This window comes from Cyanistes caeruleus, chromosome 3 (assembly GCF_971803275.1).
Source record: "Cyanistes caeruleus chromosome 3, bCyaCae1.hap1.1, whole genome shotgun sequence".
Taxonomy (NCBI): Eukaryota; Metazoa; Chordata; class Aves; order Passeriformes; family Paridae; genus Cyanistes; species Cyanistes caeruleus.
This window is the reverse complement of record NC_141703.1, coordinates 98,606,703-98,738,941: the sequence shown is the minus strand read 5'-3', so window position 1 is coordinate 98,738,941 and position 132,239 is coordinate 98,606,703. Positions and strand designations below refer to the sequence as shown.

At 40.7% G+C, this 132,239-nt stretch overlaps 5 protein-coding genes and 2 long non-coding RNA genes across 21 annotated transcripts; 2 read left to right on the top strand and 5 right to left on the bottom strand.

Annotated features, from left to right (window-relative positions):
• Positions 1-10,342: 10,342 nt before the first annotated feature.
• On the bottom strand, positions 10,343-16,503 carry LOC111943415 (uncharacterized). The gene is made up of 4 exons (XR_015285118.1): positions 16,227-16,503; positions 15,304-15,427; positions 14,969-15,092; positions 10,343-11,978 (listed from the first exon to the last, which is right to left on the bottom strand). It is a non-coding gene; the product is annotated as an uncharacterized LOC111943415 (long non-coding RNA).
• Positions 16,504-19,649: 3,146 nt separating this feature from the next.
• On the top strand, positions 19,650-23,998 carry LOC111943964 (uncharacterized). Its single transcript, XR_015285119.1, has 3 exons — positions 19,650-19,829; positions 20,059-20,135; positions 22,122-23,998. It is a non-coding gene; the product is annotated as an uncharacterized LOC111943964 (long non-coding RNA).
• LOC111940630 (nectin-1-like) lies at positions 23,445-51,020 on the bottom strand. 3 transcript variants are annotated; one of them, XM_086883322.1, is made up of 5 exons: positions 50,887-51,020; positions 32,920-33,255; positions 27,567-27,878; positions 26,905-27,044; positions 23,445-26,008 (listed from the first exon to the last, which is right to left on the bottom strand). In XM_086883322.1, the coding sequence occupies exons 1-5, from the start codon at positions 50,912-50,914 to the stop codon at positions 25,904-25,906; spliced, it is 921 nt and encodes a 306-aa protein (XP_086739448.1). In that variant the 5' UTR covers positions 50,915-51,020; the 3' UTR covers positions 23,445-25,903. The 3 variants fall into 3 exon arrangements, with proteins under 3 accessions (XP_086739448.1, XP_023799196.2, XP_023799187.2); XM_023943428.2 differs by lacking the exon at positions 50,887-51,020 and adding an exon at positions 34,712-34,942; XM_023943419.2 differs by lacking the exons at positions 23,445-26,008; positions 50,887-51,020 and adding an exon at positions 34,712-34,942 and having other exon boundaries at positions 26,654-27,044.
• On the top strand, positions 38,473-49,614 carry LOC147654387 (uncharacterized). Its single transcript, XM_086883323.1, has 4 exons — positions 38,473-38,639; positions 43,426-43,475; positions 45,068-45,102; positions 48,895-49,614. Exons 1-4 carry the CDS (start codon positions 38,614-38,616, stop codon positions 49,090-49,092), a joined length of 309 nt encoding a protein of 102 aa, XP_086739449.1. The 5' UTR covers positions 38,473-38,613; the 3' UTR covers positions 49,093-49,614.
• On the bottom strand, positions 50,690-60,457 carry C3H3orf52 (chromosome 3 C3orf52 homolog). 4 transcript variants are annotated; one of them, XM_023943379.2, is made up of 7 exons: positions 60,369-60,457; positions 59,056-59,286; positions 56,131-56,254; positions 55,409-55,542; positions 54,511-54,581; positions 52,916-53,106; positions 50,690-51,974 (listed from the first exon to the last, which is right to left on the bottom strand). In XM_023943379.2, coding segments are annotated over exons 2-7 (702 nt in total). In that variant the 5' UTR covers positions 59,236-59,286; positions 60,369-60,457; the 3' UTR covers positions 50,690-51,972. The 4 variants fall into 4 exon arrangements, with proteins under 4 accessions (XP_023799147.1, XP_023799158.1, XP_023799138.1 ...); XM_023943390.2 differs by lacking the exon at positions 60,369-60,457 and adding an exon at positions 59,485-59,654; XM_023943370.2 differs by lacking the exon at positions 60,369-60,457 and having other exon boundaries at positions 59,056-59,325.
• A 770-nt stretch (positions 60,458-61,227) lies between these two features.
• On the bottom strand, positions 61,228-86,531 carry LOC111943403 (suppressor of tumorigenicity 14 protein-like). 6 transcript variants are annotated; one of them, XR_015285113.1, is made up of 17 exons: positions 85,139-86,531; positions 84,628-84,796; positions 83,841-83,965; positions 82,907-82,974; positions 81,772-81,950; positions 81,637-81,675; positions 80,564-80,783; positions 77,758-77,897; positions 76,198-76,295; positions 75,181-75,293; positions 74,348-74,481; positions 69,889-69,996; positions 68,784-68,903; positions 68,030-68,213; positions 67,130-67,310; positions 65,686-65,822; positions 61,228-62,997 (listed from the first exon to the last, which is right to left on the bottom strand). XR_015285113.1 is itself a non-coding variant. In XM_086883320.1 (17 exons), the coding sequence occupies exons 1-17, from the start codon at positions 85,214-85,216 to the stop codon at positions 62,839-62,841; spliced, it is 2,343 nt and encodes a 780-aa protein (XP_086739446.1). In that variant the 5' UTR covers positions 85,217-86,531; the 3' UTR covers positions 61,228-62,838. The 6 variants fall into 6 exon arrangements, 1 of the variants encoding a protein (XP_086739446.1); XM_086883320.1 differs by having other exon boundaries at positions 67,039-67,310; XR_015285115.1 differs by lacking the exon at positions 67,130-67,310.
• Positions 86,532-86,909: 378 nt separating this feature from the next.
• On the bottom strand, positions 86,910-130,218 carry TMPRSS7 (transmembrane serine protease 7). Of its 5 annotated transcripts, none has more exons than XM_086883317.1 (20): positions 130,077-130,218; positions 125,013-125,112; positions 113,677-113,736; positions 113,544-113,579; positions 112,686-112,816; positions 110,326-110,393; positions 109,131-109,324; positions 108,242-108,280; positions 104,388-104,616; positions 102,964-103,094; positions 101,618-101,730; positions 99,907-100,013; positions 96,318-96,454; positions 95,098-95,205; positions 94,380-94,490; positions 93,156-93,272; positions 90,970-91,147; positions 90,526-90,794; positions 89,272-89,408; positions 86,910-87,147 (listed from the first exon to the last, which is right to left on the bottom strand). In XM_086883317.1, the coding sequence occupies exons 2-20, from the start codon at positions 125,074-125,076 to the stop codon at positions 86,977-86,979; spliced, it is 2,400 nt and encodes a 799-aa protein (XP_086739443.1). In that variant the 5' UTR covers positions 125,077-125,112; positions 130,077-130,218; the 3' UTR covers positions 86,910-86,976. The 5 variants fall into 5 exon arrangements, with proteins under 5 accessions (XP_086739443.1, XP_086739442.1, XP_086739445.1 ...); XM_086883316.1 differs by lacking the exon at positions 130,077-130,218 and adding an exon at positions 129,711-129,836; XM_086883319.1 differs by lacking the exon at positions 125,013-125,112 and having other exon boundaries at positions 113,713-113,736; positions 130,077-130,134.
• Between the last annotated feature and the right edge of the window lie 2,021 nt (positions 130,219-132,239).

Here is a 132,239-nt window from a genome sequence, read left to right as displayed (position 1 = left end):
CTCCTGCTGTTACCTAGAATTTAGGTGTTAGGATTAAGTCCTGTCTGAATGGGTAGGATAAACTTCAGTGAACAGATGATGGGGCCCAGGCTGCTATCAACACTTACTGCCTGTGGATGAAGAAGCCCAAGCCCAAATCAAAAGAGGATAAGAGAGAAATTATAACCACAAAGTCAAGAAATGTGCATGCTCTAAAAAGGCTGACCCAAGGACTGCCCACGCAAAACATTTCCTAGAAAATTTGAATATGCATACAGTCCATGCTGTACAAATACTATTTAAAGGGTGTTTCCAAAGCACCAGGTGTGCTCTTGGCAGAGTGCCAAGCACCCAGTCGTTTTGACCCTTTGCTTTATTTTCTTTGTCTTCTATTGTCTTTTTGTTTATATTAAACCTTTTAAAATTTATCAAGAGAGTGAACCTCTTTTTTCACACCTTTAAATTACATACAAACATCCACTACCTTAATTATAAAAATATGTACTTGCAGATAGAGATACAAGCACAGTGTCATGGGTAGTTCACCCTAAAACAAGGTCCCCTTGAGGTATGCATTGGGTCTCTCCATCCTTTTGCATCACCCACCAGGTGCAACCCAGTCCTTGAGCAAAGACAACCCCACGGATTGGATTGTCTTTGCTGGAGGCAGAATTAACCCAAACAGTTTTTCCCAGCATACCTCTCATATGTACCACTGGAACTTTATCTCCATCTGTTGTTCCCAAGGGCTGAGATTGGTCAGGGCCTGCTGGGTTAGTGGAACCCTGGGTGTTCACTAACCATGTGGCCTTTACTTAATTAATCTCCCAGTTCTTTAAAGTCCCCCCACCCAGTGCCTTCAAGCTGGTTTTAAGCAAGCCATTGCACCGTTCAACTTTTCCAGCAGCAGGTGCATGGTAGGGGATATGGTACACCCACTCAATGCCATGTTCCCTAGCCCAGCTGTTTATAAGGCTGTTCTTGAAATGAGTCCCATTGTCTGACTCAATCCTCTCAGGGGTGCCATGCCTCCAAAGGACCTGCTTTTCGAGTCCCAGGATGGTGTTCCGGGCATGAGGCACAGGGTAGGTTTCCAACCATCCAGTGGTGGCTTCTACCATTGTGAGCACGTAGCGCTTGCCTTGGTGGGTTTGGGGCAGTGTGATGTAGTCAATCTGCCAGGCTTCCCCATACCTATATTTGGAGCACTGCCCACCATACCATAGTGGCTTCAACTGCTTGGCCTGCTTGATCGTGGCACACGTCTCACAGTCATGGATGACCTGGGAAATACTGTCCATGGATAGGTCCACCCCTCGGACTCGTGCCCACTTACAGGTGGCATCTCTCCCCTGATGACCTGAGGCGTCATGGGCCCATCAGGCTAGGAACAACTCTCCCTTGTGTTGCCAATCTAGGTCAATCTTTGACACCTCTATCTTTGCAGCCTGATCCACCTGTTAATTGTTTTGGTGCTCCTCATTAGCCCAGCTCCTGGGGACATGGACATCTACATGACGGACCTTCAAAGACAGTTTCTCTACCCTGGTAGCAATGTCTTTCCACTCATCAGCAGCCCAGATTGGTTTTCCTCTACACTGCCAATTGGTCCTTTTCCATTTTTCTAGTGAACACCACAGAGGCTACCATCCATGAATCTGTGTAGAGATAGACCTTTGGCCACTTCTCTCTTTCAGCAATGTCCAGGGCCAGTTGAACGGCTTTGAGTTCAGCAAGTTGACTTAATCCACCTTCTCCTTCAGTGGCTTCTGTGACCTGTCGTGTGGGGCTCCATATGGCTGCTTTCCACTTCTGGTTCATCCCTACGATGCGACAGGAACCATCAGTGAACAGAGCGTAGCGTGTTTCTTCTGCTGGCAGCTGGTTGTACGGTGGAGCTTCTTCAGCCTGTGTCACTTGTTCCTTCTCCTCTTCATCAGTGAGACCAAAGTTTTCACCTTCTGGCCAGTTTGTAATTATCTCCAAAATCCCAGGGCGATTCAGTTTTCCAATACAGGCGCGCTGTGCGATGAGGGGAATCCACTGGCTCCATGTAGTGTCGGTGGCGTGGTGGGTAGCAGGAACCTTCCCTTTGAACATCCACCCCAGCACTGGCAGTCGGGGTGCCATGAGGAGTTGTGCTTCAGTGCCAATCACTTTTGAGATGGCTTGAACTCCTTCATAGGCAGCTAAGATTTCCTTCTCTGTGGGAGTGTAGTTGGCTTTGGACCCTCTGTAGCTTCGGCTCCAGAATCCCAGTGGTCGGCCTCGAGTCTCCCCAGGCACTTTCTGCCAAAGGCTCCAGGACAGACCATGGCTCCTGGCTGCAGAGTAGAGCACGTTCTTCACATCGGGTCCTGTCCTGACTGGGCCAAGGGCTACTGCATGAGCAATCTCCTGTTTGATCTGAGCAAAGGCTTGCTGCTGTTCAGGGCCCCAGTGGAAATCATTCTTCTTGCAGGTGACCAGGTAAAGGCTCACTCGGGAATGTGCATCCTCCAAAAACCTATGGCTCCTAGGAAAGCTTGTGTTTCCTTCTTGCTGGTTGGTGGAGTCATGGCAGTGATTTTATTGATGACTTCAGTGGGAATCTGATGCTGTCTCTCTTGCCACTTTACCCCCAGGAACTGGATCTCTCGAGTAGGTCCTTTCACTTTGTTCTTCTTGATGGTGAAGCTGGATTCCAGCAGAATCTGGATGATCTTTTCTCCTTTCTCAAATACTTCCACTGCCGTGTTCCCCCACACGATGATGTCATCAATGCACTGCAGATGTTCTGGAGCCTCACCCTTTTCCAGGGCAGTCTGGATCAGTCCATGGCAGATGGTAGGGCTGTGCTTCCACCCCTGGGGCAGTCAGTTCCAGGTGTACTGCACTCCCCTCCACGTGAAGGCAAACTGAGGCCTGCATTCTGCTGCCGGGGGAATGGGGAAAAGTGCATTACCAATGTCAGTAGTGGTGTACCACTTCGCTGCCTTGGACTCCAGCTTGTACTGGAGCTCCAGCATGTCCAGCACGGCAGCGCTCAGAGGTGGAGTCACTTCACTCAATACACGATAGTCCACAGTCAGTCTCCATTCTCTGTCAGACTGGCACACAGGCCAAATGGGGCTGTTGAAGGGTGAGTGGGTTTTGCCGACCACCCCTTGGCTCTCCAGTTCTCGGATCATCTTGTGGATGGGGATCACAGCATCTCGATTTGTCCTATATTGCCGGTGGTGCACCATCGAGGTGGCAATTGGTACTTGCTGTTCTTCCACTTTCAGGAGTCCTACTGCAGATGGGTTCTCTGACAGTCCAGGCAAGGTGTTCAATTGCTGAATGTCCTCTGCCTCCACAGCAGCTATTCCAAAAGCCCACCTGAGTCCCTTTGGGTCTCTGTAATAGCCATTCCAAAGGAAGTCCATGCCCAGAATACACGGGGCCTCTGGGCCAGTCACAATGGGATGTTTCCGCCACTCCTTCCCAGTCAGGCTCACCTTGGCTTCCAACAGAGTCAGTTGCTGCGATCCCCCCAGCAATGGAAACAGGTTCTGCCCCCACATGTCCTGATGGCATTAGGGTACACTGTGCACCAGTATCAACTAAAGCTTCGTATTTTTGTGGCTCTGATGTGCCAGGCCATTGGATCCACACTGTCCAAAAGACCCGGTTTTCCCATGCCTCTTCCTGGCTAGAGGCAGGGCCCCTCTAGCACTGGTCATCCTCTCCTCCCTGGGCATACATGCTAGAGGTTCCTGCAAGGGATCTGGCAGATCATCCTCCCTTCTGTAATATCTGGCAATTTGGTCATGGGAGATTGAGGCTACCTTCACTTTACTGGAACTTTTCTGGTTAGTGTTTCCGTCCCTGAGTTGATTCACCCATGCTGCCAGGGCAGAAGTGGGTTTCCCATCCCACTTTCCCATGTCTTCCCCATGATGATGCAGGAAGAACCACAGCTCAGCTCGTGGGGTGTACCCTCTCTCTCTATCTGGGGCATGTTGGGCTCTGATTTTCAGGCCTGTGACTTGCACTGGTGCTGCAATGATTTTCCTCACCTCCTCCCTCATCTCCCTCACCTCCTCTTTAAACTCCTCTTTGAGTTCCTTAATCACAGCAGAGACCTGAGACTGCTGAGGGCCATGGACCATACTTGTAATTTCTAAGCTTGGTGGTGACAGAACCCACCGTCTCTCGGCTGTTATCGGCATTAATCGTTGCAATATAGGTGGTGTAGTCACGTGGCCCTAGATTTGCCAGACTCCACAACATCTGCCCAGTGCACCTGACTTTGTCGGGGTCATTATCATGCTGTCCACCCCTCCCAAAAAGGACCTCTAATATTGCCACTTCTCTCAGCTGTTGGATCCCTTCCTCAATGGTTTTCCATTCCCTTCTACGATAGTGCTCTTCCATTCTCTCTCTGTGGACAAACCTCTTACACTCATCAAAAGCCGCTCCCAGAGGGAAAGGGGCCCTTGCTCCCTGACGAATATCTGATTCACACCTGAGTCCTGGGTCAAGGGTCCCACATTCCTTGCCTCACCACCATCCAGCTGCACGCCTGTACCCATAAGGTCCCAGACCCGAAGTAACCAGATTGTATAAGCCTCACGCCACATTGTGAATGTCTTTTTGCAGATTACAGAGACAGTCATGTCAGAGACTCAGTAATGATTTCAACTTCTGGCTCCCCTGTGGGTTGTGAGGGCCCTCCTTTCTTATCCTTATCATCAGGATACTGTAATTTCATGTTAGACTTCCTCGTTTCCACAGGGGCAACAGCTGCTGGCTGTGACTGCCCTTGTGGTTCAGCTGGAACCTGGACGGTTGTAACATCTGTGGGTTCCACTGCAGCACCATCAGACTCTCCCTCTTCGAGGCAGGGGGAGGGTTTCCCAGCAGCTGGGGAAGTGCACTCTATCTTCTGGCTCATCTCACGTATCTCCTTCACCAGACCCCCCACCCACTCTGGGTGGTTCATTTCTGAGGTGGGCTGTGGGGCAGGGGCAGGCTCTGGGGCAGCACCTCCCATCTCTGAGGTTGTGTCAGGTTCTGGGGCAGCATCACTAATCTCTGGGTTAGGTGACAGGGTGCTTATCTCAGTCAGTGTCCCCTAATCTCTGAATGCTAAATAGACTGCTAGAATGCTAAATAGAATGCTGAATATCAGCAACACCAGCCACTGTATTGACATTATTAGCCTCTAGAGAAGATTTTAACCCTTCAAAAACTGGTGGGATAGGGCCAAGGAACTGCATGAAGGGTTGTGAGAAAGTTTCCCCTGCTTTCATTTCCTCATGGTACCATTATTAAAGTAAACTCAAAACAGTAGAATTAGTGTGCAATAACTCTGAATCCATGTGCTCGCTGCCCTGCTGTCATGGATGTTAACTTAAAAGGAAGTTAAACATCTGTGAATTCCTCACCTTATCAACCCACAAAACAAACTGGATAATAGCCACACGAGCCTTAGTTATAGGACCCATGTTTAGGTAAGGTGCAGCAAATGGGAGAAATACAGCCGTGACCACATGCCACCTGAACCTGGGTAAGCTAAACAACATGGTTCTACCTAACAGCGTTTCTATATCCAGCACACAAAAGTTATGTTATTAAAGAACTGTTATTCCTTTTTCACACTTTTTCTCTCAGTGCCCTCAAGCCCCATTGCTGGGCGCTAAAAATCTGTCTTGGTTTGGAAGACACGTGTATGCTAGGGAGGGCAGGACCCTCCCTTGGAATAAAAATGTAGACATCCTTCCCCCCTGAATTATTAAAATTTTGAAATGAAGGGATTCTTAGGCAAAGATATGGGAATTGGAATAACAGTTCTTTACTAGTATGTATAACAAGGCAAACAAACAACAATAACTATGGCATTAATTACAAATCCAGGAAGGAAAAAAACAACTGTTGTTGCCTGTTTTTGTGCCCTGTACAGTTGTAGTGGTGTTGGAACAAAAAAAGGACACTGGCCATCACCATGCAGAATGTTAACAGACCAGACAGTACTGCTAGAACAAGATGATGTGGAGTTAAAAGTTACTAACCTGGAGTTAAAACCTGAATCCAGCGCTATTCTTAACAGCTGACCCATAATGAAAGGAATTAGCCCATGATTGTTTGCAGACCACTGAACAGGTGTACTGTATTTTGAGATATACATACATACACATACACACACATATAGAATTTGGAAGACATGGATTGGGACCGCTTCGTGGGTTGGAGCAGCTTTGTGAAAAATGGAATCTGAAAAGCCAAGTAACTCAGTGGTAACTCAGCATGAGGTAATAGATGCCAACACATCAGCTCAGAAATCACAACTGATTGCATTAACAAGGTCACTGAAGCTCTCACAGAACATGATTGTAAATATATGGACAGACTCAAAATTTGCTTTTGGAGTGGTCCATGCTCATGGATCCATTTGGAAAGAGAGGGCTGTTAACCACCCAGGGATCCCCTGTGAAACATGGATGAATAATACAGATTGTTAGAGAGGGTGCAGCTACCTTGAAAAGTGGCATTAATGCATTGTAAAGCTCATCAGTCTGGACAGACCCCAGCAAATACTGGAAACTGCCTGGCTGACAAAGCAGCCAAGGAGGCTGTTGGTCTTACCTTAGAAATAACAATATTTGAACAAGCAGGCTTCTCATTTCGAGGCTAAAGATGAGAAACTGGCAGAATTGTTAGATGCTGAAGAGTCCTGAAGGATGGTAGATTACATCCAGCCAACAAGTGATGATTCCCCAACACCATATGAGGAAAATTGCAGGGGAAGAACATATGGTAACTCACTGAGGAATAGAGTCTAAGTAGAAACAATGAAGCCTCAGGTTTTGAACATACAAATGACTGATATCATAACAAGCATTGTTAGCAAGTGTCAAACACTTAAAGAACAATGCACATCAAATTAGCCAGCCAAGAAAGGAAATTGCCCAGGAGACTATTAACAAATAGGTTTTGCTGAGCTGCCATGGCAAAAGGGCTACAGGTATTTATTGGTACTGGTAGATACCTTTTCAGGATGACCAGAAGCTTCTTGTTGCACTAATAAATCTGGTAAAGATTTTGGTGAAGAAAATTATCCCATGGTTTGGAGTATGAGTGGGAATGTCACTAGACAAAGGTTCACATCATTTATGAAATATCACAAAGCCCAGCTAAAATGTTAGGAGTAAAGTGGGGCTTGTGCACTCCATGGAGACCTTGGTTGAGTGGGAAAATAGGAAGAATGAACAAGAGTCTAACAGAATACATAAAATCTCATGGGAATGTGTTGTCTTCTCTCCACAGATACATTGTGCTGGCAGCACCCATGACACTGGATATCACAGCTCATCCATACCATCCTGGAGACTTCCTCAAAACCTGGACTGAAGAGCCTCTCCAAGAAAAGTGGAAGGGGCCATATCAAGTGCTGCTAACTGTCAATACTGGTGTGAAGGTGCAAGAAGTAGGTTTGTGATTTCCCAAAATAGGGTGGTTAAAACAACTGTTTGTACTTATTGTGGTGTTCCTACTCATGATCTTGATCACTTGTTTCAATACATACTGCTGTATAGACTAGGTCAATACAGTAAGTGGACATGAGACTTTGAAAAAATTATATTAAAGTCTCAAAGGGGCAATTTGTTACCGAACAAGTTATATTATTATATATTATTATGAATAAACGGATGTTTATCATGACATTATGATTTATTGTTATTATGAATAAATTATTGTTGGCTTTCTAACCTAGCATGGTGCTTGTAGAACTTATTTCCCAGTTTTTGGTGATACAATGTCTTGGTTTAAAAGACAAATGTCTGCCAAGGAAGGCAGGAACCTTCCTGGAATGGAAAGACAACCCCTCCCTCAAAATTATTTGAACTTCAAAATTATGGGGCTTTGAGAGAAAAATATAGGAAAAGGAATAACAGTTCTTTATCAGAAAATATGTGTATATGTGTAAAAGAACAGAACAAACAACAACACAGTAATAGAAGTTTTTCACCTGTTGAGCATGGTGTTTCCTCTCTGGTGTAGTTATGACCATGGTTGGCATGGAGTACCACTGGTACTGTCTCACAGTACTGAGCCTGTGCATTTTCTCTCCACAATTTCCACTTCCTGGTAAAAATGTTAACTTTGAAAAGTGGTACTTAAACATCATCTTGTGTTATGTTTATTCACACATTGATGGCTACCAATCATAGCCACAATGGAAGGGCACACACACATCAACAACCACGAAAAAAATACACAGATAAATTCTAAAAAAAACCAAAACCAAACAAAGATAATGAGCACTTAATTGCAGGAAACTGTCATATGAGGAATACCAAGTTGTATCCCCCATTGTAACCCACATGTATGCAACATGACAGATTTGTAGAAAGACTGAATTGGCATGGGATTTTCAGAATTCAAGGAACCATTGTCTTTTAATGCTGAGCAGCTCTTGCGTAAAACACCACTTGAGATTGACTTCTAAAGGTCCCTTGGCCAAGAAGCCTGAGGTTACTTTCTAAAGGTTCATTCACCAATGCTGGAAACCGAAAAATAGAAACTTCCACAGATGCTGAAGGGTTCAATCTGCAGCCTTGGAAAGAGCTTGGATTGATGTAATGATGAAGGTACACAGACATTGGGTAGAGAAATTATAAACTTATGTTCCTATAATTCTAAGTAAGAATATGCCTAGAGTAGGTGAGAAATTATATTAGGTAAAATAGTTTGAGGTTTAAGCTATAATAGGGTGACTTAAAGAGTAGGTTAGAGCTCCAGAAACTATAACAGAGGTGTCTATGAATACGTGACCTGTCAGCTTAGTGGCTAAGAGACAGACACAGTGCAGCAAAATTAAGCAAAGGTGATAGGTTAATAAGTGAAAACAAGTTTCATGTCAACTGCCTATTGGGTTAAAATGTTATATATTGCCGTGAAAAGAAGAAACTCGTGACTTCCTTGAGCTATGGCTGACTTGTTGCTTCTCTAAATCTCACGCCTTGAGACAGACATCTTACTTGAGCAATAAATCATCTCAAAGCATGGTGGTACCACACCTTATTCTTCATCTCAACACACCAAGAAGCTCAGCTGCATAAAATCCTGCTGTGAGAGAAGGCAACCCAGGGCAGAATTTGTCAGAGGAATTTGGGTCTGGCTGCTGTCCTTGGTATTACCAAATGGCTGCTATTCCCATTTCTCATTGAAAGGAATGAGAGGCATTTGGCTTTACAAATTTGTAAGAGATAAGGCCAGGGACAGAGACAAGATAGTAATAGTAGGAGTCTTTCAGAAGAATGTTACTAATTGACACAGAATATTGCTCAACCAAAGCCTTGTTAAATCAATGAACCTGGAGAAGAAAAAAGACACAAAGGGGGGTTGTGTGCACATTAGAAGGGAAAGTATCATTAAATCTGTACCTTCCAAGTACCTCAGCCAATGAGGAAAGGGAGAGGGTTATGCAGCCAGGAAATCAGGATTAAAAAGGAAACTGTGCTCTCCAACAATTTGGGAGACCCCAGGGGAACTGCCCCATGGCCTTTCCCCTCATTTGAATAAAGTTATAGGACTTCTATGTCTCCTTTAGGACATAAAGCTCTGGCATCATAAATTTATCTGCACATCCCCTAGCACTGCACCTTCTTCTACTCATCACTGGCCAGCCTGGAAGTGTGGAGAAAAGGCTTGGGAATATTTCCACATTCCTTTCCCTGGCCTTTTGAAAGACCTTTTTCTCTGGGAGAGAAAAGAAGTACTGATATCCAGTGCCCAGTTCCTTCATCAGTCCCTTTCAACTTCTTCTCTCCCAGAAAACATGGTCAGGGTCCACTGCTGAACAGCCCTCAAAAAGTCATTTCAGCATGGAATGACTTTGGATATCGTGGTTGTAATTTCTTGATACCAGATATGGGGTTGTTGGATACCGAAACACTATTTGAAAGTGCAAAGAGGAAAAGCACAGTACTGGTGAGTTAATATTTTAATGGAAGACTCGCAAAAGGTATTTTCCCTTCAGTGAGTGGATTTGGGATCTCTCCAACTGGTGAATTAGAGAACTTAAATCCAACAGAAAACTTCTATTATATAGGGCATTTCTTTATTATAGTGCTGGAGACATGCTGGGAATTTTTTGCCATGAACAGGTCCCATGAGACACGGTTCCCTAGGGTTTAAATACATTGTCACACTTAGGATTTCCTTACAGCCCCTCCCAGAGTCTGACCAGCCATTACATCCAAGGTATCTTCTCTAATGTTGGCTTGGTGTGGAGCAGGGCTGCTGTATAGTATCCTTCACCTGCCATTATTTTGATTAGGGGGCTTTGTTAGTTCATCAGAGGGTCTCAATTATTGTCTGCCCTCTGGATGACCCTTGCATGCTGGCAGCTCCCAGCACATACATAATTCATGTCTGCTGACCCCCAGGTTTTTATCTTACTGTACTAAGTCACTGCTAAGGCACTACATCTACTTTTAGTTAAAGATAACCCAGAATTCCTCTTACCTAAACTGTTCTCTATTGAATTTGTTCTGTAGCCAAACAAACCTCTATTAATTTAGTTTTCTGAGGTGTATAGTTCTCTGGAGTTATTTCCTGCAGGTTCAAGGTCAGCTATTTCTTAGCTTTCTTGGATTTTTAATCTTGTTCTACTGACACTAAGTTAAACACAGATTTAAATAAAAACAAAGTACAAAAACACCCACATAAATTCCTTAGGGGACAACTCCTTACACAGTTCAAGGCACTTCAAGATTCTTGGTTAAATGAGATATAATTCCTTTTCGCTAGGTGTTTATCACAGGCAGCACTCTATGCTGAGGCTGCACCACCACAGAAGCTGTCAGAGGAGCCTTTGCAAATACATTGGGAGCACATCTCTGAAACACCTTGTGTAACGACACACAGAGCTGGAGGGGAGCTTTCCCAGATCAAGGCCTTGAAAAAACAGGTTTTTTCCCCCCAAATACCAATCCTGGCCTAGTTCTGTTGGTCTTGGTCCATCCACAGCACAGATCCTTCTGCCTGATTGCTTGTGAGACATCAAAGAGCATCCTGGGACATTCCCTACTCATCAGCTGGTCTGGCTCGACCGCCGGTGGCCCTCGCAGGCTCACCTGTGCTCGCCGCAGGAGCCACACAGGCTCTGACTCTGGTCTGGGCTGGTGGCTGGCACTTGGCCTCTCTCACTCAGGTCTCCCCAGCTGCTGGCACCCGGGCACACAGGGCCTCTGGTTCTGGCCCAGCTGCAGACATGCTCCCCTACACAGGGGCACACCAGTTGAGGTGCCACTCACCCAGGAGAAGAGCTAGAAATGGAGTTTAATGAGAAGACAGGACAGACTGTAGTGACAGAGCACTGGGCCAGTCCAGACAAATGTAGTGATCAGCCACCTGCATAAATGAAACTAGACTCTTTTATTCCTTCATCCATCCATTTTCCCAGGCTTTTTATTCCCGGATTCCTTTGATTCCTCCCTTTCTCACCTTTGTCTCCTCCCTTAGAAGTCCCATAAGAGTCTGGTGCAATCCCCAAATGTACTTCATTTGCATGTCATCATGTGCCCATAGCCCTTCGGCAGTGATGCCCTGAGTTCAAAAGGTGATGAATTCCTCTGGATGAGTTTCCCACATAAACCCTAGAGCTTAGGATTTCCTGGGACAGCCCTAGGAGGGGCTGGGCAAGCTGCTCCTTCCTGACACCTTAGTGTGGGCTCCTGACCAGCCTGTGGGCCACTGTGCTCTGGGCTTGTGGAGATGGCTGGTGTCTCTCCTTCCTCTGCTGGGATGGGGTGCCACTTGGGCTCCCTCACCTGCCATTGCCTCTCCGTCCTCCTTCATGGGAGAGCAGCCAAGCTCCTTGATGGATAATCTAGCAGGTCCACTCTTCAACTCACTTTGGAAGCTGCTGTTCAGGTTCTCTCCTTCCTCTGAAAACAGGTGCCTCCAACTTTTCTTGATCACAGGTTTCTCTTCAGCCTTTTGTGAAACATGGAGCCTGGTGTCTGCGTCTGCAAGAGACCCAGGAGAATGGTATGGTTCACTAGAGAGCTTTACATGACCTGGCAGAGAGAAGTGATGAGTGGACAAGAGGGTTCTGTGTTGATGTGGCACAGCCTGGTTTTTGGTGGTGAGGGAGGACCACAGAAGTGGCTTTTGTGAGAAGCTGCTAGAAGCTTCCACCACGTCTGACAGAGCCAATCTCTGATGTCTCTGAAGATGGACATGCTGTATAATAACACTGAATATATAATAATATATATAATATTCTGAATATTATATATGTAATAATATATATAATAATCTGAACTGCTGCTTGGGCCATAGAAACTCTGTAGTGTTTCTTATCAGGCCCTCTGGTATTTCTCAAGGTTGCTGAGACATAAGCTGTTCTAAAAATAAAAAAGAAAAGGTTGAAAAGCAAGAAAACAAGACCACAAGAGCCAGATAACAGAGGGCAGTTGAACACCTGGACTGTAACCAGTCCTGTGCCCTGAGGGGTGCATGCAGAGTGCGTGGACAGGATAGGGGTACCAATGAAAAATGCATGATTGCATGAACAGTAGTTAGAGAATGTATAAATAAGTGTATAAAGTAAACAATAAATGGCTTCTGCAAAATCTTATTGGTTTGTTGGTCAGAGGTCCTGAAGTCCTGCAGTGCTGCTGGCCCAATTGGAGGGGTTGGTAACTTCTCTCTGATGACATATTTAAGAAGAAAATCAAAACATCACATGTGCAGTTTTTTCCAGGAGTGGTGAGGTGCTGCCACTGTGGCCATCCTGGCAATGTGCTGCCATGGCTGCTGCCATCTCGGTGCAGCCCACAGCGAGCCTTGCCTGCCTGGCTGTCCCTGGCCAGCTGTGCTGCAGGCAGAAGGGCAGGGGCAGCAGCAGCAGCTTCTCCTTCCCAGCACCCTGCATGAGGAGAGGCGTTAAACAGCGTCAATGCCGTGGTGGCTGCCACTGCCCAAGCGGTGGAGGTGGGACCGCATGGCCGGCAGTGAAAATGTGGCGAGTGACTCTCCAGCACGGAGAGTTAGAGGGAGAGATTAACTCTCAGTGCTGAGGGATCCCATAGGAATCTTTGAATTGGGGGAACTTGTTGACAATGGTACCTGTGAGCAGCAGTTTTTCTTCTAGTCAGAGCAGAGGAGGAAGTGAGGACATGTAAGAGTAAACATCATGGTAGCACTAAGGTCAGTGGGAAATAAAGAGGGAGAGGAGGTGCTCCAAGTGTCAGAGCCAAAATTCCTCAGCAGGCTGTGGTGAGGATCATGGTGAAACAAACTGTCCCCCTGCGGCCCATGAGGTCCACAGGGGATGCAGAGATCCGCTCGCTGTCCATGGGGAAAGTGCTCATGCTGGAGCAGGTGGATGCCAAGGAAAGCTGTGATCCAGTTGATGCCAAGGAAAGCTGTGATCCAGGGGGAGACCAAATGGAGAGAGAGGGCTCTTGCTTCCAGAGACAGAGAGCCTTTGCTGCCAAATTAGAGCAGCCTGTCCTTAGAGGACTGCACCCCATGGACGACTGACCCATGTCGTATCAGTTTTGGGAAGATTGCTCATGGGAGGGACTCATGTTGCAACAGTTTAGGCAGATTGCTTTTGAGATTGGAACCACGATGGAGAAGTTCACAGAGAACTGTCTGCTGTGGTAGGAACCCCATGGCATAGCTCCCTGAGTGAACAGAAAAAGATCTTAGGTGACGAACTGACCAAAACCCCCCAGTCCTGTTTCCCTGTGCTGTCAGGGAAAGAGGGAGGGGCTGGGGGGGAAAGATGTTTTAAAAGTTTATTTTGTTGTAGCAGCCCTCTCATTAGAGAGTAGAAATGAACCAAGACACAGACTTGTTTATCACATCATGAAAAGGGTCCTGGTTTATTCCTCTTCACAGTTCAGCCATCTGACTCCAACTATTTACTGACTGGCTACAGCAAGCTCCCGCTGTAGGTTTCCCTCCCAGCCTCTGACTGCAGGGCTTTACCTAGCTAGACTTTGACTGCAGATTCCAACAGGAGGCTCTAACTGCAGACCCAGACTGACCAGACAGCAGTAATTCATTCTCTCTCTCATTTTTCTCAGTCCTTCTGGATCATTCCTTCAGTATCTCATTCCTCAGGATCATTCCTCTTCCTCCTCTGACCAACCAACCCACCCTTTAATCACACTTATTTTTATTGGATATAGCTGTGACTTACCAGGGCTGAGGTCACCTGTAATCTCTTCTCCTACATATTTCACTTCTCATTATCCTCCTCTGACTCTGTTAATAATAAATTTACCTTATACTTTTTAACTTGAACCTGTTTTGCCCTGTTTTCTCCCAGTCCTTATCTCAACTCATGAGACCTTCATTATATTTTTTCCCTTGCCTCTGCCCAACTATAGCAGGAGAGGGTGAGAAAATGACTTTTGTGGGTGCCTGGCATTTGGCCAGTGTGAACAACAGTGTCAACAACAGGTTCCCAGTTACAGCACAGGAGCACCAGAAGCTTGCAGGGAAAAGAGGGAACACATGGAAGGTCAGAGCAAAGTGTCCAGGGGAGGGGATTCCCAACTGTGACCGATTACTGGTTGTGTCTGTGGATGCCAGCAACCCTCCAAAGCACCTTTGAGTCTGCACCAGGAGGAGGAGGGCAGTTTCCCCACCCTGGTGGGGAAATTTCTGTGTGAGGCTGGTCTTTACAGCACCCAAGCTCTGCAGGGCTCCCTGGCCTTGTCCAGAAGGAACATGTCATCTGCCCTCCTGGACATTTTCAGTGCCTCTTCCATGCCTTTGCAGGTAAGTAACTTTGACTAACTTTTCTGCTGCACCCTCCAGGGCAGAGGTGCAAAACATTAAGTGTTTTTTCCTGATCGTTGCCAGAGGGGCATATGGGGCACATGCGGTGTCGTCTACCCAGTGTGACTGTCCCATGCAGCAGAGACATGGCAGGACAAACAGAGACCCCTAATGGAGAATGTCAGTAACCATTACAAGCCTTGGATGTTTGTGTTACCTCGTTTTGATAAGTGATGTGCTGATCTTCCAGTGTGTGCAGGCTCACAGAGGCTCTCTCACCTAGGTCTTGCTGTAAAAGCCTGTCTCCTTTGCAGGAGTTTTGGGTACACTGTGTCTTCTGCCTGGGGAAAAAACACACCATCAATTAGTCACAGGATGCTTAGTATACCCCTTGTCATCTAGAGAGAACTGTGGTGTTTTAAAGATGCTGTTACTAGCTGGATGGTTTTCCAGAACAGATATATAAACATACCAAGAAGAAAGAGAAAGGCAAATTGTAAGGTGAACAGGAGCAAGGCACCTCCTTTGCAAGGAAAGGGAAATGATTCTTACCTGTTCCTTTTTCTGTTATTTAGTCTCATGACGGAATATATCAAGACTGGTTAAGAACAACACAGCTGTTAATATTGATGTGATGTTAATATTGATGTGATGATGACTGTACTCTTCTGAACATCTACAAAAAGAAACCAGTAAGCTCACACAGAGCATGAAGTGATGCCAATGTTTCTGCTGTCCTCTTTCAGGGGCTGGGACTGAAAGTGCAACCTTCAGCATTTTGTGCTCTTGAAGGAGAGAAAGGCACAGTGTAACAATATAACTCTGACAAAGGTGAAGCATTATTTTATGTTTTTAAATAAATACTGATGTCTCACACTTCCCTGGTGTCAGGGGTATCAAACCCCAGAAGTTTTACTCTTGATCTACTTGTTGTTCTCTTTCTGTTGAAAGAAACTTTATCACAAGTGTCCCATCTTTCCTACATAACCTCCTGCAAGATATTCTATGTGAAATGTTTTTCCCCACCATTTATCTGCCAGCAGCCTGCTCTGCTGGTATACCCCAGCTGTGTGTACTGCTGCTCTACATAAATCATTACATGGAAATGTAGACATACTGTGTAAATATGCACAAATGTACGTATTTATTCCATCTATATATGCACAAATCCACTACACACAGATACCACAGGGGGGAGTCTTCTGGAGGGTTTGTAATCCTGAAATCTTAATCTAGCATGAGATCTGATCTCACAGCAAGTTGTTTAGCAAGACCTACATAAGTACAACCTGCCCTTTCACAATTGCACATCCTTCCCTAAGTGCTCCCCACTACATGTTACACATCTCCATACAACTGCAGCCTACTTTCCCTTCCTTTTTCCAGGTGAAGTGCCTTCATTTTCCTTCCTTGTGGGTGGTGGGAGAGGCAGAACAAGGCATGGAGGTGGTTGGCAGAGACAGTTAAGTGCTTACCACTGTTACTGTTCCTTTGGTGATTTGGATGTGCTGTATTTGAGGTCTCTGTCATCCAGCTATGTGATCTTGGGAACACACTTTCCTGTTGCTGAGCAGAGTTCTCACTGCAGTGAGGAGATCCTCAGTGGGCAGGAGGGAATGGAATTGCACTGTGAGCTCAGAAATTGCTGGCAGCAAAAAGAGAAGGTGCTTTTTACATGTTGTGGTGAGTTTACAGTCAAAGCTAGGTGGCTTTCTCTCTCTGTACAAGGTTTTTATCCAAAAGCATCTGCTGGCTTACTTGCCTTCACTTCCCCTGAGGAAAGTGTTGCCTAGATAATAGAACAGATCTTAAAAAAAAAAAAAAAAAGAGTGAATATAAAAGCAAATCTTTACTTGAAAGCTTTCAGGTATACAATATGGCAAAAACTACACATGGTACAGCAATTCTACAAGTTTTATATGGCAAATAGGTTAATATTCCCGTCATATATTGTCCAGTTAAAAGGACAGTTGGTTAGGTAATAATTCCAGTATGACAGTCTGGACACTATCCACCAGGGACATGCTGCTGCATGGAAAATCTCCATGTGCTGGATAGTGTAATGACATCTCCACCTCCTGAGCACATCAGACCCAGACTGCATTCCAGGAAGAGAGAAGGAGTTAGTGGAAAACTTATTTTGGATGTTGAGGCATATCTCTATGCTGAAGGAGCCATGATGGAACACATTGAAAATGCATTTGTAATAAGTCAGCCTCGAGTGTGAGATTTTGGAGGGTGACAGCTGAAGCCTTTGAGCCTCTAGTGAAAAGTACCTTCTTCTGAAATGACCCTGTCAGCCTCAGCCCATGTGGCTGGAAGGAAGTTCCATTTCTCTGCTGCCGGGTGACCTGCAAAACATCCATTGAGAGCGAGAAGTTGTAATGGAAATTTGTCTCTCCCCCAAGCGTGGCTATGATGATGGTATCAGATTGGATGGGTTCCTTTAAAGCTAGGAACAAAACAAATCCCCAAATTAGGGCAGGAGGAAAAGCAGTTGACTCAGGGAAGGCCATAGTGGCTTGCAACACCCAGTCACATTTTTCCCATCTTTAGACACTGGAGTAAGGAATTCCACCACTGGGCCATGGGGCACACCAGGAGTCCTCAGACACCCTGTTGTCACAGGTGACCATCACATCATTATCCTCTGCTGTACAATTCCATGGAGAGGAGGAAGGCAGCATGGCAACAGAGGGAAGGAAGGCTCTTTAGCAAGCACAGCACCACCCAGCAAAAACAGCTCTCACTCCCGAGAGCACCCCTGCTCCCCTCTTGCAGGGCTGTGGGGAGGCAGAGCAGCCCACAGCCAGGAGGCTGCATGAAAGGCTGCAGAGGGATATGCCCTGCTCCAGCCCCTCCCCAGAGAAGTGTGCACCACCCAGACATGTACACTGGAAATGCAAACCTGCTCCATCCCCTGTGCTGAGGAGTTCAGCAACAGCAGCAAAGAAAGGGCATATGCAGGCAGAGCATACGGCTTGTGAGGACCCTGTGTTCCAAGCCTTACCCAATTTGGCTGCTGCTGACCCATGCCCAGCTTACAAGCCTTTCCACATGGTCCCTCAGGGGTTCTCAACTTCTCTCTCCTCATGGCTGGTCACATCCCTGTCTCCTCCATCCCAGACTTCTGCTTTGAGCAGGAGGATTGTCCCTACTGCAGGAAGGCAGAAGCATTTTGGGCTAGGAGCGAGTTTCCAGGCGCTGGCTGAGAGATACTCCAGAGCAAACTGTGACCTGGAGCAGAGAGAGTAACAACAACTCACTTATGTCCCCTTTGCCAGGGTCAGAATTGCCAACAAAATTCAAGTTCTTTAGTAGCAAACTCAGAAACCTCAACAAAAACAATCATCAGAGATTCTGGCAGAAGGATCTCAGGATGAGAAAAGGTAGGTGTGGACAAGACAGGATGCAGCGGATGCTGCTGAGCTCACACAAGGAACTTTCCTGGCCTTAGAGAGGCCAAGGAGGTGAATATTTCCAATGCACACGGGCAGCTGCGTGGGGGCAGCACGTCATTGCCCCAAGCAAACAGACAGTGTAGCTAACACTAAGCAACCAGCACAAATACCAACCACTGCAATGTGTATCTTGCACCCAAGATACAATAGACTTAGCAGAACAGATCTGCTCTTTTCCATCAATCCCCAGAGCCTGTTTGGAGACGGAAAAGCAGACCCAGGTGCAGGCATCAGTGAAAGGTTACATACATAAATAATTTTGTGGAGATACATCTTCAATTTCTTTCCTACACAAGAGGGGAGATTGGTGTAGTCTCTTAAATAACAACCAATTTTTCCCTTCTAGAATTTCTTCATTGTCCAGGCAACCAAATGGGCTCAGATATTTTGATTACAGCAATAAATCTTTATCCTCTGAACCTTACTGCATTTTTGACCTGGGCAAGGATCCTACTGGATCCTAGCTGTGTGTTGTGGAGCAAAACTTACATACAAGATAACAACAAACAGAAATGGCACTCGCATCTCTAGAAGGTCCTGGCAAGTGGCCAGATTACAGAATCTGTCCAACTTGTTTCCCACAGGCCTCTTCCCTAGCTTTTGCTTTTTCTTTTGTATAGTCCCTGAACTTTGCTCACCAAGAGATGCTAGCTGCTTTTCTCTTTTCAGTCATTTATCAAAGCTACTGGAGGTGCAGTTGTTTGTTTAAACAGAACTGTCCCACGGGACTGTTTGTCCAAGACAGACTTCAATGCTTTTAAATTTTCAGATAAAGCAGCATGTTTGAACTGTAAGTACTGGAGAGTGTCATCTTAATGACTTAATTTTTACTTTCTGAAGGGGAAAAAGAAGTTTCAAATTCTGCCTAATTGCCCTGTGCTTAAATTGAAGAGAACTTTCTGGAGGCTTCTCTCTTCGGGCTTTAATTTTGCTATTTCTGCTGATGCCAAAGAGAAGAATTACTAATGAAGAAAAAGACAGTTCATCAGCAGCTTTATAGCACCCCTCTTTCTGGTGGTTCATGTTTGTTGCTCTCAGTTCTGCCATAGACCAAGGGGCATCCTGCTCCTGGTCACAGCCTGTAGACGAAGGGGTGAGGAGGAAATGAAATGTTGGCTCACTCCTGGCTGCAAGCCCAAACTCCAAGAGGAGCAGACATTCGACTAGAGAATGCCATGAGAGCAGATTATCACCAGAAAGGTTAATTCCCCTCATTTTCTGTGGGTAGCATGTGAACTTCAGCTAGGAAGTTATGGGAATTTTATCAGAAATCAGTTGAGGAACACAAAGTGATATCCAGTGACAGATCCCTCCCACAGCATCAGCTCTGTGCTGTGCTCAGACCTTTTCTTCCCTGGCTGCTTTACCCATTGTCAGCTTCATGTCATATGCTGGCCATCAAGGGATAAAAAGGAGCACAAACTGCTCCCATTCATTGCTAATTAACTCTGCAGACATCACAAACCAAGACATTTGCTCATAGTCTTAAATGGTTCTCTTTCCAAGAACTCCCTGAATTAGTTTTACTAAGTATCTCTGTGGCTTGGCTGTCTAACTGGCCAAAACCCTCAAATTAATTCGTTGCTGATGGCTGCAGAAGTGACAGGCAACAGAGAGGTATGTACAGATTGCAGATAACATTCATATTCCAAAGCTAATTTTGGGAGAAATTTTACTCCTGGAAGCAGCCAAGGCCTAAGCTCACATTTTCTAACAAATTGCCAACTTGGGAGTTTTCCTGGAAATATTATTTGCCCATATGGCTCCACTTTGAGATCCTTCCCCTGCCTTTGGTCACTGTGTGTGCCCTTTTCCTCTTTTCTCTCCTTCCCTCCCTCCTTCCTAGCTCCCACTTAACTCAGCCCTATGACAACCCTGGATGGAGAAGAACAAGAGGTGCCCAGCAGAAGAGAGGTGATCCAGGTAGGTGGACAGCATCTTCAAAGGTGTGGTAAGACAGAGCAGTATCAGGGAGACAAAACAACCTTGAAAGAACCAGGAGAGGCAAAATAGGTGGCTGAGTTGAGCAACAAGAATACAAACATGTTGTTTGAGGCAGAAATATAGCACTGTGGGATGGTTCAGCATCAGGTCTGGATCCCATGGACCAGAAAAAGAGAAAGAATAAATGTGCTAGGAGGATGAAGGAAGCAGTAGAGAATCGAGTAGGGGTTCCCCAAGCCTTCTTATTCTGCTTTCAGGAAAAACATCTGTCTCACAATTGATGACTGATGCTGTTTCTTGGCAGTTTCTGACTTCAGTTTTTCCAAGCTTCCCAACCCACATCTGTCAGATCCACAGCAGGGTGATACAGAGTCACAAACCTGAGACTAGAGGAATTAAACCTGCACAATGACCTCAAAATCCTTCTGCTGGGCCAGAGCTCACTGGAGAGCCCGGTACATCACATCCTTTTAGCTTGGGATGTCATTACCTTTGACCCAGGATGTGGGTCCTTTTTGTTTTGCATTCTAGTCAGAAGGTTTCCACCCCAGTGGAGCCTGCAGGGAGCTCAGAACTTTCTCTTAATGATGCAGAAAAGGTCTTGGTTTCCCTTTGAAACCTAAGCTAGACTCCAAGGAATGCCTTCCAATTGTCTTGAAGTGGTTGGAAATTTTTACAATACAGACTTTAAGAAAGAAATGTTAAAGTTACATACACAAATACTGAAGTATTGAGTAGAAAACTGACACCTTATTTCTGTTAATAATCCTAGAAAGCAGGCAGCCTATGCTTAATACACTTAAAATGAAACCATTCTAAAATAGGTATGCAAAGATTCTCAGAAAACTACACTAGGATATTTCCCCCTTTTCCCCTTTGCATATAGGTTCTGGTATTTAGAGAGAAACCTGCAGCAAACAATGATATTTCTTGTTACTCAGATGATGGGCAGCTAAAATCCACCACAATCTCACTTATAAAAATAGCTACATTCCTGTAAACAAGGAAGGCTCAAGGCAAACTGATTTATTTAAACTGAAATATAGGCCTGGGTGTTTATGATGACACCTGGGCTTTCTGTAATTTACCTAAAGGATAATATCAAATAAAATTGATTGAGTCTGATTGAAAAAAAAAAAAAAAAGTTGTTTTGTTCTTTTTACTAAGAAGTGTAGAGTTTTTTTTCTGCAAGGTTTTCATTCCATCTTAGTCTTTCATGCACAATTTCAAGTGCTCTTTTACTAGACAAAGCTGCCTTTTCCTTACGGTGATTAAGGACCACAGCTTCTGACATGTTAGGGAATTTAAAACTCTGCATTGTGTAGGGGTCTTAGACTGAGGATTCTCTCAGACTTCCCAGAAATTCCAGGTAGCTTTTCTCAAAGTTGAGCAGACTACAATCCACAAAGAATTGGACAAGTATTCAGTGCTCCTTTCACAGCAGCTTTATAAGTTCAAAGATGAAAGCAGCAGAAATATGAGAAGGCCCTTTGTATAGCTTCCAAAAATGAGCAATTTCCAGTGTACTGAGAGTGAAAACAAAAGTACACTTTATTTGTATCTGCCTGGCTTGATAGTCTCATTTATGAAAGAGAAAAATGCAATCAATTGGAGCAATTCTCTTGTTTCTCTTGATTTACAGCGGCTCAGTGCCAAAAACTGAATGAAAAACAATGGGTTATATTTTCTTCCATGTCTGATTTTGTAAGAAAATTTACTGGTGTGGTATTTAAATGAATCACTCCTCCAAGGTGACACAACAGAAAATTGATAAATGATGCTTCCAAAGGTCTATCACCAAAACAAAATTTCTTTTTGAATCGTGATTTTTGAAGGGTTGGGATTTAGCTAAGGGATAGAAACAATTTATAATGATCAAGATCTAAGTCTGATAAGTAAATTGTAAGTTAAGGATTATTAGGTGCTTAAGCCAGAGCTAATTGTTATATTGTTTGCTATTATGAGCTTGTTCATAGAAAAAAGTGGAGTAAATGTGAGAACAACGTCCAGCACCTGGACTCTCTACCAATCAATCACCAAGCTGGGGGCCTTGGATCATGCTAGAGGGTCACAGAGACCTGATGAAGACCTTCCTGACTTCATCCTTTGAGGACCACTGACTCAATTTGAGACCACTGACCCAAATCAAGAGAAGAATTGCGCATGAGTGAAGGACTAATGGCCTCATTTTAATACTGAATGGGAATGGGAGGTGCTGGGGTTATGCATATGTATTGTATGTAAGATTCTGGGAGATAAATAGAGGGAAGAGAACCTTGTTTGAGGTGGTCACACCTTTTGGGGATGATCCCCATGCCACCCACCAGTGAATAAACATACTGCTTTCTAACTTTAATTAGTTAGAGGCTCTTTGTCTGTGGTCATATTGGTTTTTAATGATTCACTTTTCACTGTACAAATTTAGTCCTATGCCTCTACCAGCACTGGTTTCAGTAGAAGAATATTCTTTCTATTTCATCCAATGCCTGTAAAATATCTAAGACAAACATTTCAGCTACATTTCAAAGTCTTATCTTCAGCCAGAGCTGTTGGGGCCAATTTGCTTGTATCTTACTGCTCTCTTAGAACCAGGAACCCAGTATCTAGGCAGAGAAAAATACCATCACAATACAGCTCTGAAAAAGTCTGGCATGCCAAAACAGAAGCATGGACATTTTATGCAACCTGAAGAGCCTTCATTTTATTTATTTATATATCTATCTCAACTGTTTAAAAGCTCACTTCTTAGATGAGTTAAAATCTTAACCCAAACTGGCTAATGTCAGGGTCAAAGGATCCCAAAGCAGAGAGGTGAAGGCTGCGTTTGCGTTATAGAGAGACACATCATGCAGAACCAGTTTTATCTAAGTGAGAGGCAAGAAAGAAGGTGGCATTCTTACTTGCCCTTTTTCCATCAGTTAGGAGAAATTATACACCACTTGTCCCTAAGCTGGACAAAATGCAGCGACACAAAGTGACCAAAGGCAGAGCTGGCTGGGACTGAAAACTGCCCAGCCTCAAAACAAAATCTTCGGCTTTTTTTTTCCCTTTTGGTTTTGGTGGCAGTAATAGCTTAGCACATTCCTGCAGAATTTCGTTTGAGAATATGGTCTGCTTCCATTCACTTACAAAGTTAATCTGCTTTGTATCACTTGTATTGGAGCAGAAAAATAGAGCAGTCTATTTGACTTAAATATCCTACTAGTTTTGTTTCTATTTATCATTTCAAGCTCACCTCACCTCCTGTCTCCACCTACAGCCATGCAGGGTGACAGCAGACAAAAGGTGTTGGGGATCAAACTCACCTTTTATTAAAATCACACATTTATTAAAACAAATACTAGGTGTCTGTATAAACCCATTTGAAATATAACCTCCAAGGAATTCTTACAAATTGTTAACAGAAGTAACTGGACAGACATGCACAAACTAATCACAAAGACATCTCATAACAGCAGTTAGGATGTTCATAATTCATAGTCAAAACTTCTGATTCCCTCAGTCATGCTTTTGTTTATTCCATCAAGGATGGTTTGTATCTATTCCATATTCTTTTTTCCCCCATAGCTGTCAGCCAGTTAATTATCCATAGTCTGTATTCTTGCCTTCATTGCATTGCTACATGAAGCCAAACATCACAGCAGTAGCACTCAGCATTTGATGGCACTGCATCTTAGTAGATGGCTTTGCATAGCATGAAGTTAAGTATATGTATTGGTTTTAAGTGTTCTGTGACTGGATGTCATGTTCTCGTTCTGATATCATGAATAAAAAAATAAATCTTGTACAGAATATTACCTATAAGTCATTTCACCCCTCACCCAGCTGCTGGATCTATCATGCTCCTAAGCAGAAACCTCTAAAAGCTTTAAAAATTTCTGTATTCAGCTAAAAAGTAAAAGAAACTAAAACCCCACACATAAGCAGATACTTTCATAACTCCAAGCCCTGCTTTCCCACACTCCAGGTGACCAGCTTGTAGAAAACAATAATAGGTAATCGTTGCCATTTTTCTGGGTTTAATGGATTTCTCACTGGCATTGTGCTTTTTGTCTCTTCCCCCACAAAGTCCTTTTGTTTTTCCATGTCCAAACTCCCTGTTTCTTCGAGAGTTTTTTTTTTTAATTAAAAAAACACAACAAACCAAACAACAAAACCAAGAAAACTTTAGTCTAAACACAAGCAGAAATCTCATGTTAAAACTCAAACAAACTGCTGTAAATTGCAAATGCAGACTCTGCAGAATGGCAAGGGCTGAGGCCATACAGCCTGCTCAAGAAGGGTGCCAGGGCTCTCCATCCCATTCCTGCCCTCCACATACCCAGGGAAAAACCTTCTTCTCCCCAGCCTCTTCCCTCATCAAGGAAGAAATGAAGCAGCAATGGTGTAAAAGTTTGGACAAGCCATTACTTCCTCCTTTGACAGTTAGTGGGCTAGGAAAAAAAACCAAACAATTTTAACAGCTGCAGCCAGTTCCCCTTTCCTCTCACTCACCAGCTGTGCTGTTTCTAGGGGTTAGGGAGGCCTACAAGAAGTATTTTATAGTGAGGACCTGGTTTACTCATTCTCAACTTGCTTACTTGCTTTCATTTTTGTTCACTTGGTTTTTTGACTAAAATTTAGTGGTTCATGTGGGATGTCTGCTTGAAATACATGGATGAGGAAAACCCAGATTTCATGCATTTGCTCCAGGAAGCCAAGAGAGGAAGCAGCCTGCACTGGTGGCTTCCCACAAGACCAGCATGAGGCAGGTGGGCTCATTTCTCCTTTCCTATGTCTGCAAGACTTTATGAACATATGGTGGAATTCAGGCAATTACTGGAGATTACAGCTCAGATTTGAGCCACTGCTGAGAAGCCAGGCATTATCAGAATAAGAACACTCCTTGCCCTGCCCTGGTATAGAAATAAATAAAGCACCCACCTCCTGAGGCCTACCAACCTCCTGCTTCCCACTGCACCCACATGCCACTACACCAGGACACAAACAAAATGCACTGGACAACCTACAAATCCTGCACCTGCCCTTTTATTGCCCCGCTGTCTCCTGCAGGTGGGTGAGATGCCAGGAAACACAAGGCAGCTGTGACAGATCACAGACACTAAGAAGGAAGCTGTGGAAGCCCCTGAGAAACAGTGAAGAAGGAAACACTTATGTGCCTTTTACATTGCTTTCCAGGAGAAGTTGCTGGAAATTGGACTTTGCAGTTCCTCATGACTCCTGACTTGAAGCTCACTGCTCCTGGGTTATAAATTCGGGCTGGCTGCAGTCTTGGCCTGATCTCTTGTGCCCTTTAGGGAACAAGTTCAACACCTGAAGTTCAGAGTAGTGTGCTGGGCTGTTCCACATGTTTTCTGCAGCCCAGCTCCTGGTGGGGGGCTCCTTTGGTCCATCCACAACACTTTCCAAGTCAGCAACCTTACAAAATGCTGCCTTGTTTCAGACAATCCCCCATCCACTTTTGAATTTACAATGTTAAAATATCAAATAGTAATAAACAATGTTAAAACCCCCAAAAATACAAAGCATGATTTCCACTAAATGGATCCACACAGCCAGCCTGAGTTTCAAATAAATACTTTACATTTTTTCCTTACAAAACAGAATATTATAATGTAATAAATAAATATATATTATAAATTGTCCCTTTTTATATTTCTCTAGAAGAAAGTCACAGGAGGTTTCCTTGGAAGCTTGAGGTGCCATTTTAAGAGTTTCTCTCTTGCATGTGAAGGTTGGGCAGCTTCTCAGGTGTTCGGTGGTGCACCGAGGCTGGGGGACACCGCAGGAGCCCACCTGCTTGCAGCTGCATACTGCCTGCACTTCTTGGCCTTGGTGCAGGCAGGAGGCACCTGATGAAAGAGAGGTTGTTGTGTTTATTTCTTCAAAATACATGGATGTTTTTCATGTGAGGGTAAATTTGTATTGCCAAGTGAGTCTTTTCATCTCTCTGTGAGGGAAGACTAAAGTTTTCCCCTGGCAATCCCACCAGCAGTCTTCAGCTTGGACCTAGAGGTATAACACCCATGGAAGACACGTGTTGCATTTCCTCCACTGCTTCTTTTTCTCCAAAATTTTCACCAAAATCCAGGGTGCATATGCTAGGCATATACTACAAGGAGGATGAGGAGCCTTCACAAAACTGGACTGTGTTTTCCTGAAATGCTGCCATTTCACTCAGTTTACCCCCACCTCAAGCTTGTATCCTGCACCCCCTGCACTGGAATAGACTCAATGGACAACCAGCAGTGCCTCAGCCTGTGCCCCAGTGTGGCACCCTGGGCTTCCTTCCCAGAGGCACAGTCTTCCTTGAAGACCACATTTTGTTTGAGACCCATCCTCAAAGCTGCTGCCTTTGTAAGCTGTGCTGAGGATGATTATTTTAGGATCTGCAGAAGACTGGTGCCACTGCTGGCAAGGGTCTGGCCACTGCTTACACAACTATTTTGTGCATAAATATGGTAGTAGAACGATGCTTCCACCGCATCATGCCTTGTCATTGGCACAGTGAATGTTTTCTAGCTGCCAGCACTCTTGGGCACTGTAGGCTGGCTGTGCAGAATCAGGTTTCCCCTTCCCAGCTGTCTGGCTGGGGGCTCATTGCTGTGTCCTTCTCCAGCCCAGGTTCAGCCTGGCTTGGGCAGTGTGCAGGCAGCCCTGGTGTGGCTGGGCAGAGCCAGGTCATGGTATTGAGCCCCAAGTCCTGTGGGCGTGAATTTTGCAGAACCCTGAGGAATGGCAGACCTACCCAGCATGGCCAGGTTGGGTTTCTCTCTGGGTCACGTAGGTGTCTGAGGCAGAGGTAGAGAAGGCAGGTGAGAAGGAGAAGAGAAGTCAAGGGCACCAGGACCCCCACTGCAATGGCTGGTGCCACGCTGCTCTCTGGACCTGTGGGGAAACAGCAGCTACTCAGTTTGTGCACAAAGTAAATAAACAACCCCAAATCCATTTCAGGCATTCCTTGGCCATTCCCTGGGGTGAAATGGGGTGGACAGGGGAGCTGGGAGCACATTCCAGCATGATGCACACAAGCAGCACTGCCAGCAGACCTGTGCATGGGGTCTGATGTTAAGGTCAGGCATGCAGAACCCAGCCCCTCTGAGCTACCCAACGCTGGCACCTCTTGGTTTGTCACATTATGTGATAGGAAACCCTGTCACAAACAGTCCTGCACAGAGACAGGGAGGCTGGGCCACATAATGGTGGGTAAGAGAACCTGAGGAGCAGTAAGAAATTAGTGCTACTGACCAGTGCATCTGGATGTCCCACAGCACCTCCTCCATCCCTCCCAAGCCCAGTCACAGCTGCCCTTCCCCACCTGCTCCCAACCCTCTGAGCAGTTTCTGATCTACCCCAGGAGGTGCTTCCCAATTTCTGCCCCACTCCAGAGCAGCAGAGTTGCATACTGACCCTGCTCCAGGCTGTCTGTGGGCAGGACCAGAGTCACATTTAGAGAAGGATGTTGGATAGCACAGGTGATGGGGTACTCCCGAAGGATTTTGGAGTGGGTGTGGGTAAAATTGCTGATGACAGTCACGGTCTGGTTGCTGAACTTTATGTGGTATTCCCTTGGTTTCTGCTGCAGGATGCTGGGAAGGTGCCAAATTATTTTTGGAGCTGGTTTCCCTGTTGCTGAGCAGCTCATCCCCACCATTTTCTCAGAGTCCTCAGCTTTATCTGGACTGGGTATAATCTTAGTTTCCACTATGGGGTCTGAGATGGCTGTAAACAACAAAGCAACAAAGTCCATTAGTTTCTGGTAATGTTTGAGCAAAGAGCATCTGTATTCACAGTTATCTTGGAGGAAAAGCTTGCATATCTAATCTCCCCCTTCCCAAAGCTGCAGCAGTGACAAACATGAAAGTGATCAGACAGCAGCCTGGAAGTGAAGAGACAAAAGAAAGAGGGCAAGAGGGTAGAAGTATCTGTTTCAGTTCTGTAACTAGCAGCAGCATCCCAGCTGAGAAGTGGTAATTATACCTGAGTTAAAAGCAGAACGTAGTGAAACTGTGAAGTCATATGCCCTTCTCTCTCTGAAAGAGCTGAACTGCTTAAATGAGTTAGAATTATTTTCCTTTAAAATTACTTGCAGGATTAGCTTTACTGCTAAGGTGTGTAGAGTTGCAAGTCAAAGGACTAAATGCATCTATTTATGCAAGACAGTAACAGTGAATTTGTATGTGGTTACACCATGGGATTTCATGTATGGAGGGTTTGTGTATAACTTTGTTTCCTCTTGTAAATGGGTTTTGGGTATCCCATAATATCCCTCAAAACTATCTTGAAAGATTACTTCTGAACACTCTCACTCTAGAAGATTTGCAGATGCTGTCACATTTAATTTAAATCTGGAAGAAGGATGAACTACAGGCATCATTCATGCTTACTCACTCACATGAAGCCTACTTGTTGATTCCTATTTATACAAACTGTATTTGCAAGGACTAGATAAAGGGGAGAAATTCAGGCAGTTGGTTTAAACCTGGATAGAACTCCAGATGACACCTAAACACATAGGGCATGTTCCATGTGAAAAACTGCCTATTTATCCTTTGGCAAAAAATCATATCATAGTTTAGGTCAGAAGGGACTTCAGGGATTGTACAGTTCAAGCCTCTGCTCAGTTTGATAAGGTTAATTTTCACAGGCCAATAAAATAAAGGTGTGTAGTCCCATTTGGGAGTGCAATCTGTGGGTTTCTCTGTGAGAGCTCACCAGCCTGCCTTCTACTTCAGTGCATGTGCTGATGGAATAGGGGTCTAAACCACACTCTACTTCTAGGCCTCTGTTTCTGAGAATATTGCTTTTTTTCAGCATTTTATGTGCAGTGGCAATTCTAGTTTCAATCAAGTCTGAGTTACCATGAATGCTCTCTGATTAAAAAAGTATCCACAGATATAATTAGTAGAACTCCATGTGTATATTACTACTTACATAAGAAAAATAACAGTGATAAGTGCAATATTTATGCTGAAATTAATTTTTGTCCCAACACTAGACCATACTGCTATCATCTAGAAATCCTGCTTTTAAACAAGAAAACAAAACTTCTCCTTCTTCTCAGGAAAACAATGATTTTTTCTTTTGTGAGGTAAACAAAGATTTGCCTGTAAGGTGTAGCAGACACTGCAAAAAGGGGAAAAGATGTGTGCCAGATATTTAATGACACCTATAACCTCCTGGTACAATTCCAGACACACCTCAAAAGGTTGTCTGTGTCCTCCAAGAGGGTGGAAGCAAGATTTTTGTATACAAACAATTTCGCTGCTGTTTGTTTGTTTGATTTTTTTTACAAGCCTGACCTCATTTACTTACTGTAGTTGTGTGAACCTAGAAAAAATAAACTTGTATTTTTCACTTTTTGCATCAACCATAGATAAAAAAAATCAACTCCCACAGAATTGCTGAAACCTCTGAGAAAAACAAGGAAAGTGTGTAGGGGGATTTCACTTGGAACTTCTCAAAATCTCCCAGGTATGAAAAGACTAGTGTCATGATTTATGTTTTGATTAATAATTGATCTCTGAACTTCTTCTTTCACTCACTGGATGCATAAAGATAATATAGAAACATATAAAAACATAAACATAAAACATATAAATAAATAATAGAAAAACAGATAAATAAAAATAATAACATAAAAACATATAAATAAAAATAAACATATTCACCCACAGCATTAACTTCAAATATTAGGTTGCAAAATTCAGAAGCAATCAAAGGGAGAAGTCACAGATGTTACCACAGAGGATGAGAATTCTTAGTGTCTTGCCAGAAACACATGCACTGCTCTTCTTCTAGCTATTCTATCTACTAACTATAACCTAGGGTTCTCACTCAACTCACAATGGAGCTCAAGGAATGGGCCTGTAGGGCTGAGCTTCTCTCTAGCAAATGTCTGTAATAGATGCACTGTCAAAACCTGTGAGTGCTTGCTTTTGCAGTAAAGTCCTGCTACACTCTTTGCTAGCATGTGCTGGCTGTTCATGTTTGATGTGTACACTTAACTGCTTCTTTTGCCTTTCATCAAAATACTTGTTGCCAGTAAAAAAGTCTTTGCCTGAGATGCTGTGTGCCAGTACTTGCTTTAGTCTCTCTTGCAGATCAGTATTGCAGATGTTCCCAAATTTGAGTTCTGTCAGCATTCCCAAATGTTTGAAAAAGGGACCTTCAGTAATGGCTTTCTGTAATTAGAGGGGGACCATCAAGGTATGATATGATATGCTTTTTATGTTTAAAGGCTTGGCAGTGGTGCTACAGAGAATGATAAAAGATTGTAGGAATCACAGCTTGCCTCATGATGAGAAAGCTTTTTCAAACAATATGGCTGGTCACCAGCAGCTCCGTGCCTTGGTTTCCCTCAGGAATTGCAATGGCATTTATCCAGCTGTGCTCAAGACTTCCAGACAAATGGTGCCATCTACGATGAAGGCAGGCAGTCCCCAAAGACAAATGTCCAGGGAATTTCGTGATTCAGCAAGTCTTGCCTGTCCTCATGTGGCACATCCCCCTCTCTCCATACTTCTCCCTCAGTCCTCACCCTGGATTTCATTCTCATCCTCTTTGACAATGAAGGCTGGCAAAATATTTCCAAAGTAAGATAAAGGGGGAAAGGCAGCAGACTGTTCAAAAGAGACCCAGCAAGCTTGCTTGAAACTATTCTGTTCCAAAATGGATTTTGCTACAGGGTACGAGGTTTCTGCTTCCTCCTGGGTTTGCTGTTTTCAGCCAGGCAGCTCTGACATACCTCCAGTCATGCCTGTTTCTTTTTTCACAGTGTTGCATCCAGTTCTTAGGTGGTTTCACTTCCCCTCATCACACGGTGATGGTGCCCGTGTTGTCCCGGAACAGCCGGGCTCGCAAAGGCGGCTGTAATCAGGCAATTACCAGCCTGTAAACCCCCTGGCAGTCCCCTCTTGAGGGCAAAGACATGCCAGCATTTCATTTTCAGCTGGTGACTCTGATTAGCTCACCGTGGCCTGAACCTCTGAGCCTTGGGAGATTCCTGCTGGCTTCACTCTCCCTCGTGGGGCACCCTCTGGGCTTGTTCAGACAAGTTGTTCCCACCATTAGGGGTTGGGGAATAATGAGCAAGACTGTGGCTTTTAAGTCGCGTTGTATAAATTAGCTTCAATGAAATAACCATATATGAACTAAAAGCTCCTGTCAGAGTGCCAAATGCTTGGTTTGTTCACGGTGACCCTCCAGGGCTGGCTCGATACAGCACATGACAGGAAGGCCACCATGACCTTGGTGAGGCAGCCTCGTGGCCTATGAGCCCATGAGAGAAGTTCAACCCTTCCCAGTTGATGCATTTTCATCTGAGTTGCAGGAAGGGTGCTTACATGAGTGTTTGTGGCAGCAGAAAAACATCCCCTTTTTTAAGTAGTGCTCTGGTGAGGGATGAACAGTAGACAAAAGGTTGATGAGTTCAGGAAGGAGTTCCCCCACTTGGATAGGAAAAAAACAAACCAAAACCAAAAACCAAAAGAAATCTCTGTGTTTAGATTTACATGGTTAAAAAGAACGGGATTCTTCTGCAAGGCGCTTCCATGTTTTTCCTGTATCATATAATCAATGTTTACTCTCTGAATGACTCAAAACTGGATTTCTTTAGGAACTTTCCTCTTCATATATGAAATACTGCATGGATTTCTCCTCATTTCTCTTCTCTGCCCTAGTTTTCCCAAAAGAGGGGAAAAAGAATTTTTGTTTTCTCCTGTATTTTCCAACACCACATCCTTTCCCGTATAAGTTAGGAGCTTTATTTCTCCACACAGAGGACTCAAGAGATGTGTGTGGACATATGTGTCTATGTCTTTGTTAGCAGAAGGTACTAGGGAAAAACAAAATACTCTGCAGGGGTCATATCACCAGTGACAGGACAAAGACACTGATACTCTCCACATGGGATATGATCTTTCACCAGTTTCCCCACAGCAGTCTCATCCCTGAGAAAGCCAGGAGCCATCAGGGTGTCCTCAGAGCATGTTTAATGTCTCAGCTTTCTCAGCTGGACAAAATCCAGCACTTTTCCTCAAAAGATAAGCAGCTTGTCACTCTTAGTTTTTTTGAGTTCATCTATTTGTCTACATTTCAGGTTGCACTTGCTGGTTGGTAATTTCATATGGAGGTGACAAATATTGTCATCTTGACTCATGATTTGTTATAGCTCTCTTCTTTAAGCTAGTTGATGCTGACCTGATCAAGATAGTCATGTGTCAAATCCCAAGAGCTGCACAGTGTTTCAGCCTTCTATTTATTTTTTTGCATTCTTTTCCTGACCCCAGCACAACTACTATTATTTTTACTCTAGCTTCAAGATGAGCTTCCAGCTATTCTGGTCACGCATGTGCCTCTCTGCCTTTTAAGTACTCAGCAGTTTTTTTACAACCAAATGCAGAACAAGTTAAAAATGGCCTGATTTCCAGGATTAGGAGGTGAGAGCAGCAGTGAAAGGAAGCAGAGGAGGACAGGGTTCATGGCTGTGGCCACGCTGCTGTCAGCACAGCACAGCACCAGGGAAACTTGGAGGAAGTCATGGGTTACACATCAGTTTTGAATCTCGCTGTTGCTGACTTGAAAGGGAAGCAAATTAAAGAACTGTTGAGCGCTGATTTCCCATCAGAGTTAAAACCAGAGGGGGAGAGTGCCAGGGACAAATATTTTTCCCACATCAGTGTAGCAATGTTAGGGGAGGTTTTTCACAGGAAAAGTGACTCGGTCCTCAGATGAGAGCTCACACACAATTACAGTGCCTTACCATAAACCTTGAGACACATCCTGCCGGTGACAGCCCCCGAGGGAAATGTGTTGAAGATGCATTTGTAGCATCCTTCATCGTGGAGGGTGACTCCATGAAGGGAGATGGCCGAGGCTTGTAACTCGCTGTGGGCAAAGCTCACGTGGCTGACATGGGCCTTGGTTATCTTTTGGCCATTCATTGTACTGTAAGTTGCTATGTTGTCTTCAGCCCCATCCGTCTCCTTCTGCCACGTCACCTGTATCACATCTTCTCTCGTGACTGACCGGCATGAAAAAGTCACGTTTCCTCCTGCCTGGACTGACTGGACCTTTCTGTTCATCACCTGCACAGAGGCTGGGGGAGAAGCAGGTGCCACACTCAGCATTTCTCACACTCTTCTGCAACCCAACCCCTGCAGCCCCTCACCCTCATTTCCAAGCAGAGCAACTCTGGAGGATTTCTCTATCCCTCCATCTAGGGAAAAGTTGAAAATGCAGCTTGAAAGAACTACCGAGAAGGTTTCACTGGACCTGTCACCTGTCACACCAAGCATCTTGCCAGCCTGATACCTGTGTTGCAGAGAGCATCACTGAGAAAGGCAGCTCTGCTGTTGGGAGCCACTGATTTGTCTGTTAGGACTGATATCCCATGGACAGATTCCCCAAACTTTCAACCATGCTGACAACCAAACAGATGTTGGCCCAATAGCACCCTCTTAGCCCACCTGTGGTGTGGGGTGAAGCAAAACAGTAAAAATACTAAAAATTATTATGTGTCTCACTATACATCATGTATTCACACTTGTCAGAGATCAAAAAAGATCAGAAAACCAGAAGAAAAAGGCGAGGTAAGGAGGACCTGAGGCAAACTGTATCTGTCCTCTTATCGCAGCATCAAAGTCATGCTCTGAGAAACAGCTGCAGAAAAGACCCTACTGAAGGCCCACAGGGAGAAAACTTTCACAGTATAAATGCCATGGTATTAAAATTCTCCAGGGAAAAGAAGAAAATAATCAGTCTCCTCTTCCAATTTGTAGACATGAAAAATTGTTAAGGGTACAGGCAAGGTGAGGCTGACAGCTCAGCTCCACGGTTCTATTGGCATAATAGTTTTCAAAGTTTATTTGTGCATGTCAGCATGGGAAGGGAGATATCAGCAGTAACAGCTGCAGCACTGAAAACATAACTCAATTTACAAGAAAGGGAAATGTCTTTGCAGAGAAGGGTAACTGCAAAGCCCAGAGGTACAATAGGCTAACTCACTCTACAAAGTGCTCTGAGATTCTGTCTGTGACCATGGCCAGGCGGATTTCCATCAGAGACCAAGAAGCCAGTTGTCAAGCTGTGCCATTCACTTTGCTTTCGAGATCTCAGCAGTGCCATGGGCAGACTACAAACCATGATCATGAAAGCTAATTTAAAACTAATTCAGCCTTTTCTACATGATTTTATATACAAAACCAGTGTAATGCACCCATGCTTTTGATGGCCTGAGCAGATACCTACAAGCATGGTTTGTCTGCTTTATAATTTTCCTATTGCAATACATTTGTATATCTCTCTGGAATTTATAAACACACTGGTGGTAAATTAAGAAGTGGATGCTCTTAACACACTCATCAGTGACATGTCTGAAGCCCCAGATAAGTTGTACAGTGCCACAAGTGCCATGTCACCACTGGGCTTGTCCCAGGAGGGTGCAAGGTGGGTACTGCAGCACCCAGAAGCACAGAAGGAGGCTGGCACGGCCACTGAGGTCCCTAATGCTCTTAGGATCATGACACAGACACCCAGACAGACAAAGGAGTTACCTGGAGCAGCAGCCCAGATGCTGGAGAGGAGCAGGCAAGTGACCATCATCATCTTAGCTGTGCGCTGTGAGACGAGTGACTGATGCACTGAGTGCCACTTCCCCATTCTTATACGCTTTGCTCTTACTCTCGGGACATTCCCCACCATGCGACTACAGTAAATGGCACCTTGTAAAACCTGTTGCCTCTATGACACAACTGAATTTTAGGGGACATGACAATGAAAGTCAGTGCCAGAAACTCAGGTTTTCCCAGCTGTGCTGGGACACACACAGACAGGGGTACTGGGTTTTTCACAAGCGCTTTGTCCATATGGTTGGACTTTCATAAGCACCTAAATACAAGTACAGATTTTGAAAATGGCTCAGCACCCAGTGTCTGTGGGCTGCAGATGGAAAGGCCACCCTGGCCTTGACCTGAGCTCCAGGAAAGGTCATGCTGCAAGGAGTAGTGCAAATGTCCCTATATGTAACTCAGACGACACAGTTAGGGGCCTGCACACATCAGTGAAGACCCAGGAGCTGCTGATGCTCCGGTGACACAACTCCTTTTCTAGGTTAGGGAGACCAAAGCAAGCCAAGAGGCGGATTCAGGGGGGCCTAGGTCATGTGCTACCCCAGGGAAAGAGCAGAGGCTTGGTCTCACCTCTCCTCTACTGAGATTGTCCCCATCTCCACGGGTCCATGATCCTTCCCCAGCCCTGTCCCTTGGAAAACAGGGTTGCCCTTCCACAAGCATGCCCTTCCTCCTCCACCATCCCCTGAGACAACATAAAAATAGGTCACACAACTTGTTTGAGTCATTGTTTTTGAACCTTTTTGCTTTGTCATTGTTATGCCCGTGTTCCCCTTTTTGTGTGGGCTGTGATCACTGCTGAAACCAGCCAAGCCCTCAGCCACAGGTGCTTTCCTATGGCACAGTGGGGCAGACAGCCTGTGAGACCTCATTTGCTAATCAAAATTCTACTGGTCAATTGTGTTTCACTTTTCCAATTTCTGATGAGGTGGTGGATTACATTTTTGCAAATTCTTACTACTGCAAATGACTATGATTGCAAATAAAATGTTTTCTCTCAGTTGAATGGCCACACAGATTAGCCTCAAATTATGCAAATCCAGCAGGCCCAAGCCATAAAGTGACACCAAAAATTCTCACACATGCTTCTACATTTATGATTCCTTCTCTCCTTAGTGGCAACTAATCTGAAAACAGAAACAGTGCAAGTATCAGTATTCCTCTAAAAAAAGCACATTTTGGATGTGCTTTTGAATAGGTTCAAAAATTGAATCTATTCAAAATTGATCAGGGCATTCTGGCCTGATCAAAATGTGAGATCGCCACTTAGCGATCACAAGAGGAACTGCATCTGAGTACAAAAAGAATTGCAAGCCCAACTGCTATGTAGCAAATATTCTTGTCAGGTTTAACCAACTTATTTTCTCCCAGAAACACTCTGATCTTCCTGAACCTTGTGCCCTGCTAGAGGAAACACTTTTCAATGAAGAGCAAACTTTCAGTCTGAGCAAAGGACAGAGAAGGCTCTGCTGGTGGGGATAATTAGTTTTAAAATAACTGTTTTGTTAAAGCTGGTGGGTTTAATTTGTTAGAGCATCCCCGGTGAGAAAGCGCTGCGTATTCTGGCTGCTTCTTCCAAGCTCTGCTTTTCCTCTGACAGCTCCTGGTGCCACAGGGAACCTGAGCCTGCAGGGACCTCCCTAGCAGCCTCCATGGGTCGGTGTTTGCATGCACATCCAACTGCTGCAGCATCTCTGCTGGACCACTCCCTTTTCTCCAGGGACCAGATAACATCAGCAGTTGATGAATTGCTTTAAACACAACATTTTACTCATAGTGTGAGATCCATTAATCCAACCACTTATTTGAAATTTGTGAATGTATCTTTAAGTGCATGTATTGCTGCTCTGTTCATCTTTGCATAGACTTTTGGTGGATTACAGATCTCCTTCCTTGCCAGACAGAAGCCAGGCTCTTCAGCTTCAGTTGCACAACATCCTCATTTCTGAGAACTGCACGCAATGCCTGAGCTTCAGTCACACTCCAAAGACAGAGAATCAATTAGGATAAATTAGGCAGAAGTAGTTCTGCAACCACAGCTTGAAAAGCACAGTGATTTGTACTATTTTCCTCCTTTTTGCTTCACCAGGGTGAACTCTTTTGTTCTGAGTAAATTTGAAACAGGACATAAAAGAATTGCACAGTCACGAAATGCCAGCATTTCTCCACAGACAAAGTGACTAATGCAATTAATAATTCACATAGCTGAACTTCCAGAAAATATTGCCAAGGGAATCCACTCAGGCACAATTATAGTCTAAAACATTGGTTTATCAACTACCAGGCTAAAACACTGTTTTTTCAGCCATCCAAGCCCAGGTTAACAGCTGGACATCTGCCTAGCTTGTTGGAAGGATTCAGTGCCACCTCTCAGGACATTGCCTGTAAAGAGAACAAAACAGGTGGAGAGGATTTCATCCACTTCTGAGTTGCAGTGACTTTTGGAGGTTGGTTCCTCACCTCTAGCTGTAGGTAGCACTGTTGGGAGGCAGCTTGTTAAATGCAATTGGACAGGTCTGGAACTTTAGAACATGTTTAAGTAGTGCCTGCATGTGGCACATCACTCTGCATCTCAGCTGAATTTGGAGAGTACACTGAGGCAAGGACACTAGCTGCATCTACCAACATTTGCTCCAGCCTCCAGCATTGCATAAGGGCAGGCTGTGGCAGTTCAAAGGCCAAGGGATGCTGCAGGACCAGGTGGTGCTCATTTGGGCAGGGTTACAGACAAACTCTTGTGTTTGTGCACAGGTTTTAGAGCACACAAGGGTAGTTTGCACACAGACATAGCTGTTTATCCTTGTCACGTTTGAATAATAGGTATGTGATCTGTGATCTCTCCCCAAACTGGACTCCCTCCCTCTGCTATCACCCTGCTGTCAGATGCAAGTTACAGCTTCTGTTGCTGAAATCTGGTGTTAGACTGCCTGGCAAAGTGCAAAACAGAAACAAAGGAGGGGGCTACTTAGTGGAGACCTAGTTCATGGTGGTGCACATCTATGAGAAAACCCACACTTTCCCAGGGGACAGCACATATTCTTAGAGTGTCCTGTTAACTGCTCGACACTTCTCTCCTCTGAGGTTTGATGAAATGGCTGCCGACACCTGAAGTCTTACAGAGAATATTTTTTCCCGGTAATGTATGGCAATTACAACGTGTCAACTAAAACTTGCTTCCTCCCCAGCCAACAAACCCTGCAAATTATATTTCTGGTTCTTCTATTTTTCTGTCATCCTTGTAGCTCGGGAGAAAGAAAAAGGCGTAAAAGTATATATATATATATTTTTTTAAAGAAAGGACATAAAAGAAACAAAGAATCACAAAAAGACTGCACTGGAAATCTTCAGTAGCAAGGGCTATGCTTCATTGTGGTTTGAAGTGTTTGGTTTTTACCATTCAGTTTGTCACAGCATTTCTCAGAAGAGCAAGATGGCTAGGCATGTGGTTTCCTCCTGCCAAAAGCACCCTAAGTTTCTATTTCAGACTACCAAACCTAGAGGGAATCCACTCTGCAACACATTAGTCACTTTGTGGAGACCACCAGATCATCCCAGCACCCCAGGAAGCTCCATCATTCATCCATTCTACCTCTCTTCCTCTCCTACCCCCACTTGTTAACGTTTCCCCGCAGTGGAGGCTTTGGGGTGGTTTTTGGTTTTTTAGGTGCACAACATCTGAGAGGTGCATGCACTAACGGTGAGATAGCGAGCTGCTTTGGTCACTCAGTTTCGTTCTGTAGAACAGCCAGTACAGAAAACAATTCAGCCAGCAAGGAAACCACACCAAAACTGGCTACCAAGGGTGGGTGCAGAGATCCAGTGGAAGGATGGGAAACTGCGTACCAAAAGTAAGGTAAGTCAAATACCATGTTGTATTTGATTACTAAACAATAGGACTAAGAGACTGATTCCAAAACAAATGATACCTGCAATGAATCAGCCTCAAGGGATCATACAAGGCACCATGAGGAGCTTCTTAATTGACAGACCATAATTTAGCAAGCAAATTAAGATGAACAATGTAGTTCTTAGTGTGTCAAAGAGTATTGCCCCAGGATGTTTACAGAGGTGACATCGTCTGTAAGCTCCCAGCACAGAGACTCTGCTGAAGGGAGGAAGGGAGTCCATCCTGGTGAAGAACAAAAGGAACAGAGAACATTTGTCATCTGTTCCAAGTTTCCAGGCAGGAAGGAGATTCACCTTGCTATCTCTTATCTGTTGATACCATGTCTCATAAAGACAAGCTTTTATATACACTATATAGAAATAGACTAAATTGTACAATATATTTAAATGCTGTACATGAGATATCCTATAGTTATGTACAACAGTGGTTAGGAATAGATTGTCTCCTAAGGAACTATAAAGAGGAAGATGCTCAACAGGAGGCACCTAGGACAGGTGGAAAATTCCCTTTCTTTTCCATTGTCTTCTTGATAGGTCAAAGAAAAGGTCATGCAATCTCTGAGTACTGCACCCTGACTGCTTGCTTGGTCTTAAGGAGCTCAAATGAGGCCCTCCATTGACAAAATTCAGCATTTTTTTTAGTTTGCAAAGCAAATGCATCTCTCGTGTCCCTGCAGGTCTGTGGCAAGACATCTAAGTTGTGACCACATTACCTGGCCTTGAGGAAAAGGGCAGAAGTCCCTAAAGCATGAAGCCTTGCTCTCAGAAGCAGTTTGAGTCAAGGCAAAAAAAACCCCATGTGAAACTGGTGGGTCCTCACCTGTGGCAGCAAGGAGCTCCTGTGCCTTAGCAGGACTCAGGTCTCGGGTCCAGGCTCTCAGCTCCCTGGCTTGCTGAATCCCCACTGCTTTAAGTGGTCTTGTCGTCCTTATGTGTGGGACTTGTGTTGCTTTTGAAATAATTCCTGACTGCTTTTTGGGAGTGGGAATAAGAACAGAATTCTTTACAAGAACCTTGCAAGCAAGGTTTTTGTAAGGCAGATTTTTTCTGCTAGCTTGACAGGGCTGTGAAACCCATATCCCTGATCAGAGGGGATGGGCACTGCCATGAAAGACATCACTGGCATAGTGCTGTGCCCCAGTCTGTGCTCATGCAGCTCCACACCCATTTCCTTCACTTTCAAAAGCTCCAACAAACCACTGCCAGGAGAAGGCATTCAGGGAGAGCATTGACCAGCTGCCCTTGCATGGCAGAGAGCAACTGCAAATCATCTCACTCCAGCTGCTGTCGATGAGCTGTGCCAGCTTGGCGTGGTTTCTGTGTAGCGCATCTCTCCTCAGCCATAGCTGCCCCACTGCTGAAAAACTGCCTCTTTCAGAAAAATCATAGACCTTGCAGAAGTTCAGAGTGATGGAGAAATGATGAGGGTGGGGTTTTTGGTTTTTTTTTTTTAAGATAGTCATTCCTATGCAGCGACTCAGCATCCTTGCAAAACTCTGGTGCTGCAGATCTCCGGTCCTGGCCATTGCTGCTCTCCAGGCAGTGTGAGAGGTAGAGACTGAGGGTCAGCAAGGAAAGGCTCCTGTGCTCCATAGCACAGGCCAGCCCAGACTCAGGCTGAAGGGAAGGCTCAGGTTACAACACTAAGTTTATATGTATCTCGTAACAATCAGCCCAGCCACATAAAATTCCTAAGGAATGAGGCTCATGTATTTACATCATCCAGCTGTCAACATCTCTCCTGAGGAACTTGAACTAGATGTGGGAAAGAATCAAAGTAAATGGGCACATGCAGGTGAGGGAATGTCTGTAAGTCTTGGGAAAATTGGCAGCCAGTTGGAAGAAATATCCCAAAATTATCACTCCAGAGAGACAGGCAGGCAAAGTTTAACAGGTGAATTAGCCCACGTGTAGGTGAGAACCAACCATGTCTGGTGGGGTCCAACGGAGGAGGCCCCAGAGTCAATTACAGGGGCAGCAGGAATTAAAATGTACTGAAGTGATGGGGCAGCCAGCCACAGAGCAAGGATGGCACTTTTTATTTGGTTGGATATGGGGAGTTTTGAGAGTTTGGCTGTTTTGTGTCAGGGGTGCTGGGTTTAAGGAGTTAGGTAAGAGCTGGGTATTTTTGGAGGAAGCTCCTGCTCTTTCCGGACCAGCAACCTCTAGTTGTGGGACACCAAGTTAGACAGTGAAAACAGCTGCAGCAGGTCCCTCCTGAAGGTGGATGATATCATGCCCCACGGCAGGTCAGAGGAGTTAATATTTCTGGGAGCAGGTGAGTCTGGCATCACCCCTTGTTAAGGTGGCTCTGTGGGCATCTGTGTGCCCTTACCAGCAGCATCCCACCACCTCTGCCCAGGAAGTGCCCCTTCAGGGACAGAAAAGGGTATCCACTGCCCTGTGCTCAGCCCTTTAGCAGCTGGGTTGAACTAAATTCAGACTGAAGGCAATCTTAGTTTCAGGTGTCCAAAGCAGAAAACAAACTTGAGCTCTTAATAGCAGCTGCTGGAAGAAAATATTCCAGACCCTACTATTTATCTGTAAACTCTGCTGCTTCCTCTGTAATTAATTTCTTGACTCTTTCCTTCTTCCTATACATCCCCATGTCTGCTATTTCATGCCTTCTGTTTGGAGTGTTTGCCTTTTAGAGGCATTTCTGTGTTTGGGTTGACTGCTTCCTGAGCACAACAGCCCTATAACATAGTTCATGCAGCTTCTCTGCAAAGAGCTAAGGGAAACTATGGAAAGAAGGAAAATGAAATTTGCTTTTGTTCTCATTTTAATGAGAGTCGCATTTGTCCTCTTTCACGACTGCTGGCCAGAACCATTTCCCAGAATTTTTACTAATAAATCTATACCTATAATTTTCTTAAAAAACCTCAGCCCAGTAAGTGCCAACCCTTCAGAACTCCTCTCCCACCACAGGCAAGCTGGGCTCCCTTTCTCTAACTGCTGGGGACCTGCCTCAAAGAGTCAGCATAAATGCAGATGCTGAGAAAGGCTTTCAATTTTCAGGCCATACAATGTATATTCCCTGCAGGATTACACATGATTGACTAAATAAGAATTTATCTTAGAGTTATGCATCAGTTTACAGATCTGATTTGCTGTAGGAATATATGCTATTTATATTTTGACAGTCCAGGGGAAGAGCTACCCAAACCCAACAGCCTTTTCATCTGAGCAAGAGACTAAAAAATCAGAAGCCAACTGAATATAAACAAGAAAAAGTGGAATAAATAGAGGTCAGGAAACAAAAATACTTATATCAAACTCACAATATCTGACAGCTACAACAGGCCCCTAATGTGAATTTTGTGTATTATAAATACATATACATAGTTTATTTTAAATGTAGCTCAAAGGACTTCTATTGAATTATATGAAATAGTCACACTGGCATCTCCAGCTTAGCTAGAGAATTTTATATTCAGTAAAAGCAAAACTCTATACATAATTCAAAGAAAACCAGGTAGGCAATCTGGAATGAGCTAGTATTCAGCTTTATTTTTATACCCAGCTGTAATGAAAGCTATCTAAGTTCTCCCACTAAACAGAAAATTGGGAAGTTCACTAACGTTTTCAAAACTTTCTGCTAATCTTATAAGAGCAGCAGGGACATCTGCAGAAAGAAATTATTCCAGGTGAGTAGTGGAACTTAGGTACTTTATAAAAGAAATAAGATCTAAGAGCACACATTTAGTGAGGAAAGTATCAACAGCAAAAAATAATAGTGGCATTGCCTGTTTTCCTCAGTCCTGGGAAAGAAAAAGAAAAATGCAAATAAGCAATTAGAGACTGTTTCATAATGTACCTCCACCAGCATGCTGTGTGTAATCCCTATGACTTGGCAGCTTTACATCCCTTAGCATATTTTTATTATATATATAAATCTAGCAGATAAATATTAACACTACATTGTCAAATGTTTGTTAATTACTGGCCTTTTACGAGTACAAAATTGTAAACTATAAGCAGCAGTGCAGACCCCAGAAAGCCTAGTTCTTATTAGCAAGAAACTTGCTAACACCAACCTGAACACAGTGTAGAGGCTCCTAATTTTGCCAAATAATTTCAGTACTTAAACTTGCAAGTAAAGCCTTCTTCTTGAACCAGCAAGGATTATTTCAACTGCTAGACATCAGATCCGCTAGCCTTGCACTCACCCCTGTGTGTTTGTCCTTTCTGTCACACTATTGCTATGTTTTTCTTCCTTTTGCTTTTTCCCAAGGTGTGCTAAAAGTCAGATTGATGTACATCATTTGTGGGAGCATGAGACTGGTGCTTTCCTATCTCTTCCCAATATTTGCTCCTGATTCACCCACCAAGAGCTATTTAATATGGACAAGCTCAGAAAGGCTGCTCCTCCAACCCACAAACTTTGCTGCTGTACTGCCATGGTCCCCAGGGAATAAAGGCTGTACTTCCCAGGAGCAGCTAAACACTGTAACACCTGCCAACAGCTGCCACCCTTCAACCCTGGACCTACAATTTGTGCCTCTCCTACCCCGTGGCAGCCCCTGCTTCTGCAGCCCCCAGAGCAGGGCTGGGTTCCTGCCAGGGGCTGCCTCTCAGGGAGAACAGCAGCAGAGAAGCTGCATAAAGTGCCTTGTCCAAACAGCTGGAGAAGGCAATCTCCCTACAGGTTTACATGTGCCCCTGGCTGGCAGTGGGAAAGGAGGACCATGAAGCCCCAGATCTGTCTGCTGACCCTTATTTCCATGCCCTAGGTGGAAAGTGCCTGTCCCCATCAGGAGAAAAAGATATTCCCATAAGCAAAGTAAGTAAAGAAGCTCGAGCCCCTCGGGGATGGTGTGGCACGAATGGGAACATGTGGGAGCTCTCTGCATCACTGCAGAGGCAGCTGGCAGGCACAGCCATGGGCAGCAGCTATGGCAAGGCATTTTGCATCCCATCAGAGGGAAACCTCCTTGCATCCAGTGAGGAATGTACCTGCCCTCTGATGTCCCATTGTGCTGGAGTACTTGGTCCTTTTTGTTTCTGGAGAAGGCAGCAGGAGTGGGCAGCCATCCTCTCCAGCCACAGAGCCCCAGGTGCCTCAGCTGCTGCCTCTTGCCATGGGACACTTGGCCCTTGTACATCACTGCCAGAGCTGCAGGCTTGCAAGCACAGTGGGGGAACCTCTGCTGTGCCCCTGCTTCTTCCCCTGCAAAGGAGGTGGAGGGCTGCTGCAGCCAGTGGGCTGCCAGCACAGCACAGCCTACATCTACTCACACTCCAGACCCTGCTCCCCACACAAAAGCACTGCTCAGGACTTTCTCTAAACAGATGTCAGTATGAGGTGTTCTCCTATCAAAATAGTTTCTTCGTATTGAATATGCAATTAGGAAAACCCTGTGATAACCAGAATCACATGTGCTCATGTGAATCAGGAGGTCTTGATTTAGATTTGGGCTGCTGCCTTTTTCCTCTTATGGCTAAAGCCATTCATGTAGCAAAGGTGTAATACTTTTACCACTTTCATAAGTTGCAGTATTAGCAAAAACCCACTTCTTGTTAGTCATCTACATTGGCAATTTCATGGAAGTATTAAGGCAGCACAATAATGTTTGAAAATACCATAAATTCTCTAAGATAGCAGCTTTAATGCAATATTGAATTATTAATATTTAATTGCAAATTGACTGATACCTCTCCTGTCAGGCTGCAAAACAAGTAGGCTTAAAAAGCCTTGATATCTTAAGAAAAAGTGAAAGTTCAGCTCTGAAATTTTACAGGAGCAACGTGTTCAATCCACCTCATATTAAGAACCAGCCAGACTGATAAAGAAAAGGCTAGGAGAAAGCAGGATGTAAAATGACAGACCTCTGCCACTTAGATGTTTATAGGACAGAGAGACAAATTTCCAGAAAAGCTCCAGACTGCCCAACCTGTGCACACAGACACCCAGTGCATGTGGCACATCAGGTGGTGACTCTGTGCCCCAGCACCCAGCCAGCAATTCCAGGCAGAATTAAGGCTGCATGGGTCATAAAGCTAAAACACAGTCAGAAAGCAAGTAAGAACTTTCATTTCTAAGGCAGACATGTAAGACTGATTTCAGTTAATTAAATGAAACAAAAACAAAACAAAAAGAAAAACCCAAGAAGATTGCTCATCTAGGTTTAGTTCAGTTCAGTAAACAGTTCTGCGTGACACAAGTGTGTACAGAGACAAGATAAATCTCAAAAAGCCATCAGATTTATTTAGCTCTCAGAAGTTCAACCCTTTTCACTACTATTGTCACACAAGTTCATGCTTTTTCACAACCTATTTTCAGTCTGTGACTTAATAAATCCTGTGCTGATGAAAATCCTTGTCTAGTGTTGCTGCACCAGAGAATGACAATCATGTGTTTTCTTCTTTCCTCAGCACAGACCTGCATCTTTCAACCAGGTACCATCAAGGTAAAGACTAAAGCTGATTTTCCCTCCCCCCACCTCCACTCTCTGGTGCAAAGAAAAGCCCATAATCAGACTAATTGCTTAGGATGCAGAAAAACACCAGTTTAAGTCTACCAACAAAAGAATTGCATGCACTTAACACTGAGATGCAACCCCACTCTTGGGCAGCCAGTGGCCAAACATCTGCAGCACACACCCATCATTTCTGAGGCTGAGTGTAATGTTGTGTGGCCCAAATAAGACAATTTGGAGGCTGAACCTTGTGATGATGTCTCGGTGAATGTCCTCAGCCACTGCACAATTTATGGCTGCTGGGGTGTTTCTCTCCTTCTCCCTCCCTTCTCCACTCAGCTTTTTGGTAAGCAGTCTCATGACTACTGGCATGTTTCCTGAAAGAGTTTCAGTTTCAGCATGACATTTTCTAGAAGTCATTTAAATGGACTATTGCCAACCAGGTTTAGTAATAAAGAAATCTTCAGTTGAAAAACAAAGGGAGATTTAATACATTGAGGCTTAAAGGATTTTGGTTAACCTTTGCACTATAAAAAAATAGCAGATGTATCAACAAATGGCTAAGTCTCTTTTGGAAAAGAATAAGGTTTCCCCTTCCAGTATCTCACTGCCTCTAGAAGGAAGAAAAGAAAGAAAAAACAAACCTCCACAAAACCAAACATGCCCTTTCAGGTTGCACATTTAGTTTCTGATAAATCAGAATGGAGGAAATGGTTGCATTGGAACACAGGAAAGAATGGTAAGATAAACACACTGCCCTTTCATCTTACCTCCTCCTTTGGGGTTAGCTTTAGCAGCTCTAGCAATTCACTCCAGAGTAATTTAAGAGGTAACTCTATAACTTGGTGTGTGCCCTGTTTCTCTGCCCAAATTTATCATCCTGGAAGGCAGGGGTGGGGGAACAGCTCCTTCTCAACAGTTGCACTTCACAGTCTTGTGTGGTTGTTTATCTGTGATTGTTTGTGTGTATTAATATGCTCTAAGAGGTGGGAGCTGAGTTTGCTGCCTATGGTTTGCTGCCTCTGCTTTCTAAACAGTTCATTTTAGCAGAGGGTAAATGAATCTGCCTCTTGAGTCCCTGATTAACGCAGGGGCTGGAGCTTACCTGTCTCTGTCACTTCTGCCTGCTCCAGGAGTGGGTCACACCCCAGGAACAGGATGACCCAAGGTGCCACTAGAGCACTCACTCTATGGCTTTTTGGCTGTCAGTCTGTGCTCTGAGGAGACAAGGACAGAGGGAGGTCTTTTGCATGGGATAATAGAGGATTTATTGCTCTGGGGAATCTTGGGGGCAAAAGACAATGTGGGTGTGCAACAGCTGAAATATGGAGGTAATTCAAAGGGAGGGTACAAAGCATCAGCTAATCAGAGATACCCTGGGGAGGGTAAAAGGCAGGGTTCACAAAATCATCATCCAGTGAGGGAGGTAGGGGGGGAAATTGGGTCACATGGACTAATCAAGTGTTGAAATTTAGGGGATTTCAGAAGTGGAATTCCAAGCATGTGGTGGGCCTAAGACAGATTGACAGGAGACTCAGGGTGGATTGACAGTGTGGGGTGGGAGGGTCTCATTTGGACCAAACCATCAACTTGGGCAATAACAGAACATACCATTAATGAGGAACACACTGCAACACCTGGTGACAAGCAATCACCAGAAGCCCTATGTACTGCAGAACAAAACACTGCCATTTAGCTGTTTAACAGGGTTCGTTTGGTTTTGGGTTTTTGGGTTTTTTTTTTAACAAAGATGATATCAGTAAAGCAAAAGTTGGTGCCCAGCAGATAAGTGGGCGTTTAGCAGAAAATTCTGAAGAAAGTGGGAAAGATGACAGAAAAGGGTGTGATGAAATGAGCTCATCATTTGTACCTGTGAGTGTGGGATGGACTGTGGGGGAAGAGGAGGGAGTGGAACTGTAATGGGGAACCCGCCAAGTAGCTGTCTGGTTTTGAGAGTTTTTGGTGTCCCAAGGAAAAGCCCCAGAGAGTGGTTTAAAACCAGTTCTCACAGGGCTGTTAGTGCAATAGGAGAGATGCCCCCTCTGAGTGTTAAACTTGGCCTGTGAATAATGGAAGTTTCCACACTTGCTCCATTGGCATGTGGGATAAATCACTCCACCTCTGCACTTCAGTTTCCCTACTGATAAGAGAAGGTTGATGATAACAGCCTTTCAAAACACGATGACTAGAAGGATTCTGGAAAATGTGATTCAGAGCAACTCTTGGTTAGACCTACGTGTTTGAAGGGACAGGAGATGCTCCAGACTTCACTCAGTGGATTGAGAGCCATTCACTCATGAAAATTAAGAGCCTACCTGTTCTCATGTCATAGGTACATTAAGAGAAATACCGCTGTCCTTCCATCTTTGCAATCATTACTAGGGGAGGAGAGAGCCATGCACTTGATGATAAGCAAGTCTACCCTGATTGCTCTGCTCCTTAAAATTTCTGGAATTTCTACATCTCAGAACTTCATAAAACCTCAAATCAAAAATCAGAATTTATTTTCACTGAAATGTTCTCTAGGTCAGGAGATCTTCCATGCAAAGCAGAATCTGAACAGACAATACGATTTGGGTAAACTTGGAAAACCCAAGGCAAATTCTGCAGGAATTTTGTTCTAACACTGTCCTTCTTCTAGGCTTGAAAAATAAAAGCTAACCCTTTGGAGTTTTTAAGCCATGAAACAGACACCTCTGTTCCACTTAACAGAATGTGGAAGGTAGCTGCAAATGTCACCATGAACCCATCAACACACACTCAAAATACTGCCACTACTGCAGACGACAGAGAATTCCACTATAAAGCTGGTAGCTATTCACTGGCTGCAGTACCCAGTGCATTCAAATCAAGAACATAAGGGCAAACAAATTTTTAACTTCTTGCTTCAAGTTAATCAGTGCACACTGCCTCTTTAGATTTAATGAGTCATCCTGCTAACTATTTAATGCACAATCACCCACAGTCCATTAGCAAACACCTTCAGGAGGCAAAAGGAGGGACAAGTCTAAACAGAGCTGGGAAGGCATTTGCCCACACAATCTTACCTCCTCCTTTGCTAATGGCTCTTCTTCCTCTTCTCTCTGTTCTCAAGGACAGAATCAGATGAGAGCTGCAGGGGAAGGGATTAGTCCTCACTTTATCTCTGGAGAGGCCAGGGCCCCTTCCAGGACAGTGCATCTCCTGGACAGCCACACACACACATGCACTTGGGGTCTTAATTGCCTCCCAAACCCTACAGTCTGTCTGGCAGCTAGCTGTGACTCCTGTCCCTCCCTTTCTTCCTCTGTTTTCCTATGCTTTTATTCTGCAAGTCACCCCGACCCCTTTCCTTCAGTCCCTTCCCTAAACACCCCATATTAAGTCTTATTCAAATCCCAAATGCTCTCCCTTCACATGCATCGATAAAATGTCCTATGTAACTTTCCCTTCTTGCCCATCAGTTCCCATTCCCTGCTTGGGTGGCTGTCACAGGGATGACCTCTCTCGGGACAGCCCTGGGGGGAGCTGGGGCCCGGCGCGATTGGGGCTGTCTGGCTCCATTTGTGCTGCTGTGCTCTCTCATGTGCTGATGAGTTTCCACTGTGTCAGCACTGCTAAGCAGGGCTCTCCAGGTGTGCAGCCACAGCCTGGGAAATGACTGTGGATTTACCAACCTGACAGTGTGTGTTAGTCAACAGTACTGCGTGAGCATACAGGCTGTACCAGACTGGCTCCAAACTTCTCCAGGCTATAATCAGACTGAAGCTTCCCTCTTTCTCTCTTCCCCCTTTTCCCCCGCAGGAACAGGTTGCCAAAAAAGATTCTGTGAATTCCAGTGAGCTGTGGTACTCGACTGTCAGCCATGATGTAAAACATGAAGTCTTTGTGATTGACAGCAATAATCAGACAGAATATGCACTTGTCAGCCTGCCCAAGAGGAAGGCAAATGTCACCAGCCCTGAAGAGCATAGTGAATATGATGATGTCCTGGTAACTTAGAAGGCACCCTTTTGCCTGGGTGAATGATGATAACCATCCTACCTCTGCTGTTGGGTCTTCAGACAAATCTCTCTCTTGTTACCAAGCTTACCCATTAGGCTACGTCCACCAGTCATTTACTATGAGACTAATCTGTCCATCAACAGCTGGTCAGAGAAAGAAACATGGACTGGGTACAGGGCTTGACAATTAAACCAGGGGAATCTGTACCAGCTGGCATCATAAGACAATGCTTCTCTATAGAACATTAGGACCTACAATATTTTAAGCAACTGAGGCTGTACATTTTTCTGGACTTGTAGAATACTTCTTTTTTTAAAGGGGCCTTAAAGAACTACTGCTATAAATCTCAAAAATGCAATAAGAACAGGATCTTTCTGTTTGTTTGGGGAACGTTTCTTATCTTAAATGAAAGCATAAACCTTGTGTTAGATCCATTTACTCTTGTACAAAATTTCTCTGACATGCTTGATTTGTACCATTATACAATGCACAATTTTAATAAAGAACTAATTTCTCAAATTCTTCCCTCTCCCTTCTAATGTAATACTACTTAGTGTGAAGTCTTAAAGTTGGAATTAAATAAGAAGCCCCAAAACAACAAAACATTGCGTGCAAAACAAATATTACACCCACAAGCTGCTTTTTAACCATGTCTCAGTCATTAAGGTATTCTCCTCATTCCTTCTATTCAAATTAATATTGATCATTCACACAAAACATCTAACTTGATATAATTATGTGTTTTCACACTGCTGTGTCCCTAATGGATTGAGTCATAATTAATTCACTTTTTAATTTTCTTTTACATGATCAATTTACCTCACAGATATATAACCAGAAACTACTTTTTTTTTTTTTTTTTTTTTTTTAAAATGTTTCCTTCAATCCTGACTGGATGCAGTCTGTAAAGCCAGACATTTCCTGTTGAATATCACATCTTACTCCAGCCCCACCTCCTTCTTCCATGTGAGGTTCTGGGGTAAAGGTATGGATGTAGAGGAGGATGGGTGGGAAAAAATGAATGCTTGACTCCTTTCTCAACTCTTAATGCCCATATGGGTATCACCATAAATAAGTCTATTCATTACATTATTTTTCAGTTCCTAGAATCAAGGTAAAGAAGTGTTCAGGGAAGGGATCAGGTGTCTTGGTGAGAGCAATAAGATTGAGCAGCATCTCAACAGCAGTTTATTTCTTTGCTGTTGGTACTTTCATAGCCAGCTGCTTTTGGGACAAGCCATACAGGCCATGAACTTTGTTCTTCCCCAGCATAAGGATCAAAAGAAATCTCTCTTCTAACTGTGTGCTGCATAGACTATTACAGGAAGAGAAATTACAGTTCTTAAAGTCAATGCTATATCTTACAAACCAAGAGGGAATCAGAATAAGCCACAAATCTGAGAGTCATGCAAACTACTAATTTGGTCTGGGATGTTTCCCAAGCTCAGTTTAAACACATGCAACAGCAACTATGGGTTTGAGTGTGCAGTTCTCTCAGACATGCTTCATACAGCTCAGCATTTAGAATTCCAATGGCTGTTTTCCAACTCGCACAGCTGAAAGACTAGAGCTGCTAAAGAATGAAAACAGTCACTTTAAGAGTAAAAAAAAATAATTTAATGGACTATAACATTGTTAGATTACTCCTTAAATAAACCAGTAATATTAGAAAGAGAAAAACAATTTTCCAGGACATATTTCTTACAATACAAAATGCTTCTTAAAATAAAATATCTAACAGTGCTAATATTTATAAGGCTATAAATAAATGACAAGATATACTTCACTCACATGGTAGTGAATATGTTCCATTCTGCATAAAAGTAATGCTTAGTTTTTATGTTATAGCCAGTTACTGGCCTACTGACTGCTGGCCCATGTCACCTGCTTCGGCACCTTCCTCTTGGCACTGATTCATCTCATCTGGTCTCTCATCAACAAGAACGACTATTTACTGCCTTATTAAGGCAAATACCTTACATCTGTTCATTTTTATCCCCAGTGCCGGGCAGGAACGATAATTAAGGGCATAGAGTAGTGTTCAGATTTACAAAAACAGGTCAAGCATCTGTCTATTCACTGGTAGCAGTAGCTAACTGTAAAAGCACACTGCTAATTCGACCTTTTAAAAATTCCTGTGATGTTCGCACACGTTAGTGAACAAGACATGTCTCTTCATGCTGTTGCTTCTTCTTTCATATTTCACATTGAAGAAGAGAAAAATAGAGCAAAGAGCACCTTAACCAAGGAGACTGTAGGAAGAATAAGGAAATCATGAGAGTTAAAGCGTTCTTAAGAAGCTAGAGCAGAGACCTTGCACATAAGTAAAGAATACAAATATATATATATATATATGTATGTATGTATGTATGTTTTCAGGCTGTTTTACAAGGAAATAGCAACAAGGAAATATGGCATGTGAAATTTGGAGGGAAAAAAACCAGATATGAGTTTGAGTGGAAGTGAGCATTGAGGATAAAGCTGTGCAGATAATTTTGCACAGGCCAAGAGATGAAAAAGGAGCCATGTGCAAGACTGCTTTTAAAGCTCATGCAGAGCATTCAGATTTAATCATAAGGCAAGACAAAGAAGAGCTTTCAAAGTCAACAGAACATGTATCAGATGCATGGTTTTCTCAAGAGTGAAATGGATTATTGAGATATAAAAGAAGGAGGTAGTAGTGCTGTAGCAATACAACATCGTCATAAATATACCATATTTTCCATTTACAATATTGCATCACAGGCAATATTTACAGGACAACAATTTTAGAAGTGTTTCTACCTAATGCATAGTTCCTTGCCCTGGGATTGCTTATAGATAGGGAATTCCATCTCTTCTAGGTGGTGATGAAGGTGAGGAATCTTTCCATAATTTCTCTGAAAATTAAAACAGTACAATATTAATATTAAAATAAAGCTTTAAGTAGTTATTTCAACATATTCTTTCCTATCTCTTTTTATGCTACTTTTTCTATAAATCTTTTCAAGATATAAGGAATAAAATGCTTCTAGAAATTGAAACTCACAGCTTGTTGATCTCTTGTCCCGTGGTAAGAGTCCCAAGAAAAACCAATGCAAGTTAATTGCAAACCTTACTTACCTACACTGCAATGCTGAATTGTTAGCCTAGGATTATTCTAAAAGCACATTGGTGTGACTCAGTAAATTGGGACTGGGGGGAGACAGCTCCATGCATTATTCTCAGTATAGCTTCAAAGCTCAGGGGACTTTTATATGGGCATTTCTATCAGTACAAATATAAATGCTTTGGAATCACTACTGCCTGGTCACTGGTAGTCATTGGACTCACTGCCTAGAAAATCTGGAAGAATGAGCACTTGTTTTCTTTAAAGGTGTTTCTGTGTGTAATCAAATTTCCAAAAAACTACAAAAAGACACAAATCAGGAGTCTTTTTTATCCCTTGGATTAAAACTTGTTTTGTTAGCATTCAGCATCAAATGTACAATAAGGAGAAATATTTTAATTATTTGCTTCCCCTATATGGTACACACACATATAAGGAGAGTTTTATGGTATAGATAAAATGCAATATTAGATCAGAAAAGTTTGGTTGGAGTCCACAGCTAACCAGTCTCATCACTATTCCTTTTCTCATCAGAGGACCAAACAGTGAGTGTCAGGTTTTAAGTTAAGCATATCAAGACTTTCTGAAAGCTATTTTAAAATGTTCTTAATATTGTTATGCAAATCATATATACTAATGAATCCAAATATCTTTCTAGAAATATTTCCCTCCTTTTCCATAAATACCTCTGCCCTTTGTAAAGAAACAATTTCTCTAATGTACAGCACTTACACGTGAGAGAAGTTGGGTTGAGCTTTAACCTGTCACATTCAGATGCCCCAGGATTAAGAGTATCTTCATCATAAATATTCTGACGCAAAATGTTCCTTATAAAATCCGGGTTCATATTGTTTTCCATAAATCCCTCTGTTGATGGTGGTACAGAAAACACTAGCTGATAAATTACAGTGGAGCTTTCATTACTGCAAAACAAAGTCAAGGATGAAAGTCTTCAAGTTTCAACAGGATCTTTCTTTTTGGTTCTTTTTTTTGAAGACTGACTTTTCATATCAATGTTGGAACGGATTCTTTGTTTAAAAAACATTTCCCCAAGAAAAACATTATGAAAGAAAACTGCCAGAGATGCTGGCTTCCGCCTCCCCCTCCCTTCTCAGAACAGCTCTTGAGACTTGAAGCCAGCCAGAGACATGTTTTCAGATGCAGGAGGGGCAGCTGGACACGTGTTCTGATGGGATGTGGTTTTCAGCACTGGTGCTTCACAAGAAGCTACTGATAAGAGGCATTGTAATATCCTGTGCTAGGATAGCACATAATAGTTTAGCTAGGAACTTGTAGGAAGGTTTGTTTTCCTGCTAGCAGTGCCAGGGACCACCCAGCTGTGCTCCTGACTCGGCTCAGGCGTGGATTACACAAACCAGTGAACTGGAGACCATCTCTGAAGATTTCATTTTTTGTGGTCTACCAAAACTGACTACAATTCAACAGCTACCTTTTGTACTCACAGAATTCAAAACATTTTCAAAAAGTACTTGAATGGGAGGAAATAAAAGGAAAGAAAGAGAGGGAAGCAGCAAGAGAGAGACATCAAAGAGTTGCAGAGAGAGAGTTATTAACTAATCAATATATGTGCAGGACTACAGCTTTGTACCTAATGGTGTAAATCATAATTAGTACCCATAGGGCTAAGGAGCTACAGTTCACTGTTGAACAAGGCTGGTGTGCCCAAGGCTGGCAGGGCAAGGGAGAATATTCCTCAAGGGAGCAAAGTGCCCTCACAACTGCCCCTTGCCACATTCCAACGTGGCTGTCCCTCTGTCCTTGCTATCTCAAAGGACCTGGGACTTTGCAAAACTACTTCCCTTGATCTTCTCCTGTCTTTCTAATTTCTTTTGTGAGAGTTCTTTTTCAGAAGTCCTTTCTCTGTCTTCCCTTGCCTCTCTGCTATTTCTCTGCTATATTCCTCTTGCCTTTATCTCTTTTGGAAGCAAAATGATTCTCTCCTCCTCATGAACCCTGTTTTATTTATTTAAGATTATTTAAACTATGTCAATCTAAAGTGTCTCCAGCAATTAATTTTTCTTTTAATAAATATCCTTGAATATGTTTATTAAGGGCTGCAGTTGGAATCAAAGATAACAAATGATACTTCACAGCAACAATATGTTCATATCATTTTATAATTTTAGCAGTGTTTACCACTTACATCAGAGGATCCTTTGAACAGTTTTCACTGCCTAGATACATAATTTTCCCCAAACAACCTGTTTTTCACATTATTTAAATATTGCACATATTTACATAAGCACATGTATGTCTTGTCAAAAGCCTGTAATTTTCAGATAACTTTGGTGACAGAAATTGCTTACCTGAAAGAAATCACCTGAGCTGACCTAAAGTAACGTCCTAAAGCTGGAGATGAACTGTAGACTTCTGTTAGCTGAGAGAGAAAAAAAATTATTTCTTCAATCTCTTTTTTCCCCTCACAAAAAAGAATCAAAACCACAGCAAATTATTCTTATAAAGTACTTTAAGGAGCATAAAAACAAGGGCTGAAGGTCAAACAACAGCAAATATCTGCTCTGGAAAAGGCAGAGAGTCATTTAAATTTGGGAGACAAATTAATTGTGCATTTGAGTGATTGCTATGTAACCTTAACACAATGGAGGCACTCAGGGTGAACTAAAAGTATGTGCTCATGTTGCCATGTGCAACTGATGTTGTAAGGTTTGGGATTTAATTACTACCAAGAGGCTCTTCTAACTCTTATTTCATGGAGGGGATGGTCTGTGTCCTGAGACTGCCTTCCCACCATATCCAAATGATCACTGCCAGGTGTGCTGAGCTTATTTCAGCTGTAACTCAGAGTTGTGCTGGCTCAGCAGACATCACAGCTATAAACCCAGGCTGTGATCATACACTCATTAAGAGAATGCAGCACTAAGGATGTTTAGTCCCTATTATGCTCAGATGATTTTCACAGGCCTCTCCTAAACTATTCAATAATTCTATGAAAAAGGTGAAGACTGTCTTAACAAATGGTCAAGTTTAAGAGGAAAAAAAATAAACACTTTTTTGTGCTTAAAAGAAAACAATTCCTTTTTTTCTAGATTGTGACTTTAAAAAGTACAACACGTTTTATTTATGGACTTGCAAATGACTGAGTTGTTACACAGAAACTGAGAAACAGAAACTTCTTAGAAGGAAAAACACTGAAACAATGTTCTAAGTAGACTCAACTTTGCCAAGAATCATATAAACACTTACCCTCTCAGTAATGTCCTCAGAGGAGAAGTGTGGGAGACCACACATTAACTCCAATGTTCCTGAAAAATTGTGAAAGTTTCCACTGCTTAGTAGTTCATCAGGATCCCAGTAGTCATCCTCATCTGTGTAAACATCTAATAATTAACAGGAGATAGAAAGGGGAGAAAAAAGTTTCAGTTAGCTGAAGTAGTGCAAAAAGCCCCTCTTGGCTTTCTCCGGGGTAGTTTTCTCACAAATTTCCTAGGTAAGGACTGACTGGGAAAGACAGAAAGAAACTGAAAGTCACCTAAAAAATGTGACAGCATGTGGAGATCAATCACCCACCTCCATCAGCAAAAGTCATCTGCTCTGGGAGCCTGGCAGGCAGTGACACCACGGGACCCAAGTCATCCATTACATGGATGGCATTGTTAATTAATGGCCCTTGTTCCATTACAAACATTATTTCCATCCTCATATCTAAATCTCTTCTTGTGGTATTTTCTCACTTAGCTACAAACTTGAATTGCCACCTGATCAGGACACAAGTTGATTGCTGCCTGCTAAGACAAAAGCATTCACAACATCTACCGAGCTACAACACCACCCTCTGCAGTCCATATCCCAGTTCCTTCAGCAGTTTACTGAAAGAGATTAGAGGATGTTACTGTTGCATTTGTGTTCTGTTAGAGATGTTACATATTGCATATTTGAAGTGGTGTAACCAAGAGTGAGATACTTACTAGAATAAAGAATTAGGCTGATGAGAATCACCAGGAAGATCACTAGAAATATTGTAGTTATAACCATCCATAGTTTACACTTCCAGAAAACTACATCCCTGCATGATTTCCAGGGATCTCTCTCCTAGATATAAAAGAGAAGGACATATCGATTAATCAAATCAGGCAGGAAAAAAAAAAATTAAGCATGTCTCTGCTTTGAAACAAAACCCCCCACATAGATGGGAGAGCCTCACTGGTAAACAATGCCCTACCTCAGGGGTTCCCAGCCTTGACTACTGCTGCAGGAGAAAATGCAGACCTAGAATTGGTAAAGGACATTCACTTGAGAGAGATCATTCCCCTTTGTGCAAAATTTCCAACTCCTGAATGGCCCATAAAGCTAAAGTATTGCAAAGGTGATTTCTTGGCTCCATTTTCTTTTTAACTACATTGATTAAATTTTCATATTCCACAAGCTCTCCTTTTAATGTTTTCCATCTCTCCCAACTAAAAAGGTGTCTCTGGAGGTATTTCCAAAATCATTCACCTCTGCAGCATTGATGATGTCAACCTGCATAGCTTCTGGTTGCCAGCACTCTAAGCAGAGGCAATGCTATTCAATAGATACTATTGTGATAAAACCTCCATAAAATAATTGAGACTTCTATAGCTGACTTACTTTTTCTTCAGAAGACTGGAAACTTGAAGGCTATTGAGTGTATTTAACAGACAGTTTAATGTAAATCTCACCTGTTCTATGAGGTCAAAAGAACACTTCACTCAAAGCAATTGTGCATGTATACACATTCATAGGGGAGAGAAAGGACAATACCTTGCCTGTTACTTAATTTTTAATAAGATTGAAAACCATGACTGAAGTTAGTCGTTTAATAAGTTAATCCAGCAGGAAGAATATTAGGGGGGAAAAAGAATAAAAAAAATAAAAGCAAGCTTAGGTGACAGCAAAACAGATAACTTCACCTGTTTTGTTCTACAGCCAGAAGAATCAGAAGACTGAAGCAATGGTTTGAATTCATAAGCAGACCATGCTGTCTTTTTAATTACTCTTCTCCCTCCCTCTCCATCTACCATAAAGGTAGTAGTAAACTCCATGTCCTTTTTGACATCAGTACCAGGAAAGGCAAAGCATATCCTGTGGGTTGTCTGGGCCACACACATGCAGATTGGCAGGAATCAGCTGCTGCTGGAGGCACTAATCCAAGTTTCCTTCCTTTACTTTTTGAACTTTCTAAGAACACAGAATAACAGAGGCTTTCACTGAATTTAACTGAATTGGGCAGCTGGCTAAAAGCTTTTGTGTGGGTGGCAGGGGAACAGGGAGAGAAAACACACATGGAGAAAGAGCTTACAGGAGAGATTCCTCCAGGAGCAGAGGCAAAAAAAGGGAAACACTCTCTGTAGACACCTCTACACACAGAACTTTGCTCTGCTGGAGAATGAAAGGCAAACACCGAGTATGGTTTTGTTTACAGCATGCTTTCAGCTGTGATCACATTTACTTTTTTTTAATTTGATTTTTCAAATATTTTAGAAGTATGAATTTCAATGTAATACTTAACACTACCATATCGTTTTGGATTTTAAAAACTTTTAAAAGCCAGTAACTACTGCCTAGAGTGAAACTATGAAATCAGCCATAGCCTCATCAGTTGACACAGGGAGCTGTCAAGCCCAAGTTCTGATTAAGCCACCACATGTTTAGACTTCCACAAAACACAATTCTTAATCACACATAGCAAACTGGCTTGATCCCAAGGAAACATTCAGCTCCACACTTAGTCCAACACCACCTGAACTTTGCCTGTAGCCGCAGCTGAGAAAGTCTCTCCTCAGTGGGCAGGGATTTGGGCAGGGATTTGGGCAGGGTTTCTGATTAACCTGAGCAGAAAGCAGAGTGCTGTAACTTTCCAGCAGTCTGCATGGGATGGAAAGCCAGTTGCTATCATCAGCATAAAGAGAGCTCAAATGAAAACGTGGTGCTGGAAAGGGGAAGGATAAACCCACGGGTGAAGTTTCTCAAGACAGTCAAGTAGTTCTAGCACAACCCTGCCTCTCCTCCCCTCTTTCCTGTTCCTCTTTGCACCTCTGGGAATGTGTCTGACCCCGCAGCGAGCCGATTCAGCTCACCAGAGCACAGGAGAGGTAGCTGACCCCGACAGAACACGACACAGGGGTTTTGCCTGGTCAGAGGGATGGATCAGCCCCAGGGTGAGCAGCACAGGGGAGAGGGAAGGGCCGGGTGGGGAGGATCCTGCAGACAGCTCCCAGCTGTGCCCAGAGAGGGAAACCTCTTCCTCCTCCACAAATATCCCTGCAGCAAGTAGTGCCATTCACTGGACAGCACTCACGTGTGAACACGTTGTTATTCCTCTGCCAGAATTAGTCTGTTTCGTAGCTTTAAACTAGGCACTAGGAGCTACCTCCCTTAGGATTCATGTGCTGATCTTAAACGAGGTTTCAGAGCACTTTATTAATACAGATTCATAATGGCTAGCAACTGAAAATTACTCAGGGACAAAGAGAATCCAGCATGCTCTGTTCAGGGACAACTTATTTTTGTTTGGCAGCACTGTTTCCTGGTTAATTCCTACTGAAGGAAAGCCTGGTTTTAAAACTTATTTCAGCTTTTCTCTTTTCTGGTTTTGAGCCCAATCCCACTGATAGATAGCACATTAAAAGAGAAAGCAAAAACCAGAGAACCAATGACAGTTTCAGTTCCTAAATTTAAACTTAAAGTCCCACTCTCACATTAGAACACTTCTTTGATAAGGAAAAAAACCCCCACATTTAACAGGTTTTTAGCCTCTTTCCCTCAAACAACAAATTAAATCACCCCTACAAAACGTTCCTTCAAGTGTCATTCCTATTGCTGTGTAGTATTTCCCACACCAGAAGGATCAAATGAGCAAGTGAAACTCCTACCTTTCTCATTTGAGCATTTAGAGCCTTGTCATGATCAGTCTCACTTTCCTCCACATTATGTGCCCGTAATTCAATAATCTCATGCTCCTGAACAGAGCTCTGCCTTTTCATTGCTTCTGTCTCTGAAGAAGGGCCTCTGCGGGGTCCTCTGTCTCTGAAGTGAGCACGGAGCCAACTCATTTCCTTCTTGTTTCAGCTGCAGTTATGCTCAGTCATAGCTCTGACACGAGGCTGGAAACACGGAGAGTGGGGATAGTTTTCAAAAGAGAGGTCCCAAAATACTGCTAAATTAGGGGAATTCCTTGGAAGAACAAATAAAGTCGACTGCCCTAGCTGCAGAGACAGGGAAGGCGGAGGAAGTATCGATTTGCTTAGCCGTGAGAACTCTGGCTCTCAGCTATGCAATACTAGGTTTTCCAGTTTGCCTACCTTCCTGTACCAGCTCTTGACAAGCAAGTGACTAAACCTTCAGCAACGCTGCCATTTGCTGGGACAATTTTCAAAGGAACCCGAGTGTTTGCTCTGCTGCTGTCAGCCAAAGCAATAAAATGTTATTACTGTTATCCATGCAGCTAAACAGATGTGGTGCTGAACAGAACAAAGTGAGCAAAAGTTCATAGAGCATGTTGTTTGCTTAGGCTGGGACTCTGCCAACACTCGTAATTCTAGTCTCCCTCTATAGTCAATAAAGAAATGAACACTACTGACCTTTGTACTGGAAATTGCTCTCCCTCTAGCTATTATAATGCCTAAAATCATATCTGGTCTCAAAGAACCATTTACGTGCTTTAACATGTTATTCAACCTAAACCTGAGAAGCTGCTTTAAGATAAAAAAACCCCAAAGGACATAGCTAAAGAAAAGAGAAAGATGGCCTTCAATTTCAACCTGAGCTCTAGAGGACATCCTTTTATGAAACCGTGGTGATTTGGTCTGTGCCAGCTTCCCACAGGAACTCTCACGTGCATTTGGAATCACTCACAGCACCTCACTGTAGCCAGGGGCTGATTACAAACCCAGCCTCCCCAATATCCTTGATCCCTACCTCCTCTTATTTCTTTTGTTCACCCTCCATCCCCATGTTTCTCCTTCCTCCCCACAGGGCATCTCTCTCCCCTCTGAATCAAAAGGTCTGGGCAGACAGCTGGTAACCACATCCTTGCTCACTCTTTTGTCCCAGCACAGGGAGTATCATGCATTAAAAACCGAGCACAGCCTCTCTCCCCAGCCCCCTTCCCTCCTGCCTGGGTATCCACCCACAGCACCACTCTTTTTTCCTGACAACACCTCAATCTTTTCTTTGTGAGACTCACCTTGGTTCTGCTGCCTGAAGCACACCCAAGGTTTGCATTCCTGATGTCACCTCACACCCATCCAGGCAAAGGCACTCCATGAAAGTGAGCATGACTTGGGTTTATTCCACAAGTAAAAGGAAATACAAATTTGTATACCCCACACCTTCTGGTTCTGAGAATCCTTAAAGCTCTGGAAGACTGAAGGTGAAGCTGAGCAGTCATCAAGATGAGAACATGTATCTGGATCTACAAAGTCTTACTTAGGACATCTTACACTAGAAAAGACTATCTGGTTCTCACTTCTCCTGCTGGGTATCAGGTTCATTAATTTAATTTCCATTCACAGCAGACCTTCCTACTGGATTGACTGAAACCAAAACTGTCCTCTGAGACAAAGAGTTAATGATTATACAGATCTCACCATGCAAATGCCAAAGTCCTTATTTTATTTTACATATTTGTGAAGAAGCTCCTTAAAGTCTTTCTTTCATCTGGGGGATCTAACTTCCACACTTGGTGCATTTCTTCCATGTGAAATACTGACCCTTCTGGCAAGTTGCTGAGAAACTCTGAGAAAATGAGAAGTCAAGAAATGAGCCTAACTTTCTAGGCTAGGCTTTTATCTAAAACAGAATAGCAGGAAAGCTGTTTTCTTCCCTAGGCAGAATATTTCTGGTTTCAGCAAAAGGAAAATAAACTTGTGCCCCTAAATGTACTCTTTAGTAACAGGGGCACATTGAGCTCAGCTTTACAAAAACAGGAAAGTCCAAGGCACTTGAACTTTGTAAAGTGCCTTGACAAAAGCACTTTGTCAAGCTCTGATGAACCTGGGGTTTGGAGTTTCAAAGGCGCATCCAAACAAATAAAACACAGCCCCTTGCAGTTTTAGCATGTGTTTATTAAAAAGGAAGGTGTGAATAATTGAGTAGCCACTAGAGAAACAAAACTCCTAACATACAGGCTTTGAACATAGCTTATGCTGTAAGTTTGACACAAGCCAGGGCAAGATGCCTGACAGGATAAAGGAAAAAGGAAGGAAAAGCAATGTCAGGGTTAGAAGGAGGAATCTCACTGCATACAGATTACAGTGTTGGTTCTTTCCAGCATTTCCCCCACATGCTGCCAAGGTGGCTCTAACATGAAATAAAGATCTCACTTATGTACTGCACAGTAAGTGCTGTGTGGACAGTAATAAAAGGTGTTCAAACTGCCAGCTTCATTTTTAAAATATATATATTAAAGGTGAAAGCTAAACACTTCCAAATATTAAGCATAACTTAAAGATCATCTAAATGGTCTTAAGGCCATCTAAACAATTCTTTTATTAAGCTAAGTATTGATATTCTGAAGTCCCATCAACAGCTTTGGAAACCTTAAATTGGCTAGATTTGGAGTGATAAGCTCATCGAGAGATTAAAATTATAAAACCTAGATTTACTACCAGGGTTAAAGGAATGTGGCTGTCATTTCTTCTTTTACTTTCTTTGAGCTGAAGGATGCATCCAACCACATAATTCCATTTTCATTCTATGTCCATTTCAATTTAGCGTGGCCTTATGAGCACAGCCCAGAAAGATACACAAAAAAAAATAATTCCTGGGCCTGAAACTCTGCTTACTGTGGACCAAGGACAGCAGGAAAAACAATCCTAATCTACCAGGAACATGCTAAAAATTCACAATACATGCCAGAGCCAGAGCTGGCAAAATACATCTGTAATATATTGCAAACATTAAACTCTAAAGTTAGTTCATATTCTAAAGAGAATTTAAGAAAGCATTATAGTTTCCTTTTTTTTAATGAATCACAACTCATTAATTCCTTCCTTTTATTTAGACATCATCCCAAAGAACCTAAATTATGCTTTTCCAGTTCTTTAATGAAAATTTCTTGCATCCTAACATTTTTGAACTATATATCTGGTATTTTTAAGAAAACACAGTAGAGACCCCAACAGTTACAGCCCAGAATGTAAAAGTCCTGCAGTTGCACATAACTAGAACAAATTAATCTCAGCTTTGTACACGATACATTATTTATATTTTTGAGAACATAAATAATTATTTATGTTTAGAATCCTGTAACATCCCTAAAGAACGGAATAATATATATGGCATGTGGCCATTTTTAGCCAGATATGCATATGTGAAAACAAATATAGATAACAAGGGACGAGGAGGGAGAGGAGAAGGGTTACAAATGAGCTATGGCTGGACTTTTGTTACAGGTTCTAATCCATTTCATTTTGTTTTTAATGCAGTGCTGTTTCTGCAAATAGGTATAAGGAAGATGAATCCATAAGGAATCTGAAGTTCCTCTGAGGCTGGACAGTTATTGCTAGGTGAACCACAACTGATAGTTTCTTCATTAAAAAAGTGTATTCTTTCACAAAGGAACAGTCAATGGCATTTTCATGTTGTATCACCAAATTGACTACAGTAGGAAGCAGCTTTCACACAGAGGTGATCTGCATTTTCTCCTTGGCTCATCAGTTTGTGTTCCGACGGATCCAGTCATAAAGGGCTGTCACCCTGGTGTACACACCAGGACGATTGCGCCGGGCACACCCTTCACCCCAGCTCACAATGCCAGCAAGGTACCACCTATTGCCCTTCCCTGTGCAGGCCAAGGGACCTCCAGAATCTCCCTAAAATGAAGGAGTCCAGCCATTAGTGCACACACAGAGAACACTGCAACAAAAAATAAATTATTTAAGAACAGTAAATACATGCCCCTCCTTTTCTCAAATGAAAACTTAGTATTAATTAAAACTTACTTCTGGATATAATGTATCCAACCAGATGTCATATTTATTCAATTATTTTAACTTATGGATGCAGCACACTTATCAATATAAAGCCAATGGCAAGAAGCTGTTTATAAAATTTCTCCTTGGTAATGTCATAGAATAACACCACAGCCCAAAAAGGGAGAGAAAAAGACATGGATGGAAATAGGGAATTCTACTACAATTTGAATATAAATTGTTCACAGGTTGAAGCAGATCTCTTTTACTGTGTGTTAAGTAGGAACAGAAAGATACCACACACCCCAAATAAAAAAAAAAAAGCCAACAAACCAAAACAAACCCAAACCCAACAAACAAACCGGGCACAATTAAGTATTATCAGCAGTTTTATAATCAAGACTGGATCTACAGTAGACTACTTTGAAGGGGAAGAAGAAGGAACAAAAATTAAGGAATGTGCAAATAAGAACTGGTTTCTCAAATGGAACATGCAAGTTTGCACAGCAATGTAGAAAAATAAAAATTCCCATTCAATTCAGCTCACAGGATCGAAATGCATTTGGGCTCATCAATGTTTTTTTGCCTCTCATTGCTTTAACCTTGTATGTCATCTGTGAACTGGTCTGTTCACAGAACTCTGGGCAACTACAATGCAGCTCCTCTCTGCAGCACTTCCTAATGCACACAAGGCAGTCAAGCAGCCTCCAAATTGACCCTGGGATTTGTTTGAGCCCCCAGCTGCAGTCAAAACACGTATGAGGTCAGGAGAAATCCACGTACTGATTAAAGAATAATAGCAGAAAGCTTTCGTCTCCCAACCAAACAAAATTATCTATTATGGTGGCACAAAATTATCTAGAGATAAGAGGCCAGAGTTCTTCCTCTCTCTCAGGCTGCTGTCTTACTAGAAATGTTGATAATCCAAGAGACTGATGTCAAAGTGACTTGACAAAGGCGGCTGCATAGTTCAGCCAATTACTCAGCCAGTTCTGAAGGACCAAAGAGGCTGTATGCCAGTGGGGAGAGGAATGAGGTCTTGGTTCCTAAGCAGAGGAACCAAGGCCAAAGAACATCCTAGAGTGCTAAGAAAACAGTCTGAAAGTGTAAATTTTTATTTCTGATGTATCACATCCTCTGAAGATGGAAGGCATTTGGAAGCTTCACTTAACTTGTGCAATATATGCACCACATACATGTCCAGGAAGAAGTGAAAACAAACAGGATGCTCACAAGTCTGAAAGCATAGTAAAGGGGGCTTAGGCTGCTGTGGGGGTTTCCTGAACTCCCAGTGTCATTCTTCTCTAACACTGTGCAGGAAACACATGCTGTATGTTACATAATATATATATACACTAGTGACAGAAACGAAAAAAAAAAAAGCAAAAATGCTACCCAGACTAAGAACTTTAAGACAGAAAGGGCCAACATGCTAGAACTCAAACACAGCGTATTATGCTGGAAACTGGCCAGCCGAATACGTGATATACAGCTGAATTTGTTAAAAAAAAAAATCTGAAAATTCAAGGGCATTTCTTAATCAGCACATTTTTTGGAGGAACATCACCCCTACAAATTAACATATTTTAGCAAAACAGTTCCAAGGTCACAGTTTTCAGATAAACTCTACATAATGTAAATAAAAATACTAATTAATTTAATTAGTTCTTAGACGCTGCAAGAAAATTCTACAAATAGTCTATTGTGTAAAAGAGGTTTGACACATCATGAGCTACAATCTTGCAAAACTTACCCTATTGCATTAAAATAATAAAATTTATATATTACTCAAAAAATATACCAAATTGCCTCAGTCTATTAATCAGTAACAAATTTCTATCCCCTTTACATGGTAACTGGAATAAAAAACACGTTTGTAAAGTTGATACTCATTATCAGAAGTATGAGCACCAATGAAGTACACAAGTAGTGCACTAGGAGAAAGAAGGCAGAGTCAGGACAGGTGGTATGACCAAAAAGCAGTTTCTGATTGTGTGTGTAAACAAGCTGGGTTTCATAACTTACACTACTGTGATGTAGTCACAACTTGTAATTACACACATGAATGAATGTTTGATATTAAATAGCACCATTGCAGCTGCAGTTCCAAAACCTAGCTTAGCTTTTCCTTTCATATTTCTTTGCAACTGTAACAATATGTTACTCATCATATTTTACGGTATTTTACCAATTCCATACCCAGATATTAAAAAAGATAAAAAGAAATTAATAAAAATAACATAATTCACCGATGGACCCTTTATCACAGATGATGCCTTTTATATTTTTGTTCTCTTGTATGAAATATAACTGTTGAAGATGAAAAAGAATTCTTCTCAACACATTTTACCCCTTGCCTTTGCAAAATGTTATTTTTCAAGAGTCAGACATTATCTATGATGAATTTTCTTCCTTATTTTGGTGGCCTTTTGTTGCTATGTTTAATTAACCATAAACTCACACTCAAGACATCTCAATTAAAAAAAACAACAAAGAAAAAAACCCACCACACAAACAATCAAATACTCTGAGGAGCTTTCCAATGAAAGCAAACATTCCTTTGTAGTTTTCCTACCAGTTACAGATTACCTGGCATGCATCAACACCACCATTAAGATTCCCAGCACACAGCATACGTGAAGTAATAAGATCATCATAGAGCTTGTTGCAAACACTTTGGTTAATCATTCTCACTCGAGCTTCCTGCAGAGTTTTGGCAAGATGACCTAGAAAAAAATACAAATGGTATTGCAAAGGTGGCACAAATTTCTTATAGAGATATCAATTATCAGAACAAAGGAGGATTACTTCAAACTCAAATTCTACCCAGCTAATGACAGCAGAGTAATTCCCTTCCCTTCAAATGGTGCCTGCCCTAGTTTTTGAAAGCTGTTGTCCACACTATGCTATAGCCATAGAGATTCCAATGCACCACCTTTCCATTTCCCTAGACTTTATCCTTATGACCTTATTCTGCCAGAAAGTAATAAAAGTGCCATGCAAATTGTAAGATAAGACTGCACACAGGGTGACTAAATTTGAATGCCATTTCAAATTATGCCTGAAGCTTTTTGTTATTATTTACACCATGGTTGTGCTACAAACAACATCCAAGTCCTACAAAATGCAATTTCTATATTGTTTTCCATCTTCTCATTTCTAGGGAAGAAACTGATGAATAAAGCTGAGTGTGGAAAAACAAATAATTTTTAAAAAACCCAAAGAACAGTCTGTAACTTACAAATGATGGTAACATCTTAATTCTGTACTATGGTATTGACATAAGATGCCCTTGTGAGTTAAATATCCTGACACCTCTGATGTTCTGAGATACTGCCCAAGCCCAGGTTTCAAGCTGTTTAATGTTGAGACAGAGCAAGGATCCCACAGGCTCCCTTACTGCCCCTCTCTAACTCAGGGGGCTTTTTTCCTGCCTCCCCATTGCAGCTAGCTGCTCCAAGCTACACAGAGGCAGAACTCCTCATGAGACATACTTTAAACTGCCTTTGGTTAAGACAGAGAAAATAAAAGATCCTCCACATTCTTTTGCAATTATTGCTGCTTACGGCTCCGTTGTCAATCATAAACAAATTATTTCACTGCAATAGTTGCAAGCTACTGATCTCTTTACCTGCAAGGTTCTATTCACCAGATAAAATGAGTCATGAGCATGAAAATGGGCACATTTTTGTAAATCTAGAATAATTTGCTTTTCAATGGTCTGTGGCACCTGAGTATGCATTTTCTCACTTATCACCTACCACACAAGCAATCATTCAGAATTCACAGACTGTAGCTAAAAAGATCTTTTCTGACTTTTTATAGACATACTAAGTAAGCTACATGGGTTGGGTTTTTTTTTTGCATACAAGCATAAATATTCAATTGTCAGAGTTTAAAACTAACAAACTTGCAAAAAGTATATCCAGGAAATGAACATACTATTTTCTTTTATGGCTCCCCAGCCAGTTACATAGCAGACAGTTCCATAAAGAAATACTCTAGAGGTGCTGGGTAAACAAATGGGCTGTACCAGCTCACTGAAGAGTACAGGTGTCTCCATTTCCAACAGGGCAATGTCATAGTCTGAGATAGCTTGGTTGTACTGTGGGTGGACAATAATCCTTATGATTGATCTCACAGCTACACGATTGCTCTTTTCATTAATAGTATGTGAGCCCATATATGCTCTCCATCCCATTGGAACGGAGTATCTGTAAAAAAAATGTTTTTAGAACGCCCCATTGGAAAGCAATGCAGTGTTAGTTTGTTCCATTTTAACTACTTTTCAGTGTTTGAGGACATTCATCAAAACCAAAGTGCATGGAGTAGAATATGACTTCAGAAGATAGATGCGTTCTAGTCTCTGTCTGCTAAAACATTAAGCAATGTTTTCACTTGCTATTATAAAAATAATTAATTTCCTGGAGCTATAAGACCGACTCCTTGCTATGCATCATGCTTTGGAACTCATAAAAGCATGTAACTAAACTCTGTCTCCTCCTTACCACATGAAGGAGGTATGCATTTTCAATTTACACTACCTAAACCAGACATCACTGAGGTTTCACCCATTGATCAATAAATAGGACATGTCTTGGGATAAAAGGCTGTACTTCTACTCAGAAAACCCCCGCCTTTTGAAAAGAAGGAGAAAAATTTGCATTTACCCTAAATCTAACAGAACAGTGTTCTATCATGGAGGATTCACTGGCAATGGAAGCAACTTCAGCAAAGAATAACTGCAAATATTTAAGACTTTTGAAGCCAGCAGAAAACACTGAGTTTTAGTGTTTATGTAGTGAGGTCACGTCACCGAGTTATAATGTGGATCAACTTATCTAGACAAGGAATAGATTCTGCAAACTACTGAAAGCAGCTTTGTAAGGTTATTAAACTGCAAATGCTCTAGAACAGTATAATTTCTTCGTACCTCACAGAATGAGAATCCAGGAAGCAATGGGCAGCAGATACAAGCCACCTGTTGGAAATCACAGATGCACCACACACGTGGCCATGTGCCCCCATCTGTAAACTCGCTTGCCAAGGCCACTTCTCAGATCTCGCGTCTTCACCTCCAACAATTCTGGTTTTCTTAAGCTGGCGTCTTCCACAAGCTAACAAGAAATTATTTAATAAATTAGTAAAAAGCCCACTGGTTAATTCACTTTGCCATCCTTGACACAAACTTTTACCCTTAGGCCTTACTGTGCAATTGGTAAAAAGGTGAGTACTTGCCCGTTTTCACTCAATCAGGGCAGGTCAGATATAAAGCAATCATTGTCTATCTTCCTTTGTAGCTTTCCAAAGAGCTGAATAACTCAAAAAGAAATTAAGCACAATTTAAAAGTTCATTTGAATAATTCTTGTCTCTTTTTCCTACTTACAAACACAGCTCCTTGACTGCATTTCATTCAGCTCTAAAAAAGCAGAAAGACCTACCAGCTTATCCTAGAAGTGCATTGCTTGAAATAAGTCACCATAGATAGAATGGATGAGTTGATTTAAAAGAAACAGTGCAAAATTCAAGACAGACATTTGCAAAAAGTGTTACCAGGAAGTTATTTTCTTTTTTTAATTCATATTTGATTTAACCAATTCTTAATCCAATAATGCTTAATAATAACACAAATTGCTGACTTAGTTTCCCAAGTAGCTAACAAATTTTAAAATAAATGCTACCACACCACAATTCATTTCATCAGATCCATCTGTGCAGTCTCTTTTCCCATCACACTCAGGATTTGGTTTCAGCAAGCATTTTCCATTGAGGCATTTGTATGCATAAGGGGAGCAATTTTTGTAGGCTGAAATAAGAGAGAGAAGATAGTGTCACATGTTTGGAGTCACACTTTCAAATTATTAACAAAACCTTGCACATTCACAAGTTGTTCAAAGCCACACATTCTAGACTGCTCAAAGCAGTATTCTATACTGGTGTAAACTGGTCCCCCTATGGAAGGACTTTAATTAATGACCACACTAATTTCAGTTTCCATTGTCCCTGAGGAAAAAGAGGACTCTCCAACTGTCCACACTCCCATTTTACATAACTCTAAATTGAATAAGTGTGTCTTCTCAGTTCTGTTCATTTGCCTTCACCAGCGCTACTGGCATTACAAATCATAAATCTTCACAGCATGTTTTCATTTTCAAGTGAAATTGAGAAAACTGTGGGAGAGCTTTGTACCTCCCTCCAATAAATTTCTGACTAAGGACTATCACAGTTTACTATGTGAGAATCCTCATAGATCTCAGCAATTTGCTCCCATTATTATTATTATTCTTATTACCACTTGTTCACAAGGACCTCTAAACAGTGAGAGGTAGGTTTCTTCCAACAAGGATTTGCTCCTGGCTACCCCAAGATTGAAAGCAAGACAAAAATTGTATAAGCAAAATGCAGCAAATCACTGAGGAGCCACTGGTGGTACCAGCAATGTCCACAACTATTGTGGATCTACAGTAAAAAGATCATCAGTGTGGTGAAAGTCTGCAGCCTACTATGTCTCCCTTAAATTATGTGGTTCTGATCTGGCAGCATTTGGGGGAAAAGTGCTCTTCCAACAGGATCACCAGCAAAATGTGGTTTGGTTTTCTTACTAAAATCCCCTTTATCTTGGATTTTTCTTCATTAATTGTCTAAACTCTCCTAATTTGTATTCACTATTATGAAACTTTTATTTTGTGCCATGAAAAAAAATAATCTAGAAACAACACATTTAACCATTAAAATATGCATGCTTCTGACTTCCACCATCTTTTGGAAAATAGTTAAAAATACATACTTACAGCAGTTGTTTTCATCACTGTCCTGCCTGCAGCTGTCATCATCTTTACAAGACTTATACTGAGGTTTACACTTCCCATCACCACAGTTCAATTGTTCTGGACTACAACCTGAAGAAAATAAGAGTCTGTAAATTTCTAATACAAACAGCAGACCAACAGCCACATGCTACACTCCCTGCCAGAGGTCACCTGGATGTTTCTGTGCCATTTCTCTCAGACATTTATCTACCTTGGTTTTGATAGCATCCAGTGACAGAGAGACTTCTGCTGTACTCTCTGGCCTTGGATTACCTTCTGCTCACTGTTTCTGGCATCTTTTGAATGCTCCCTATCTTCTTTGACATGCAATACCTAATTCAGGTACAATACTCTAGCTGAAGCCTTCCCACTGCTGATTGGGAAGGTATTTTCAAATTCCTGTCTTACATCCTAGTGTGACACTTAAAAAAACCCAGAACAAAGACAACCAACACAACAGCAAATACAAGCAAAACTCACAAAGTGTTTTGTGACTTTGACTCACAAGTCATCTCTTGAGCAATAATCATCCCCCCCCCGACATTTTTTAGCAAAAAAAGCAACTTAGGCAATCCACATGTCTGTTTAATTATCTACATTCTTCACAGAATCAGAGAGTATTCTGAGTTGGCAGGGACTCAAAAGGACCAACTTCACATCCAACTCCTGGCTCTGCATAGCACCATCCCCAAGAGTCAAACCCTGTGCCTGAGAGACCATCCGAACACTTCTTGAGCTCTGGCAGCCTTGGAGCTGTGACCATTGCCCTGGAAAAAGTCTGTTCCAGTGACCAATCATCTTCTGGGTGAAGAACCTTTTCCTAATATCCAACCTAATCTTCCTCTGACACTTTAGACCATTCTCTTGGGAGTGTCACTGGTCACCAGAGAGCAGAGATCAGTGCCTACCCCTCCTCTTCTCCTCACAAGGAAGCTGTAACTGCAATGAGGTCTCCCCTCAGTCTCCTCCAGGCTGAACAGACCAAGTGGCCTCAGCTGCTCCTCATACAGCTTCCTCTCAAGGCCTTTTGCCATCTTTCTTACCCCACTTTGGATACTTTCTAATAGATTACTATTTTTTATATTGTGGTGCCCAAAACTTCCCCCAGCACTCAAGGTGAGGCTGCCCCAGTGCAGGACAATCCCCTCCCTTGCCTGGCTGGGGATGCTGTGCCTGATGCCCCCCCAGGACATGGATGTGCCTCCTGGCTGCCAGGGCACCACTGACTCGTATTCTTGTCTTTATTTTTCTCCATATATATTCTACAGCTTCTCAGCACCACTTACAACACTTACAACAATCCCGCTAAAACACTTCCACCTTTCTATTGTATGATGCTTTTTCTATTTCATAAGCATCTACTCTAATCCATAATTTAGATCATGAACAAAAATTATATCACATTCCATAACAACATTTGCAGAATGACATTAAAAATATCCTTCTTTGGTAATAAGTCTTGACCAATTGTTCTGTGGAAAGAATTTCTTGTATTTTTTTTTTCTCCCCACATTTTCTTTACTTACTGATGAGCTTGTCACACAAGACAGTGTTAAAGTACAACTTATCTATTTATCCTCTCACAGCAGGGAACTAAACCAAAATTTTAAATCTTCATGCTGGTTTTAATATTCTTTCCATTAGTTACAAATAGTTTACTTTCCTTTGGCTACTTCTTGTGCATTTTTTATTCCTTTGGAAGGTTAGCTTATAAAGATTGGTGTAAAATTCCCTCTTGATTTTTCTCCCACTCTTTAAAGAGATACATTACACAGCCTCTTTTCCACAATTTTACATCTTCACCCACAGGCTTCATGTGATCTTAAAGGTTGCCAGCAGTATTTTAGAGATAATTTCAGCCCATCTCTCAACTTTGTGGAAGAAACTCTTTACAGAAAACAAGTGATGAGAAATAATTGTTCTACCCCAATCCAATTCATCACTACCATCTGGGCAGCTTTTCCAGCATTCACACTGATTTCTTGAAGGAATGTACATTTTGTCTGCATATCTAAGGACAAGCTAGAAAAATAAGAAATCAATGACACTAGAAATATTGATATAGTCTTAATGCAGTAATGCAGGACTCTACTATGAAAAAATATTAAATATTAAAATTACTACTAAAAATTAAAGTTTGTGTAATTTGTAACACAAATTGAAAGAAAAAAGAAATAATATCTTACATGGCACAATCTGTCAGAGATTTTTATCAAGCAGTCTGTATTAAATAAGTCACCTAAATAGACTTAGCAGATTAAATTCACATTAATTGCCTCTACTCTAAGGACTGGAAGTCATTCATCACAGATACATAATTACTGATAGGAAGCATTTCTTTAATTTGTTAAGGGAATGTATTTAATACAGGAGCATCTAAGGAGAAGGAAAATAAAATCAAAACTAGGCATTCTCATTAGTATTACAAATATGTATTTCCTGATATTAAAATTCTGTATAAATTAATCTCTGTGCTACTACACTAAATGTCTGGTGTGAAAAAGTACTTTATCAAACCCTTTCCAAAACTTGCAGTCTTGTTATGAAACAGCCCTTGACCAAGAATTTCCTTCACTTCATGTAAACTAACTACTATAGATGCTAAGTTATTTCTTTCCAGTATATAAAAAATGTTTGTTCTCTTTCACTCTTTCAGATGTGCAAGGAAAAAAAGTCTCTGAAAGACTAAGTAGCTCAACCCACTCCTCTTCCTGCCCAAGTGAAGTCAAATGAAACTTACTGCCATTTAGCACTATGGGCAAATTAAGAGCTACATCAATCAGACTGAAGTACCAAATCCATTTGTCCCACAGTTGTCTAATCAGTTCCAACCTGGAGTAAATTAGTCCTCTTCATTTCCTTGCATGTGATGTGAGTGGGAGGAAAGCATACACTACACCCAGCCAGCATGAGCTCAAAGCAGGAGTGTCTCCATTTTCTTGTCACCTCTCCAGGCCTGAAGTTGTCCAGATGATGGCTGGCATTTGCTTTCCAGGACAGCTCAGAGCAGTGCCTGTGATTTTTAATAACTGTGCTTTGATAGGCACTCTCCAATGAGGAAAAACTAACCTCAGGTGGGTGACTGCAAGTACTAAAGATGTGGGAAAACACGAATTTATTTTTTTTCCTTCTCCTATTACTACTGCTACAGGCAAGGCTGATATAGGCCAGTGCTCTCAATCCATGCTGATATCTCAGACAGCCTTCCCCAAACTACTGCATCAACTTGGTACTGACACATCACAGCTATTCCACTCCTCCTGATGAGTCTTTATACAGAGTCTCCTGACTGTGACTAAGAATTGATTAAATAACTTTGAGCCATCTGCTTGCTGGCTCAATGCTAGAAGCAGAGCACACAGATACACACAATAAAGATGGGATTTTCTCCATTAAAAAATGTGCTCTTAGGCTTAGATTCCTAACCATTTTTGAGGCAGCAACCAGAGTAACCACAGAACTAAGAATAGTTGGTAACTTTTTCTAGTAGAAAGAGACCCACATTGGTGGAAGAAGAAATCCCTGAAAATCTGTGAGTCTTACAGAATGACTGACCACAAAATGTGGCACTTATTTAGAGTGAAGGCATGAAACAAAAATCTTTACTGGAAACCTTACTACTTAAATGCTTCTATGTCAACAATGAACAGAACTACATTCTGACAAGCAAGCTGAGGATTTGAAGAGGCTTCTCAAAATGAAGCAAAATTATTTTCTCTTGAAATCATAGAGAGCTTTATCTACCCAGACATTAATTGGGTAAAATAAACCCCAGGTATTTAAAAAAATCTGAAATTGTATCTTTTCTAAAAAGTGTCACAAGTAAATATGTGTATCTCCTGAAAATTCCTGTTCCATCATCTGGAAGCCCCCCCAAATCTAACATTGCACCAGAAGTACATAGACTGGGGAGTTAGGAACAGCCCATAAAAAACCCAGAGGTATTTCTGCAACATGTTCTAGCAAGGGGTCCTCTTTGCCAGTAAAACTTAAAATAGTTTGTCTAAACCTGAAAACTGATCTAGAGCACCTTGAGCTGTGATTTTAAAGAGAAGATTAAGTATTCATGGTTATTTTTTGTTGGCAAAAGAGTCATGCTTAGAGGCCCTCTGCCATTCTATTTTCATGTTGCAGCTTGGCTATTTTAAGGTGTCAACAAAGTGCCATATAAATAGATCTACAGAAATTGAGAAATTTTACTTTTACTCCCTATTTTACAGAAATGTTGATAAAAGTTAGAAAATAAGTGCTAGCTCCTAAATGCATCTTATATCTAAATTTGTACCTCTGTTTGGTCAACTAAAGACATAACATTTTATACATTTGTCTCCTGCAATAAGGTTAAGAAAATAGGCAGGTTGAGTTGTACACAATTGGTCTGTCAAGAAGGGTTTCTCAAAGGTTTCTCCTTAAAAATTAAAGCGTGTGTTTAATAACTTACGGTCTGTGTGCCTGAAAGCTTTGTATTCAATATAAAACCCTCTGTGGGTGACCAGCTCATCAGAGTGGAAGTTGATTTCAACAGAATATCCATATTCTCTGTTTCTGTTGTTTTCTGAAAGAGCTTTACAGTATCTAGCAAGGCAAAAGTGAGAAATATTAATTTCTAACCAAACTGACTACTACCATCCAGCTATATCTCCTTTTACTGAGTGGTGGTGATGTCAGAAAGTTTTAAGACAATGCAGTAAGGATCAGCTGTATTTTGGTGTTAAAAATTGTCCAATTAAAGTTTTAGAAAGCCTATTTAAGAATTTCTCCCACTCTGCAACTTTTTTGGGATTAGCAGATTTTGAAACAAGATATAGCGAGATGATCAGTGTCAGGGTTTACCTTATAAACACAAACTACTTCAAGCATGCTTGATTTCAGATTGCCCATTTAGGTTTGCAAACCCAAAAACTCCACATCCAGGCAAGGATTAAATCATCCAGCCAAACCCAACAGCTGTTGTTTGTTTCAATATGCTCCTTCCAAGAGACAAATTTCTCTGAATAGCTTTATTTTTAGTGCTTGTGTAACAATTACAATCCCTGAAGAGCAAGTGGTAAAGAAAATTAAACTTCTGATTGCACAAACTCTTCAACCACATAAAGACCACAGCCAGGAATTTACAGCTCAGCTGCAGCTGCATAAAATCCTGTAATTTTCTACATTATTGCTCTAAGGGGAACAAAATAAAAAGTAAATATCTGTAAGAAAAAAACCAGGATGCCTGAATGTGCAGAACTCAAAGTGCAAATCAGTATGTCAAAAAATAATGTATTTACTCACCTAACTCCATCAATTTCTAACCAGTCTTTATCACATTTATTGGACCCTGGAGACTTCTCTTGAATTTGTATTACAAGGATTTTTATTGCGAGTTTGTAGTCAGGCAATGGTGCCTAAAAATCAAAAGAAAACCCCTAACACACATTCACAAAATGATAACAGCCTTTTTTCCCAAGGTGTTCTACCTATTGCAGGACTGGAAGTACTGCACTTCTACTATTGAAATTAGCACCTCTGAAGAACCAAAAACCTTTGCTAATTTAAACATCTATAGAAATCTTTTTAGACCATTTTTGGTGAGACTGTCCCTGATGAAGTGTAAGCCTTTCTGCAGCCAGCATAAAGCACTATACCTGAGGTTCACACTAGGCTTGTAATGCCATGTGTTCCTGTCCTGCACAGAGGTCAGAGGTTTTTGCCACAAGCTGCTAATAATACCATGAGAGGCAGAGACTTGTCAAGTCATATACATGAAAAGGCTCCTTTACCAGGGAGACTGAAAATGTAGTTAAATGCTGAATGGAACAATAGACCAACACATTAGGCAGTTGGTAGAAATCATGGCCAGATTTTAAGTCTTGCCAAAGAACTTGCTGGAAATTCAGGGGTGAATTTCTGAGCCAGAGAAGGTCCTGGCCCTGCAGAATTCAGGGAAATACAATGTGGTATCCATCATGTGAGGCATGATTTACATGATCATTTTTTTCTTTTTAACATAGAAGAAAAGCTCTGATTATTATTAATTTTCTCTGGCTGCTGGGAATTGTCATCTTACATATTAATTTGTTTCTGTCACAAATAATGCTCAAACTTCTGGAAGTTTGCAATATTTCCCTCCCATAGTTGGCCCCTGTACCTAGAACAGGAAAGAAATGTGTGCCAGAGAAGAAGTCAGGTTCAGTGGGCTCACTAGGCTTTCTCTCTGTTTCACCCACAACAAAAGCCATTTCTCCCAATTTTGAGTCCACATAAGATAAAGAGAAGTAATCAGTACTCAGAAGAGCTCCCAGTGTTTACCTTGATGATCCAGGTGCAGTCAATGTTTGGTGGGTAGTAACTTGGGTAATAAGGGGAACTTAGTGTCCCATTCCAGGAAGTATAATGACCACCACATACTAGGAGAGAAAAACATCAGCAAAGAACACAATTATCTCAGCTGGACCAAAGTGCAGAGTCTACTTCACTTGCTAGGACCCTTCTCTAACTACAGTTAGAAGAATACATTGTGACAGTATTAAACTAACATTTTCCCTGTATTAACTGAAAATCACTTAACTTCTACCTCCACATAACACTGAATTTCTCTTATTTTTGGATCAAATTACAACTACAGGTAAATACAAAAAACCTCTGACTGAAGCTTTTCCTTTTTAAAAAAACATTATTTCATGGTAAGTGAAAGAAGCAACTGGATGTGGACACAACAAACCTCCCCCTTCCAATTTACTTCTGACTTTTATGTATGCATTTTCAAAATTAAAAAGCAATCCTCCCACTGAAGTTAAAACTGATTAATTTAATGTAAACAAGGAAGTTTTCAAAGTTCCCACTTCGAAAATTCTTGCCATATCTGAACAATTCCTTTGAGGTTTTATTTTCTACCAAAGACTCTCCTAGATATCCAGTCCTTAGTGCCTATGGTTCCCTTTAGGTAATATTATGAATACAAATATGATCATAACAGAAAATAAGGTAGTTTTGAAATTAAAAAAGCTTGTAAGCAAAACCTGGGCTAAATATAATTCAAAATGCCCATCCTCAAAACAATAAAGCCATTTTAATTAGTAATGTCATGGGATAAATATTTGGATATGCAGCATGCAGAGAGACATAAGCTGAAATGTGGCATCTTTGTCCAAGTTTATCCCCTGTGACTTGTTCCAGATGTTAAAAAATAGTCACTTGCTTCATTGTCAAAACTCTTTCACTTATACCTTACCAAATAACTGTGGCTAAACTTGATCCTGTGAAGCCATTTTATCGCTGCTATAATTAGTACTACAGTTTAGCATTACTCAAAATATTTCACCACACAGCACCCATGTAAAATCCATAGTACCCCATAGGTTTGGAATGTATTTCTTAGGTCTGGAACACAATTTTCTTATTCAGTTAACTGCACTGAACAATGCTTTCAGAAAAAGAACAAAGATAAATTAGAAGCGTTTGCTCTTGTTTTCTGTTTTCTTTAAACACACATTCTACAATCTGTGGATACACTGCCAAAACTGATAAAAGTAGCTGCCCTGTCATGGGGGCTATCTAACTTTGCCTAGGCAGACAGTGCCTCTAGCTGGCTGGCTGCTCTGCTGGCACTGCTCAGTGTTACCCATGTAATGCCTGGCAAGTAAGGCTTGAGTAGTTATCAGGAAGACAAAGTCTCTCAGACCAAAGGATGTTCTCTCTTCTTTGTTCAGTTCTCAGTCTTTTGTAAAGTGGATCAGAATGGTAACTCCCTGCTTTATATGCCAACATTCCCTCCTCCAGATATGTTCAAGGCAATATCAACTTTTTTAGAAGCAGAAACAGTAATCAGTGTGTGCTTTCATTAGATGCTTGTTCCTATTAACTACATACTGATTTTAGGAATGGCTTGAAAGTGAGCTTTTAATATGTTTCTTTCTCCTCTTCGGTCCAGTGAGAAGGTAAGCAACATTACATTACTTGATGAAGTTAAACGCACAACAGAAGGAGTCCAGGCCCCAGGCCCACACCATCTGGAAGGTTACCAAAAAAATGCATTAAAAAATGTAATCCCCCAAACATTTCCCACATTCCTGTCATCTTTTCTGGGAAACTGGGCAGAAGTAACACTGATCTGGGCATCTGTCTTTCAGTAGCATTCCCTTGGCTATCACTTCCCTTTAATTCTTCCACCCAGCTGATAGTGCATAGGATGCTAGGAGTTCCCAGTCTAGAGGCTTAGTCACTCTGTGTGTACATCACAGTTTTCTTGCTTAACAAGTGCCCTGGAGTTCTCATACCTATAGAAGCATCAGATTACCTACAGAATGTTACTTCAGTAGTGATAGTGGCACTGAGAAGCAAAGGTTAGGAATGAAAAGGCAACAAGTGCCAGTGCAGCAGTGTTGAGCAGCATCTGTGCAACAGATAAAACCAAAACATTCCCAATATATCCATGTTCAATCTGGTTTTGTGTCACAAAAGCTATCACACAAAATGTGAAGTCCCATGCTTGGCAGCTATTGCTTCCTATTGTTCTTTTACTTGTAATGTGAGATGCTATTTCTTGCATCTGTAAATTCACTCTTACGCTTATTCCATTTTGCAACCCACATAATATTTTTGACTTTTTTTCATTTATTTATAATTTGATGATCCTTGTGGGTCACTTCCCACTCAGAATATTCTGTGATATTTGTGAATCTATGTGTTAAAAGTTTCTAACAGGTTTCTCTTTTTCTATGCACAGCAAATGAAAGCAATTAAGATTAGACCTCACAGTAACAGAGTATTTCAATCACAGCCCAGCAGTAAGTTCTCTGATGTCACTGAGATCCAAATTGGAAGCATTAAAGTAAAAATTTTTAACCTTAAACAGAAAGTAATTGTCTTCTGCTTTAGCAGGCTATTCCTTTCACACATTTGAAGTGAGACACTAGTGAATGAATCTCTGCTTTGCCTCTCCAGCAGACATTATTAAATCCTTTTTATCATAATAGCTGACAAAACATTTATAAAATAACAACTTAAGTTCTCTCCACATTGCCATGTAGAAATATTTCAGCATCTTCATCAACCCAGTTGACAGCCTGGCTTATCTTCTATCTGTACTTTCTGTCATAGTATCATCAGAACAGCAAGGCAAGCTATGAGAAGAGGAATCCACATGAGATGCTTAATCTCACGTGTCTTACACCTCACATCATCTCAGCTTGAACATGTTTTAGGATTTGTCACTGAACAGATGTATTACTGCAGTTTACAGAAACTGGTGAGAACCAGCTCAGTCACCATGTGAGACCCTAGACCTAAACATCAGGGAATAATGGCTACTATAGTTACTGGCTGTCATGGATATTGGACATACTGTTGTTATTATTAGTTCTACTGTATGTGTCTTAAGTATGCCATTAGGCTGCTTTTTACCCAAGCAGGAAACTAATAGACATATGCAAAACAACACATTTTCTAGAGTGGCAATAAAAGCAACCAAAACAGTTGGTACCATGAGGCTTTTTACATAATTTGTCACCAAATTCTGTTTTGGTTCTTTAATAGACAGACAGCAATGCACATTCTTGAATTTTGTCTTACAGCTTCCTGCATCAATGTTCTCTGAATGCGTTACATCAGACACCTGTGTTGGTCTTGCTGTCTTCCAGGAGTTTTAATGCTCAGGGCCAGCTCTACATTTGTGATTCCTAAAAAGCTGAGCCAGAGGTAATAATGCACAATGGAGTAACAGTTGCAGCAATAATCCATAATAAGTAGCAGAACAGATGCAGGCCCACATCAGAAACAGGATTCTCCTCATTAAGCTACAGTTTGAGAGTAACTCGTTACAAAAACCTTGCATTTATTCCATGCCAACAATGGCAATCTGTTGTTGGCATGGAGCACAGGGAGCAATTAGTACATTAATAGAGCTGAAGAGGACCACCTATTCAATTAAGTTAAAGCATTCCTAAATGAGTGCATTTCAGATTCTTAGTTGAATCTTCATGCCCAGCTAACGTCTTCCTGAAAGTTTCTAAAATAAAAAAAATTAAGTAAAGTTCCCTCTTGAAACCATCCATCTTCAGACGCTACAGCTTGTTTATTTATTTGGTTGGGGAAGGCAGATTATTTGTGCTCATACATGAAATTTAAAAAGTAGGAGCAGTGTAGCCACTCAAATTTAAATATCATCTGAACTCACTTATGCAAATAGACTCCAGAGTGACTCTGAGGACGGAGCCCTCCAACCCTCCTGTTATAAACAGGACTTCAGCTGTGACTGGACTACCATAAAACATACATTTTCTGAAAGTAATACAATAGAATACTCTAAAATAAAGTCTGAACATTTTTGAATTGTGAGAGAAATTTTATGAAAGGAACCCATTAAAAATTTGTCATAGTTTAGAATAAACCCCATAGAAATTTGCAACAGGTTCCCCAGAGAAGGGGTCATGGCACCAAGCCTGTCAGAGTTCAAGGAACATCTGAACAATGCATTTAGTCAGATGGTTTGGTTTTAGGTAGTCCTCTGAGGAGCAGAGAGTTGGACTTGAAAACCCTTATCAGACCTTTTCAACTCTTTTAGAAGATCTTTTTATTATGCTATCCAAGACTTAATTAAGTTGTATTTCAAATCTTACATTTCATCAATTTTTTTTCCATACAGCTCAGTAAAGCATCTTTGCTCTGTGTATCATACCTGGTAATGATCTTGTTCTGCAGTGGAAGAAGGAAATCATATGCTGACAAGTGGTGTGATGCACAGCTCTCTGGAGTAACACCATGCAGAGTGATAACTACCAGTCTCACCACATAGTTAGAAGGAACTCGCAGTCTCCATTGATAAAATGACTTTTTGGGATTCATCAGAGTTAGAGTCCTGTTGTTACCTGGCTTGGCATACAGGTCGAAGGATACTGCTACAAAAAAGAATGTAGATCAGTATGGAAAAACTGTTAGTTTGAAAGATAAGTTCTTGGGAAAGGTTTCAGACAAGGTAGAAGTGATCACCTACCCACATTTCTTGACTACTTTTTACTCTTATGTTTACAGCTCTGTTCCCTTTTCCCTATCAGACTGCATCACCTTCTCCTGCTCTGGCCAAGGACGTACAAAGCCTCACCATCACCAGCTCTGCACATTCCATGAGTAGGAACTGATTCAGCTGCAATTGCTACATTATCTGTGTCACACCTGTTGCTTCCTTTGCCATTTTCTCTTCTTCCCTCTCTGTGCAGTGACAACACTAAGTACATGAAGACAAATCTCGATATATGCTTGGAATGAAGAAATCAGGCAAAGTGAATTAAAGCTCTACATTATCTGTCTGATCACTAACAACATATAACCAAAATTGTGTAATCACCAGCCAAATCATATACAATTTTTTAGAGGTTTTGTTGGTTTGTTTTGGTTTTTGTTTTGTTTTGTTGGGGTTTTTTTTAGTTGGTTGGTTGGGTTTTTTTTTGTTTTTTTTGGTGTTTTTTTCAGGGGTAGGGGTTGTGTTTTTAGAGATTGCAAAAATAGGAGCCACAGCTCACTGCAATTCAGTGGGAACTATTAAATTTCAACCATTCTAGTTGGAACATCAGAATAAAAGCTGTAAGGTATTTTCATCCAGCCTTCATTTGAAACACAACACATGGAGATTCCATAGTCTAGTTTAGTTCATAAGCCCTACAGATATAAGAATAACTGGAAAAATGCCATTTTTCTATCACAGGATTCCACTCCCCCCCAAAGTGGTATCACTTGGGATTGAAACATAATTACCTGATTTTAGCATCACATCATATTCTATGGAATCTGAAACTGAAATGTAATAATTATCAGCTACACAAGCCAAAGACACAAAGTGGAGAAAGAAAAATAGACAGAATAGGTATTAAATGACAGGTACATTGTTACCAAAAAGCTCCATTGTATCAAGATCAAAATCCTCCTCCCCAGAACTGAACAAGGGAGCTGCTTGTTTACTACAGATTTCTTTTTGCTCCACTGGGGTTAATTTTTTAAGAGAAGCAACCATATCTTGTGGTGCCCAGAATGTATTCCAGAAATAAGCTCGAAGCCCAGATTCTCCTTCACTGTGAAAGGAAAAAAAAATCATCATAAATGCTTTTTTGGACATGGTTTTTACTGGTCTGCATTTTTGGCCAGCACAGTTTCATAGCCACCTGAATTTCTGTGCCCAATAATTGCTGCTAAACATGGTGACAAAAAACTCTCTTGTTTAACAATTATTTTTGCTATCCAGTAGAAATATTTTTGACATATGCAGCTTAACCAGCTACACACTGAGACTGAAAAATCACACCTTGAAATCCTACAATAGTTTTTATGAAATTGGATGTTATCTTCCCTGCTGTATAATTATACACTTTTAAGATCATATAACAACTCCAGACACATTAATATTTTTAATGGAAGCTAGCACCATAAAACAACACAATTTTATGTCTGTACTTTGATGCAGCATTTTGCACCATTTTTGTTGAAATAAAGAAACCTTGAGCATATGCATACAAATTATTTCTTCAGTGATTCCACCACAATCCTTTTGAAAATGCCTGTGCACTGAACCTTCAGGGTTTTCAGAAAGTACCAGGTTTGTAATAACCAGCTGTTCAATGGATTTACATTTCTTACCAGGAACTCAAATAGTGTTTTGCCCCAAGTTACACATTTAAGGATTTGTTTTCAGAGGTTAAAAAAGAACTTCATTTGAATGGACAAAACTGAAATAAGATCATGCAAGTGCTGTATTGTTATTTCAAAAATTAAAAGTAGATTAATAGACAACAAAACAACTCATAGACTCAGGAACAATTAATCAGATTTCATTTATCTCACCAATTCTACAGGGCAGGACAGAAGTCATACTGTTAGCTTAGCTCATATACTTAAATGCATTTCTGTGTTTTTAATTCTCTTACAGAGATGTGCATGTTCTTCTAGATAGCTTGTTTTAAATGCATTAAAAAACAGAGAAAAACACAGCTGGATATTTCAAATTTCTACCATATGCTAGAACAGCACCTACCTGAAAGTAGCCACTACAGACTTCAAGTAGTACTTTCCCAAGAAGGAAGATTCGTATGTTTCTGCCAACTGACAATGAAATAGTGGTAAAAGAAAAATGTGACATTATATTATAGTGCAAATATAATCTCTAATACTATAAAGTGCTTGTCTTTTTCATTCTTTCTTCTTCCTCACTGCCTTCCCCCACATTACAAGCACTGTCCATAATTTTCACAAAATGTATCAAATAAGGATCATAAATGTGCATTAAATTCCACTAAAAAAATTGCTTTTTCACACCATATTTCAAGACCACTGAGACAGTTCTTGATACTTAGTCACAAAAAAGTTTTTATGAATACATTTATATTTTTGTTTCAGTCTTTAAACTTCCAGTATGATTGACTTGTATTGGCTGTGCACAAAGCAGCTTTGAGACACCAGATTAATTCTTTTGGGAAATACAGGCTAACAGAGAACAGCTTTGTCTTCAAAACTGCTGCCCACATGTACCTAGGAAACAGTATTTGATCTCACAAATAGAAACTCATAAGAAGGGCAAGAAAGCAAGCACTGTTGTGATGATAAGGAAGATTAAAAAAAGTGAAGCATTGAACTGGAGGTGAAATTAAAAAGAAAAAGAAAAATGTAGAAGGAAGATAGTTTGAATAAAGCAAAATAAAACAATCACTCTCCTATTTCCTTCAAGACAATTTGTCCATAACCCTGAAACCTTATTACCTAGAAAGTATTCACCTTACTCTAAGACACACAGCTCCATCTGTCTATCTGCATTTCTAAACTGAAAACTGCCAAGGCTCTTGCTAGCTTTAAACTTACTGTTTCCAAGGGGGGGGAAAAAAAAAAAAAGGCTAACCCAAGTCCTCTCCTCATCCCCAGCTGATTCTGTATAAATATTTACAAAATATTGCTCTACTTATGTGGAAACTTACATAATTTTGGACTGCTTTTGCTTGCAGGAGGAACTTCTGTGACGTTGGATCATTGAGGTCATTTGTATAAGTCAAATTAGGAATTTCTACACTTCCACTGATATAAGTAAAGGAAAAAGCTGGAGCTGAGATAAAAAAAAAAAAAAAGCACACCTAATAATGTTACAGAACAAGAGGCTTGCAGAAGTACGTGCTTGTCCTTGGCATTTGCAAGGAGAAACATGCAGTAAAGCTACAGCACTCAGCCAGTCCCACTGACAGAGTAAAGCCCAGCAGGAAAGGAAAATAAGGACATAAAGGTTTAGCTATGCATTTCTACTAGGAAAATTTCATTGTTGATCTTCCATTTTTTTGTGGTGCTCTCATCTTGAAGAGGCACGGTTTTAATGGCTGTGTGTTGACATTTGGAAAAGTACATAAACAATTTAGGTATGCATTCTGTTTTTAAAAAAAGTGAAGAGAAAATAGACAAATAACTCCCATAGGTTCCTGCAAAAGATAACACCTAATATCAATAATGATGGTATTCATGAGCAGAAACAAAAAAATAATTAGAGATAAAATGCACACTTTCAATATTCTTGTGCAACTACTAACTGCTAATTACTGTGCATTTTGTTGCTTTAGCAAAGATGTTAAGGAGAAGGCAAAGTCAGCAGTTTATATACACACATTATGTGTATATAATGTGTGTATATATATACTAAGCAGCTCAGCTGCTTAGTGCAGAGCTTTTCACAGTGTGAAATATCCATCCCACCCAGACCACGCTGGGAGTAACACTTACAGAGTGAGTAGTGCAGGACTAGCAGGATTGCTGTAACTGTTAAAGAAACTGTAGGTAATATTCCTAGAAGACATCTCCTCCAGAAACACAACTTCATCCTTTTGAAGAAATGATACTTTTGGCACACACCTTCTTGGTAGGATGGGCAGTAGGAAACGCGTAGACTTTCCTAAAGAAAGACCATGGATGGCATCAGTTAGTAAAAAAACAAAGGAAGAGCTATTGTATCACATTTTGGTGTATTTACTCTCTTAGTTTCAAAGAGATTAAAACTGAGATAAGAGCTTTCATGTTATCAGCTAGGGCACACATGAAACCTGCATCTCTCTGGGCTATTTCCTTGTATGCATCTGAGGCTGTGAAAGCAGGTGGGGGGAGGCAGGGATTGTATGTGGATTTTAATCACTGGTTAAGAGCAATTTATGAAGAACAGGGGTCAATGCACACAGGAGTGGATAGAGATAATTTATTTACTGTGTTCCTACTACAAAGCTTAGTTGGTAGCTCTTACCTGCCCTGAAGCCCGTTCAGCGTCCGGAGCTGGAATGCTGTACACAGAAATCCGGCCGGAGGGAAAAGCCTGCAGCATGATGCTGTGACAAATGCCTTCTGACAAACCTAGCAGCAATCCCCTAAATGAACCTTGTTACTTAAACATAACTCAGAATAGCTCAGAATAGCTGCTCTCCCCACCACACACACCGGGCTTCTCTTATTTCACCTTTGCTATACTGCTTGAAGCTGGAGCCAGCTGATCTGCAGTCAAAGAAGGTGGGCAGGAAAAGTTGCCATCTCTGTAACTCCTTGTTTTCCTGACTGGCTAAGTAGGATATGGATCCCATCATTTGAAAATAGAACACTTCTTTCAGAACTACAAGAGTTGGGAGATCATTTATGACACAACACAAAGGACATACAATCAATTTACAGACAAAAGGTCCCAGGGCAATATAAATGAGGCAACTTCTAATTAACTCCCTGGGGAATCCATAGAAATATCTGTAAGAGAGGAGAAATGCTCAGTTCCACATATGACCTTAGTTTTCCAGCTCCAAGATATTACCATAGAACAAATGTGGTAAATAAATTGGAAACCAATTTATGTTCACATTTCCTGTTTGAAAGAAAAAGCTGCTTTAAGCCAGCAAACCATCAAGTTCAGCATATTCTGCATGTAAAATAAGAAAAATCAAGGATGTGTGTGGAAAAATAACATATTTGATAAATGTTGAAAGAGAGAGAGAGCACAAAGAACAGAATCTAGAAAAGCAAAAGGGAATGAAGAAATCTCAGCCCCAGAAAAATAATACAAAGGGAACAAACAAATCCCAACAGTTCACACAGAGATTGCAAAAGGGATTAATTGGAAGGCAATCCTCACAGCTCAGAAATTCAAACTACAACTGCAGACAGATGGCTTTGTTCAAGTCCTCTTTTTTCAACACCCTATCTGCTACACACACAGAATCTGCTGACTGACACTTTGCCCCTTCCTTCATGGAAAAGAGAAGTACCCACAGGAAAATGCCTAGAGGAAACAAATCCACTTTTGCATAAAACTTGTATCAGGACCTTTTAGAAACACCGGTTTTGTTTCAGCAAGGACAAGATCATTGCAATAAGACACATCACCATGTTTATTCATTTTGATAAGGTTGCCTGAAGCTCAAGAATTCAAATTCTTAGGTGGATGAGCCTGAAAACAAAGAAATGAAACCAGGAAATAAAAGAGTTAGTAGCTCCAAATCATGCAGTTAATTAAAATGAATGCAGGAGAAGGAAGAAACATACAACAAATCACCACTTATAGCAGCAGAATTTCTGATCTTCAAAAATTAGGGCCCTATGGATTTGAAAGGACTGAGTTCACTTTTTACAGGGCCTCCTCTCCCTTTCTCCCTGTCAGCTGTTCTTGGGTGGAAGAGGCAGGGAAAGTAGTATTTGGCACAGTGCAAACAGTTCATTGCTACTTCACAGTTACTTCTGTATTGGCTGCACACATCTCAGAAGAAATGATGAGTAAGAACCAAGCTCTCTGTTTACACAATCAATTGTATTTTCAGCTTCCTGACAGATGAGTGTACCTGCACCTAGCTGGTGCCTTGAAAATGAAGTTCATTATTGCACCTCCCCCCATGTCTCCAGATATCTGCTTGGAGCAACCACCACAAGAAACAGTCTCTTCCTTTTTCACCAGAGCTTGAAACAATGGTGTTTATTACCCCCATCTGTGAATTCCAGAATCAGCAAGAGACATGCAAAGAAATTCCACCACTGAACAGTTCTTCCAAATATGATTTTAATGAAGATATCCAGGACATGTTTTATTCCAAGAAAACAGTTTTCAAGTTACAAGTCTGAAGGCACATATTTGTGTATCCATTGTGCAAAATTTGACACTCTTGTGTAGACACCTGGGAAATTTGGTCTTCCACAGCCATAACCCCAGCTCACAATGCCAGTCAAAAACCATTTTCCATCTCCATTGCTTTGACATGACAGTGGTCCACCAGAATCACCCTAAAAATAATGTATCGAGTTATACGTGTTTACAATATGAATTTTAAAAAGTGGGGGAAAATCCACAGGAGCTATTTTGCATAATTCCAGTGATTGGATTTTCATATTCATATAGTTCAAACAATTTATAGAGTTTTGCTTTTTTTTTCAAGTAGATGGCATTGCACAGTTTTACCAAAGTTTGCTCTTTCACAAGAGAGAAGGTAATTCTCATGCTTTAAAGACAGTAATAAAGATATTACTTTCTATGAACTATATCTGAAATATTTTGAAATATATTGGAAATATATTTTACAGCTAAACCCCAAATCTACTACTTAACATATATATACATTCACAGGTTCCACATTAAAACTCAAAAACAGTAAGCTTTATGAAAATACTTTAAAATAAAATAAATACAATAAATAAAGTATTTAATAATTGTATGATCCTTTCAGCTTAGAGGTAAACGGAAACAGAGTTCCTCTGTTGTTTTGTGTTTGAGGTTTTTCTTGTTTTTTTGTGGTTTTGGTTTTTTTTTATGAAGGAAAAAGAGCCTAAGGATTGTCTTCTAGTAGATACTAGTCAGCATATAATGTTTAGGGTCCCATAATGTCTTTGTAATTTGAGCAGTTACAATTAAGTCTGTTCTAGCCTTCAAAATTAATACAGGATCTCATAATGCTGTAATACATGAGAAAGCAACTAGGATTCTTCCTTTAAAGGGTGTTCTTTTAGAAATACATTGGCACAGCATCAGGTATAAAACCATATTCCACCATTTGGGGAATTCCTTGGACCAAGCTTATACTTTTCTCTCTGTAAGGCTCTGTCATACACACATCATCTCTGAAAAAGACACCTAGTGGCAAATTCAACTTTACCATAATATTGGGTGCAAGGTACAACTTCTAAAAGCAAAAGGTGCATTTGGCAAAATTCAGGTATTTTGCAAGAGAAGTGCCTTCTTTTCTAGACAAATATTTGTTAGAGCTAGAAAACTATTCTGCATTCACTTTATAGATTGTTGGGATACAAAGGTTGGAAGGGACCTCTTCCAAGGTGCTTAGGTGCCACCCACTCCTCAAAGCAGGATTATCACAAACTGCCTCAAAAAAGGTGAAGAATTTAGAAGACTTTTTTTCCTTCCATGACAAGTAAGATTTTACATTTAGAGAGTAAAATTTGCAAGTATTTTCTTTCATTCCTAGGGCAAAACAAAAGTAGAACACCAGCACTTTTCACAAAACAGGAATAGCACTATTTGATTACTCTAACGACTTCCAGACAGACACAAATCATTTGCCTTTACAAAAATGAAGCCAAAAATTTATTTCCTTGGCTATATCTTGAGCTGTCTTAAACAAATTCTGCAGTTACTGAAAATGATACTTAATGGCCTCACTAACCTCTAAAAAATAGCTGGTTCATTATACTCCCTCAGCTATTATAGGCTCATTTTTGTGTAGATCAGTGAAAGCTAGAACATCTTGAAGATTCTCCATCATAAAAAAGTGGTTTTATTATTATTTCAGCCATAAATTTACTACTGTTTTAGCAATAAATATGTATGGTTTATCTAAGTTCAGTATAATATAATATGGCATATAAAATCTGTAATATTAAGTGTCATATATAGTGCATATCTCTGTGGTTTTACTACTATTCACTAGATGTAAATTCAGCAATTTACATTTATCATCTTTCAACTTTTCCAGATCAGAAATATCTTACATTTGCAAATTAATGCCTAATTGTCTGAATCTCATCATAAAGTCCTGTAGCTCCAAGTTGGAGGGGAGGAAAATTTTGAAAAGTCTGAAAAGACACAAGCATGTTTCTCAGTTTTTCTTCAGCTGAAAGCCTATTATGCCAAAAATTGCCTGATTTCAACTTGTTATTGAGACTTGCAATTTGACTCTTGATCTGCAACTGAAACTTAGTGGTGCTACTGATGCACATAAAGCAGCAGAACTCTGAAATCACCCACAGAAGAGATTTGCTGACAGACAATTCTTATATTGCTCTTTTTCAGAACTGAAACAGATTGACCACAAAGTGGTCTGCCAGTCAACTTTGCACCTCAACACGCAACAATGAAAGACAAGAGAAGCACTTTGCAAAGTTTGCTGAGATACATACTTTACACCCATCTCTTTTCCCAGATGATAGCCCAGCACAAAACATCCTAGCTGTGATAATCCCGTATGTGGAATGACATATTGTCTGGTCAATAATTTCTACCTCTGCTTTCTGAAGAACTACCGAACCTTCATCATCTGGAAAACAAATTCAGAGCAGGGTGATTCAACAGAGCTTAGCTCATTTTACTTATCTGTTGAAATACAAAACAAGAGGTCTTCAGAAAATATCCATAGATATTTTTGACCATCAAGTTATTCCAGATTCCAAACAATTAACTGTAACAGAGCAGAAAGCCTCTTAGAACTATCAGGCAATTGTGTAACATTATCTGGGTCCTTCAGACACACCAAATACAATGGAATACTCACTAGGATTGGCCAAAAAGATTTTTCTTTGTTTTTTCCAAAATGTCTCGAGACTTCTTAATTTTCTCTCTTTTTATTTCAAAAAGGAAACAGAAATTTACAGAAAAGGAAACAGAATTTAGATCATCACATGACAGATTTGCAGTGAGGAAAGCATATCTGAAGAAGCCAAATTAAAGACTAAGATAATGAGTCAGAGTTTCAGAATGTGAATTCTGACAACATAAAGAACCAATTTCTAAATTTGTTTCTTTCTGTCTAAAAGATTTGGTGAAACACCTCATTTTTATAAGATATATACTTTAATAATAACAGAATTAACCCAAAGTTTCCCTTCCTTTCAATACAGCAGGCCCAATTTTATCACCAGGTGATCCTTTCAAAATCTGGTTATAGCCAAAAAGCCCTCACCCACATATTCAAATATGCAAGCACTAGTTTACATGAAACTTTGTTTTAGGATTTGATAAAGCCAGTATGTAATAAAGTTTACTTTTAAATTAAAATGCTGATTTGGCACTTACATGGTAAAAGCTGAAGAAGGGAAACAGGAAAAAAAATACATTCCTCCCCCACCCATTTCTTTGGTTTTTTGAGGCATTATGCTTCTTTCAAATAATCAGCTTTTTAATTTCACATACGACTAACCAGCAGCCCAAAGAGAGAAACCACACCATGCATCCCACCCCTCCAAGGGGAACAGAGGGGAAAGACAACACTGTGATATTTTAGGGTTGCTCCCTACACTAACAACATAATATGGAAGGCATTCAGATCCATGGGACCAGCAGCCAAGTTTCCTGAGCATACGAAGGTACATGCACAGTCCCCCAGCTGTGAAGGCTCCTGGGAACAAAATTAGCTCAATGGAAGGGATAAAACTCACCTGCTTCCTGCTTCTGGCCCCAACCTGTTATCCAGCACTTGTCCCCCCTGCGGGCTTTATGGGAAGAGGGAGGGAGGCAGATGGGCTGGATGAGGTGGCTCATGGTGTCGGGCCACGGCGTGCTCAGCTGCAGCAGCGCGATGTCGTAGTCGTAGTTCCTGCTGTTGTAGTACTCGTGCACTACGATCCGCCTTACTGCAGACACGAACTTGGCATGGCCCTGCATTTGCATGCCCAGGTGGGCACGCCATGCTCTGGGGTCAGCCAGTCTGGGTGGGAGCAAACAAAGGAGTCACTTCTTAATAAAGTAGCTCAAAACAACGACTGACAGCAGGGCTGGGGAAAGGGGAGCACAGCAGCTCCATGCAGCTCAGACTCAGGAACCTAAAGGTACTTGTGGATTCTGGCCATGTTTGGGACAGATATAGAGGGAAGACTGCTTACTTGCTCCCTTGAAAGCAGTGGGCTGCAGACACAAGCCATTCTTTCGATATCACTGATGCTCCACAGTAAGCGGCTCCCACAAAATGAAGGCTGACCTGCCAGGGCCATTCACCTTCCTCAGTGTTTGAGCCACCTACAATCCGAGAGATGAGACTGCTGATCTTGCTACTGCCACAACCTGAAAGAGAGAGTTCAGGTTATAGCTCCCATCCCCAGTACTTTCTTTTAATGAGGGGGCTTCCCGCACATTGCATGGAAAAATATTGGACTTTGAAATATTTTGGAATCTATTTCATTCCCCTCCTATATTTGCAAAACTTCTCTCTATGGCTGCTCTATTAATGAAACAAGAGGTGACTCCATAAAAACGCACTAGTCTGAAAGTTTTACTAAGTCCCTTTTCTAGCTCTTCTACAGGAGTTAGCCTCTAACTATTTCTTGTGTCAGAAATGTCAAAGGATCCATTGATTTAATAAGCATCACAATTAATATATACAAATGGGAAAACCGTCATCTCTTTTTGATACTGCCAACCCTGACCTGAAAGGACACCATCAACAAAGAAGTTCAATGTCATCAGAATATTTACTTCTTGCCAAAACAGTGGGAATGATACAAGAAAAATAAATATGTGTGGAGATTGGACATTTATTTGAGAAACAAGGTAGTACAAGAGTAGTACAAAAAGAACAATAGTAGTAGTACAAAAGTACAATAATTATTTCGTATGGAAATGACTGACAGTCTGACAATGTATATTAGTAACAGATGAAGAAGTAATGTCTCATCAGCACAAAAATCTGAACTCTTAATTTGAAAAGCAAGGGAGAAAAAAAAGGGAGAAAGACCTTTGTGTAGAGCCTCCCATCCATCCCTAGTGCTTGCACACAAAGTTTCTGCTCAGGAGTTTTAGTCCCACACTCCCACACACAGGTGTTAATATTTCTGGACCCTTTCCTGAACACTTCCAGGGAGGCAAAAGCAGCTTTAATATTTCCAAATAAAAATAGGCATATGGCTAGACCCTACTAGATCCAAGGCAAGTGCTGACAGATTTGACATCTGGCAGCAAGCCAGCGACAGCTGAGGGCCAGGCAAAATCATGAAATTATTTGGTTTGGAAAGGGAGCTTAAAGAACACCTAGTTGCAATCCCCCTGCCATGGGCAGGGACACCTTCCTGCTAAACCAGGTTGCTCAGGGTTCTATCCAACCTGGCCTTGAACAATTCCAGGGATGAGGCATCAACAGCTTCTCTGGGAAGCCCCTGCCAGGGCCTCACCACCCTCACAGTGGAGAATTTCTTCCTTATACCTAATCTAAATCTACCCTTTTTTATTACAAAACCATCACTCCTTGTTCTGTCATTACAAGCCCTTGTGAAAAGTCCCTCTCCAGTTCTCCTGTAGGCCCCTTTAGCTACTGAAAGGTCCTGAGAGCCTTCTTCCTAAAGCTGTCTCTTTTCCAGCTCAATCCCAGCTCTCTCAGCCTGTCTTCACAGGCTCCAGCCCGCAGATATCTTCACAAAGCTCCTTTGGACTTGCTCCAATACAGCCATGTTATGTAATATACTTGAGATCATTCAGTTTAAGCAACTAATCCTAACCCCACTTTTATTGCTACTGCAGTGACAATCATCTGTTTGCTTTACAGTAAAATAAACTGAAAAGGTTGTACAGAGGTTACTTTAGGAAGATTTAAGACTAGAACCTAACTTGATAATATGAAGTATTGGGATCTTCACCGTATGGAAGAGTCAGAGTAGTGAAAAGTTTGTGGTTTTTTTCTCATTGCAGCTGTATCACTACTGAAGTCCAAAAACAGTCTGACTTCAATGAAGTGCCTGGCATTGCTGCAGACAACAAATGCTGCTGCCTCACCGACTAACCAAGCTCACTCTGTAATTAACCCTGATGCCCTAATCCTTAGCATAGCTGCAATAAGCAGCACAGCTGTCTAAGCCTCCCCATAACTGTAAGCTTACCCTTTTACAGGAACTTGGCAAATTCTGTAGTCAGATCTGAGGTAAATTGGTAGCTGATCATTACCCAACTATCACAGAGAGAATGCAATAAAAATTCAGTACCTGCAGCCTGACTTGTACCCACTCCAAAACAGGAAGAAATAAAGGTCTTTATTGTGTAAAAGTTCAAAGTTCAGAAAGATGAATATTTGAGATAAACTTACTGCAGCTGCTTTCATCACTTCCATCAACACAGTCCACAGTCCCATCACACTTTGCATATTGTTTCCTAATGCAAATGTTATTCCTGCACTTGAATGTGTAGTTGGTGCAGGGAATACCTGAAATAGTTGTGAGGAAAAAAACCAAAACAACCATTGGCTCAGCTTAACACACAAAGACATATCTACACAGATTGAAGATGTACATGTATTAATACATGTATAAATAGGAAGTAATACAACAAAAAAGCACTTTGGCTGGGATGGCTTAACCTCTAAACAGAATAAACTATTCAAAGAGAACTGCATCTGTACTTGGGTGTGAATTTACTTGGCCAAGTCCAAACAGTTATTTCCTCCCATCCTTTCCCACAGCACTAATACACACAGATATAGTAGTGAAAATTAGATGTAGAATATAAGGATAGCAAGAGTAAACATCCAGTACTTTGGAAAGGAGCTCTCCTTTGTATTTCAGTATTAAATGTGAAATGAAAGATTGCAGTGCAAGCAACCTTATTAACTGTATCCAGTAGAACTGCAACCCCCAAACTCAGCATTTTCCTGTTTCCCTGTGGCTTGCAATAAATGAGGCCACTCAAACCCAATCCATTTTTCTTGTCAACATACAGAAGTATCCTGTAATCATTTACACAGACTGTCTTGTCAGAGGGGTCAAAAAAGTTTTCTTTAAAAAAGTCACTTGCAGCACTTTTCAGTTCTCCCTTTCATATGTGACAGCATCCATTTATTCGAAAAAGTTCAAGAAAGTTCTGATTCAAGAATTTCATTTGCCTAATGCTAAATTTATGGCTTCCACTAACCTTATAACCCTGAAAATTGCTACAGATAAACCATGATTTTTATAGTTATTTTACAGATGGTAAAACAGATCCAGGAATTAATTTGCACAGATTATGCTGTAAAGAGATAAAATCTCAGATTCAAGATTTATATCCCTAGATGCCCACCATGCACCTGAAGTACTTAATTCTTCTGCCAGTATTTTGCAGAAATAGATGTTCATGAGCTTATTAAAAATAAATAGTTTAGAATCCGTAACGGCTTGTTTCTAAGAGTAACAGAAGAATTGAACGGAATTACATAGCCCAAGTGAGATTTGACAGTGCCTCTTAACCTTTTGAATGCAGCATCCAGAATTCAAGTCAGGAATAGACAGAAAACAAAAGAGAGAAAAAATTCAGTTATTCAGGAGAGCAGCCTTACTGTGAGTGCAGTTCTGCTCATCTTTTCCGTTCTCACAATCACTTACTCCATTGCAGACAAGCAAGTTGTCCTGTATTGCAAAGCTGGAGTTACAGTTCCACTCAGGGACAACTTTAAAAATATAAGCCAAATCAGGTATAGAAACATTCCTGTAAATGCTAACACATCCCCCTATGATTGCATCTTAATACAACATTCATTCCTTTACAGCATGGAACAAGGACAGGCATCAGTGCCAAATTATGCACGGAGAAAATAGAGCACAAAGGAGTTCAGTGAGTTCCCCAGGTGGAGATGTTTAGTATCACTCTCACCTACTCTATGGACTCCCCTCTTTGTCATTCCCCCACAAAATTAAAATAACTCATCTCTAAATGGGACAGAAATTTATTAATAATATTATTAATAATTTTCAGCTTTTATCACATGAGGAAAAACTAAAATATAGCCTCCTACAGCTATCATTGCACATCTAAATTTCTTCCTTGTGCTCTTCAGTGCCATACCTTCCTCATTCTTGCTTTTGTCCTTTGTCAATTAACTACAAATTAAGCATTCACGAGACTGACAAGTAGTCTGTACCCAGATGCACAATGAAGCTGAAAGCATCTTTTGTTATCCCCATTAGAAAATTTCATCTTGTTTCAGCTGCCTTCTAAGATTAGAGAATACAATCACTGTGTTTTCCAGTCAAGATCTCTAATAAGTGAATACAAACCACAAGAGAGTTCATCGCTTTCATCGAAGCAGTTGTTTATGCCATCACAGCGCTGCATCTGCTGGATGCATAAGCCAGTGGAACACTTGAAATGTCCAGGTGGACATGCTGGAGGTTAAAAAGGAAAAACAAAACAAGACAAAAAACCAAGCAACCAAACTTGGAAATTTCCTTTTCACAAATATTGCCAGCTTGATTCAATTTACAGTCACTAAGCTGTTCTGAGGAACCATAAAGTTGATCTAGATTTAATAGTCTGTATACATTGCCAGCACTTAAATTGAATTCAAATGTTGAAAACTGGGATTTAAAGAAGAGGAAAAAATGTCTCTGAAGTTCCAATTCAGCTCTTCCTGGAATATGTACCACAGGCTCTCTAGGGCTGGACCAAATCTGCCAGTGTTTTATGGTGCAACACAAGACTGCTTAGTAAAGGACAGTCTCACTTCCAATAACCAAAATTTGCAGCACTTTGCAACTTTGGCAAATAATCTGCATTGAGGTGGTGTACTACATAAATGAGGTGGTGTAACTACATAATTCTGCCTTAGAAACGAAAATAATCAATTTTCCCCTCTTTTTACATATTCTACATATATACACTGAATAAAACTCCTCTAATGTTACAAGTAACTATGTCTAGAAACCCTACTACTTTGAAAAGAATATATAAGACTAACACAGGTGAAAAAGTACCAGCAAACAAGTTGTCTGTTACAGGACTGGAAAATCTCAGGGTCTCAGATTTTATCAATTTTATGAGCTGTTTTTTTAGCTCAGATTTCAGAATGGAAACATTGAAATAATCAGTTGGTTATTTGGTACTCTTTTCATTACCTGGAATCCTTATAGCAATAGAAACACTGCAAACAAAACAAAACAAAAAACTAACAGGAACAGCAGACTTTGACTGCACCATGGTCATAGCCATGCAGGAAGATTTGAGGACTGTGCAGAAGAGAACAGTGTGCATGCAGGAAACCAGAGCATGCTGCACATGCCCACAAACATGAGCCTAATGCACAGCCTAGGAAAAGTTCTTTGTTTAGTCTTTGTTCTTTGCTAGTCATCTGGCTTAGTGAGATTTAGAAAAGAAAATGAACTGAAACCCAACAGGTCATTTCCTGCATAAACTTAATTAAGTCCTATTGGACCCAAAAAATGCTACTTCACAGATCTGAAATGCAAGGAAAGGTTGAAAGAGATCAAATCCATCTTACGCTGGCCGATGCTATAGCTGCCATACTCCACCAGCAGAGGCTTCTCAGAGACCTTCGAGCTGCACTGAAGCTCCACACTGACAGCAGAACTCTTAATGTGGAAGACTGTTTGGTGATCAACATAGTAACCACAGTACCTAAAAGTGTTCAGGCAAGTTCTAGAGCACCCTTCACATGAAAACTGCCTTACATACAATCCCAATGTCAACACCATTGATATTCAGAAATACAGTCAGCTGCCATATTTTCATTAAGAACCAAACCCAAAAATATTTCTCAGTAGTCACCCAGCCTTCATCCACCATTAACATTGTGGAAATTTAATTCTGCGTGTCACACCTTCAAATAAATATTCCTAAAAAATAATGCCCTGAGTGTACAACCACTTTAACTTGCTATTTGCTATTTCAAAAAGGTTCCTTGGATTTCTGCCTAGGTGTCACTTGATTCAGAGAAATCTAAATGCTTTCTGATGCCAGAAAACATTTAATCCATCTATTATTAATGAATTTCTAATACTCCTTTCATCAAATATGTTAATCTCTAGCTGGGGGGGGTGGACAACAAAAAAGGAAAAACTACCAAAAAAGGAAAACAAAAGCAAATAAGAACAAACCAACCCCAAAGCAAAAAAAAAAAACAAAAAACAAAACCACAACAAACAAAGCCTCTTTGACAAGGGAAAGTTTGCTGGATCATTATTTAAAAAATTGAGACAGTTTTAAATGTAGTAAACCACTGACTGTCAATAGTACAGGCTGTTCTAGAAGTAGAAATAAAGACTCTCTCCTCTGTTCAACAAAAATGCCTCAAAAAGGCAACACTTGTAAGAAAAACATCTGGTTTTAATATTCTTGCCAAAATCAAAGTACATATGAATCTTAACTAGATTTAAGAGCACAGGCAGTTGTATTGATTTTTAGCAGACTTGGCACACATACTTGTTTGACAGCAGTACAAGGTCACTCACTGCTAACAAAATGAACACAAAGAACAAAAGAGAAAAAATGAATTGTTATATTGTTAAATGGAGTAGGGGACTATCAGCCAGAGGTAAATATTCCCCTTGTGTATTTTTCCACATCAAGCATTGCATCAGGACTACTCCTCACGTCAAGGAATGGAGAAAAATTGGTCAGTGATTTTCATGTGAACAGATGTTGCCTCAGTGTCCTGAGCATTCCACTGAAGTCTGCCCCAGGGAATGGACACACTCATTCACATGTTTTCATGTACACCTTGTTTCACCCTACTAAAATGTTAACAGATCTAGGAGAGTCAGTTCTAACAATGTGATGAATAAAGGAAGAAAACAATTTAAAAAACAAGACTCCTGTTTGACATCCTGAGAGCAGATGCAAAAATCCCAGTTAATTTTACAGCTTTTTACTACAGGAAAATTAATTGTAAAAGAAGCCCCAAACAAAGAAACAAGCAAACAGACTCTCAAAACAAAATAAAAAAAAACAAACCAGAAAACCAGAAAAAATCCCACAAAAAAACAAAAAAACAAACCCAAAACAAACAAAAACCCACAAAACAAACAAACAAAAAACCCCAAACCAATAACAACAACAAAAAAACCTAAAAAAAGCCACCAAACAACAACAAAAAACACACAAAAAAGAAACTGAAAAAAAAACCCCAAAACAACCCTGTCTTGGGTTACAATGTAAGGTGTAACCAAAAGCAAAAAGTGAGCGGGATAGTTTTTCAGGGGATAAGCAGATACATGCCTGCTGAAACAATGGGATATTGCACTAATAGTTTTAAGACAAATAAAGCACCTCTGAGTTCACATAAACCTCTAGTGGTCTGCTCATAAGAGACTCATTGGTATTCCTGCCCCTGAGAATTTCAGGTAAAGAAGTTCATCAGCTGTACCTTCTTTGACAGGCAGTGAAGCACTGTATGTGCACTGGAAGAAGGACAAGGAAGAACTGCATGGGTGTGTTCAGTATCTCTGGTTAGATAAAGCTGTGCCTAGAGGTCTGAAGGAACCTTCTCTGCACCACCTGCTTGGTCCCAGTGTTTATTAATATCAGCATCCCAAAGGTTCTTATCCATTTTTACCTAAGATAACAGAATAAGCATCCCATAGGCTGCAACTGCAAGAAGCTGAAAAATGGGGGTCCCCTGCCTGTCCCCCCCACCCCCATTTCATTAACAATAAAAATTTGGGAAAAAAAAGAAAATTAAACATCACCATGTTTCATGCTTCAAGTCATATTTTTTTCCCCTTCAAAAGTAAATATAGAACAGAAAATCACAAGTTCAAAAGCCTTCTTTTCAATGAAAAATACACTCTTTCAAAGGAAAGCTTTTCTTGGTCTACTACTGTAACCAGCAACTTGCAACAGAAAGCAGGAGCATGCTTTCTTGTGCAGTACTTCAAAAGTAACCCTGAGTGCACTTCTAAGAATCATACCATGGACATTTGATTCTGTGGAATACCAGCATAATTGGCTGGTTTATCAAGAAGCTGCTCAGGTTTCTCTGTCAAAGAATTCTTCAGTATGATAATATTATCATTTTTTCCCTCCAGATTTTTTGTTTTTTATCTCAGCCATCCCGAATATCACAAATCTTTCCATTTCTGTCATAAAAAGACCATCAAAAAACCCCACAAACATACTAAATATGGTGTGTTTTTTCATTGGTGTTTTTATGCACTCATCTAGTCCAGCAACCAATTCCCATCAAGGCACAATCGTAGGAACTTCAAACTGAATTTTCACTCTATAAATACAACATACTATTGAAGAACAGATAAGTTTCTTCTTCTCTCTGTAATTCTTTCAGTTGTACTCTTAAAGGTCTAATTGTCTTAGTTCCAGTAGTGAGTTCAGAAACTCAGTTTTAAGACGAATCTTACTTAGGTTTCCATTTGAACAAATTTTAAGAAAAAAAATCTGATGTTTTAGATCTAGCCTTGCCTCATCATCCAGCATTCCAAAGGTGACTTCAAAACTGAGGAAAGAACGGGTGCACAATGTGCTGGGAAAGCAGTGGTATCTTAACCAGAAAACCAGCAGCAATATTTTAATAAAAAACACTTCAGAAATACAGTGGTTGCTTGAAAGCCGCTTTGTGCAGTTTCTCTTTCAAGAGCCAGTGACTGGAATGAGGAAGCGGTTACAATTCTGTTCCCAGTCATCTCATTGCAATGGCTTTCACCAAGAAGTTAATTGGATTTGCTGTCCTCTTGAGCAATCATAGAATTAAGTTACACTTAAAAAGGCTTTAAACAGACCTTGTTTAATTGACCCAGAAAATACAGAATTATTTTAGGGTTCATAGGACATCAATCTTCATCCAACTCTTTCCATTTCTCTCTCTCTAGAGAGTACCAAAGACTCTTGTCTTCATCATTCTGGTACTTTTCAGTAGAACATATATATATATATATATATATATATATATATATATATTTTATAAGGATTGTTACATCATCAGCTACAATGAAAGAATGTTAGGACACCCCAGTGAATTACTTCTATCCTTGTGGAAGCTCTCTGAGTGTGCTGCAGCAGTAATGGGAAGGTTTATTTTGGTACCATTACATTAATAATCCACGCAGAGTACTTACATGCGTTCATTAATTTTCCACCACCCTCGCTCACAGCCTTTAATATTCTTCTCACTAATGGTATAGTTATGAAACTTCAGAGCCACACCAAGGCTCTTCTGTGGAGTCTGTTGTGAGCAAGAAAGACAGTGCAAGCAGTCTTCTTTTTCCTTTGGTGAGCGTAGAACACAAGAGTCTATAAATGTATTTCAGGAATTACGGAGCCTGGCATTGCCACACCCTGGGAGCTGTGCTGCTTCACCAGCTCAACAGCCAACACTTTACACACTTGCCAGCTATTCAGTCCTGAGTCAAAGCAAGGGTTGGCACAACCCCACCACAGCTGCAGCCTTTCTCCCCCTCTAGCCAATAGCCTTCTCATCTTCAGAGAGCCACTGGCTGTAGAAAGCAGCTTTTGTATCAAGATCAAAGCACTCAAACACATCCAAATCTACTTGTGTAGAGACACAGAGCCCCAGAGGATTTTTAGAGTTAAGATACTGCCTGGAATACTTGTGTCACCCTGTAATGCTAGGAGTTACTTCTACCACAATATTACAGTCTTCTGCTAGAACCTGCTTATCCATGCATTCCTTAGTATTTTACAAAACATTTCTAAACCCAGCAAAATCATGAGTGTTCATACTTAACTGGAAATTCCTTTCATAAAAGGAACAGAACCTTTTTAGCAAGGCAAGGCAGTGTTCATTTAAGAACAAGGGCTGATTCAGGGCAAAAATCCAGAAATGAATTTTTTTTTCTCCCTCTCTCTTACAGAAAATATAACTTGGGAAATGAGTGAAGTTTCAATATTGCACAAAAATACAATACTGAAAATGAAACTGGTTTGAGCAATAAACCTTTCTATCAGAAGTCCAGGGTGAACTGAAGACCATAAATTTAGGCCCCCCAAAATTGCCTTATCATTCTAGAAGGAGAAGAGGCTGTAGGTTATGGCTAGCTGCACTTAACTTATATTGCTGTGATTCAATGTGGGCAATTTGATTCAATGTGATTCAATGTGGGCAGTCATTAGCTTAACAAGTCATGAGTAACATAAGCAGAAAGATGGGTAAACAGTGGACCTCATTACATCCACTGCTATATTCTTTAGAGAGGAAAACACTAAAGGGCAAACTCTAAGACAGAGACCTTATTTTAGCAGTGCTAATAAGGAAACACTCATGTCAGAGAAAACAGAACTACTTTAAAACAATGTCAACTTTCAGCAATTTGCCTTCAGGAGAGTACCTGAAAAGATGCAGAAAAAGGATACCAAGTTAAAAAAAGAGTCTATGGGATTGTGCTGATAGGACAGACAGTTCTGAAGACAAATTAAATGTATTAGCGTATGAAAAGATACCAGAGAAGTGCCAGTAATAACTAGGTTTCATCCAAAATTCTGGGGGTGGGAAGAGAAGAGTTAAAAACAGTCAGGTTTTATGTATCCTGACAGGAAGTAATTCTGAAGGCTAAGCATCAAAACCTATCTTAGCTCTTCACCTTTGTAACAGGATTAGGAACTATGTTATCTTCCTTAAAAAAAAGTGCACAGAAAGAAAAAAACCGATACAAAATACCTGAGCACAGTCAGCTATTCAGCAATGCCATTTCTATAAACTACTGGACCTGTGAGGATGCAGGGTACTGCCAGCTCAATCTCCTCTGCTTTACTTAAGCTCTATGTGCCCAAAACACACAGCAGTGCATAAGAGAGAAAGAATCATGTTACCTGGAAGTTCCATGCACACAGGCATTTTGGAGGATAATAGCTTGGGTAATATGGACTTGTGATTCTCCCTTCATAGCCAGTTTCCTCTTTTGTCAGTATTGCTTTTCCACACCCTAGGGGGAAAAAAATAGAAAAGAGAGAGAGGAAAAATTTGGCAAACCTTGATATATTTTCAGTAAAGCTGTTCAGTGGGCTAAAGCATCCAAATTTATCAGAAGTCTGTCACTGCAAAGCTGGGCAGGTGAGGAATTATATTTAGCTGGATTCAAGTTATAAAAAAGAGACCCTTTCTAATGATGCACACAGAATACAAAGGATGTAAAGATCCAGGGATGAGTTCTGAGCTCTGCAGGACCAGAAGAACACACTATAAAGTTTATTTGTGTTATTTCACTGAAAACAGTTTTACAAACAAGAATATCAACACATCCACACTGCAGTACTATGCAGGGACCTCTAGTCTTAGAATGCAGCCAGTTAGAAGTGAAATGGACAACACACTAAATTGCCTCCTGGAGGCCAAAACTTTCTTGTATGACTGCTCAATGGATTTGCAGAATTCATTAAAGACAAATTCACACATGCAGAGAAATGAACAAAGAAAACCCAGGCCTAACTTAAAGAAAACCAACCAACCAACCCACACACACAGAACAGAACTTGAAGTTAATTATTATGGAGAATTTATGACATACTTTCATGACAGTATATTAAAGCTTAATTACTGTCAACATGAAAAGTGTACAGCATATTTTTGATTAGCTTGAATTTCCTTGCATTGAGTTGTGTGAGATTTTTCTGCTTGTGCCACTAGCATTATATTCCTTGTACTACTTCTGATTATGCTCTCACCATTTCTTAGAGATTAAAGCAATAAAGCCATGGACTTGATGCACAAATGTTAGTGACTCTTTTGTGTTCCTGAGGAGGCAGGGACCGATAGCAAATGCACACAAAGCAACTAAAGCTTAGTTTTCTGAAAGCAGTTTTTAGTGCTGACATCGTTCCACCTTTAACATGATCCCGGAGTCGGAAGGCAGAAGGGAGGCCTCTGCTACACCTGAAATAACAGCCCCATCTACTGGCACACTGCAGTTCTCAGCAACTGAATTGAGGGCTGCTTTCCACCTTTTACCTTCATACTTCACAACTGGTCTGATCAGATTACAATACTCAACAGGAAGACACGCATTAATGCAGAGGAGATGAAGAGGAGACAGGCACCTGTAAAAAGAAGAAACTCTGATACAGGAGTCTTTTTTCCATAGTCAGAAACATGACAGACGCTTCAGGATCTCAGAAGAAAAAATATAATAAACATACTTCCAAACACAGAACAAACCTACTTTCTTGTATGATGACCTCAAAATAGCCATGGAATTCCTTTTGCTCCTTTACTTGTGCTGCCTTAAATGTTACCAGCATGAGATTATTTGTGGACACAAGTGACACCAATGAATCAGCTGGTTCACAGGCTCTGAGGGGGAAGAAAGCAGAGCAAATACATAAGCAATCACTTAAAAAGCAAAAAGCTTAACACATTACTCTCACTCTATGCATAAATTTTCTGCTAGTTCAGATCTTACCTACTTCCAAGTCCAGTCAAATCTCCATGCTCTTAAGCACAAAAGTGCCTGTTACAAGGCCAGTTAGAAACTCTATACTGAAAATTCTTACAAAAAAGGAAAATTGCAAACATGAAAATTAATATGGAATGGTTCACTCTACGAGATAATGACTTTCATACTTCACTCCTAGTTAAAATAAATGAAGCCAAAATTAACGAAAAGCTAGAAGAAAGAGGAGGCTTATTTAATATACCAACAGTTTTATCTTCTGGTTGGGGAGTGGAAAAGACAAGAAAGTTATTCTTCAAGTCAACAATTAAGAATCTGAGCCAATAAAGTAGTCTCATTTAAAAGAAAAAATTACTCTCCATATGCATTACCTAGAAAACATCTTCAGTCCTCTACTGATACTAACATGTAAGTGAACACCATCCAAGGCAATTTGAGACACAGATTAGTACAGGACTTCTCAAAAAGGACTGAAAAACCAATGCTCTGGCTTTGAGTCTTATACAGAGACTGAATTTCCAGAGGAAAGGGCTCCTGGGGTAAAAACACTGAGTTTCTGTCCACTTCATGGAGTTGTTTCCTTTAGACTTACAGAGTCCTATGGAATTAATTATCAGGGATTTTAAAGTCCCTAAATAAGCATAATGAATCATTAAAGAGAGCGAAGAAAAAGAAAAAAAGTAATAGTTCATGTTCCTCAACCCATCACAGCTTCAAGTCAAGATTTTTATAACCCTCTAAACAAATAGAGCAGATAAAAAAAGCACTGAACTAGTGAGTGCCAGTAAGTGAAAATCACGAGACTTAGTTTCAGAACTTGAGTCTTTATCTGAAAAGCACTAATCTTCACACAGAATAGTTTGCTTAAGGGAGGAAATTTCAATGTTCTCTTTCAGTCAGCATCTATTTCCTGACAAGAAACAGAAAATTTTGCCCAGTAATGAGTGAATTTTTCACAGTTCTGTAGCTAGGTGAAGAGGCACTCCAGTTGAGAAAAAAAGAGAAAAAATTGAAGAATATTTTCCCTTTTAAAAGCAAGATAACTTATTCAGGAAATTTTAATTTGTCGGGGATTATGTGAGTAATACACGAAGATCACAACAATTTTAGCAAAACCAAACTAACCAAAAAATGAAGATGACAGATCTTCAAAAAAAGTTGTCAATTAATTCTTAATAGAAATTTATACTCACCGGTAGAGTATCTTATCTTTGATTGGCATCAGAGAGTCATAAACAGTGAGTGAGTCAGTGATGCAGTTATCTGCTTCAATCTGAAGGGATACTATTGAAAGGCGGATAAGGTGGCCCACAGATGCAATAAGCTTAAAATAGCAGATTGTTCCCTCTGAGGTAGCTCGTGTATCCAGAGGAAAGTGCTCGTGTAGTCTGTCCGCATAGAGATCATACATGCAATTTGTTCCTGTGAAAATATCACATTTTCAACACTGGATACAATCACTCCAAATCTCCTAAATCCATATGGCATTAAAACAAGACATCCTAAAACTTGTGTTAAACTAAAGTAAAATATGAAAGCATATCTAATTTGGAAAACAAAGTTAAAATAGAAACAGAGTGGTTTGGGTTGTAAGAGATCATCTATTTCCAAACTCTCTGCCATGATGGGGATACCTTCCACTAGACCAGGTTGCCCAGAGCCCCATCCAACCCAGCCTTGGACACTTCCAAGGGGCATCTACGGCTTTTCTGGGCAACCATCCTTACAGTAAAGAATTTCTTCCTATTCTAAACCCAAACCTACCCTTTTTCAGGTTAAAGCCATGCCCCCTTGACCTTGTGAAGCATCCCTTCCTGGCTGTGTCACTGTTTTCATCTTAGTTACAACTCTGTGGTCAAAGAACAGTCTATTCATAAAAAGTACAAAGCATGGCCAACAGTGCTGTAATTCAGTTCTTGCAGGGTATTTGCACTAATGCAGTGCCATTATGTGCAATTTGCAGTTAAAGTTCTGTGGAGTCTCTAGAGGATAAATTACTTAATTCTTCACTGGAAGATACTCATCTATTTTCAATGCACAAATAAACTGCTTGCCCCTATGGACATTAGGATATTTAAAATACATAAAATAAAATCAAAGCAAAAATGCAGCTGCATGTCTGTATTCCCTCAGCTTTTTTAATTTATCAAATGTCAAGGTTCTCAGTGTTTTATCATGACATGAGCTAGAAGTGCTAGCAACAAATTCAGATTCACCAAGTCCTTCAGTTTGGGAGGGATGCTAGGACATTTCTTGCTCAACATTCTACTCAAAGCAGGATCAAAATGAATGCAAACCAGGATTTTGTTACTTGCCCAGTCTTGAAAATTTTTGCAGCATTAGAAATCACCATTAGAAATGGAAATAGTGTGAATTAAAAATTATGCAACCTACCCTACACAACATTTATTAAAAAAGGGTAAAAATGTGTGTCTTAATTTAGACAAGGATAAGAAGAACATTATCATACTTGCATCCAATTTTCCAACTAAGCTGAAACAACTGCGATTTCCAAATAAAATATATTGAAAATATATTAATATATTTAATATTTATTAAAATATGTATTTATTTCAATTCAATATTGCAGCTTGCAGTCAGAAAAAAGCTTAGGGAATTTTTGTTTGGTCATATCTAAAGCTCTTAACATAGCTTTTTGAAAGGTGAGAAGGAAGGAAAATGCAAATTAGGGAGAACAAGTTCCAAAGTGAATATTTACATTAATTTCTGCCTATTACAAACATAAGTCTCTGAAATAGTTACCGTTATGGAACCAATTAGACCCCTGTGAAAGTTTACTACCCATTGTTGACTCAGATTTAATGTTGACCTTTTGACCAGTTGTCTTAATCAAGACAGGAAGTGGCAGGCTTTGTCCAACTTCCACTTCTAAATTACCAACTTGAAACTAATGTTATGAACGTTTATGAACAATCTGTAAGGGTCACATTCCATTTAAATGAATTACAGTAACAACTATTAAAAACTTTGTTTAAGCTATTGTTCTTCCTTCTTCCTTGTTCTTATCTCTTCCCAATAACATTCTTTTTATAATAGTTACTTGTGCTTATTTAGTCACCCTTAGCAGAGCCAAATTTGATCATAATCTCTAAAATTATGTAACTACCATTATTTCTACTAAGTAATTAATAAGGGGATGAGCTCACTGATGCTATGAAGTACAGTCAGGAAAATTCAGAGCTGACTCCAGAACTACAAGTAGATCAAGCATGCTGTCTTGGAACCAAAGCTGGACAAATTCTTTACCCAAGCAAACCCAGCACAACCAGGTATGATGGTAATGCAAGAACCTCACATCAGCTAAATGTCCACAAGTCCCTTCTCCAACACCACTCTTCAATAAATCTGCACTCCAGTCTGTGCCTGAACCAACCACTGGGTGCATCTCCATACCCAAAGCTAACTCCATTGCTCTCAAAACACAGCCTGCCAATGCTCATTTATTTTGTGCTGTTACATGTTCACTTTCACCTCCACATCGTATGCCATAGTCCTAAGCAGACACAGCCAAAGAACCCCAACAAATAAAATTGTGCCAGTATAAGATTCTCAACTACTGTGGCCATCCATGTTGTTTATCCCTAGAAACTTCATTACATTACCCTCTCCATGCCTCTCACAGATACTAGCTGACACCTGTGGGTGCCTATACAAAGTCTCTTGAAGATGTCTAGAATTTGGCAGGTCATCCTTCTCCCTTTGTGTGAAAGATACCACATAAGTCTTAAAAAGCCTTAGCTTTGTAAGCTTGGCTTACACTTGGCTTGCACTCTTCTTAATTTCTTCTGTTTTAGGGGCTGCATTCTGGAATAGATTGGAACCAAGTTCCAACTGTGCTGATTTCTCCACCCTGGAACACTGAACTGGGAAATGAAATTGCTATGCAAATAAACATTAATACATAAAACTCTTTATAGAAATAAAATGCATGTAATGAGATACAATAGAAGCCAATATTGTTATGCTTTGCAGTTTAAGTCAGGAGGTTTTTAACAAGTGAATGCTGTAGCAAACTTGACTTGAGTTTTGAGAAATTATGAGCTGTTAGCAATCTAAACATTGCAAGCCCTGCCCCATGCTCTGTGACACGAAGTCCACCTGTGGACCTCAGAACTAGAAGAGCTTGACTTGGCTGCATGGCAAAATAGTTATTGGATTCTGGAAAACATGTGCAAGGTAAAACCTTTGCAAGGTAACAGAAGAGAAATCACAGAGAAGTATAAAAATGTCTCAGGAAAGAAAAATACAAACATGGAAAGCTATAATGCCCTTTAAAAATCAAAACTGCAATTTCTCAAGATGAAGAGTCAGTCTGTGTCAAGGAGCAAAAGAGGCCAACACATCCCCAGCTGATCACTAACTGCTGGCCTAACAGAGTCTTAGCAGGTGTCTGCATCAGAGATGCAGTACTGTTGCTCAGCCTATTTTTTCCAGGTACCTACTCCATGTACTAATGAAGGTAGATGTACTCTACTTTTGACCTGCTTGTTCAGTGCTTTGCACACTGGAAAAGAACACTTCTGGGAGGTTTACAACATGAAACCAAGCAGATGTATAAACAGTATCTCCCACATCCCTGGCAAAACTCATCTCCCTAAAGTAATTACTGTTAGGGAATTTATTAAAAAAAATAACTCACCAGTAACCTTGGAGAAAAGGGAGTTAAGGTGGATAAAGGATGGACAAAAGCATTGCTCTTTAGCATATTAAATTTATTACTGTCCAGTTTAGAAAAGATTAATCTCCTGGTCAACAAAATGAATAGCAAACACCTGATTTAGTTTGTTTCCTACTATGTGATCAGGTACATCTAAATTAATCTACAGGCAGATTAAAGGTAGATAGTTTCTGTATTTGTTGCATGCAAGATTCTTGGTCATTCTTTTAGTAAGTCAGGACTTAAATGCCAAGGCTGAATTTAGGCCTTTTAAATTAACACTGAACAGTGTCTTTAAGTCCAAGTCATGAACTAAAAGCTTTGTTCTGCACCTCTTCTTTGCAGGAGGATGCCAAAAGGGTGAATTACCTGTTCCTGTTGTTGACCAATAATCTGACCGAAGACCTGCTGCATAGAAAAAGAGTTGTGTAAGTCTCCTTGTTCGCCTGAAATCCAGAATTCAGGGTTTAATTCAATCACACCTCAGTCCTAATGCTGAACACACAGGACAAAACACTTCTCTCAGTGGGAAGGGGGTTGCCATAGCTCCCTTCATTTCTGAAAATTCTGCAAGCAGCTTTGGAGGTGCGACAAGAAGAGACTGCATGGCAATTAAACAGTCAAAGTCAATTGAAGGACTGAGACAGAGGTACCCAGGAGGTCATTGTCTCATCCTTGGCCACAAAGTGTCTCTCAGCTTTCAGTTCAACAGAATCCTTCAGTCTGATGTCCTTAGAATGGAAACTCATTAAACATTTTGTAGCCAAATACATTAAACATGCTTGAATCACATGTTGTGAGTTTGTTCCCCAGACAGGACTGGCACACGAGTTATTTAACAAATGGACAGCTTTATAATCTGGTTTTGAGTCTTTAATAAAGGAGTGATAAGAATCTAATTTTTAATGAAGTGATCCACCTTAACCCTTAGTCTTTTTATGCTTTTAAAATCACAGACTAACCCAAATCTGCTTACAAAGGTATCCATTTTACCTCCTGATTATGAATACAAGCTGTCCCAATACAGGAAGTTTTGCAATCGTTTTCACAAGGACAATTTGTACTTTGATTTGTCCTCAAATCTCATGTTTTTTTCCTTCTCAATTTTTTAAAATTTTTTTCTATTAAAATTTCAGTATTAGAAGCCAGAGATGTAGGATCAAGATTTTAGTTTATTTATGGGATTTGCTACTCCAAGGAAAAATCGTTTGCTTAATGAAGTGTTTCCTCAAGGATATGGGTATATTCTAATACTAACCACTTAGGACAATGGAATCCATGTCGACTGCAAGGCCCTGAAGACTTCCCACTGAGGTCCTGTTAATTATACTTGTCTGAATGGAATCCTTTAAAATGGCAGCCACACAATCCTCACACAGCACTTGCCCCTTTGCCTGTGGTACCACAAATACGATCCAGAAATGAATAAGAAGGCCTCCATTGTTGTTGTTACTGAAATAAAGAGATTATCATCCTGTTGGAAGTTCTCTGAAGACTAGACTTTTAGCCCAAGCTTCTGAAATATAAATTCAGAGGTGTATTGCTCATTTCCATATTTTATAACTACTTTAATCCACTGAATGTATATTTTCCCCACAAACAAACAAACATGAGAAACACCAAAACAAACTCTTCACATCCAGTAGGGAATATTCAGTAGGCTGATTTCCTGAGGGCTTTTGAGATCTATAGAAATCACACTGTCTATATATGAATCAGAGCTGGACTATTTCCTGAAGATCAAAACAGAAACATTAGAACAGAAACAGCAGAATTATCATCTCCAGAGATGAAGAGCTCTGCATTGGTATGTATCTCACCCTGCACTGTGTGCTGCAGCATGTAGGAAATGATTCCTAGACTATTTAGGTAACCAGGCCATGTATGAGCACACTAATCTCTATCTCCTTAGTGAGGAGAAAGACCTTTAAATCAAACACAGCCTAAACCCCTCCAGTTTCTGAAACAAAACTGTATTTGATTTGAGAGGACTGAAATAACTAAACTTCTAGCATTAGTTGCAAACATTAATATTAGAGTAAGAACACTTCATTGCATAGAGATTTCCTACTTCTTAAGTAGAAAATAGTGTTTTTCCAATGACATTACTTACAAAATATATGCAATTTAGTCAATAATAGAGAGTTGTGTTCCAGCAGCATGTTTAAGTGATTAAACTTCTGCATGAACCAAAGAATCACCAAACCTCTTTATTGACATTATTTCTGTTCATCTTGCATTGTATTTCTGGCAGACAAGGAATTGTTTATATGACTTTAGTTTGCCCTTACTTTTGTTAAGTGAATTCATATAGGTTATAAACCTATTTTGCTATCAATCCAAGTACATGGCAAAGACATTGAATCAAAACCATTAAAAATGATTTTGTTTTGTGGGCTTATTACATTATATACTGCCCAGCAGAAAAGCAATTACATCAACCACAGTTTTACCTGACTTCTGAGACGGTCGACTGCTTATAAAATTTGGAGAAAGAAGAAGTTGTGTAGACCAAGTTCATCTGAAAGACAAAGATTTAGAATTCTGAAAATCAGAATCACACCTAGAGATGCTATATGCCTAGGCTTTCCTAGGAACAACCTGTTTTCCACCCAGATTATGCAACATGCACACACTTCCAGACATACATCAGCCAAGCTAGGCAGAACAGGAGATGAACAGACCAGCTCTTCAATGCACCCATAAGAAATCTGATATTCCCAGGAAACACCGAATCTTCTGCCCATGGCTGGCTGATATATACAATAATGCTCTTTCCATATAAATGAATTTTGAAAAAGGTGCACATCCTTCACCCAGAAAATCTCAAGCACAGAGGGCTATCCTGATGCTAAAACTTAAGGCTTCAAGAAATGCGCAGGCACTCACAATACTTTTTTTGTATTGTTACTAATGTGCAGTGAACAGCATGCACCAGAGCTTTTCCCACAGAATCACAGAAAGACTGAGATAGGAAAGAGCCTCTGGAGAGAATCTAGTCCAATCCCACTGCTCAAAGCAGGGTCGACTATCCCACATTGCTCAGGGCCATTTCCAGTTGATTATCTTCAAGAACAAAAACTCCACATCTTCACCAGATGAGAAACCTGTGCTTGATTCCCCTCACAGCTAAGGAATTACTTTTTTAACGTCTCCATGGAATTTCTTGCACTTTGATTCATTTGTGTCTATTTTCTTCATCAGCAGCTTAGTATTAACATATTTCTTTCCAATACACACAGTGTAAAATGTGGAGAAGTAAAATCACTGCCTGTTCCCTGACAAAGAACTGCCTTTGGGCAAAGCAAACTCCTGATTCTCCCTGTTGTTGGGCTGTGACAGTACTAGTGTGATAATAACCTTCCTCTCCCCGTCCTGCTCAAAGCCACAAGGTGGCATGTACCTCAAACGGTTCAGACCTCACTGCTGCTTTGTGATTAAAACTAATGTGCAAAGGACTATGACACAGAATGTTTCAAAGGCTGTAAAAACCACTACTAATAGTGGTTTCCATACTAATCTCTGACTTTCATAGTTTGAAACAGAAAGTTTAAACAATAATTTTAAGGGCCTAAATAAGGTGGGTAGAGCTCAGTCTTTCTCCAGATTAAGGTACAAGGGATTTTATGTATTACTTTTACTATCCAATGGAAAGAATCTATCTTGAGAGGTTTTTCTACTGCCACTTGAGGTCTCTGGGCCAGCAGGCATTAACAAAAAGGTTTTGAGGAGAACAAGAAACACAATCCCAAATCCCCCACTTCTTTACTAACAATTTTAGTCAAGGTTTCCAGTTTCAGAAATGCAAAATCCTTTGATGAGTTCAGGCAAAGTTTACAGATAAAAAATAAATTCCAAGTAATGTTCAAGTAGGAGGTGGTGACACTGGCAGCTCAACACCTCCTGTCTGTTGCATCTTCACTATGTATGACAAGGGCAGGATGCTCTGAGACAAGAACAAGACACAGGGAATACAGGACATTAGAGATGCTCCATGGAGAGCAGGGAAAGGTGATGCCCTGCACTGGTAATCTGGAAGAGCTTTAATGATTAATATGCAAGACTTGGAAAGAGCTGAAAAACAGGAACGTTAGCTCACAATATAAGATATTAAAAAACTTAGTAATTATTGAAAATTTCCTTGGTTGTATCTAACATTATTTTTTTTTTTGGTTTTCTTTAGAAATTTTCATACAGGTGCTTGAATTCTTATGTGGACAGTACTGCAGTTCCTGGCAATAATGTATTTTTGCTCCCTACACTAAATGTCTTTAAAGTCAAATTCCCTTTTAACCAAGACTTCCACCCCTTTCTTCCCACTATAGAGCAACTATTGATCCAGAATTCTATTTCTGCTTTGACTGATGCAAGGTATTTGGGAAGAATAATAGTCTTTAGCTCATTCTGATACCTAGTATCAGAAGGAAAAGTAAATGTAAATATGTTTGTGATCCCTAGGGTAATTATAGATGCTTTAAGGCAGAAGATACCAGTGTAAATGCAAAAGATTTCATCTGTTTAATATTTCAAAAGTGGTAGTTTGGTTTAAGGACTTTTGTACAATTTTAGTCATAGATCATAATTTATGGGTGAAAATATGTAAAATTTTAAGTCAAATGTAAAAACTAGACCCGTTCAAAACTCAGTTTGTGATTAACAAGCTGAAAGCAGCCAGTTCCTTCATACCTCTGGACAGCCACTGTTGGCACATAATCCTCTGAGGGGGAAGGGGTAGAACACCCCAGCTGCCTCAATGGCATCTGAACATCTCTTGCTCACAGCTCTGGTTTTTTTTGCTAACCACCCATCTTACCACATGCTGCACAGTCTGTGCCATAGAGAGGAATTCCTTTGACTCTTTCTGCCTATATTCTGGAAGAAACTCTATGTTGGCAACACGAAACAGTCCAACAAAATACAGTGCATCTTTGTTTTCTGCCTGAACTGCAAGAAACAAAGAAGTCAGTTAGCCTTTTTTTAATAACAATGAAGGTTTTTTATTAAATTCAAAACCAAATTAATCTATTTGGCCTATTCTACTTTCTAGTTTGAAACAATTACCCAAAGAACACTACACGTTTATAGCCAAACTGTTCTAGATGTGTACCAAATTGTGGTTAATTGAGCTCCTGTTACCTACACACAAGATAACACACCACCATCCAAATGAGCCAGCATAACTGAAGGCAGTTATGCTGCCTTCAACATCCAGATTCTGGAGCATCCCTAGGGTATTTTAGCCAGTATTAGCATCAGGGGCCTAAAGAGGAAAACATAGCTTTTAATGCTTAATTACACACATATTTATTTTACTCCCTTTTTACTTCTTTATATCTATTCTGAAAAAGAAAGTACTTACCTGAACTTCACAAGGCCAAGAAACACAATGGAAGGCAAAATTTCTGAGGAATCAAGCTCATAAAAACCTGTCAGGTCTGTGCAAATCAGCTTGCACATTAAAATGTTTTGCATAGCACTGAAATAAAGTCATGATTCCTAAAAAGAGCTTTTCTAATTACTTGTTAATTCTTAGCAAAGACAAAAGATTTTCACACCCCATTTTAAAATTTCCACATTTACACTCTTCAAGACAACTGAGATCCTAAAGTTATCTGAAAGTACTATTGGCAATAATGATATAGGGAGTTGTCCTGAACTTTCAGCAACTCACCAATGAAGAGCCACAGTAATGTCCAGGTTACAACTCCTAAAATGAATAGAATGAGGGTAAAGAGAATTATTTTGTTTTGAAAATTCCATAGCAACTTATCTTTTTTCTTCAATTTGTCATGCTTTTTCCTTGCCAGAATCCTCTTTGCCAACTTGTCTTCTGCAGATACCATTTGGACTGAAATGTTGGCTGCCTAAAATAAGGTGAAAGAGAACAAAAATTGTGGAATGTTTCTAGCAGGAACTGACTGATCAACAAGTCTCAACCAAATAGTTCCTCAGAGAAAAACTTGCTTCAGGCTGTGGAGAAGTGGCTATGGACAGATTCTTTCTGCATATCTAGCTCCCTCTGAGAAGTTACCTCCAGCGAACAGCAGAGCACAGCACAGGTCTTACTGATATGGGATGTGCATAAAATCATCACCTGGATATCCAAACTCTTGACAGTTTATTATGAACTACAGTCCCAACTCTTCTAAGCTGGATCCAAAATATGTCCTGACCATCTCATCCAGGTACTAAAGACTACATGACCATTTCTATATTTGCAGGAGTGTTTCCACTTCCTATAAGGTATCTACTGCTTGTCTGTTTTGGAAAGCCCGTTTGTACCAGACACCACTGCCACCCCTCAGGCATTTTCCTCTGCAGAAGATAATCAACACATTTAAGCAGACAAAAAATGTTTATCAGTTTCTGCAGGCACAGCAAGAGCTGCCTGAAGAAGTCTCTGGCACTTCATAAAATTCTCTCTTAGGCTATCTCCTGTCACAGTCAAATGGTTTATTGTGAGATCAGCTAGAGGTTCAACCACCTTTCTTAAGTCAATTCATTGTCTTATCTCTGCAGAGTTTAGCTGGCAAATTCCTGGACAACTCAGAGTACTACTGACCAAGTGCACTGGATATGAATACAGCTGTAGCTGTTACACCCAGCTACACCAACATAGCAATGGGGAACAAAGAGACACAGACCCCCTTATGCATCTGAAGGAGATCACTTTATTGTAGAAATCACCCCCCTTTATACCTTTAATCTCAAACAGACAAACCCAGACTTGACAGAAGAAGGGCACCCACTGGCTGGCTCAGCTGCAGCGCTGCTGTCCACGAGCCATGACTGCCTCCCAACCCAAACCCACTTCCAACCATGCAGCCTGCAGCTGGGCCTTCCCACAGGGCTTTCTGGTGAGCATAAGCCTTAACAGCTTCAACAATTATAACCCCATAGCCCACACACCAGAATTAAATTACAAGAAGAAACCAAAAAACAAAAACCCCACAACAAAACCCCAACAAACCAAAATCTACCATGCATTTCCTCCTTACATAAAAATGATAGCTTAAGTTAGATAATATTACTACATAAAAAAGGAGCATTCAGGAAAAATGCTCTTAAAACATCTTGATATCAATGAGAGGGAAGCTCTCAAGGCGTGGCCTTAGGAAGCTGTGGGTTGTCCATGACTGGAGGTATTCACAAAAACCAGTCATCAATCAGCAGCAAGGGTTTTAGTGCACAGTCTTCTTTGAAGCACAAAACAGTCTTAGACAAAAATGACATAGCTCAGAAGCTCATACATATAAGGATTAAACTGAACTTCATAATTTTAAAGATGAAAACCAAAACAAATAGTTATTTTTCCTTGTTTTCGATTGATTCATTTTAAGGGCATCTTCAAAGCCGGTCTCCCTCACCTCTAGCTGAATTTATGCCACTCAGGGGCCTCTCTAAGTGGTACATAATTTCTAAGCAGTGCAAATCAAAAAGCTCTGACAACGTCCAGTGATAACTGGTTTTTGATTTTCTCTAGATGCTGACAGCCTCCCTCTGAGGGATAAGTGGCTGTCCTATCACCAATCCCCTTCTGTGCCTACACTAAAAAACCTAGGGAATTCATAATCATCCTAGAAGAGACACACTAAACAGCAGAGCCCCCACCTTGGGCAGATCTAGCTGTTGCCTGTGCTCAACAGGCCCTTTTTAGCCTCTGTATGGCTACAGCAGGTAGACAATGAGGAGAAAGGGTGCTTACCTATTCACCAGCATTGCATTGTTTGAAGCCTCCCAGAAGGTACCCTGCAGAATGTGTGACCTCTTGTAGACTAAAATGCATGGACACAACAGTCATTTTTCATCCCTACTAATTATATTATAGTTGATGAGAAACAAGACCACCTAAGTCAGGAAGTAACCAGCTGAGAATTTCACTCTCGAGTTTTCAGTGTGGGATGCCAATTTTAATGCAGTAGCTACAAAAGCTCTGTGCTGATGCAGATTGACACACAGGAAATGACAAATACAACTGCCAACCATTTACACAACTGATGTTGTGAGATAACCTACAATAAGTGTTTTCTTTCCTTTTGCTCAACAGTAGGAGACCCCCATCTGTGTTTTGGGCCTATCAGGAAAAGAGAGATGTTGATAATCCAGAGTGATTCCAGGGGACGATCACAGAGGTAAGGAGCTGGAGGACATGATGTACAGCAAAAAGATGAGAGCCTTAGGGTTTTTCAGCATGAGAGATGAGGGCAAAGACAGTGTCAGTAAATCTAATTATATATTTAATATCTAAAGTGGGCTATGGAGAAGACAGAGCCACACTTTTCTCACTGGTGCACAGTGAAGAGAGAGCCACAGCAGTCACGTACAGCAGCAGGAGACATTCCAGCTACACTGGGGGAGGGGGAAGAATGTATTTCACCACAAGGGACATGCACCTGAGCCATGCCCAGAGAGGTCAGGGAACCCCCACACCTGGAGTTATTCAAACCTCAGAGGATCAATGTTCCAAGAAATCTGCTCTTGCTTTGATGTTAGCTCTGTTCTTAAAAAAATAAAAAAAATTAAAACCTGCAGAGGTCTTCACCAACACATTTCTTGGTACATTTCTCTGATATTATGCACTAGTAATACTTTCAAAAAGAGACCTCTGTGTATCCTCAGAGGAAGCATAAGAAACACCCCCACAAATATCCTGCTGATCCTGTAGTCAAATAAAACAGATAGCAATTTTTGATCTCTCAGTGGAGGATGCTCTAAGAGGAGAAGAAAACTTTGTAATAAATAATAGCAAGTAGAGTTAAAAGACTAAGTATGACCCTCTACAAACAAAATCTTTAAACACAGAATTGGAAACACATTTCAGATTCATATCTTCTATCTAGGTAATTCAACTGTACGTGTTTTGTGTGCTCTCCACTTGATGTATCCATCTTCTGTATTTTTCACAAACCTTATTGAGTCTCTTTAAGAATGAAAATGAATGTTTGTTTGTTTAAAGCTCTAGACTGTCACAATGTTCCTTTATACACTCAGGTGTTCAGTAGGCCAGCTTGAGGCAGCTCAATGAATGCTGAGTTCTGACATCTGAAATTATGGTCACTTTCATCAAGACTCCCACAATAATATTTTATATTAAATTTTTCTCATGTAACTCCTTTTTGTGGCTCTAGATCTCAACAGGCAGATTTATAATTAAATAATAAATAATACTGTCAAATATTGTTAAAAATTACTCAACATTGACATCACTGGATATATAAGTGCGCACTGGAAACAACTGAAGTCTTCATTGCATCTACTGTAATCCTCATCTAATTTTTTTTAAAAAAAAATTCATGTATGAAGCTTTCCATGACAAAGTGGTCTGTTAGATAGGACTCCTAGGAATATTGAATGCTATGTGCTACATTATCAATATTGCCATTTTTTTATTAATTTACCATAAACATTTTATAGAAAGGAAAGTGACAGCAAAGTTAAGCTGCTCTCATCCCAATAAGGACCATAATTCTCAGTTCAGCTTTCCTCTCTACTGCAACTTAGTTCTTGTATTCTAGAACTGGTTTCCAGCTAACATTGCAATTTGACTATCACCATACACTGAATTATTTAATTACATCTCTCTCATGAGTTAGCACTCACACAACAGTCCCCTTCTTTATCTTCTCTGGGGAAAGCAAAACACTTTGCCTCCTTTAATGTTGCCTTTATTGCCTAGAAGTTAACTTCTTTTTGGAAAAACATGCTGCATGACACCAAGCTTTTATGTTGTCACACTGACATGTCCATTATTTCAATTGTCTGAAAATACATAATATTAGCAATCCAGAGATAAACACATGTTGACATTTTCAGACTGAGCTATAAACCAGAAAATTACACCAAATCTAACCATCATGTTAAATTTAACACTTCAGAATTAGATCACAAGACATCTAATAATGTCAAGAAGTATAGAAAATCAAGAATGTTTAAGTCACCTACTTACACTTACTTCATCTTCAGGTTTAGCTGTTGGGGGATCATTTTTTTCATCCATTTCAGTAGAATTAGTTTTATGACTTGAACAGGCTGAAAAAGAGCCTTGCACCTTTTCTCAGGCACCCCTTCTGCTTGTGAAGCTGAGGACAGCTAATTGCAATGTCCAGGACCAAAAGAGGCATCAATTTACTTCACTGAGTTTCCAACTGTAATCTCATCTGTCCTACTGCACCTCTGCAAATGTTAGAAGGCTGCTATCATGTAACTTTAGACTTCAAATTCAGACTGGATAAAATAGGCTTTTCATGGTCTTTATAAAGCTGAAATATTAAAATACAAAATTGCAGTGCTAAAATCCATACATCACTGATCCTTATGCCTCCCTTCCAATTCAGCATATCCTGTGATTCTGTGAAAATGTTGCAACATTAGTTACTTGAAGAAGAAAAGTGGCAAGTAAAATGTAAAAGTGAGAGCAAAAACATGCTAAAATAAGAAAAAGTAAGCACCCTAAGTAAAAGTGCTGAAAATTGCAGATAACAACAGCAAATCAAGATGAGAATTTGAACTCTCTTCTAAAATTCTGTAATGTACCTATTGAACACTCAAATTTTATTATTTTATTGTAACTGAAAAATAAACTGTTCCAGGCAACTTATTTCATATTGTTAAAATAGATCAGGCTTCAAACTGAGAATCCTTTTTGTAATCAGATGCAGGAAGTCACTTGCATTATAACAGTTCCATCCTATTGTCTTTGTTAATTAAATATTTATAGAGGATGTAAACCAGTACTTTCCTCAATGGATGCTAAGTATAGAGCTGTCTTTCCTTTTAAGTGATTAACAATCTCAATGCCTTCCTTGGGTCAACAGCAGAAATGGTACTGGAGATATACAAATATTATTATTTTAAAAATAACCCTTCTATTAATTTATCTTTGGAGATATAAAACCTAGACTAGCAATTTAAAAAAACCAAAACAACCAACCAACCAAAAAAACTCACTACAACAGAGGTTTAGAATAGAAAAATGTAGTCAGAACTCATAGCAAGTGAGCTCCAGGTGTGATCTATGCTCTGTCCATATAACTAGCAATAATTTACTTCAACTTCAAGGCAAAAATTCCTATGGTTAGATAATGTACTAGCACTTCTTATGAGAAGTCATCTTTGGCTTATACCTTGAAGCACAGTAATTATGTCCTCAGTCCTTGATGCTTGATCTAGAACTGCATGGTACTTTAATTATATGAAGTGATATGTTAAGTTCTGGGCCATATTAAAGCTTAGCAGCATAGGAAAGCCTATCCATGTTACTCCATATTACTATATTTAATTGCTTTGAAGTCCCTCTTTTTTTTTGTTTTTATTTAATTATGCTTAACTTTTAGGGACTACTCTGGTCTCTTAAGCTGATCATGTAAGTCCCCAAGGTCTCCCACTGCCCCATGCACAGGGAGTTACTATGCTGTAAGTGCTATTTCAGAAGCTAGTGCATGGATTGAAAGAGCATTGACAGGTAAGTCCCCATCCCCCTGCACTACTTGGGGTTTGGGAGGTGAAAGGTTGTGGGTAAGTAGAAGAGCAGCAAGTAAAGAAGTGGGCCTGGGAAAGCAGGGAGGAGTAATGTTCTTTGAATGTTTTCCTTCTATTTCCCACTACCCACATTAATACTTCCATTTATATTTGAATTTGCAATAAATTAAGTAAATTTTCCCCAAATTGTGTTTATTTTGCCTGTGACAGTATTCGGCAAATAATCTCCCTGTCTTCATGAGAAAACATTTTCCCTCCTTACTGATCTTCCATTTTCTCCCCTGATCCTGATGAGAGGAGGTAGGAGCTGAGCAGCTGGGTGGGAGTTTGGCTGATAGCCATGGCTAAACCACAACAGTGTTGCAGTACCTGGTACATACTTTCCTCTCCTCTCCTTTTAAAAAGCACAGGTTTGAGTTTTGTTCATGATATCTTTGAAACAGAATGCACTAAATATAACTATATAAAAATATATTTATATATATATAGAATATTTATAAATATAAAGAGACTGACAAACTGAAATGAGACATGAAACACATTAGAAATAAAACCATCTTACGAAAGCAAGCACAGTCGTTTTCTTCTGTTTAATTAATTGCATATTCCCTATATAAAAAAAAGAAGTCTGAAGATTAAAAAAATTCAAAACTAATGCAAACTATAAGCTTACTCTCTGAAATCCCCTGATGGGGACCAGTGATTCCAGTTCAGCTTGAAAAGTTGACCTAATTATTGACCATGACCTAATTATTCCAGTTCTGAGCTCTGTGGAGAAATTTGGTTTCACATAGGTCCACCTGAAAGGGCTGTTTGCTTTAAGTGGGTATGAATGCACAGGTATTCAGCAGTTTGATTTTCATCTTCGGTAAGTAGTGTATAATAAAACGTGACTCTAATCTCTTTCTGACCCAAACCAACATTACAGTTTCAGCATCCTATTTTCTTGCTCTTGTCATAGCTTCCAGAGCAGTTCCACTTTCTCATGCTTTCCTACTGCAAAACCCAGTTCCACAAATCACAGACTCCTCAGATCAGTCTGAGAATGACACACTGATGATGACATTTGCTTTTACTCACACCATTCTCACTCACTTAGGGGAGTAACTTCCTCATGCAATCTGTTTGGCAGCCTGACTTTCCCTTTCCCATCTCATCAAGACCCTCACACACACAACCAGGGCAGCTTGACAGTCTAATTTGTGACCTCCCATGATGGTGATAAAAAAAAAAAAAAAAAAAAAAAAAGATAGTGAAGAATCTTTGGATCTTTGGTGTCTCCTCCCCTACACACAAACACCCCTGTCCACTCTGATGGGCAATGCAGTTTGTCCTAAACTGAAAACACCAGACAGGTATTTGCAGGAGGAACGATCTGGATGCTCGTGTAGTGAATGCATGCCAGAGATGGGGGAGCTGTGATGTTTGGATTAACATTGGTGCATGCTGGTTTGCAAAAGGGTATATAAAATGCCACTGGAGACCAGGCAATCTGGGAAAACTGATGTCACACACAGACACAGAATCACACAGATTCGCTAGATTGGAACAGACCTTTGATCTGATAAATCTACCCACCAAGGAGGACAGCTGTCCTGAGGACAAGCCATCCTGAAGCTACCAGCACTTCAGGGTGGACTTTAACAGGGAAGACAGGGAACACTCACTTTTGGATCAGTGACTAAAAGTACTAAGAATTTGATAAATACAGATGTACAATCTTGAATTAGCTACATAGCTGCTCTCTTGCTTTACAATTGAGAATTCTGCAAGGCAAAGATTGTAAACTTACACATTTCTAGCCAAACCTCCTTATATTTATAACCCTTCAGACACTATAATCCATTTTAATAGATGATAAAGCTTTTATTTATATGCTGCATTGGCAATATTTATATACTGTACTAGCAATAAATCTGATCATGATCATGCACACATTGATTGTGTCCTACTTCTCACACCTGGCTGAGAACACTCCCTCAACTCCTCTGCTACACCTCCCACCCTCTGAATCCCTCATTAAGGGAAAGGTTGCAGAGAATCCATGCCATAGCTGCAAGGCACAGCAGAGATGTCTGTCTGTATTATTACACAGATATTTCCTGGAGGAAGCTGGGATACCAGCAATTCAGCCTTCTAGGACATGGGCTTAAAAAGCTTGTCTTGTGCTGCACAGAACTAGCACTGTGCTGGGGGAGGTAGGGTTCATCTCACCTGTCTTAGACTGCCTAGAAGTTAGGCATGTAATTCCAAGTTTGTTTTCTAAACTGAATGACATGATGGTGACAGAGAAGCATTCAAAACAGGGAAGATGAATCACACTTTCACCACTGGGTAGAGGCAGAAAAGAGGCAATTATCCCACCAAACCTATCCTCTACAAAATCGTCTCTCTGTGTAATAAAAATGTTTCCCTTCTGACCTGAACTGCCTTCATGCTCAGCTCAGAGGCCTATTGCTCCTTTAACTGATGGGAGCCCCGAACCAGCCTGACAGCATCAGCCCACTAACACAGCAGGGAGCTCCACAGAGCTACTAACCTCAGCATGACATTTTTTTGAAACTAAACATCAGAAGTGACAGAGTTTGCTTGTATTGCAGGATCTTCCATTGCTTACTAGAAATGTCTAACAAGCTGCATGAAATCATGGAAAAAAGTCCCTGCACAATGCAAAGTTAATTCTGCTACAACCTGGTTTTATCACCTATAAGAATTCTCTTGCATTCTGCTTTTATCTGTTTCTCTTTAATCAAAACTCAGGTAAAGCATAGGTTTCAACATGTCTGTGAAAATTAAACAATAGTTTAAGTGGCAATTTCAGGAAGCATTCATAAACATTCTTAAATCAATCAATTTTCATCACTACACAATTACACTGTCTTATTCCATACTTTGTCCCTGAAATAATTTCTCCAAATTACAACTGAGATTACTTCCAACGCAGGAAGGAAAGGTTTTGGCTGTCCTTTCTAATAAGCCAGCTGAATTTTTTATTCAGCTTCATTTTGAACACCGAGAAAGTCAAATACCTATACCTTCAATAAGCATGCACTAATAACTGCTGTGGTATTAGTAGTCTGCAAAGATCTGCATACACACAGGCAAGTCATTAACATTTTGAATACATCAAATCCACTTCCTCCACTGAAGACAGAACCAGCACACAATAGATGCTATTTCAATTTTTTGAAAGCTGAAATTGCAAGCAAGACGAAGTGATGCTTTTATCAAAGTATGGAAGTGGGTGACAATTGAGCACTAAATACTAAATTATTAATAACAGTCTAGTAACACATGTTTCAGTATCAACTTTGAATCTCTTTTCCCCTCCTCCACTGAATGAGAACCATGTTGGTTGCTTTCCAGATCTTTGTCATCTAGAGATGCAACTTGGAATCACAGTGCTTGTATCTATTTTTCTTCTCCTTGATTTCTTACTCAGTTTCTGATTACTGACAATGCTTGACTATGCACTAGAGGTCTCTGATGTAACAAAACATTTTCCAACAGACTAAATCACCTTGGAAATAACAGGCAATTGAGCTGTCTTCAAGGATCCAGAAACAATATATAACTGCCACTGGAAGAACACATCACCTGAAATGAAGAAGCTGACCATCTTGCACAGCAGCAAAATAGAGCTATTTCATCTCAACAAGCTTAGTTACTTGCATCACATCAATTTAAATTAAATTTAAAATGCTAAGTGAGCACATCTTTTGGACACAATATTAATTCATCAGTCTGTGCCATTTTAAGGACAGCAAGCCCTGCTATTCCATCAGTTAATGGTCTTGCACTATTCAATGCTCATTGGTTACACTAGCTAATTTTACTCTCCATTTCTCTCTTGCTTATATGAAACTGCTATGTGTAGCAGGGCCAGGAACAAGTCAAGTGATACTGACACAGCATACATGGAGTAATACTGCTAGATTATATATGACTTATTAGGACAATTAGAGTGGTATGAAACGTGCTGCATTTCAAATAAAAGAAATATTATAAAAAATAGAGTTTCTGCAATAATGAGGTTGACCCAGATGAAGTAGCACTAAAACCAATGGTAACACCCTCTTACAGAGGCCAAGTCAGGGCAGCTCTTCAGCCAAGCAAAAGCCACATTTGTAGCTTTTCAGGTGATTTCTTCTAACTCCCATCATTCAGAATGCTCAGTCATGTGTGCTTGGATAGGTCAGGCCTGAGCAGGGTCTGACAAGCCAAGTCACAGCACTTTTACTGGTGAAAGTCTCTGTGCCTGTCCCTGCAAATCCCACTTCAGCTGGTGACCTGGTCCTTAATTGCTTAAATGTGAACAAGGATGAGATTTATAAGGTCATGGCTTCAGCTTGTAGGCAGTGCTGTACAAAAGCACTGGTACATGAGGCTAAGATCTCCAGAAACTTTTATGGTTAATGGAGACCCTGTTCTCTATCACCAAACCCTGTGTGCCACATGGAAAGCAAAGAGGAATACATCTCTCTCACTTTCTTAGCTGTTATATCTGTTGCCACAACAGATGCCAGCTGATGTGAGTCTAATGTTTAGTGCAAACAAACCACAAATATCTTACTCATGCTTATCTCCCCAGGAAACACAAAACCCCATGCCAGCCCAGCCTCAGTGTTTGCCACAAACAAATGCCCCTACAAAATGCTACTTGTTCTGCCTTTCCACAGTTGCATTTTCCTTGCAATTAGGCAGAAAGACCTCAGATACTCTGATAGAAGACCAGCACTGGAAGTTTAACTCCTTGTCTTCCTCTTTCTTTCAAAACCTACCCATGCCCTTGCCTTTCAAGTCTTGATTTTTCCCCTTATTTCTATTACTCTGATCACTTTCTAAGTAGGAGGATAGACCAAAACAGCCTGTGGGGAAAAAAACCCCAACAAACCAAATCCCTAGAGTTTCTTCTGACTTTATTACTTTTACCTAAAAGACTTCAGGAGGGCATTGATGCCACCTGTGATACTTTTATTTCTACTCTATTAGTCCTTCCATGTTATGATCCAGGCAGGGAGAATATGGCAAGCACATACAACTTCAAACTGTTAAGGAGCAATACTTAGCAATTTTTGTTTCCTTTTTAAAGCAAGTGACTCAAAATAATCTACTATTAAGCAGTTGGATTATTTTCACTTTCAAGTATTAAACAAGCTATTTCAATGTAATTTGTTCTTTCAGGATTTCACAGAAATTTTTTGTTCAAGATTAACTGGGGCAGCTTGATATTTCATCCCTAGAGACACACTGCTGTTGTCATCCCTCACCCACTAAAGATTTTGATAAGCAGAGTTCACAGAAGACCTAAAGAGATTAATTCAAGAACCGAAAAAACCTACTTGACAGGGAGGGGAAACAGGAAATTAATCCACCTAATTTGACAAGGAAAAGTTTCACAAAGTATTTTTAGTGTCTGAATAACAAAGCTCTACTATTCCCAGATAACTTACAAGGAAAATCTGGTGTTCAGAATAAAAACCACATGGAAGCACAGACAAGCCTGCCAAGATGAACTGCTCATGGGGGCTATTAACCATGGATGTAATTAACCAAGAATTGCACTGGGTCTTATTGAACAAACAATCCTGTTGCAATTTTATTATTTTTTTTCCAGAGATGCTCTTGATGTTCTACCTAGGTCACTGCAGTCTTCTCTGACCTTGACATCTTTGGGTACTGGCAGGCAATTTCTTTATCTCAGCTGCAGGGATGTTAATCTTCATTAAGGGTTGATCACCAGCTGAATATCTGCTTGTGCCCTTGGGAAATAACAGACAGAAGTTAAGAGGATCTGGACTGATGGAAACAAATGAAAGTCTAAATATAAAACTTGCTACTGTGATCCACACAAGCTGCATTTTCTCCCTTGCCTGCTAGATTCTGCATTACAGAAATTGCTGTTTGTATGTTGGTTAGACAAGCAGGACTTCAAGGATTGGATATGGGCATGTTCTGCATATAATAATGTCCTTACACATTTGCTGCCCTGTGAAGAAACTGTAAGAAACTATAAACATGAGGGAGCTACATCTCTGTCTGCTCCATTTACAGTATAATCATTTAAAAAAAATCTTACTGTAGTTTGAACTACAGCTGAGGGGATTTGGTTTTGTTTTTATGTTTTGTGTCTGCCATGTGGAAGGTCAGCAGAAACACCATTTCCATCTGCTGTATCTCCACACAGCCTCAACACAAAGAGCTTGTGAACCTTTCTTCAGCCCCATCATGTTATCCAGCTCCATCAGTCAACATTTCACAGCAGCACCCCTTGAGCCAGCTTTTTGAACAAAAGCTTTACTTGAAATTTAAATACTGTATTTTCCCATAAGCAGGTCCTATCCCATATTCTTCAAGAAGCTTCAACTGTCCCAATGTTAGAGCTAATCACCTTGTAAAAAGTAAAATGAAACTAATCAAGACCATTGGGGAAATCAGTCTTATCAGCAATTTGCCAAAACAGGCAAGCCACCTGAGATTTGTTTAGGGATCAGGTGGATATCACAGCACACAAGCTGATCACACATGTACAAGTACAGTGCCTCGTAAGGGTAGCTGATCACATAAGCAGCACCTGCCTACTGCAGCGAAATTTCAGTATCCTTTGTTGTCTGGAAAGCAAGGGATAAGATCCCCACACTAAATCCTTTGTGTACAGTAATGTCAGAACCTGCAAAGACCGCACTTCCTGCACGTAACACAGAAGTGCTGAATGTCTGTCTCTTGACCTTCATACACAGGGAGCTCCCTATGATCACTTCCATGTTGGCTACCTTTTGCCTGTCCAGACTTGTAGTGGATTTATTTTAACAGGCCAGCTGGATTCCTCATGGTGTTTTGATGAGTCAAAAGGAGCAGAGAGCTAATTTAGGATCATCTGAGATGCTGGCAGAGCCACCTTTTTTACTGCCATGGCCACAAAACAATATATGCAAAACAAAAAAACACCTACACTTCTATAAGGACAGCCTGGGCCCCTCCTCACACAGTACAGAATTTTGTGCACCCTCATGTTGTCTCAGCTCTTAGTTTTGCAAGTGACATGCAGGGCTGCCAGTATTTCTCCTCCAGAGCATTCATTACACAGTGCACCCATCACATGGCTGGGATCCTGTTCAAGACATCAAATCTCAGAGCTTGCCTCAGCCTCATCATTTCTCAAACTTCTTTCTCATTGTATTTCAAAGCATATATTTAACTCAAATTTCCCTTTGGGGGTGGACGTGGGGAGGTGAGGACATGACACATAACCGTATGTGCATGATTTCAAATTGGTTATAGATACTGTATTTTTCAATGAGTCTTCATAATACCCTGCATTTTCAGTGCAGCCCACCTCATGATGATTATAAAGAGCTCCCAGACACAATAATAAGGCTGAGAAGTGCTTTGCATTTGTAATAAATCCTAAGAGAGGAAACATGATTCATTCTGTAAAACACTAAGCACATGGCAATAGCCACATCCTTGATCCCAAAGGACAAAGGGTAGTTAAAAGCACCCAGCTCATAAGTAAATCAATAGTAAGAACTATTTTTGGAGTTAGTTTTCCTCACTCCAAGGAGCAAAACAGTGTTCTTAAACATAAAATTTTTAAAAAATGCTCTTTTAGAGGTCCTGGTTGCCTTTTGATGGATAGACACTCATCTACATTGGAATAAAAACACCTTAGTCAGACCGCTGTCTTTTATCTCTTTGTTTATTGAATAGCTCCTGCTGGACACAGGAACAGTTTTTCCCAGTGCAGCAGCTCTGCCTGCACAGAGGGGAGTATCTGGAGATATAATGTGCTTTTTGCTGTGCATTCAGTCTTATTTTAGGACAGCCAAGCAAACAAGCAAGTGCCAGTTCTCTTTAAGCAATGTACATTACCAGTCTCTGCTATGTACAACTTCCCACAAATGTGTATAAAGATCTGCCTTCCCTAGTTCCCAGCCAAGATGACAGGACATGCACCTTCACTTGCTATATATAGATTTAAATTAGAAATACTAACTGAGCCTATACAAACATTGACCAAAGGAACAACCAAAATCTGAGGCCCCTTTGAGCCTTTGACCCTTTGAGGTGACCTTTGTTGACAGGAGAGGTGGTATTGATGACATTAAATATGACTGGTTTACGTTGCCATTTGTAGAAATCATTCATTTCCTTCTTCTCCCAAATGAGGGAGATGCTCCTTTTTTCTAAAGGAACAGCTGGTTACCCTCCATTGTAGTCTGTAGCAATGGGGAACAAAGAGACACAGACCCCCTTATGCATCTGAAGGAGATCACTTTATTGTAGAAATCACCCCCCTTTATACCTTTAATCTCAACCAGACAAACCCAGACTTGACAGAAGAAGGGCACCCACTGGCTGGCTCAGCTGCAGCGCTGCTGTCCACGAGCCATGACTGCCTCCCAACCCCAAACCCACTTCCAACCATGCAGCCTGCAGCTGGGCCTTCCCACAGGGCCTTCTGGTGAGCATAAGCCTTAACAGCTTCAACAGTTATAACCCCATAGCCCACACTAGTCTTTTGTTCCCAAGAACTTACTTTATTCTGTTCATATTTCCCTGTGTTTTATAGGTTATTTTTTCCTGTATTTCACTGGTTATTTCAAGTCTGCTTACAGGAAAGAAAGCTTTAAAATAATTTATTCTTCCAATTAATTTTTCTTCCCAATTTGTATTTTTTTTCCTAAAGACCTACCACATGTATAAAACAGGCAGGTTACCAGCAGGTAGAAATTTTTTGCACTTAGTTTTTATTTGCTGTAAGACTGCATCTGTTCCCCTTTTTTCAGAGTTAAGCAAGGTGCTCAGGAATAATAAAATAAAAGCTAAAACCAACAAAAAAACCTCTCTTGTTTGCTCTGCCCATTAGAGGGTGTTATGTTCCTCAGCCCCACCTAGGCCAGCCACGACCACTGCAGTTCAGTTCCCTGCAGGCTTTGCTGACCACACTGTATGGGTTCACATCTCACCACCATGACACAGCAAGCAAACAAATAAATCCAGCTGTTTCCATGCTGCATCTTCTCATACTCTAAAAATACCGCTGTAAGGTTTGGAAGTACAAAGCATGCTAACTGTTCTCAGCTAGCCTTGATCACACGTGTTACACCTACAATACAATTAAACTAACTATCATTTTAAGGAGGTTCTCCTAAACACAAAGCTAAAATGCCCCTTTTATTTCAAAATCAGTATAGAGAATGTAGCGTTTTCTGAAATTCATTGTGCTCAAAACTAAAGATTCATTCTAGATGTATGTAAAGGTTTATGATTCATCCCATTAGAGCTAGTACAGAGCCTCTGAAAAGAAGAAGACAATGTTCAGAGCTAAAACCTCCTTCCTTTATCCCTCCTGCTTTTGTAAGAGCCAGCATTTACACTTAGCTAAAGGGCAAGAGCATCATTGCTCCTGCAGTTAAGTGCTCCCTGGGCCCATTTATCTCCAGCTAATAATCCAATTTGCCTGGATGTACTTGACTCCAGTAGGAGTGCAATTCACAGAGCAACTGCAGAAGGTAGTTCTTAAGGGATTCATCATATTACATGGAGACAGGCATTTTAAATAGAGAACATATTCTGCTAGAGTGAGGTACTCATGCAGCCTGCTTCAGTGACATGGCAGTACTATGGTTTGCTTTATTTCACAACTCCCACTTAAAAAGCAAGCAGCACAAAAACTGTTTAATCATTCATGGATTCATTTTACGGAATGCAGAGGCTGTAAACAGTAATTTTACTTTTGATTCTTATCCTACGCCAAGTATAAAGAAAGGAAGTGAAAAAGACAGAAGTAATAAAAAATAAGGAATATAGCCACTTATTGTAAAAGCATCACTCTCTTTTTTCTACTTACTTTCATTCAATGGGTTACATGTGTCTCACATCCAGAGAACACAGAAATATACCACAACAATCACTTTCACATAATGCTTATCTTCATATACTTTCTTGAAAGGTTATGGAAAAGCTTGACTTATTAATGCATAACCCTCCCCACCACCACAAAAAAAACACAAAAACATCTCTGTTCTAACCATTGTATTTGGCACCTCATAATCCAGCTCATATTATGGCAATGCTTCTGGGGGAAGGATTTACATAATTAAACATGTCACGGCACAAAAAGATTTGGGCTTTTAAGCAAAACCTCAAGGGCCAAGTAAATTTCTTACAAAACACAGTATGGTTTTAGTGGATCTCTTTTTGGGATCCGAGCAGAAATGTTTTTTAATGGCAGTAAGAAGCCCTAAAGAGAAGATCTCCAAGAAAAAAAGGTAGAGAATGAAAATGAATGCATAGAACCGGAGCAAAAAAAAAAAAAAAAAAAAAAAAAAAAAAAAGAAATTAAAATTCCCAGTACTCAAAAGCTGCAGGTCTGTTGCCTAAACCTCACGGCATTGACCTTCACGGTGGCGGCCAGAACATGCGAGCGGGCCGGGCCGGTGTGGGGGAGGCGGCCCCGGGCCGCGGGCCCGGCCTCGGGCCTGCCGCCTCACACGGCCGCCTGCAGCTGTGCTACGCTGCCCCTGTTTAACAACAGCTTCATCGACATCCGGCAACAAAACACACTCGGTAACAAACAGCCAGCGAGGATTAGTAGCTGCTTTGCCACAGTCCCAGCAGCACCTGCCCCTGCTGAGCCCTTTTAGGGACATTCCATAGAGCAAAGTCCCCCACAAAGTTCACCTCAGCTTACACACATGAGGCTGGGTGTTGTTTACCTCACCTTCTGTCTCCTCAGGTAATTCACTGCAGTTCCTTCATGCACTCTAGCTACCAAATTCACCTGGCTACAGCCCCAGCTCTTGCTTTTCAGCAGCAAAAACTTCTTCAGCTGCTACTTGTGTGGGGACACAGCTGAGGCTCCTCTTCACAGAATCATAGTTATTTAGGTTAGAAAATACCCTAATATTGAGAACTTTAATTGAGTCTGACCATTATCCATAATTTGAAATACACTTCTTAGGTAGGGGAATCTAAGAAATACTGGTTTGATTTAACATCACTATCAGAGCTGTTGTGGCAGATTCAGGGAAAAGAAGAAAGGTTTTTAAGAATGCCAGGAGATGATGAACATTCCTGGCACATGCACAGATTCACTTGACCTCTCATTTGCACCTTCCAAACCTGAATTATTGATTTGCCCTCCTTGAATCAAAAAGTTTTTCTATTCCCTAAGAAGACTAATGTTGCCATGGTATCCCAGCACTCCAAAGCCAGACCTGAATTTAAGTGACTTTTCCTGAAGGTGAGGAAGGGGATTTGCCCCCTTTTACCAAGAACCACACCAACAAAGGCCATGTCCATTGCTTAGCAGCCCTGGGAGTGCTGGGACATAGCCATGGGTGCCAGCATTCCTCCAGCAGATTAGAAAACCTGGTCCAAACAATGCTTGGGCTGAGTGCTGGGAGTGCTGGGAGGAGCTGGGGAGGAGTTACCCTTACATTTACATTATGTGTGGGACCTAATACAAAGAAACGTAGAATGAAGTGTTGATTCATAATGACACTAATACAAAACCTGCTCCTAAAAACAAACCCTGTTCATTTTTGCTGGCCTTTCCGTGTCTTGACAAGAAATGAGAAAAACAGCATTTAGTTGATTCTTGTGCAAACAAAAAAGCTTTTATCCATCTCACATCTTTGCTGACAAGATGACAATGCATGCCCTTTCTTAAAATTCAGTTTGGAAGTACCCAGCAGTGATGCCTGAAGATTTTTACTTGTCATATATTTTTCATATACTTGCAGTTTTGTATACCGTTAATACATAGTTATATAGCTTCTAGTACTTTTCCTGGCATTTCTCTCACATTTTAGAACAACAAGCTAACCCTTTCTAACACATTCCTGAAATTCTGTTCAGTCTTATTTTCAAGAAGAAGAATTCTAAAAAGGACACTGTTTTGCACTAGAACTTAGAAGACATAACAAGAAAAAAGGACAAAGAAATCCCTGGAAGAACTCCAAGGTGCAGACCCCAAGGGTGGGTTGCTGGGGCAACTGGTCTCTTATTGGCTGTATCTGCTAGATACACTAATTAATTAACCTTATAAAATTTGTAGTAAATCAATTGTACATGTGTGCAGAGCCATCTTTGTGCATCTGAAAACTTTCATTAAAGATCTGGTTTTTATATTAGCACTCTTAATACCATTTGGAAAGTTTTTGTCTTTGATCATGGGCAACAGCAGTCTCAGACATGCTGCTTCCAGCCCCTAAAAGCCACATGCCTGGAGGTGCCTGCTGTATCACTCTGCCCCTTCCCTCACCAGAAACCTGGGCACTGCAGATCTCAGGAAAGTAGAACTCTCATCTGAGTTTCTGGACATTACTTCTTCTGAATCTGGACATAAACATTGAAGCTGCCACATGGTCTGCAGAGCACTGACTCACTGGAGCATGAGATTTACTGCTGTCCAATAACAGAGTAACATTTCTACCAAAGTGAGGCCTTTAACAGAAATTTCATTAGGGAGAAAGGTCACCTCTCTAATTTCCCCTATAAATCCAATAGTACCACAGACAAATCTATTTCTACATCTGAGGAATGGCTTTATAACTGCACTTGAATGTCACAGCAACACACACTGTGTGATAGTACAAACAATGCAGGTGAAAGCAGAAGAATTTCCTTCCATCCAAGGCAGTGATTTTCCCTCTGTGGTAACAGTTAATACTATTTTTTGTCCCCCTCTGCCATTTTATCTAATGGTTTTGTACTGCTCAGCCTTAGTCGTAGAACTGTGGTAGTTTTATTTTGGAGATTCATGTGGGCAGAACAACCTCAGAGAAGTTAAAATAGATACATTGATTTGTTAGGGTGGGGAGTAGTGGCTGCCTCTGAATGTTTTCCTACTAGTGGCTTGTGCTGTCTTCTTGCCTGCCCT

Excerpts from the sequence above, each read along its gene's own strand:
- LOC147654387 (XM_086883323.1), top strand. The coding sequence starts at position 38,614 with ATGGGAAACTGCGTACCAAAAGTAAG. Across the intron at positions 38,640-43,425 it reads AACTGCGTACCAAAAGTAAG|GTGGAAAGTGCCTGTCCCCA; the intron begins GTAAGTCAAATA and ends TCCATGCCCTAG. Across the intron at positions 43,476-45,067 it reads AAGATATTCCCATAAGCAAA|CACAGACCTGCATCTTTCAA; the intron begins GTAAGTAAAGAA and ends TTCTTTCCTCAG.
- C3H3orf52 (XM_023943379.2), bottom strand. The coding sequence starts at position 59,235 with ATGAGTTGGCTCCGTGCTCACTTCAGAGACAGAGGACCCCGCAGAGGC. Across the intron at positions 55,543-56,130 it reads CAGCCTAATTCTTTATTCTA|ATGTTTACACAGATGAGGAT; the intron begins GTAAGTATCTCA and ends GTTAATTATTAG. Across the intron at positions 54,582-55,408 it reads CTGAGGACATTACTGAGAGG|CTAACAGAAGTCTACAGTTC; the intron begins GTAAGTGTTTAT and ends TTTCTCTCTCAG.
- LOC111940630 (XM_023943419.2), bottom strand. The coding sequence starts at position 34,859 with ATGGTGGGGAATGTCCCGAGAGTAAGAGCAAAGCGTATAAGAATGGGG. Across the intron at positions 33,256-34,711 it reads CATCTGGGCTGCTGCTCCAG|CCTCTGTGCAGGTGATGAAC; the intron begins GTAACTCCTTTG and ends CTTCTCCCCCAG. Across the intron at positions 27,879-32,919 it reads GATGTGTCTCAAGGTTTATG|CCATCTCAGACCCCATAGTG; the intron begins GTAAGGCACTGT and ends TGTTGTTTACAG.
- LOC111943403 (XM_086883320.1), bottom strand. The coding sequence starts at position 85,216 with ATGCTGCAGGCTTTTCCCTCCGGCCGGATTTCTGTGTACAGCATTCCA. Across the intron at positions 83,966-84,627 it reads AGTCCTGCACTACTCACTCT|CTCCAGCTTTTTCCTTTACT; the intron begins GTAAGTGTTACT and ends TTTTTATCTCAG. Across the intron at positions 81,951-82,906 it reads TCTGTAGTGGCTACTTTCAG|TGAAGGAGAATCTGGGCTTC; the intron begins GTAGGTGCTGTT and ends TTCCTTTCACAG.
- TMPRSS7 (XM_023946377.2), bottom strand. The coding sequence starts at position 113,715 with ATGGTATCTGCAGAAGACAAGTTGGCAAAGAGGATTCTGGCAAGGAAA. Across the intron at positions 104,617-108,241 it reads TTGGTCAACAACAGGAACAG|GAACAAATTGCATGTATGAT; the intron begins GTAATTCACCCT and ends ATATTTTCACAG. Across the intron at positions 87,148-89,271 it reads GGAAAAGAGATGGGTGTAAA|GGTGATTCTGGTGGACCACT; the intron begins GTATGTATCTCA and ends CATTATTTTTAG.